The following is a 114,081-nucleotide window of genomic DNA, read 5'->3' as shown; positions in this document are numbered from 1 at the left end:
TTGCCCAAGATTACATCTCTAGTAGGCCTAAGAAGCAGGATTTGAACCCAGGCAGCCTGATTCCAGGGCTCACAGTTTTGATGAGCACACCATACTTCCTGACCTACAAAGGGTAAAATACAATAAACATTCATTACAATTGGTCCATTATAAATTATTCTTGAGCTCCGGTAAATGGCAGTTTCTAAGACTGAGTGGGCCTGGTGCAGTGGCTCACACCTCTAATCCCAGCACTTTGGGATGCCCATCCAGAAGGATCACTTTAGCTGAGGATTTCAAAACCAGCCCGGGTGACATAGTGAGACTCTATCTCCACCAAAAAATACAAAAATGAGCCAGATGTGGTGGCATGTGATTCTGCCACTGCTTCCATTATTTACAAAATAAACCCTTATCACAGTTGAGATTCTACAGAATACAAGCCTGAAAAATTCTTTCAATCACATTGAAGCCTGTGGTCTCAGCTACTTGGGAAGCTGAGGTGAGAAGATGGCTTGAGCCCGGGAGGTCGAGGCTGAAGTGAACCATGATTGTGCCACTGCACTCTAGCCTAGGTGACAGGCAAGACCACATCTCAAAAAAAAAAAATTAAATGAATCAAGTTGTCAGTTTTGTTTTATTTTTTAATTAAGGATACTTTGAGACCTATAGAGGTATTAGTTGCTATCATAAGCCTTCTAATAGTAGAGTGTTTTAAACTATTTAAGGATGTTGGGGAAACTAATTACACACGTAACTGTCTCTCCTTTGCAATTAAGTCTTTTTATGAAAATATTTTAATATAAATTTTTTATACTTTGCTGTTTTAATTAGTATATGATTTTTTCCAACAGAAAGAAACTTCATGTGGAAAGAAATCTTCAAAAGTACTAACTAAAGACTAAAGGTCTGTTTTTTTAAACTTTACTTTTCTCCTTTTAGACGCCAGAAATAGTTTCCTCATAAAGCTGACTTCCTTTCTGGAAATGATTTTTGTTTCTAAATATGTTGAGAATCCATTCTTTTCATTTTCTCTTTCTCTCTCTCTCTCTCTTTCTCCCTCTCTCTCTCTCTCCCTCCACCCCCCTACTGCCTCTCTCTCTCTCTCTCTCTCTCTCTCTCTCTCTCCTTTTGCTTTCTTGGTAGTAGTTGAGAGGAAGGAGGGCAGGCGCAGGACAGAGAGAAGAGGGAAAACAGAAAAAGAATCGTGTGCCACTATGTCTGAATATATCTTCTACTTGTAGATAATTACATCCAAGTTGCCCTTTTGCCTTTTTATTTCCGTTTTCGGACACCTTTTTTTTTTATCATCCAGCCAACTGGGATAGACAAAGCACTGCTGGTGCCCTGAACGACAGAACTCTGGTAGGGGGCTGGCTGTAAATTGACGTGGCATGGAAATTCTCTAAGTTGTAGCAGCTTGCATGTTTCTCTTAAGATCAAGCCCAGCCTCCTGGAGCTGTAGCTTAATCATGGGTTCAATGACTTTACAGAAAAATGGATAGAAAAATTCTTCAACTCCTTTCTTTGGACCCAGATGGTTTTTTTTGTTTGTTTGTTTTTGTTTTTTGTTTTTTTGGTTATCTATGGTTTAGCTGAAAACAAAATCAAAGCAGTTAAGTCTGTAACTTTCTTTTTGCAGCTTAAACAACAGAATTTGCTGCTCTCCCTCCCCTTTCCTGCAATTTAATTCCTTACAGATTTTGCCATGGGGTGCGGACTTAGAAAGCTAGAAGACCCTGATGATAGCAGCCCTGGAAAAATATTTTCTACCCTGAAGAGACCGCAAGTGGAAACAAAGACAGAATTTGCTTACGAATATGTATTGCTGGATTTTACTCTACAAGGTACTTTTTGCTTCTATTTTGTTTGTTAAATGTTTCAGAGATGAGACTAGTAGTAATTTTTTAAGTGTTGACTTATAAATTTTTAAACTGTTCTTCATAATGAGATTGCATATTCAAACAATAATGCTTCACTTCTTAATTATACTTTGTAAGATTTTTGTTTTGTTGATTGCTTCGTGTTTTGGTAACATGGCTCATATATACCTTCTAAAATTAGGGAAATTGCTTGGAAATACTTCTTTCATTTTTAAATCAAATACTTATTTATAGAAGGATTTATGAAAAATGCTTGATTTCCAGGACAAATAGCTATATAGCCTTAGTGACAGTTTGTATTTTGAAAAAGATTTGAAAATCACAAGAAGGTATTACATAGGAAATATTACTTGCATCATATCGTGGAAGAGTTTTTGCTAAGACAATTCTGAGGCTTCCAATTGTGTTAGACTCTGTGATTATGGTAGTCATTTGATATTTTTGACCAAACTAAACTATAAGTTTTGAAAATGTAGTTAAAAAAAAAAAAAGATAGCCTTCTGTAAGACACTTCCTTTGCTCAGTGCCCTGTCCCTAACAGAGAAACTCTCTGTTCCAGAAAGTTGGAAACACAAATAAACAAGCCCAGATGGCAGCTCTGTGGAAGGAATCGAGGTGGCTCGATTTCACAAATACTTTGCCTCATTTCTTTTGGAAACTTTAGAGTACTGTACAACTGCATAGACAAAGCAGCTTTTAAAAAAAGCTATATCTTTAATTATGAGGTAGTAAAAATGAAATTTAGAGTGCTTTGCTTGCTGTTAAAGTTATCAGATATTAGTAAAGTTCTTATTATAGTTATATTTTTAATTCTAATGAGCCACACATTTTATCAATTCACAAAGTTTATACTGAATTATCATGTTAAATATTATCTCAATTTTTTTCCAAATTTTTTGTTTACAGACTTTTTTTTTTTTTTTTTTTTTTTTTGCTTTGCTCTAGAAACAGTGCATCTTTGTGCAAGAAGCAAGAGCAGCCCATTTTTCTTTGTCAAAAATTAAGCCGGCCAGCAAACAAACTCCCTTCCAGGGACATACACAAAATCTGTACATAGACTTTTAACATGTTCATATCCTATTTTTGTTTAAAGCTAAGGCTACCAAAAGAAAAAAATTAATATTCTTAATTTCTTAATTTTCTTTTAAATTATGAATGTTAAAAATGGGTTAAGATAATAGCGATTATCAGAGAAGTAACCAAACAACCGTTTGAATTTTTTCTATACTTTTTCAAAAACCTTCATTTGAGAAAATATTTGTAATGTGGTGCTATGTTCACACCATTGATTTTCCTTGTCAATTTTTTTTTAGGACTCATTTCTGTAAATCCATAGGAGACAGACACATACTCTCCCTAACCTTGAAACACTGTCTATTCATGAATTTAGGTCAGAACCATTTTGATCTGTACTTTGGGATTCTCTGCACAATCCATCGTAGGATCACAGGGTTTAAAGTAACTTGAAAAGTTTTTCTGATTCATTTCCTTCCAACAATGTTAACATCTCAAACAAATTTGTATAAATGCAGTCATCCTTGAATCAGAAAGATCTGCAGCTTTATTCAAAAGTCATTTGGGTTTTGTTATTCTCAGAAGCCCTTCTCTCTGTGAAAGGAGTATAATTTCTACCTTCCACTCTAGGTGCTTAGAAGAGATAACAGAGTATTACACTGTAAAAGTTTAAGTATGGGCAGAGTGTGCAAACGTTAACACATAAAGCAGGCACATACTTTAAAGCTGCACCTGGATCCTATTTGGTACAGGCGCCTAGTCTCCTGGTGCCCCATTGCTCTCCAATTTTTCCACATGTTTTTGTTTTAGTTTTTTCTTTGTTTCTGCCTTCCCCATTGCCTTTGCTTCAGAAGCCAGGACTCAGCATCAGCCCAGCTCCACAAACTACCTACCAGGTCATAGATTCCCTGCTGCTCTTCTGTTGTCTCTGACCTCCGGCTGCCACTCCAGTGTATATAGGAGTGGGTCATGGGTGGGTTAAAACATGCCAGCCTCCTGTTTGGCACTGGTAATTCTGTCCTGGGTTGCTGGGAGGAGTCTTGAATAGTGGCACCTCCTGCCTGTCAGAGGCCACCATGGAATGAGCAACCTTTCAGGAAATAAAATGGCCTGGTGACAGCTGTGTGTGCTCATGATGAGCCTGTCTCTTATATTATTTTCCTCTGTTTTTTCCAAATAGAGGCCATGGCACAGAAAGTAGATCCAGTGGGGGCAGGAGGAGGAGACCCTCTGAAAATCTACAGTGCCCTGTCCTGCATTATGGTGGTTATAACTTTCTTGAACAACTTATTTATTTTCCATTCAATTATATATCACTTTCAAAGCTCCACCCAGAAAACAAAACAACTTACACCTCCCATTCTCTCCTTATCTCTCTGCCTCTGTCTCTCTCCCTCTCCCTTCCCCACACTTTTTCTTTCTGGCCTTTGAATCATTATTTACATCTCTATAGGAGAAATCATAGCATAGACTTGAAGCATACAAAACTCTGGAGTCATAGTTTTGGGGTCCTGAATCTAGGCTGAAAACTGTGGCAAATTTGTAAATGTTGCTCTATCTCAGTTTCCTCATCTATAAAATGGGTATTCTCATGGTGCTGACATCACAGAGTTGTTTTAAGGATCAAAGGAGCTAATATAAGATGATCTACTTGGAAAGGTATCTGGCACTTAGTAAGCACTTGATAAAAGTTAACTGTTATGATCCTTCCTCTGAGAATACCCTCTGTCTCCACATTCCTCCTTTAAACCCAGCTCCTGCAGGATGCTTTTTGACCAACCTATTGAGGTCATTAAAATAATTCCTGCATTTCTCCTCTGATACATAATCATCAAGTATTGGTTACTTATATGTTCTCTTCAAAGGTTCATACACATTTTTCTTATTCTGGCCATAAAATTATGAGTTTGTGCAACTACAACTCTACAAACGTGTTTGGAGTAGTTCCTGATTGCACTGCTATGCTGGGTATCTTAGGTACTATAAAAGAAATAAAACACATAGCCCCTTCTTTCAAGAAATTTAAAGTTTCATCTAGGTAGGCTGAATTTTTCTGGAACTTTATGCCAAGTCTACCAACTGTACTAATGAGGTTTCAGTAAAATGTTTATGATATGTTTTCTGGATTATTGTATAGTAATGATTTCTTTCACTGTATTATGATAAAGTAACAATTCATTATTCCTGCTTATTAGTGAGAATTCGAAATAGTCTAGAGATTTCTTATAGTATTTTCATTTATATGTGTTTATGAGAGCATATGATGTATGTATATGAGTATGTTATAGGGTTTCTTAACAAAAAGTTAAAATAACTCTACAAGTGATCCAAAAGGATTAATTTACCTCCTTGTATAATTCCAGGAAACAATCTGAATAATAGTAGCCTTAAGAATTTTTACAGCATTTATAGCTTTATGAGTAAAAAGAGGTTCTACAATACTAAAACCCAACAGAAAACTGGATGGTAGCTTCCTTATCTGAATTTCTGGTAGAATTACACAAAATATGAGTGAAATTTTGCTAGCCTCTAGCTTGCTTCATTATTATTAGAACAAGAAATTCGATTTGTCTTTCATCATCACCATTAACAGGAATAGATATATATTACATATGTACTCCGTAAAAAATGATGATTAGCATTGGAAATATAAAAAAGAATAAGACAGTTTCTGCCCTCAGATATTTTGTATTCAACTTGGTCAAACTGGACAAGGTCATGAACTCATCAAGGTTAGGAATTATGTCATGTCCATCTTTGTACACCCTGTGTCCAGCATGATGTTTGGAATATGAGTGATGGTCAATATTCTTTGTTGAATGAGTGAATGAACAAAAAATTACAATACAAGGTACATGTGGAGGAAATAGTGTGCTACAACAAGTATCGGAAAAAGGAGAAATCAATTTTGAGTAGGATCAGTTGGAACTAGAGTTAGGACTTTAACTGACCCTTGAAGAAAGTGGCTTAAACAGAAAAAGATTAAGAGATTGGAGTAAGTTCAAGGGCTAGTGAACAGAGCAGTGAGCTAAAGGAGGTTTTCTAGGGAGGAAGCAGAAAGTAAGATTCTAAACTGATGGGATATGGTAAGGTTCTGGCTTAGCTAGGGAGTTAAGACCTAATTCTATGGAAGATAAATGGCGGTAAAGGCTTTTTGAACAAGTAGTTGATAGGTGCAGAAGAGTGTTTTAAGAAGATTCATGTGGAATTGCAGTGAGAAGGGATGGAGGCAAGAAGTCAAGGCTAATGATGATGAGGGCCTGTGGGTGAAGGGCAGTAACAGGCATAGGATACAAGGGGTAGATATGACAGATGTTATGAAGGAGGAACTTAGCCTGTGACTGGCTGGATTTGAAGGGACAGAAAGAATGAGGAATCCAGGATGACTTCCCAGTTTTGAGCCTGAGTGGCTATGGAAATAATGAGTCCTCTTACAGAAGGAGGGGCACCCCAAAGGGAGTCTGTCTGTGGTCAAAGGGCAATTTCATTGCAGTCATGTTGCATTTGAGGTGGCAGTGGAAGATCTTAGTAGAGGCAGTTATAGATGCACAGCTGACTGTGAAAATTTCAAGAAGGAATTGAAATAGATTTTTTTTTTGAGACAGGGTCTCACTCTGTCACTCAGGCTGAAGTGCAGTGACTCAGTCACAGCTCACTGTAGACATGACTTCCCAAGCTCAAGCAATCCTCCTGCCTCAGCTGCTGGAGTAGCTGAGTACTGGCGTGCTGCTCACCTCTGGCTGTGTGGCCCTGTTTGTGACAGGCCACAGACCAGTACCAGTCTACACATGTGCCACCATGCCTGGCTTACTTTTTAATTTTTTGTAGAGATGGAGGTCTTGCTATGTTGCCCAGACTGGTCTCAAACGCCAGTGTGGGTAAATTGTTAGAATCATTGAGGAAAAAAATTGTTTGGCATTATCTACTTAGCTAAAGATATACCCAACAGAAATGAGTGTGCATGTGCACCATGAGGCACTACAAGAATGTTCATAGAAGTGTTGTTTGTAATAGCCCAAAGGTGTAAACAACCCAGAACTCCAAGAAAACAAAAGAATGGAAAAATAAATTGTGGTATACTCACACAATACTGCAGAAATCAGCAAATATCCTTAAAGGGTTGGATGATATTATGAGGTCTCTGTCACAACTATTCAACTCTCTTGCTGTAGCACTAAAGCAGCCATAGACAATATATAACAAAACAGACCACAGGCCACAGTTCGCCAACTCTTACCACACTGCAGTGAAAACAGAGGAACTGCAATTACACAAGATGAATTCCACAAGCATAATATTGAGTGAAGACAGACACACAAGTCCATGCTATATGCTTCCCTTTATATGCTCAAACGGAAGTATAGTGTTTAGGGCTGCATTCTGGGAAGTAAACTAAGAAGAAAGGCAAAAAAAGTCATTATCATAAAAATCAAGGTATTACAGAGGGGACAGGAGCATTGTGATTGGAAAGGGTAAAGGCTTCTGAAGTGCTGGCTATTTTCTAATTTTTGAATGGACAGTGGTTACCCTAGTGCAGGGGTCCCCAACCCCCAGGCTGCAGACTGGTACTGGTCTGTGGCCTGTCACATACAGGGCCACACAGCCAGAGGTGAGCAGCACGCCAGTGAGCATTACCGCCTAATTAGCAACGGCATTAGATTCTCATAGGTTCTCATAGGAGCATGTATTATGAACTGCGCGTGCAAGGCATCTAGGTTGCAAACTTCTTATGAGAATCTAACTAATGCCTGATGATCTGAAGTGGAACAGTTTCATCTGAAACCATCCACTCCCCATCCACATCTGTAGAAAAACTGCCTTCAATGAAACCAGTCCCTGGTGCCAAAAAGGTTGGGGCCGCTGCCCTAGTGTTGGTAGTTTTAAGCATGTTTTGTGTCTTTTTCTTTTGTATGTTACATTTCCACTCACCCCAACCCCAAAAGAAGTTGAAAAAAAAAAAAGGCTGAATAGGAAGTGAGTAGGGATAAGGCAAACATGGCTGAAAGACAAGATATACAAATACTCAGAAGGGAGAGAAAACTATGTGGTCTGTCTGGAAACTGAAAATTAAACAGAATGGTAGGAATGTAGCATATTCAGGAGATAGCAGTGAAACATAAGACTTCAGGAGTTTGGTCATAATTTGGTCCTTCATATATCTGCCTATAATCATGAAATACATAGTTCAGTAGAGTTTTATTGTATTTTAAAACTGCAGTTAGGAAGAAGCAAAACAGTGAGTAGATAATCACACATTGAGTAGATCATCCAAGAGAGAACACTGGAATTCCACAGAAAAGTGACAAGAAATACCTAAAACAAGGAAGGAGAAGGAAGTGAGGCAGCCTGTTCGGTTGGAATCAGCTGAGGCCTGAGAGAGACTCCCCAGTATGGGGAAAGGTTAAGTGAGAGACCCTCAGTACTTCACCTTCCCACTGTGGACCCCTGCAATTCTAACCATGGGAGAGTTCCTCAATCCTTGAGGGCCCTGAAACTAACATAGGGAGCTGCCAAGAGATTGTGCCACAGGACTGTCCCAGGGAGGAAGGGCATACTGGGCCCCAAACACTCCCCGAGACTTAGGCAGCTACAGCGAGGCACCATTTTAGAGCCCCATCCCTAATAGACTGAGTACTGTCCTAGATCTAGTGATGCTAGGACTGAGCCACAAGAGAAATGTGGACTGTTGCCCTATGACTGAGGCACAAGCGACTGCATGCAGGCTACTGCAGCCAGGCCTGAGGTACAACCAAGGTGCAGGCTACTGCCAGGTGCAGGTACATGCCTCTGGGCTGAGGCATCAATGACCACAGGCTACCACGCCCAGGGCTGAAGTGCTACCAGGGCATAGGCTATCACAGCAGAGGCCGAGGCACAAGCATCACATATGTCCCCCACCTATCTAGGCTGCCACCACTGAAGGCAGCACCTCCCTCCCCAGTGGCAGGACAGTAGCATGGTCACTGCTGCCCCCAACCTGAGCATTCCACTGGTGGCCTGGGGAACATCCCACTCCTGCCTACCATGACTGTTGCCTGCACAGGCTACCAGAGGACTGAGGACAGCCCCTCTAGCCTAGCTTCACTCCCCTCAACATGCCAGAGCACACAGCCCAGAGGTCAGGGGTTTGCTCAGCTAAGTTCACCACCATTGCTACCTGAACCCTCCTTCCAGAGACCTACCCACCTGGCTGCTACCACCATAGCTGGCACCTATCTACATGTACCCACCTGCAGGCCTAGAGACTGGCCTACTCAGCCCACCACAGACACTGCCAACACCAGGGTGCACTGCTTGCAACCCAAAAGTTGTCCCATCACTGTCACTGCAATCACCCATGCCACACTGGCTCTCCAGGGGGCCAAGGACCCTCCTACCCACCCAGCCCACTGCTACCACTACTGGCAAAACTAAGTTACCTAGAAGTCCAAGAATTGGCCCACCTGGACCTGCTAACACCAGTGCCAACATGTACCTCACTGGGTCCCAAAGACAGCCATGCTCAACCCACTGCTGCCACCACTGGGGCCCAAAGACTGGCCTACCTGGCATCCCAGTTCCCAAGAAAACCTCACCACAGCATCCACTAATAACCATACCCTAAGCCTCCATGGAAATCACAGCTACAACTGATGTTGTTTACAGCCAAATAAGTCATGCAGAGACTACACTACTCCATGCATCCAGAATCAAAGCCAAAGCATCCTACCCAACCTAAACCATAGATACATCCTCAGGAAAAACATTTTCCACAAAAGCAAATTCAAAAAATTGGAAGAAGTGGCTGTTACACCAGATGTATAGATATCAACAGATGAATGCAGGACACATGAAAGTACAAGAAAATGTGACACCTCCAACTGCAATAATCCTCAGGCAACAGATCACAAACCAAAAGAAATTCATGAAATTCCAGAAAGAGAATTCAAATTATTAACTCTAAAGAAGCCCAGTGAAATACAAGAGAATTCTGAAAAATAATACAAATAAATCAGAAAAACAATTCAGGATATGAATGACAAATTTACCAGAGAGATAGATATAAAAATAAACCCAGCCAGGCGCCATGGCTCATGTCTGTAATCCCAACACTTTGGGAGGCTGAGGCAGGCAGATCACTTGAGGTCAGGAGTTTGAGACCAGCCTGGCCAACATGGTGAAACCTCGTCTCTACTGGAAAAAATAAAATAAAATTAGCTGGACATGGTGGCACATGCCTGTAATCCCAGCTACTCAGGAGGCTGAGAAAGGAGAGTCACTTGAACCCAGGAAGCAGTGAGCTGAGTGCCACTGCACTCCAGCCTGGTAGCCTGGACAAGTGAGACCTTGCCTCAAAAAATAAAAATAAAAATGAACCAAACAGAAATTTTGGAACTGAAGAATTCATTGAATTAAATACAAAATATAGTCAAGAGCTTCAACAATAGACTAGAACAAGTGGTAGAAAGAATCTCAGAACTTGAAGACAAGTCTTCTGAAATAAACCAGTCAGACAAAAGTAAAGAAAAAAAAGAATTTCAAAGGATGAACAAAGTCTTCATGACATATGGAACACCATGAAGTTACCAAATACTCAAATTATTGGAATCCCAGAAGGCAAAACAAGAATGAAAGGGTTAGAAGACCTATTTAATGAAAAAATAGGTGAAAACTTCCCAAGATTTAGACATTCAGATATGGGAGACTCTGAGATCCCCAAACACATACGGTGCAAAAAGATCTTCTCCACAGCACATTATAGTCAAACTGTCTAATGTTAAAGACAAAGAGAGAATTCTAAAAACAGCAAGAGAAAAGTATCTAGTCCCCTATAAAAGAACCCCCATCAGACTAACAGCAGATTTCTCAGCAGAAACTTTACAGGCCAGGAGAGAATGGAATGACATGTTCAAAGTGCTCAAAGAAAAATACTGCCAGCCAAGGATACTACATCCAGCAAAATTAGCCTCATAAATGGAGAAATAGGGCTGGGCACAGTGGCTCATGCCTGTAATCCCAACACTTTGGGAGGCTGAGGCACTTAAGGTCAGGAGTTCAAGACCAGCCTGGCCAACATGGTGAAGCCCTGTTTCTACTAAAAATACAAAAATTAGCTGAGGATGGTGGCAAACACCTGTAGTCCCCACTACTCAGGAGGCTGAGGCAAGAGAAACGCTTGAAGCTGGGAGGCAGAGGTTGCAGTGAGCCAAGATCACACCACTGCACTCCAGCCTGGGTGACAAAGTGAGACTCCGTTCAAAAAAAAAAAAAAAAAAAGAAGAAGAAGAAGAAACAAAGTCTTTCCCAGACAAGCAACAGCTGAGGAAATTCGCAACCACTAGCCCAGCCCTACAAGAAATGTTCAAGGGAGTTCTAAACCTGGACAATGAAAGGACAACATTTACCATCATGAAAATACACAAAAGTATAAAACACATTGGTAAAGTAAACACATAAATGAGGAAGAGAAAGGACTCAAATGGCACCACTACAGAAAACCACCAAGCTACAATGATAAACAGGAAGAGCAAAACAAAGGAACAAAGAATATACAGAAAACAATTAACAATATGCTAGGAACAAAAACTCACTTATCAGTAATAACCTTGAATGTAAGTAGATTAAATTCTCCACTTAAAACATATATACTGGCTGAATGGAATTAAAAATATGATCCAATTACATGCTGCCTATAAGAAATGCACTTTACCTATACAGACACATACAGACTGAAAGTAAAGGGATAGAAAATGATATTCCATGTAAATGGAAACCAGAAGTAAACAGGTATAGCTATACCTATATCAGCTAAAACAGTCAAAACAGTAAGTCAAAAACAGTAAAAAAAAAAAAAAAAAGACAAGGTACATAATGATAAAGGACTCAATCCAGCAAGAGGATATAACAATTCTAAACATATATGCACCCAACACTGGAGCACCCAGATTCATAAAGCAAATATTGTTAGATCTAAAGAGAGAGATAGACTTCAATGTGAGATTAGTAGAATACTTCAACCCACTTTCAGCATCAGACAGATCATCCAGACAGTAAATAACAAAGAAACATTGGATTTATTTATTATAAACCAATAGATTTTAATTTTGAGCAGTTTTAGTTTTACATAAAAATTGAACAGAAAGTATAGAAGGTTCCCTCATATCTCTTCACTGCTCCCCTCACCACCATTTCCCTGATTAGTAACTTTTAAAATAATGTCAATTTTTATTTTAGATTCAGGAGGTACATGTGCAGTTGTGTTACATGGGATATTGCATGATGCTGAGGTTTGGGGTTCAACTGATCCTGTCACCCAGGTAGTGAGCATAGTGCCCAATAGTTAATTTCTCAATCTTTGCCCCACTCCCTCTCTCTAGTAGTCCCAGTGTCTATTGTTGCCATCTTTGTGTCCACGAGTACCCAATGAAACACTGGATTTAAACTGGACGTTAGACCACATGGACCTAACAGACATTTACAGAACATTTATCCAACAACTTCAGATTACACATTCTTATTAGCACATGGAACATTCTCTAGAATAAATCACATATTAGGCCAGAAAATGAGTCTCAACAAAAATTTTTTTCTGAGATAAGTTCTCACTCTGTCGCCCAGGCTGGAGTACAGTGGCACAATCATGGATCACTGCAACTTTGACCTCCCAGGCTCAAGTGATCCTCCCACCTCAGCTTCCCAAGTAGCCGGGACCACAACCATGTACCACCACACCCAGTTAATTTTTTTTTTTTGTAACTTTTGTAGAGCTAGGGGTCTCACTCTGTTGCCCAGGCTGGTCTCAAACTCCTGGGACAAGCAATCCTCCTGCCTCAGCCTCTAAATTGCTGAGAGTACAGGCATAAGCCACTGAACCTAGCCAACTAATTTTTTTTTTTTTTTTGAGATAGGGTCTCCCTTTGTCTTCCAGGCTGGAGTACAGTGGTACAATCATGAATCACTGCAACATCAACTTCCCAGGCTCAAACAATCCTCCCACCTGAGCCTCCTGAGTAACTGGGACTACAGGCACACACCACCACATCTGGCTGATTTTTGTATTTTTTGTAGAGACTGGGTTTTGCCATGTTGCCCAGGCTGGTCTTGAACTCCTGACCTCAAGCAATCTGCCCACCTCAGCCTCCCAAAGTGGTGATATTACAGTCATGAGCCACCATACCCAGCCACAACTTTTTTTAAAAATGGAATCATATCAAATATCTTCTCAGACCACAATGGAATAAAACTAGAAATCAATATCAAGAAGAACTTTGTAAACTATACAAATAAATAAAAATTAAACAGCATACTCCTGAATGACTATTGGGTCAATGAAGAAATTAAGAAGGAAACTTAAAAATGTCTTTATATTAATGAAGATGAAAATATAAAATATAAAAAACTGTGGGATACAACAAAAGTGATACTAAGAGAGTAGTATATGGCAATAAATGCCTACATCAAAAAGTAGAAAGATTTCAAATAAACAGTCTAAGAATGTACCCGAAAGAACTAGAAAAGCAAAACAAACCAAACCCAAAATTAGTAAAAGGAAAAAAATAATAAAGAGTAGAACTAAACAAAATACAGACAAAAACAATACAAAGGATCAATAAAACAAAAAGCAGCTTCTTCAAAAAGATAAACAAAATTAATAAACTGCTAGCTAGACTAACCAAGAAAAGACCCAAATCAGAAATGAAAAAGGAGACATTACAACTGATACCACAGAAATACAAAAGATCATTACAGACTATTATGAACAACTATACACTAACAAACTGTAAAACCTAGAGGAAATAGATAAATTCCTGCACACATACAACCTACCAAAATTGCATCAGGAAGAAACAGAAAATCTTAACAGATCAGTAATGAATAGCAAGATTAAATCAGTAATGAAAAGTCTCCCAACAAAGAAACTGGACAGATTCACTACCACAGAACTGGACAGATTCATTACCACATTCTACCAAACATACAAAGATGATCTAATACCAATCCTCCTCAAGCCATTTCAAAAAATTGAAGAGGAGAGAATTCTCCCTAATTCATTCTGTAAGGCCAACACAATAAAAAAAGAAAACTACAGGACAATATCCCTGATGAATATAGATGCAAAAATGCTCAACAAAATACTAGCAAACCAAACTCAATAGCACATCAAAAAGATAATACACCATGATCAAATGGAATTTATGCCAGTGATGCAAACATGGTTTAATTTATGCAAATCAATAAACATGACACGTCACATCAACAGAATGAAGGACAAAAAACATATGATTATCTCAATAGATGCAGAAAAAACATTTAATAAAATTCAACATCCCTTCTTGACAAAAACTCTCAACAAACTAGGCATAGAAGGAACATACCACAAAATAATCAAGGCCATATATGACAAACACACAACTACAAGAAAACTACAAAACACTGAGGAAATAAATTGAAGGGGGCCAGGTGCAGTGGCTCATATCTATAATCCCAGCACTTTGGGATGCCATGGGATGATCGCTTGACTCAAGGAGTTTGAGACCAGCCTGGGCAACATAGTGAGAACCCATCTCTAGAAAAATTTTATATTTTTATAAAAACATTTTAAAGAAAGAAATGGAAGAGGACACCAAACAAATGAAAAGACATCTCATGCTCATGGATTGGAAGAATTAATACTGTTAAAATACTGCCCAAGGCAATCTACAGATTCAATTCAATCCCTATCAAAATACCAATGTCATTTTCACAGAAATAGAAAAAAAAATACCAGAATTTTTATGGAACCACAAAAAAGTCAGAATAGCCAAAAAAATTTTTAGGAAAAAAAGAACAAAGCTGGAAGCATCACACTACCTGACTTCAAAATATATTACAAGGCTATAGTAGCCAAACAGCATGGTATTGGTATAGGCCAATGGAACAGAATACAGAACCCAGAAATAAATTTGCACATTTACTGCCAACTGATTTTCAACAAAAGCATCAAGAGCATACACTGGGGAAAGGACATCCTCTTCAATAAATGGATATCCATATGCAGAATAATGAAACCGGACCACTATCCATCTGTCACCATTACAAAAATCAACTCAAAATGGACTAAAGACTTAAACATAAGACCCAAAACTATAAAACTACTAGATAAAAATGTATGAAAAACACTTCAGGACATTGGCCTATGAAAGATTTTATGGCTAAGAACTCAAAAGCACAGACACCTAAAATAAAAATAGACAAATAGGATTATACTAAACTGAAAAGCTTCACAGCAAAGGAAGCAATCAACAGAATGAAGAGAAAACTTACAGAATAAGAGAAAATATTTGCAAATTATTCATCCAACAAGGGACTAATATCCAGAATATACACAAGGAACTCAAACACCTCAACAATTTTTAAAAATCATGTTAAAAAGTGGGCAAATGACAAGAATAGACAATTCTCAAGAGAAGACATACAAATGGCCAACAGGTATATGAAAGAATGCTGAATATCACTAACCACCAGGGAAATGCAAATGAAAAACCACAATGAGATGTTATCTTACCCCAGTTAGAATGGCTGTTACTACAAAGACAAAAAGAGATCCTGTGAAGATGAGGATGTAGAGAAAAGGGAACTCTTATACACCGTTGGTGGGAATGTAAATTAGTACAACCACTACGGAAAACAGTGTAGAGATTTCTCAAAAAACTAAAAATAGAACTACTATATGATCCAGCAATTCCGCTACTAGATATCTATCCAAAGGAAAAGAAATCAGTATATCAAAGGGATACTTGCACTCACCTGTTTATCACAGCACTATTCACAAAAGCAAAGGTATGGAGTCAACCTAAGTGTACACCAACAGAAGAATGGATAAAGAAGATGATACATATGTACATGGTGTAATACTATTCAGCCATAAAAAAGAATGAAATCCCAGCCTGGGCACCATTGTGAGACCTCATCTCTACAAACAAAAATATATATATATTATATATATATTTAAAAACTACCAAAACATGGTAGCATGCACCTGTAGTTCCGACTACTCTGGAAGCTGAGGTGGAAGGATAACTTGAGCCTTGAAGGCGGAGGTTGCTGTGAGCCTTGATTGCGCCACTGCACTCCAGCCTGGGCAACAGAGCTGGAGTCTTGTCTCAAAAAAAAAAAAAAAAAGAAATGAAATGAAATCACATCATTTGCAGAAACATGGATGGAGCTGGAGGACATTATGTTAAGTGAAATAATCCTGGCACAGAAATACAAATATGGCATGTTCTCACTCATATACGGGTGCTTAAAAAGTTGATCTCATACAGGTAGAGAGTTAAATGATGGTGATCAAAGGCTGGGAAGGATGAGTGTGTGTGAGCAGGGGATAAAGAAATGTAGATTATCCAGTACAAACATACAATTAGATAAAAAATATAAGTTATCTTGTTCAACAGTGGAGTAAAGTGACTCTAATTAACAACAATATATTGTATATTTTAAAATAGCAATAAGAGAGGACTTGAAATTGTTCCTAACACATAGAAATAATAAATACTCGGCCAGGCGCAGTGGCTTACACCTGTAATCCCAGCATTTTGGGAGGCCAAGGCTGGCAGATCACTTCAGGCCAGGAGTTCGAGACCAGCCTGGTCAACATGGGGAAACCCCATCTCTACTAAAAATACAAAAATTAGCCAGGCGTGGTGGTGGCGCATGCCTGTAATCCCAGCTACTCGGGTGACTAAGACACGAGAATCACTTGAACCTGGAAGGCACCACTGCATCTTGCTGTCTGGGCAACACAGTAAGACTGCCTCAAAAAAAAAAAAAAAAGAAAAAGAAAAAAGAAATGATAAATACTCAAAGTAATGAATACCTCAAATACCCTGACTTCATTATTACACATTCTATGATTGTAACAAAATATCACATGTACTTCATAAATATGTAAGATACTATGAATCAATTTTTAAAACTGCAGTTATATTACTTCAGTTAATACATAATTGAGTGACTACAAGGATGGAAGCTTTCATGGAAAACATAAACAATAATAATTCAGATGTTATTTATATAGTAGTTTATATTTCTAAGTTACTGAAAACATTTTGATAAGTAACATAAATTAGATACTCCTAATATCCATACATTAAATTGCTTAACAATTTATTATGGTTTAAAAGCTTTAACCCAGCTCATGTCGGAATTTTATTTTCACAAATTCTGAATTAATATGATCCAGATCAATGAAGTTTTGCTTCTCTGTAGGCACTAGAGCACACTGGCTCTGGACTCACTCTGTCTGGGTTCAATCACAGCCTCACCACTTACTAGCAATTTGGGCCAGTTACCCAGTCCCTTTCTTTCTTCCTGAGTTTCCTCATCTGAAAATAGTGATAATACTTACCTTATAGGATTTTTGTAAAGATTAATTAAGAATTGGCATGTAAAACACTTCACATATTGGCTGGCACAAAATATGCACTTGTTATGTTACTTACTATTTTTTACTATAATTGCTAGATAAAATATGGAGATTGACAGTCTATTCCCTTTTGAAAATGTAGACTTGCTAGTGTTTATACGTAGCATTTTTTTTTTTTTTTTTTGAGGCAGAGTTTTTCTCTTTTTGCCCAGGCTGGAGTGCAATGGCGTGATCTCAGCTCACTGCAGCATCCGCCTCCCTGGTTCAAGCAATTCTCCTGCCTCAGCCTCCAAAGTAGCTGGGATTACAGGCACATGCCACCAGGCCAGGTTTATTTTGTATTTTTAGCAGAGACAGGGTTTTACCATGTTGGCCAAAATAGTCTTGATCTCCTGACCTGCAGTAATCCACGTGCCTCAGCCTCTCAAAGTGCTGGGATTACAGGCATGAGCCACCACACCCAGCCTGTACATTGTATTTTTATCTGAGGAAATAATTTTTTTTTTTTTTTTTTTTTTTTGAGATGGAGTGTTGCTCTGTTGCCAGGCTGGAGTGCAGCAGCACAGTTTCGGCTTACTGCAACCTTTGCCTCCTGGTGCCTCCCAAGTAGCTGGGCCTACAGGAGTGCACCACCATGCCGGGCTAATTTTTGTATTTTTAGTAGAGACGGGGTTTCACCATGTTGGCCAGGATGGTCTTGATCTCCTGACCACCTGATCCACCTGCCTCAGCCTCCCAAAGTGCTGGGATTACAGGTGTGAGCCATCACGCCCAGCCCTAATATTTCATAAGTATTTCAAAAATACACACCAATCATCAGAGGTAAATTGGTGGAAAGAACATATGTATGTCTTGGACTATTTTCATAGTTACATCACCAGAGCAAAACTTTTAGCATTGAACAAAGTCTTAGCTTTAATATATGACTTTATATTAAAGTCATAGTATATGACTTTTTCTATTTTTAAATTTGATCTTTGTCTATGAAGCTTTTAAGCAAAAGAGCATAAAAAGTCTTTGATGTTTTATTTTAGAAACTATAAGAATAAATGAAAAATGTTACTTAACCTTCACCATGTTTTAATTTTAATAATAACATTCACTTTGCACAGTTTTCAAAGTAATTGCAAAATGCTTTCTTTCATGAGTTCCTCATGATAGCCTTGCAAGATATATAAAGCTCTTACAAAAAATGTAGCATCAGTTTAGCAGTAACCAACCACACTCATTAAAGCTGTAAACAACCCCATTTGTTTCTTCCCCCAAAGAACTGAGAAAGAACTGCTGGTGGTTGGGGAGCTAAGAAGAGAAGAAGGCTTGCAGCTACTGCTAACCACCTGTGCTGTTCAAATTCTAGCCAAACTACCATTACCTCTCCCTTAATTTCCTCTGTTTAAAAAGTAATAGGGGCCAGGCACAGTGGTTCATGCCTATAATCCCAGAACTTTGGAAAGTCTAGGAAGGAGGATAGCCTGAGTCCAGGAGTTCAAGACCAGCCTGGGCAACATGGAGAGACTCCACCTCTGCCAAAAAAAATAATAATAATACAAAATATTAGCATGGTGTCGTGGCATGCAACTGTGGTCCCAGCTACTCAGGAGCCTGAGTTGGGAGGATCACCTGAGTCCAGGAGGTGGAGACTGCAGTGAGTCAAGATGGCGCCATTGCAGTCCAGCCTGGGCAGCAGAGAAAGACACTGTCTCGAAAAAAAAAAAAAAAAAACCAACTACGTGCATGCTTTGGGGTCACACATCCTTCATAAGTAAGGTTTATGAAGACCAGGCATTGGAAGGAAGTCAAATCCAAGTCCTTAAAGGATACTCTTTTTTTTTTCTAAAAAATATATATTTTTTAAAAATAGTCTTAGACAAGGTAGCATGAGGGGGAAAAAAAAAAACATAATAGAGGCACTGATATTACTGCCCCAGCATAAGGACACAAATCAAAGACTTGGCCTCAAACACTGAACCTATCGTGGAAACATAATTATTCACTCTGGTGAGCACTAATGAAAATTCCTCACTCTATAGGCACAGCTCTCCCCTTCTTCACATCTCTAAACTGAAGCAGGTTCCTAACAGCCCTCCAATCCCCTTTCTGCATGGTTTTAAACATAATTAAGAACCAGGGGAATTACATGAAAGAAAGTTCTCAACAAAATTCCCACATTTATTGCTCCTCTTCTTGCTCCTGGGTTTACCTTCCTTGAATGATGATGGCATGTTTACAGCAACTCCCAGTGTTTACATTACAATTCCCAATGTTTACACTCCTTTTGTTTACATCAGGTCCCAATAATGAGGACAACTTTCTTATAGAGTGAACCTCAGTCCCCTATTACCATCAGTCTCCCATCCCTACAAATGAGGAAAATTAGAAAAATGTTTAAATAACATAATGTTTAAAACCATGCGTAAATGAGATTGGAGGGCTGTTAGGAACCTGCTTCAGTTTAGAGATGTGAAGAAGGGGAGAGCTGTGCCTATAGAGTGAGGAATTTTCATCAGCGCTCACCAGAGTGAATAATTATGTTTCCACGATAGGTTCAGTGTTTGAGGCCAAGTCTAGGAAAACTAGATCACTTTTTCTGTATCCTAGAAGGTTGAACACTGTCTCAAATGGTCTAGGTGGCCTGACCTGGATCAGGGCAAGCTCTGGTCTACACAATCCCTGGGGTGACCCAGGGCAGAAGTTACAAACTAATGAGACTCAGGCTGTATTTAGCCTTCAGACAGGTCTCCTTTGGGGTAGACAGTATTAAATATTTTAATTGTCACTTTTTTTTAACTGGGAAATATTATATAAGAATTGGATTTAGGGGTTTTCTTAAAAATTAGAAGATCCTTGGCCAGGAATAGTAGCTCATGCCTGTAACCCCAGCCTTTTGGGAGGCCGAGGCAGGAAGATCACTTTAGGCCAGGAGTTCAGTACCAGCCTGGCCAAATAGCAAGACCCCATCTCTACCAAAAAATATATATATTTTTTATTTTTTTAACTGAGAAGATCCAGTGACCTGGGCCCACAATTCCACATGGCAGCACTGGGCCCAGGGATGGTGCACTCTTTGGATGAGGCTTTGAGTGTTCTCCAAGTCCTACAGCCTCCTCCTGTGTAGCTCCTTTCTTTGTTTTATCAGCCTAGTACCTGTGAGGCATTTGAGTCAAGGACTCTATGTAGTAGATCAGTTTGAGCTAGAGACCACTGATCTTAGATCTAGGGACTCCTGATCTAAGTCTCAGTTAGAGACCCAAGATCTAGAGCATGAGTTCAAGATTTCTGCTCTAGAGAGTGAGTTAGAGACCTCTAATCCAGACTTCTGTAGTTTGGGAACCAGGCCATGTTTTTGGAATATATTCAAATCCCTACCATGATCTTCCCAGAGATTTTTTAAACCAACAATGACTTATCTCTAAGGGCAACTTCATTTGAAACTATCTTCTCAGAGCTGGACCATCAACAAATGGGCAAATCACCGATGTCTATTTGAGTGTTTACTTTGCACCAGGCCCTGGGCTCATGTTTTACAGTTATTTTCACAATAACTCTATGAAGTTAATACTATTCTTTATTCTTGTTTCAGAAAGGAAAGGTAACTTGTTCTAGATCATATGCTTAGTAAATGACATAATCAGGATTCAAACCCAGGTGAATTGCTTCCAGAGCCTAATGCTCTTAAAGAGAATAGTGTACTGCCTCTCTTTCTACAGAAGAAGACCTCATTACAAAGCAACCAATGGTTGTAGAGCACTTACTATGTGCCAGACACTCCTAGGAACAAAGATTAATTTATTAGTCCTCCTAACAACTTTATAAGGAGGATTCTGATTATTCTCATTTTGCAGATGAGGAAACTAAGGCACACGGAAGGGAAATACCTTACTAGGTGTGGCAGAGCTAGGATTTGGATCCCAGAAGTCTGGTGCTAGAGTCTATGGCCTAAACCACTGCTCCATGAGTACCCTGGAGCTCTGCTTGTGAAATATATTAATAGTACGCCCAAGTTTTCATTCAGTGGGTCTTTTAATAAGTATTTTTAGGTACTTAAACCGTAATGTCATCTCTGTGCTGGGTGCTACAGTTTTATCAAAAGACATTGACCTCCAGATAGGAGAACATGCACACTTGGAACAGTTGAATATTAGTGTAAAGCAGTGGGCCCAAAACAAATATGATTTTTTTTTTTTTTTGAGACGGAGTCTCACTCTGTTGCCAGGCTGGAGTGCAGTGGTGTAGTATCGGCTCACTGCAACCTCCACCTCCCAGGTTTGAGTGATTCTCCTGCCTCAGCCTTCCGAGTAGCTGGGACTACAGGCACACACCACCATGCCTGGCTAATTTTTGTATTTTTAGTAGAGACAGGGTTTCACCTTGTTGGCCAGGATGGTCTCGATCTCTTGACCTCGTGATCTGCCCGCTTCGGCCTCCCAAAGTGCTGGGATTACAGGCGTGAGCCACCGAGCCCAGCCCCACTATCTTTACATAAGCTTATGTTCAAATATGTTTATTAGCACTGATGTACAATATTTGTTCTCCCTTTCTAACTTTTCTGGATTTCTCAGTTTGTAATTCCTCCTGAAACTTTTATGTGTGTGTGTGTGTGTGTTTCTTGCATTAACATTTCTACTATGGTGAGACTCAAGACAATATCCTTACTTTATTGAGAGTGCAAGAAGATGTGGATTAGACCAGAAAAGCAGAACTTATTCCAATGATGCAAAGTTTTTCTGACATCACCAGAGACGAGGTATTTCTTGGGAACACATTCTGCACCTAAACAGGAACCTCTTTAAGCATCAATTTTATTCTATTATAGCTATCTTCTTGGTGATTATTTTAACGTTATATAATTCTGCTTTTAAAAACTGTGTTCTGAAACAACAGAATGAAAGGGGGATAACTTCATTATTGTTATTGGTTTAAACTAATGACGTGTGTAAAGCCCTTTAAGTGGCCCTAGACTAATGTTTGTATAGTTTTTTGTTTTTGTTTTTTGTTTTTTGTTTTTTGTTTTGAGACAGAGTCTTGCTCTGTGGCCCAGGCTGGAGTGCAGTTGCCCCATCTTGGCTCACTGCAACCTCCGTCTCCTGAGTTCAAGCAATTCTCATATCTCAGCCTCCAGAGTAAGTGGGATTACAGGCATGCACCACCACTCCAGGCTAATTTTGTATTTTTAGTAGAGATGGCGTTTCACCATGCTGGCCAGGCTGGTCTCGAACTCCTGACCTCAAGTGATCCTCCCACCGTGGCATCCCAAAGTGCTGGGATTACAGGTGTGAGCCACCATGCCCAGCCTATATTTGTATAGTTATTTTATCCAGTTTTGTAATTCACTTTATTCCCTCTGGTGTCATCTGTCTCTTTTGCTATTATCATTGTGTCCTTGCTACTTCTAACCCAGTGGGTCTCCAAGCCTCCACCAAAAGACTCGGCACTGGACAAGAGATACTCTTAGGCTGTATACAAAGACACAGAATTAAACATTGGATCACTTAAACAGAAAAGTATGCCCTTTTCCATCTCATTTGAGCCTTCCCATCAGTTTGGAATTAATATGTCTTTAACACTCCTCTAATGGCTAATTTTTCTCCTTTTTTGTTTTTGGTTTTTTTGTTTGTTTTAAGACAGAGGCTCACTTTATTGCCCAGGCTGGAGTGCAGTGGTGTGATCATGGCTTACTCAAGAAATTGCAGCCTCAAACTCCTGGGCTTAAGCGATCCTCCCACCTCAGCCCCCAAGTAGCTGGGACTTACAGGCATGTGCCACCATGCTCAGCTAATTTTTACATTTTCTGTAGAGACAGAGTCTCATTATAGCCCAGGTTCATCTCAAACTCCTGGCCTCAAGTGATCTGCCCACCTCGGCCTCCCAAAGTGATGGAATTGCAGACATGAGCCACCATGCCCAGCCTAATTTTCCTTTGCCAGGCCTGTGGCTCAGTCTTTGGCAAATAACATTATCTAGCTAGAATGTAGTAAGTTTTCTTTTCATTGTATTTATTTGTATGACAGCTTTCTACTTAAGATAAATGATTCAGGTTTTATGGCTATATGAGTGATATAAATTCTTTTTGAAATAAATTTATTTTGCTTAAAAATTAAAATTAGAAGAAAATGTTAAGGATATGACCAAAATTGTGAAAGTGTACTCAGACAACTAAAGTTTGGGAAACACCACCCCAGTTCAATGAGCAGTTGGTTGAGAGAGTTGTTAAGGGAAGGCGGCTCCATGCCTTTCTTATGGAAAAAGTGGGTGGACTTTTTGAGAACTTTTTTTGGTAAATTGAGGTTATTTCTACTGTTCTGTTATTGCAAAAGTAATTGCTTTGCCATTGAAAGCAATGGCAAATACCATAATTATTTTTGCACCAACCTAATAGATTTTTGAAGTTGCTAGCAGTCTGCTTTCTAGTAAAGTTGAACAAAAATCTCTTTCACCTCTATTGTTTTAGCCTTTTTTTTTTTTTTTTTACTAACCAGATAGATATTTTTTAATGAGCACGTCAGAGTCTCACTCTGCCCTGCCACATGCAGTTTGGGAGAGTATTCCCATGTGTAACTGAGTCTTCCATTGCTTAGTCAGTGTTCTACCTGCCAGCCTCTTCTGTGTGACAGCCCTTCAGATATATCCATATGGTGCCCTGTTCCTCACATATGATTTTGCACAGAGTTGAAAGACACCCGTCAGGGTCTCCAGACCCCTCATTATCCTGAGCACTTTCTTTTGAATGTACTCCAGCTTGTTACTGAATGTCTCTAATTTCACCCCTAAATTGAAAACAGTTTACTTATCCAATTCAACAGATATTAATTGAACATCTGTCTGCTAGGCAATACTCTAAGTATAGAGTGGCACTGAACAAAGCATGAACATCTCTGCCCTCGCAGAGCTTTCATCCTGCCCTTGTGGGGGAAGCAGATATTAATAATATAATTAGGTAAATAGTATATTCTGGTTATTATTATTTGGATAGTTATTAATGCTAAAGCAAGGAATATACTAATGAGATAGTCTGCTCAATAAAGAATTTAGTGAGCCTCCTGCCTTTGGAGGTAGTTTTTTTCCAGATAGCCAAAGATCACATTAGATTAACTCCTGGCTTATAATTAGTTTGCAGTCAGCTACAGACCACAGGACTTCCCCTTCCCCCTTCAGTGAAAATATATTAAATCAGAATTCTGTCACTCTGTGTTTTGAACTTAGACTTTATCCCTGTTAGATTTTTTTGTTTGGGGGACCTTTGTACCACCCCAACCAAGAGCTCTTCAAATCTTCATTCTCTTAGCTAATATATACACCATCACTTCTTTGCTATTTAATTAACTCTAAGACACCATTGATTATAAAACAAACTATTATTTTATGTACCATTAAGAAAGAAAAATACACCAATTAAACTATAACTATTTTCTTAAAAGTAATTTTAGTTTTTACCCATGGCAAAAGCTCTTTTAGACGTTTTAAACATAAGTATTTCATTATATATCTCTCTTACATACATAAGAAAAGGAAATTAAGTGAAATGAAGATATTTCTAAAAGTTCCTCACACTTAAAACCTGACTCTCTTCTGAATCACTTTTAGAACTTTGAGCCCTCATTTCCCCATTTTTCCACATAATCTTCCTATGAGCAGTCAACAGTATTGGTAATGCTGAGCAAGTGCTAGGGTTTTCTTCCAAGTAGCTGACACCCATTCTGCTAAGTTTGAGACTGGGACTTTCCTCATATTGCCAGAGGTTACCAATGGAAAGTTTTCAAGCAGCCACCTGAACTCACATTCTTTTCTTAAGTGATCCTTGAACAGTTTGTTGACTGAAACCTCAAGCACTCTGGGTTGTCCAGCCATGCCACATGGAAAAACAATCAACTTTGCACAGGTATTGATAAGTACATCATAATTACCACCTGGCCTACAGTATTGAAAGATACCAGGAGGATTTCCAAGACCTATTATTGGGTTTAATTTTATAATTTATAAAGACACACCTTCACAAAAATGAAATGCTCACCTCTACTCATATTTGTAATCAACCACAAGCTATGGACTTTTGTGTTTCACTTTAGTCATGTAAATGTTATTTTTTAAATAAGCCTTAAAATTCCTTACACCATCATTAATTTTTAGGTTTTCATTTTGCAATCTACGTTGCTGGATAATCAAGTAAAACTGCTGGGAAAGTATCAAAGTTCTTTATTTTTCTTGCATCATTTTTGAGTAAGAAAGCATATGCCTTTTTAACCAATAAAATAGATGCCATTGTACTTTTTAAAAATTGTTGACTTAAACATAAGAAATAAACCTATAAAACTCCTAGAAGAAAACAAAAGAAAAGCTTCATGACACTGTACTTGGCAATGATTTCTTTCTTTTTTTTGTTTTGTTTTGTTTTTGTTTTTGTTTTTGTTTTTGTTTGAGATGGAGTTTCATTCTTACCACCCAGGCTGGAATGCAGTGACATGATAGCTCACTGCAACCTCCGCCTCCCAGGTTCAAGCGATTCTCCTGCCTCAGCCTCCCAAGTAGCTGGGATTACAGGCATCCACCACCATGCCTGGCTAATTTTTGTATTTTTAGTAGAGAAAGAGTTTCACCATGTTGGCCAGGCTGGTCTCAAACTCCTGACCTCAGGTGATCCACCCACTTCGGCCATTGAAAGTGCTGGGATTACAGGCGTGAGCCACTGCGCCTGGCCTGACAATCATTTCTTGGATATGACACCAAAACACAGGCAACAAAAGTAAAAATAGATAAATGGGACTATATCAAACTTAAAAGCTTTGGAGCATCAAAGGACACAGTCAACAGAGTGAAAAGTCAATATGTGGAATGGGAGAAAATAATTTCAAATCATATATCTGATAAAGGGTTAATATCCAGAATATATAAATAACTCCTACAACTCAACAACAAAGAAACAACCCAATTTTTAAATGAGCAAAGGGTTTGAACAGACAATTCTCCAAATGGCCAATAAGATGTGAAAAGATTCTCAATATCACTAATAATTAGGGGAATACAAATGAAAACCACAGTAAGTTATCACCTTATACCTGTTAGAATAGCTACTATCCAAAAAACAAATGTTAGTGAGGATGCGGACAATTAGAACCCTTGTGCACTGTTGGTGGGAATGTAAAATAGTTCAGCCACCATAGAAAACAATATGGAGTTTCCTCAAAAACTTATAAATAGAATTACCATATGATCCAGCAATCCCACTTCTGGGCATATATTTAAAATAATCAAAAGCAGGATCTCAAAGATATATTTACACACCCATATTAATAGCAACATTATTCACAATAGTCAAGAGGTGGAAACAACCCACATGTTCATAGACAGCTGGATAAACAAAATGTGGTATACATATTCAATGGAATATTATTCAATCTTAAAAAGGAAGGAAATCTTGTAACGTGCTACAGCGTGGATGAACCTTGAGGACATTACACTAAGTGAAATAAGCCAGTCACAAAAAGGCCTACAGTGTTGTAAAGACATGAGGAGGGTTCCCAAGCCAAGGCACATCTCTTATTCTTAGATTGAATTTTACAATTTACAAAGACACACTTTCACAAAAATGAAGTGCTCACCTCTACTCATATTTTTAAAGTTATCAACCACAATCTATGGACTTTTGTGTCCAAGTGATTTTGTGTCAATATGATTCCTCTTATATGAGGTATCTAATGTAGTCAAATTCATAGCAAAAGAAAGTGGAATGATGGCTACCAGGGTCTGAGGACAGGAAGTAATGGGGAGTTGTTTAATGGGTATAGGGTTTTATTTTTTCAAGCTGAAAAAGTTCTGGAGATTTGTTTCACAATAATGCGTGTATACTAAACACTACTGAACTGTACACTAAAAAATGGTTAAAATGGCAAATTTTTGTTTTTACAGTTTTTATACATTTTAATATATATCTTTTTATTGTAGTAAGACATACATGACATGAAATTTACCATTTTAACTATCAGTAAGTGTACAGTTCAGTGACATTAAGTACATTCATATTGTTGTGCAGCCATTACTACAATCCGACTCCAAATGACATTTAATTGCGTGGTGAAGGGGGTATTATGGAACTAAAATAATGAAACAAAATTAATTACTAACTGCTGAGTATATGGTAAAAATACAGAACCATTGAAATACTTTCAAATAATCTATATGTAGTAGCAACTTAAGTGCCTCTTTGAACTTGGTAAGTGCCTTTTTTGTGTGGGCTTCTGCAGTTCTTCACTATCTGGGATGATGGCAAGATTGCAAAGAACAGAGTGTTGAGCTGCCTAAATTTCCCCGAAGTCTAACTAACCCAAAGCTCTGGGAGGGTGGACTTTTCCCAACCCCGAGTTCTTGATTTCTGGGGTTTCCAATCGTGATGCTAAGGTAGACGAGGTAGGCAACATGAGGCAACGTATGCCCTGACAGTGACTCCAACCAAGTCAGCAAGAGCAGCAAGGCCAGCAGTATCCAGAAGTTCTCCCAAGCCCACAAGCTCATGTGAACTTTTCTGAATAAAAGCCACATTCTTTCCCTTCATTAAATCATTATTTGTGGTACAATCTTCTCCCAAATTTCTTTCTGGATTTCATTCAAAGATGGAGCTAATTAAATCCCATTAGCTCCACCTCTCAGTATTTTTTCTTCATTTGCAACATGGCTTTTTCTCATTGTAATACCATTAAAATGAGGAACATGTGATGGAGCCTTATGCTAGAGACTCCTGAAGTGAGTATGACCTTTAACTCTATTTATTTGGATTCTCAGTGTGTTCTTAACCATCTCCACTTCCATGATCAAAAGAATTTTTACAAATTCCATGTCACTGCCTATGTTTTTCTCTGTTTTGTCTCTCTTCTCCAAGGCCTAGATAATGTGAACAATTGTTCCTGAAATTGCTAACCTAACTTTTTTTATTTCCACTAGCTAATCTTGATTGCTTGCCTTTTTTATGTAATAACTTCATTTCTTAATTCCCCTCATGAGCAGTATTTCCAATTTAACATAGTGACCTAAGGAACATGCTAGACATAGAAAGACGTGAATACAGTAGGTTCCTTTCCCTTAAGGAATTCTCAGTCTAACAGCCAAGACATATAAACAAATAACTATAATACAATCTGATAAGCGCACTAGTAGAAGGACATGCAGCCCAGAGGAAGGAATAATTAACTCAGGCTGGGAGAACAAGGAAGGAAATGAAGGCCTGGTGGCATGAAACAGAGTGGCAGGTTCAGAAACACCAAGTCCTTCCAGTATCCCAAAGCAAGACATGTAAGAGAAAGACTAACATGGAGGCTTAATCAAGAGGCAGAGGCCAGACTATGAAGATTCTTTTGTATTACACTAAGACATTTCCACTTCCTGCAGTAAACGATTTTCTTTAAAATTTTTTAGGATTAGTACATAGTTCTAAAAATAAGTTTAGGTTATGTTTCATTCCTTAGTGTTAAGAGTTGCTTCCATTTTGTTATAGTTTTTCAGTTCCTTTGTTTAGAAATCAGAGTTGGTAGTCAAAATACTAAAGAGTAAAACCAAATGAATCACAGAATTGCCACACCAACAAGCAGAGCTGGGCTGTTTACAAGGAAGCCCAGCTGTTTCTTCAAAGTCCAAGATCATTCTCTTTGTTTTCATTCCTATTCATAATGATGAAGAAAATATATTATAAGTAAAATGTTAATTTAAATCCAAAAGAGGGTGAAAATTGGAGGAAGTGGACCCTTCCTGGTTTATATAACTTTTCTGTTGAGCGCTTAGTTTTTGAAGTTGGCATGAAAACCCACTGATGGTGGATTTGTTTCATCACATGGATACTGATGTAAGGGGAGGAGGGGATTTCCTCTGACCCTTCCCCCTCATCTGCTTCTTAACCTTCTTCCTGTGCTCAGGCAATCAGCAGCAGTTCTTTGCCAGACACCACTCACCACACTGACAAAGGTCAACAGCCAACTAGGCTCATATCTGGAATTAATTTCATATGTCTTGTTACTTAAGAGATAATCAAAATGCAGGTCTATTTCTAGGTATTACTTCTTGATTGCTTTTCATACAATGAGAAATATCGTTGTAGTAAATAAAGTTGTTATTTAAATTAATACTGCTGGATCATTAAGAACATTTTCTCAAATAACACACTCTTTTCCTTTTACTATTCTAAAGTCTGTACTGATAGTGCTATTCTATAGTTTCTACAGATTTGCTATCCTTCAAGGAATGGTTTAATTGCAAATCAATTTTGCATGTAAATTTCCACTACATTTAGAATTTTTATTTATTAAAGAGACTAGTGAATATCTGTACTTTTTCATTCACCTTTACTCAAGCATTTACATAAGCGCCATGAGAAATTATATGTTTAGCTTCCCAGATAAACTTAAAACACAGTGCTTTGAAAGAGTAATTAGAAATAAGAAAGCACTTGACAAGTGCTGCCTAATAAATGCCATTTCTCCCATTTTTAATTATTAGATTGGTATGAATTTTAAGAAATCGTGCATGTCGGCTTTGAGCAGTAGCTCACACCTATAATCCCAACACTTTGGGAAGCCAAGGCAGGAGGCTTGCTTGAGCTCAGGAGTTTGAGATCAGCCTGGGCAACATGGCAAAACCTCACCTCTACAAAAAATACAAAACTTAGCCGGGTGTGGTGGCACGCACCTATAGTCCCAGCTACATGGAAGGATTGTGCGAGCCCGGGAGGTGGAGGCTACAGTGAGCCACGATTGTGCCACTACACTCCAGCCTGGGGGACAGAGTGAGACCCTCTCTCAAAAAAGAAAAGAAAAGAAATTATGCATCTCATCTTGTTCAGTCATAAAAATGACTGGTTCTTCAAATTATTGTATCTCCTATGTATGTCTTCAATATCTATTAATGGAAATACAGTCACTCAAATGAAATCCTAAAAAATGAAACTGACTTAATTGAAAAAACTCATAAGATATTGTACTTCTGCTTTAGACATATGGGTGATATTATGTATCTACTAATTTGTAAGGTCACTTTTCCTATTTTCTGAAATGACTTTAAAAATGTGTAAATACATATTAATGTAACTTTATCTGAGATTAAGCCATTGGAGTTTTTTTTTTTTTTTGTAGAGACAGGGTCCTACTATGTTCCTGTTATGTTGCCCAGGCTGGTCTCCAACTCCTGAGCTCAAACAATCCTCCTGCCTCAGCCTTCCAAAGTGCTGGGATTACAGGCATGTGCCACTGCACCTGGCCAAGATCTTTTCCTATTCATTAGTATTATCACACATAGGTAGAAATAATGTATAATTCAATCTTAAGAATACGCAAATTTCTCTTTGCTTTTGATATTTCAGCTTCATCAAACCCAGAAGTCATCAAGATAAATTCAATTCTGGATATAGTAACAAAAGTGGAAGACTATTATCTTAAAGGATATATTGTTGGGGCTATTCATCCTGTTATACAACCTGTGGGGCAACGAAAACACCTACCTGCAAGTTACCTATACAGAGTGGTGCTATCGCGCTTGAAATTAAGGTAAGCACACTGTTCAAGAAACAGGCAGGTGAGGGTGACAGTTCTCTTTGTCTAAAAGAAAAAAAAATTTGAATCAAGTGACAGAGAATAAAGGACACATGGGGGTTTTAGTTTAAAGCACATTTTCCAGCAGTGGAACCTGGATTGAAGCAAGGAAATGTTACACCTCCTTCTTTAAAACTCCTGATTGATTTTTGCTTCTTGCAGACAAATGTATCCTAAGTGAGGATGTCCGTGAACAAAGGGAAAGCAAAATAGATTCCAGAGTCACCTGGAAGCTCCTGTAGCCACTTCAGCAGATGCAGGAGAAGCAGTGAGCTACGGATACTATCACTAGGCTAAAGAGCTGACCAGACCTACCAAGTCCACTTTCACTAAGCTTTCTGACTGTCCTACATTGTTTTATTAATAGCGGCAACAGAAACTATCTCTACATTCTAAAACTTTTTTTTTTTCAAGACAGAGTTTCGCTCTTGTTGCCCAAGCTGGAGTGCAATGGCACCATCTCAGCTCACTGTAACCTCTGCCTCCCAGGTTCAAGCGATTCTCCAGCCTCAGCCTCCCAAGTAGCTGAGATTACAGGCTCCTGCCACCACAGCCAGCTAATTTTTTGTATTTTTAGTAGAGATGGGGTTTCACCATGTTGGCCAGGCTGGTCTTGAACTCCTGACCTCTGGTGATCCACCCACCTTGGCCTCCCAAAGTACTGGGATTATAGGCATGAGCCACTGCACCCAGCCCATTCGAAAACTTTTAACAACAGAAAGACCTACTATGACAAGTTCTCACAAATTAGATAGACCTCTTGTTAACGTTTTTCCAAAATCGAATTTAAAAGCTAACCATTGTAGTGTTTTTTTATTTTAATAGTTACTTTTCCAAACAATACTGCAACCATTTTTGCCAGCCTAGATTGTAAATTTGATAGTTTTCATGGTAAAATACTGTTGTTCTTTCCAATGAAGAATAAAAATAACCAGACAAATATCTTAGATGAACACATTAAATTTTTTTACACAACCCTTTAATATGTTACTTAACGACAGGGATGCATTCTAAGAAGTGTGTCCTTAGGCTGTTTCGTCGTTGTGTGAAAATCACAGAGTGTACTTACACAAACCTAGATGCTATAGGCTACTATGCACCTAGGCTATATGGTATAGCTTATTGCTCTGAGACTCCAAACCTGTACAGTCTGTTACCGACTGAATACTGTAGGCAATGGTAACACAATAATAAGTATTTGTGTGGCTAAACATACCTAAAGATGGAAAAGGTACAGTAAAAATACCTTACTCTATAATCTTATGGGACCACCGCTGTATATGCAGTCCATTGTTGACAGAAACTTCATTATGCAGTGCGTGACTGTATATCAAAACCATCCTAAAGACCAGGGAAAAAAATTATGTTTTCTCTTTATAGTGATGGATCAACAGCAATCACTTTACGAGAGGGCTAAGCAGAGAAGGAAAAATGAAATTAGAGGAAAACTAAGAAAATAGGAAAATTTCAAAAAACAAGAAAGGGCGTTAAAAAATTCCAGGTGTGATTTTAAGGAACAGTCTCCCATGGAGTAATTGCCTACTTTAATATGTCTGGCAGGGTGTGTACAGGCTTCAGCTTTCACTAGAATATGAAGCCTCATCAGATATTTACTAGTTCAAGCATTACTAAGCAAACATGACATTTTTGCACAGTAGTAATGCTTATGTCCTAATTACAAATCTTATCAACCATATGTGAATTATCTTTTCTGCTTTTAGGATTACTTCAGACAGACTTAGCAGTACCCTGGCAAGGCTAAGAATAAGCAAAGAAAAAAGATCAGAAAAGAAGAAAAAGGGAAAAGGGCAATATTTATTTGCATTTAAATGGAATTTTTACTTCTGCTTTCGTTCGATAGGATATAACAACAATCTAAAATTATTTCTTATAACTTTATTAAAACTACAGACATGAAGCTTTTCTTTCTTTCTAAATTACAAATTAAATTAATAGCAGTTTAAATTAAGAAAATTTGAGTCAATAGAAGTTATTGTGCTTTTCTGGTATTTTTATATAAGAAGATAGCGATTACCTTGACCCTGTTTGTGAGTTGCTCACTCATTTTCACATGAGCATATTAGCTGAAAAGCAGCAATTGGCCTCCAACCATGAACATATTCCCTCTGTTATAGCCCAAAGAATTCGGCAGCACCCAGTGGACAAAGACGCCCAAGGCTTGTGATTGAGGAATGTCTCCTAACTTCTGAGGAACAAACAAATGACGCAGCAAAAGAACTGATAGAAAAGGTACTAAATTTATGCACTTTTTCATGGGATATTGAGAAACATTTGGTATTTCATCTTCATCAATTTCCTTTTTTACCCTAAAAAGAATAAGGAAATGACAGGTAACCTTTTCTACCAGAATTTAAAACGTATCAAAGTACTTGTGCCAAATTGTAAAGAGTTTGAAACAGAAATACAGGCCAGTGAAACAAAATGGACAACCAGAAATAAATATAAACAAATATAAGAAGTTCAATGACAAACCTGATGAAATAAAATGGAGGAACAACTATTATTTAATGAATGCTGTTGGGAAAGTAGGCAATTGTTCTGCAGAGAATAAATTCCATATTTCAGATGAGATAAAGAGGTAATTTTTTAATATAAAAAAACAAAAGAAAATGGAAGAGTAAATGTACTCAATGAATACATTAAGGAGTTTGAGTATATAAATATAACTTAACTGTGCTAGGAAAACTAAGCTTAAAAAAGAAGAGTCAAAGAGAAATCTGCAACAGACATGTCCTATGGGAGCTTCATTTTCAAAATATACATTACAGGAAAGGAATACAAATCCATGAAGGTAATATGCAGTCTTAAATGGACAGACAGAGACCATGGACAGCAAATATAAAAGAAAGAAACGTCAATAATTAGGAGACGGTTGGTAACAGGTTCAACCTAATAATGTTTAATGTAAATAAAAACTGAGAAGTAATACCTCACCAGTATTAAACCAGGAAATTTAATTAAAATCCAGTATTAGCAAAGCTTTAAGACAAGTTAAGGCCAGGTGTGGTGGCTCACACCTGTAATCCCAACACTTTGGGAGGCTGAGGCAGGAGGATCACGTGAGGCCAGGAGTTCCAAGACCAGCCTAAGCAACATGGCGAGACCCCCAACTCTACAAAAACTGAAAGAAAAAAAAAATCAGCTGGATGTGGTGACACATGCCTGTAGTACCATGTACTCAGGAGGGTAAGACAGGAGGATCACCTGAGCCCAGAAGTGAGCCTGCAGTGAGCTGTGATCAAGCCACTACACTCCAGCCTGGGTGACAGAGCAAGACTCTATCTCTAATAATAACAATAATAATAATAAAAACAAAGAAACGCTAACATTCATAATACAACTGGCATTGTAACACATTAATGCAGTATTCCTGAATATCTATTTATTAAGAAGAATTATAAATCCCGTTTTGTCTTTTTTTTGGTGGTGTTGTTAAAGAAAATAGGCTGGAGTATGGTGGCACAATCATAGCTCACTGCAGCCTCAAACTCTTGAACTCAAGCAATTCTCCTGCCTTAGCCACCCTGGTAGCTGGGATTGTAGGCATGTGACACCGTGCCCAGCCAATTTTTTTATTTTGTAAAGACAAGAGTCTGTATTGCCCAGGCTAGTCTTAAACTCCTGGGCTCAATCGATCCTACTGCCGTGGCCTCCCAAAGTGCTGGGATTACAGGTGTGAGCCACCATTCCTGGCCATAAATCCCATTTTATTTTTTAATCCCCTCCTTAGGAACTGATTTTAAGAACATAATTGAAAAGGGGAAAAAATAATTTTTATACAAAGATATTTAACCAACAGTGAAAAAGGGTCCAAATTCTCAATAACTGGAAGACTGTGAAAAAGACAATGATGGATTAATAGAATAGAATATTTTATAGGCATTAAACATGACAACTATATTGACTGTCAAGAGAGAAAAGTCTATACAATATAACTTAATTGAAACTTAAATGAAAAGTTAAATGCTGTATGTATATTGATTAAAACAAAAAAGTTGTACATTCATAAATATTCTAAATTGATGGGATTTTATGGTGAAAGGTGTTTCTTTTCCATTGCATTGACCTATTTATAAGGTTTTACTTTTTATTTAGAGACATAGAGCTAAAATCTAAGGCATTTCCTTTCAGGTAAGAAACTGAGGCCGGGCGCGGTGGCTCACGCTTGTAATCCCAGCACTTTGGGAGGCCGAGGTGGGCGAATCACGAGGTCAGGAGATCGAGACCACGGTGAAACCCCGTCTCTACTAAAAATATAAAAAATTAGCCGGGCGTGGTGGCGGGCGCCTGTAGTCCCAGCTACTCGGAGAGGCTGAGGCAGGAGAATGGCGTGAACCCGGGAGGCGGAGCTTGCAGTGAGCCGAGATTGCGCCACTGAACTCCAGCCTGGGCGACAGAGCGAGACTCCGTCTCAAAAAAAAAAAAAAAAAAAAGAAACTGAAATGCGTTCACTTGTTTCTCTAGTTGTTTCCAAGTGTTAAATACTATGTATGTAAGATTATCTGTGGTTTGGGGATAAGCCAGTTATAGTTGCTAACGATTATTTCCCATTTAGGTACAAAGTCACTATTCAATAAGGGTTTTTAGTCTTTGAGACTAAATTTTATAAACAAACTACGAATATTGTTTATTAGTACTATTCTGGGAAATTTTTTTTCTGGTAATAAATCTACTCCAGCAAATTTCTTTTGAAAACAAAAATGTAGCTACTAATTTAGTCTTAATAGATCACCATCAGAGCCCTTGTTTTGCATTTGACTTCCTGGACACAGTTAAAGATCTATTTAAACAGGAAAGTACTGTTATTTCAGCAATTAGAACAACGGGGTTATTTCATTAAGAGAAAAGCTTCAGGAAACATAGCACATGAAATATTTGAGCATGGCTCCAGGTATGAACAAGAGCCATAGATGAATTGCCAAATATTATTTTTGAGCGGCTGCCTTGTGTAAAGAGTTGGTTGTTGAACAGCTAACTTTTAAGTCATGTTCTAACATTATACCAGTGTTCACTCTAATTTTAAAATTCGGTTTATAAGTATTTTTCTCAGAATTTTAAACTAAAAATAACATTTTAAAAATATCAATCCTCCAACTTAAAAATGGAAAAAAAATTAATACTATATTTGTTACCAGTCCTTTCCAGATAAAATTTCCTAGTAACGGAAAAAAGCTTTTCTGCATCTTTTCACTCAAATCAACTAACAAGACCTAGGGGAAGCGCTGACGATAAATTCACCCATTTCTACCTGCAGAATATGCCATATCTCTATCCCTCCCTCTTCTTCTCTCCCAGGACAACTGATATAAAGGAAAATTTGTGGTTGTTTTAAATGGTTACAATCTCAATATGTTAATTCATAGGAACAAATGCTGTTTCACCAGCTCTAGCCCCTTGTCCTAACTTCACACACCTACACTCTCTCCCCCCTCTCAGAATTCTCCTGCCTCACAAGCTGGAGCTGAGTGAATTAAGTTGCCCCCGTTGACTGGGCATTGCTCTCTGTTCTGCCCCAGGTCTTCCTGGCTTTTCTCACTCCATTTCATTCTGACTCTAAATGTTTGCATTTGCAACCTCCATCATAATTATTTTTCTTTCTTCTCCTCCCAGGTAACATTTACAACATTTAATTTAAATGTTTAAAACAGTAGCCAATAAAAGACATTGCTGTTTCTTCATTTAACTAATTTAACAAGTACTTATAGAGCACCTATGAGTAGAAAACACTGCAATACAAAGAAGGATAAGACATAGTCCCCTATGTCAGCCTTCAAAGGAGCTGCCAGTTGAACACATGAAGAAAATAGAACAAAGAAAGGAAGTAAAAGCAGAGAGGAACAGGCCTTAGGTTTTTGGCTGTTACATTTCAACAAAAGCTAAATCTTACCGATATGTCAATGGGAAAAGTGCTGAGTGTAAAAATAAGCATTCTTAAGTTCCCAAAAATTATTTCACTGATATTATATCATAAGCTTCAGAATCCTATTCTTTAACTGATAGGATTGAATCTAATCCTATGTATCTGGCCCACATAGGAGACAATAGCATAAAGACATAAGCCGATCAGAAAGCTTTGTAAGAGTAGTGGTATGAATTGGGCTTGTGCTTTATACCTACACATTTGTCAAGAATCAGTCTTTTAACATTTTTCTTTGATACCATCAAACAAGCAAAACTATGTGTATTTTGCTTTTAATTTAATAAAGCTCTTCTTTATTAATGAAGATGTATTTGGTAATGTTATTTTTAGGAATTTCTTGGAATAGGTTTTAATTTTGCTCCAACTGGAGACACCATTATTAAATGGTCTGCAAAAATCATGCTACAGAATTATTAGTTCTTCCCAAACAGTGGCCCTTCAGGGAAAAATAATTCCTGTTTTCATAATTTCTAAAGTATATTTGGTTCTGTTTGAAGGTCATGATGATCGTGTGGCATGGTCTTGCGGGCAGTGCTATTTTACAGGTGATTCATTAGTTTATGAATGAGTCTTGTTACTGGTCAAGTTACTCCATCTGCTAGTGGATTTCCTCAATAAGCCTAAAGGTTAATTGATAAAGTAATCAATGAAAATACAGTTTACATTTTGTTCTGCCATCTCTTTTTAAATATCAGATTAATGTCGCTGCTAAAAGAGGAATGAAATTTGTTGGATTCATATCACAGCATTATTCTCCATCTAAATTCTGCAATGGAACCAACCATGATGGAGATATAGAATCGATGCTACATGTGAGACACGGTTCAGATGAAAACTGTAGAAGTTGGAATGAAGGGACATTAAGTGGGCAATCATCTGAAAGTGGAATTGAGGAAGAACTTCATCATGAAAGTGGACAGTATCAAATGGAACAAAACGGCAGCCCTAGTTCCTCTAAATCAAGAAAGGGAGAAGGTAATAGACAAGATTAGTAGAAAGAGAATATACTATAGTTTAGATTAAGCAAAATAAGTTTTTGAGGTTTTTTTTCAGAAATATGAGTCAAAGTAAATTGCTAAAGATTATAATGACTAAATGAACTAATACAAACATCATGACTTTTAAAAGTTATTACAGCTAGCAATAAGGCAGGGCAGTTTTTTAGACAGTTGTCTCTGGCAGGACATACAGTGCCATCCACATAATGAAACTTTGTGTTGAAGATTGGTTTCTATTTAGTCATCCAAAACTCCCTCGTAAATTGGAGGCTGTACATGTGTACCAAATAAGTGAGTCTATTAAGTCTAAAAAGCTGTTCTGATTTATGTTTGTACTAATAAACAGCGTGTGAGAATTTTCGTTTTGGCCTTTCCCATTTCATGGATGGTTTTCACCTTTGAAATTAATTGGCTTTCTTTGATCATCAACTAGAATGTGAAACTGGCACATCATGATGAAACAATTAATATAACAATAGTGCCTGCATCCTAAAATAACTTTGAACAACAGTTGTATTCTTCTGTGCCAGCTAGCAAGTCTTCCCAAGAAATTGAGAGTATTTTATTCATGCATTTGGGACCATTCAAAGTTTTCTGATATCTTTGTGGGCATGCTTTAAAAAAGCACTATCAGAGAAAAGCAAAGGCTACATATACCTTAGCATTAACAACATGGGCTCTGGAATCAGATACCTCAATTTCTTTATAAAAAGGGGTAATAGTAAGAACTCCCTCACTGGGTTGTTGTGAGAAGTAAATAAGAAATGTCTACAAAGTGTTTGACCCAGTGCCTGGTACAGAATAAACTCTATATTAACTGCTATTAACTGATCCTTCCATCAGTGTTGGCACTGGAGGAGCACGCCTTGGTGTCAGACTTTCTGGGTTATGTTTTGATGTACTTAGCATCCTATACATGGCAGAGATTCATTTAGCCACATAAGCTCCACCTCCTGAAGAAATAACTGGGAGCATTTACCAACTTAGATCACACCGATCTCCACCACCATCACCACCACCCTCCTCTTTTCTCACCCGTTCCCTGGCTAACAATGTCCCTGATTTTTCTGCAATGCAAAAATTATAGGAATGTGTATTAGTCTCTTCTCATGCTGCAAATAAAGAAATACCTGAGACTGGGTAATTTATAAAGGAAAGAGGTTTAATTGACTCACAGTCCAGCATGGCTGGAGAGGCCTTGGGAAACTGACAATCATGGCAGAAGGGAAAGCAAACATGTCCTTCTTCACGTGGTGGCAGGAGAGAGAAGAATGAAAGCCCAGCAAAGGGGGAGGCCCCTTTAAAACCATCAGATCCCGTGATAACTAACTCACTGTTATTAGAACAAGATGGGGGAAACCGCTCCCATGATTCAACTATCACTATCTGATCCCTCCCACAACATGTGGGGATTATGGGAACTACAATTCAAGATGAGATTTGGGTGGGGACACAGCCAAACCATATCAGAATGTAAAAGTGAACAAGAGGTATCGGAATTATGGTCAGAGAGCTATTCACTATCTTCCACCCATTCCTACTTTTAAACTCCATGTGAGTTCTCACCCTTACTTTGAGCAAATCAGACGTCTATTTCTATTCCTTTAAGTTCTAAATCCAATATAGTACTTAATGTAACTATCGATCTTTAGATTCCTCTCTCTCAGTATTTTTAAAGTATATACTTCTCAATAACTTTTCTGCAGCAGTGGTTTTTAATTAGAAGAAGGAGAATGGGGGTAGCAAGAATTCACAAAAGACCTCTTTGAGTATCTGGTGAAATCCATGGAATCCAGATACTTTTGTCTGTCATACAGGTGATGTTAAACTTCCTAAAACACAAACATAGGTGTGGATCCACTGACCTCACGTTAAGAATTTGCCAATTCCTAGTAAAGCAGAAGATATGATGCAGCATTTCCATGTCTGTTCTAGGGTCACTCTCACACGTGTCCAAGGAGATACAAAGTTTATAATAACAGAAAAATTGGAAATATTGCACATGTCCACCAAAATGAGACTAGAACATTGGCATACTATGTAGCAGTTAAAATAAATGAATAAGATCTATATGGTTGTTTACATTTTAAAGGCATGTTGAACAAAAAGTCAATTCATATCTACAGTAGGATACCATTTTTTAAAAATTTTTCAAACTGTAAAATGTTACATATCATTTATGGTTATATAAGTGTGTATTAAAAGATTAAAAGCTTGCGTAAGAATGATAAACACCAACTTCATTATAGTACTTATTTCTGGAGAATAGAATTAGAGGATACCACATAGTAGCCTCAACTGTATCCATTTCTCATTTCTTTGAAAAAATAGTCTGAAACAAATATAGCATGTTATTGACATTTGATTAAGCTGAGTGCTTGTTTGTATGCTTGGAATATCTCATGATTAGTGAAAAAAATTAAGAATCTTTGATCAACAAAATTTTCCCCTTTTTTCTCCTTCTGAATGCCTAGCCTCAGACAACAAATTGTATACAGTCTTCAATGCTTTTGATGATGATTCAACCTCCTGGACCTATCAGGAAGGCATCCTATCAATGAAAGTAACAAGAAAAGGATCAGTCATTAGTACACTTGATGCTGATTGGCTGGAGTTAACTACCTTTTATTATAAACAAGGCTTGTCTTTAATTGATTCTTTTGTATTCTGGGAAACATCTAAAGGTAAGTTTTATGTTAATGATATTTTATATCTGAAGAATTTGAACTTGTATCAAAATCAGTGAAAATGTTTTTACCTCTCAACTTCTATGGCTGAAAGGACAGATACCATTCCTAAGGAAATAAATTCCAGCTGTTACACAGATATGTAGCTTTAATTTAAAACCTTAAAGCTCCTTCAGCACAACGGACACTTAAGGAGTGTGGGCAGAATTATAACGTAAAATGTTCACTGCTGGGTTGTAATTGGGAAACCACTGTGTGATTGACTAGGAGAATTTTCCAAATAAGATGTACTATAATAGTCCAAACGGGAGGTTTATGATGGCATTTCGTGCTTACTATTCACATTTATTACATTATCCCAATTTTGAACACTATCTACCATGTATATAGTCAGTCTATACCTGATTCTTTCTATAATTTGTATAAAAAGTCATCTTTGGTTTAGAAAGTGACGTTGGCTCTGTTCTTACTTCTGTCTTCACCTTGTCTTTCATCCCTCTCTAGCCTTCCTCATTTAGTTACAATGGAGTATGTAATTATTTGTGTCTATCACGAAAATAAAGACAAACTATAAAATATTATCAAAAATGACTTTCTAAGAGTTTTTTTAAGAGTGTTAAAAAAAGAAAAAGAAAAGGTAGTAACGAGACTAGAAAAATGCATTAGGAAAGGTGAAGGTTATGAAATCCAGGATAATTAGGAACTCTTAACTCTATGAGGTTAGAGGAAAGAATGAAAAGCAAATAAGGTCTCCCTGTACCTTACTATTGTTAAATCAGCCTAGTATTACCTTAACTGATCCAACTAAAGACTTTGGATGATATTTTAAATTATCAGGAGTCTTGTTCCAATAGGCCCTTTTAACTAGCAGTATTAAGGACCAAACGCATTGAAGCACCCAGAAATACAATACCTTGCGTAGTGCTTGGCACATAGCAGGTGCTTAATAAACATTTCTTAGTATTTTTCAGTAGGCCAGGCACCGTGGCTCACACCTGTAATCCCAGCACTTTGGGAGGCCAAGGCAGGCAGATCACTTGAGTCCAGGAGTTCGAGACTAGCCTGGGCAACATGGTGAAACCTCATCTCTACAAAAAATGCCAAAAGTTAGTCAGGCATGGTGGCAGCCACCTGTATTCCCAGCTACCCAGGAGGCTGATGTGGGAGGATCACCTGAGCCCAGGGAGGTCAAGGCTGCAGTGAGCCATGATTGCACCACAACATTCTAGCCTGGGTGACAGAGTAAGACCCCATCTCAAAAAATAAAATAAAATAAAAATATGTGTGTGTGTGTGTGTGTGTGTGTGTGTGTGTGTGTGTATAAATAAAAAATATTTCTTCATATTTTTTGGTTATTGGAAGCTCTTCCACTTGGTCTTTTATTTTTTATTTTTTTTTTATTATTGTACTTTAAGTTCTAGGGTACATGTGCACAACATGCAGGTTTGTTACATATGTATACATGCGCCATGTTGGTGTGCTGCACCCATCAAATCGTCATTTACATTAGGTATTTCTCCTAATGCTATCCCTCCCCTGTTCCCCAGCCCCATGGCAGGCCCCAGTGTGTGATGTTTCCCACCCTGTGTCCAAGTGTTCTCATTGTTCAATTCCCACCTATGAGTGAGAACATGCGGTGTTTGGTTTTCTGTCCTTGTGATAGTTTGCTCAGAATGACGGTTTCCAGCTTCATCCATGTCCCTTCAAAGGACATGAACTCATCCTTTTTTATGCCTGCATAGTATTCCATGGTGTATATGTGCCACATTTTCTTAATCCAGTCTATCATTGATGGACATTTGGGTTGGTTCCAAGTCTTTGCTATTATGAATAGTGCCACAATAAACACGTGTGCATGTGTCTTTATAGCAGCATGATTTATAATCCTTTGGGTATATACCCAGTAATGGGATGGCTGGGTCAAATGGTATTTCTAGTTCTAGATCCTTGAGGAATTGCCACACTGTCTTCCACAATGGTTGAACTAGTTTACAGTCCCATCCACTTGGTCTTTTATAGCAATAGCAGAGTTTCATAGGAAGAACATGGGCTTTAGAATCAGACAGACCAAGGTTTAAATCCTATGTCTTCTACTTATTAGCTGTGTCATCTTGGGAAGTTAGTTGAGCTCACTGAGTCTCAGTTTCTTAAAGAGGAATAAAAATACTCCTACTTTTTATTGTTGTGATGATGTAACAAGATATAATAAATGTAAAGTGACTCCCAGAATGCCTAGCCTACAGTCAGAGTTCATTTTCTGATGTTAGTTTTCTTTCCTGCCACTTGTTATGTGCAATTACAGTACTTTTAGTGTGGATCATCTATTTAGAGGTTGATTTATGCTTCATAATGTCTCTCTCTCTCTCTCTCTCTCTCTCTCTTTCTCTTTCTCTCCTGTTTCTCTTCTCTCCAAAAACTTTAGTTGAAGCCATTTCAAATTTTGGCATGTGACTAACTGCTGAACAGAAAAACAAAACATACGCTTTTTGCAATCTCTCTCAGGCATCCCTGCCTTGGGTCTTGCCTGATGAAAATAAAATTAGCCACAGCAGTTGCCAGCCAGGCTCTGTGTGGCTTTTGTTCTTAAAGCCTCAGAAGCTCTTTAGAGAGCCCCAGGGAGACTCCCTCTCTCAGCAGCTCATGGGGTGGAGGGGGTCACGGAGAGGGGGGTTCAGAATCTTCCCCTCTCAGCAGCTCTGGAATGTCTCATTAGACATTTGACATTGCAGGCTATGGCAAGCCCCTCATGAGCCACGTAGGTCTGTGGGGTCTGGCAACTGAGCATGTCATTTGGGACTTTCCTGGGAGTACACAGGGAAGTTGCCAAGGGGAAATTGTGACCAATATCTGTGTCACTGTGAGAAGCAATCAGAGGAAGCAGGGCTGAATTGGTCGCTTTGTTGTGGTATGTTTGATGCCTGACATCTAAAGCACATGGGGAGGGTGGTGGGGGCAGACAATGCATATTTTGTTTGGTCTTGCTTCTATCCTCTTCCAAAATATTGTCAGAAGTTAGCCCACCATGAGGAATGGAAGAACAAAACCAGACAGCGCTCAGAAATTTAAATATATTACCCCACAAATCACATTCAATAAAATACCTCCCTCCAGAAACACGGGGGGGCGGGGGACAGATGTTTAAAAAGTTTTCTACTTCAGCAGTCAGAGTGTAAAAGTTGTAAGATCTGTGAAATTCCTTCTCAGTGTCCCTCCACGCTCACTCTAACAGCCTTTTCTGCTGTGAATCACACCCTGGGACACACACACACACACACACAATTACCCTCAAGGTTCCTACACTTCACCAGCCTCCAAATGCCCCACCAGCCTCCAAATGCCCCACCACTGCCAGAGCACAGTCTTTCCCCACCTTAGGATACCACATCTTAAGGCTACATTTTGATTTTTTAAGAATCCTTTTCAGACTTCACTTGTTACTCATTTCAATCTTTCCACTCCTTTAAAAATGTTTGTATGGCACTAGTGGAGGAGAGGTAGCACAATGAAGAGTGAGGATGGAGTTATAACACTGAAACTCATTTCATATATGCCAGGACCCATGCCAAGCACTGGGTTTATAATACTCTTCCTTACTCACAAGGCGCTAGCCATGTGGCATCGGGCAGTCAGGCAGTGAAAGTGTCAAAACATATATATCTAATTTCAAAACTAAGAAAATTGTGTAACATAACCGTAGAAGATATTACGGTGAGAGTACCAGGGAAGAACCCGCTTAAAGAGGTGGTCAGGAGGTCCCCTCTGAGAAGGCAGCAATCACACTGAGACTGGGCAGCTGGAGAGCAGCAGACCTGTGAGAACCAGAGGTAGGCCGTTCTAGGCCGGAGAAACACATCTAAAGGTACAAAGACCTTAGGGCAGGAAAGAGGAACTGGGAAAAGGTCTGTGTTTCTGGAGCAAGGCAACCAACAGTATGGCTCTGGACACAGTGGAAGAGGTAGGCAGCAGCCAGTCCCTACAGGGTCCTAAACAGGAAGAATGCAACAACAGCAGCTAACATCTATTTTGTACTTGCTATACACCAGCGTTGTGCTAAGCATTTTGCATTCATTAACTAATTTAGTCCCCACAGCAACCTGTGAAGTAAAGATGATCATGGCTGGGCATGGTGGCTCACGCCTGTAATCCCAGCACTTTGGGAGGCTGGGGTGGGCGGACCACGAGGTCAGGAGTTTGAGACCAGCCTGGCCAACGTAGTGAAACCCCGTCTCTACTAAAAATACAAAAAATTTGCTGGATGTGGTGGGGGGCGCCTATAGTCCCAGCTACTCAGGAGGCTGAGGCAAGAGAATCGCTTGAAGCAGGAGGCAGAGGTTGCAGTGAGCCGAGATCACGCCACTGCACTCCAACCCGGGCGACAGGTCTCAAAAAAAACAAAAGAAGAAGATTATTCCTTTTTTTTTTTTTTTTTTTTACTTTATTTATTTATTTGTAGATGGGGCCTCACTGTCACCCAGGCTAGAGTCCAAGGGCACAATCATAGTTCACTGTAGCCTTGAACTCCTGAGCTGAGGCAATCCTCCCACCTCAGCCTCCTGAGTAACCAGGACTCTATGCACGCTACCACACCCGGCTAATTTTTTAAAACTTTTGTAGAGATGGTCTCACTTTGCTGCCCAGGTTGGTCTCAAACTCCTGGCTTCAAGTGATCCTCCAGCTTTGGCCTCACAAAGTGCTGGGATTCCAGGCGTGAGCCATCGTGCCTGGCCATGCTTATTCTCCTTTTACATATGAAGGAACTGAAGCACAGAGATTTTACATAAGGTGTCTGCATTCACACAACTAGAAAGTGGTGGAGCCACCTAGATGGAGTGTGTGCTTTTACCAAGATATTTATTCCAATCCATTCATTAAAGATTTAAAGAGGGAGTCATGATCTCATTTGCAATTTTTAAAGAATTTCTAGCCAGGTGCGGTGGCTCATGCCTGTAATCCGAGCACTTTGGGAGGCCAAGGCAGGCGGATGACTTGAGGTCAGGAGTTCAAGACCAGCCTGGCCAACATAGCAAAAAGCTGTCTCTATTAGAAATGCAAAAATTAGCCGGGCATGGTGGGCGCCTGTAGTTCCAGCTACTCAGGAAGCTGAGGCAGGAGAATCTCTTGAACCTGGGAGGTGGAGGTTGCAGTGAGCCGAGATCACACCACTGCACTGCACTCCAGCCTGAGCAACAGAGTGAGACTCCATCTCAAAAAAAGAAGAAAGGAAAAGAGAGGAGAGAAAAGAGAAGGGAAGGAAGAGGAGGGGAGGGGAGGGGAGGGGAGGGGAGGAGAGGAGAGGAGAGGAGAGGAGAGGAGAGGAGAGGAGAGGAGAGGAGAGGAGAGGAGAGGAGAGGAGAGGAATTTCTTTGCCCTCATTATGAGAAATGGATCACAGAGGGCAAGAGTGGAAGTATGGTGGGGAGGCTGTTAAGAGGCTGTTGCAGTGGTCCCTAGAGAGATGATGATGGAGATGGAAAGAAGTGGATAGGCTAAGATTATTTTTAGAGTTACTATATGTGCCTGCCCTCTACTTCAAAGATGCTCCTGGGCCCACCTCTGGGCAGTTGAATACCAAAAATGACAGGGGAACCAAAAATACTAAAATGGAGTGTTACCTCTCTGCACCTTTACAGGAATGTCAATATCATATCCAGCTAAAAGACAAGACATGTCCAGAAAACTAAACCATTCCCTGGGAGCCCTTCAAACGTGTGCTTTTCAAACCAGGGTTCGAGTACCCTCAGGATATGCAGCCTTGTGCCAAGGAGTACACAAGTTCACACGTCTGCAGAATATAACTCTTCCTGGAGTGTCGATATTACTTTAAGATTAAGTGGCTTTTATGTAAGATATATTTCAAATATATTTGAAAAGAATGGGCCAGCACAGTGGCTCATGCCTGTAGTCCCAGTACTTTGGGAGGCCAAGGTGGGAGAATCCCTGGGGGCCTGGAGTTTGAGACCAGCCTGATGGTAGAGGGTCTTGCCTCCGTGTTGATGGTGGCTGACTGATCGGGGTGGTGGTTGCTGAAGGTTGGGGGTGGCTCTAGCAATTTCTAATTTAATTTTTTTCTCTTTGGGGATAGAGTCTCACCCTGTCGCCCAGGCCGGAGCACAGTGATGTGATCTCAGCTCACTGCAACCTCCGCCTCCCAGGTTCAAGCAATCTTCCCACCTTGGCCTCTTGGGTAGCTGGGACCAAGGTGTGCACCACCACACTTGACTATTTTTTTAGAGACAGGGTCTCACTATGTTGCCCAGGCTGGTCTTGAACTCCTGAGCTCAAGTGATCCACCTGCCTCAGCCTCCCAAAGTGCTGGGATTACAGCATGAGCTACTGCGCCTGGCCAGCTGTGGCAATTTCTTAAAATAATATAATGAAATTTGCTGCATCAATTGGCTCTTTTTTTTTGAGACAGAGTCTTGCTCTGTCGCCCAGGCTGGAGTACGGTGGCAAGATCTTGGCTCACTGCAAGCTCCGCCTCCCGGGTTCAAGCCATTCTCCTGCCTCAGTCTCCCGAGTAGCTGGGACTACAGGTGCACACCACCACACCCAGCTAATTTTTTGTATTTTTAGTAGAGACTGGTTTCACTGTGTTAGCCAGGCTGGTCTCGAACTCCTGACCTTGTGATCCGCCCACCTCGGCCTCCCAAAGTGCTGGGATTAGAGGCATGAGTCACCGTGCCCAGCCAGCTCTTTCTTTCACGGAAGATTTCTCTCTAGCATATGATGCTGTTTGATGGCATTTTAACCACGGTAGAACTTCTTTCAAAATGGGAGTCAATCCTCTCAAACCCTCCAACTGCTTTATCACCTAAGTTTATGTAATATTCTAAATCCTTCATTGTCATTTCAACAATGTTCACAGCATCTTCACCAGGAGTAGATTCCATTTTAAGAAACCACTTTCTAGACTGGGCACTGTAGCTCACACCTGTAATCCCAGCACTTTGGGAGGCCAAGGTGAGAGGATCACTTGAGGTCAGGAGTTCGAGACCACCCTGGCCAACATGGTGAAACCCTGTCTCTACTAAAAACACAAAAATTTGCCTGCCATGGTTGCTCAGACCTGTAATCCCAGCACTTTGGGAGACCGAGTTGGGTGGATCACTTGAGGTCAGTAGTTCGAGACCAGCCTGACCAACATGGTGAAACCCTGTCTCTACTAAAAATATAAAATTAGCCAGACGTAGTGACACGCCTGTAATTCCAGCTACTCAGGAGGCTGAGGCAGGAGAATTGCTTGAACCAGGGAGGCAGAGGTTGCAGTGAGCCAAGATCATGCCATTGCACTCCAGCCTGGGCAACAAAAGCAAAACTCTGTCTCAAAAATAAATAAATAAATAATACATAAAAATGCAAAAATTAGCCTGGCATGGTGGTGCATGCCTGCGGTCCCAGCTACTCAAGAGGCTAAAGCACAAGAATCACTTGAACCTGGGAAGTGGAGGTTATAGTGAGCTGAGATTGTGCCACTGCACTCCAGCCTGGGAAACAGAGTGAGACTCCATCTCAAAAAAACAACAACAAAAAAAAGAAAGAAACCACTTTCTTTGCTCATCCATAAGAAGCAACTCATCCATTCAGGTTTTACTACGAGATTGCAGCAATTTAGTCTCATCTTTAGGCTCCACTTCTAATTCTGGCTCTCTCACTATTTTCACCACATCTGCAATTACTTTCTCCACTGAAGTCTTGAACCCCTCAAAGTCATCCATGAAAATTGGAGTCAACCTCTTTCAAACTCCTGTTCATGTTGATATTTTGGCCTCCTCCCATGAATCATAAATGTTCTTAATGACATCTAGAATAGTGACTCCTTTCCAGAAGGTTTTAATTTATTTTGCCCAGATCCATCAGAGGAATCACTATCTATGGCAGCTATAGCCTTACAAAATGTATTTCTTAAATGTATGACTTGAAAGTCAAAATGGCTCCTTGATCCATGGGCTACAGAATGGATGTTGTGTTAGCAGGCATGAAAACATTAATCTTCTTGTATATCTTCATCAGAGCTCTTAGGTGACCAAGTACATTGTCAATAAGCATAATATTTTGAAAGGCATCTTTTTTCCTGAGCAGTAGGTCTGAATAGTGGGCTTAAAATATTCAGTAAACCATGCTATAAACAGATCTGCTGTCATCCAGCCTTTGTTTTCCATGTCTAGATCACAAGCAGAGTAGATTTAGCATAATTCTTAAGGGCCCTAGGATTTTTAGAATAGTAAATGAGCATTGGCTTCAACTTAAAGTCACCAGCTGCATTCGTCCCTAACAAGAGAGTCAGCGTGTCCTACGAAGTTTTGAAGCCAGGCATTGACTTCCCCTCTCTAGCAATGGAAGTCCTGGATGACATCTTCCACTGTAAGGTTGTTTTACTGACATTGAAAATCTATAGTTTTAGGCCGGGAGCGGTGCCTCACGCCTGTAATCCCAACACTTTGGGAGGCTGAGGCGGGTGGATCATTTGAGGTCAGAAGTTCGAGACCAGCCTGGCTAACATGGTGAAACCCCATCTGTACTAAAAATACAAAAATTAGCTGGGTGTGGTGGTGTGTGCCTGTAATCTCAGCTACTTGGAAGGCTGAGGCAGGAGAATTGCTTGAGCCTGGGGAGGTAGAGGTTGCAGTGAGTCGAGAACACACCACTGCACCCAAGCCTGAGTGAAAGAGTGAGACCCTGTCTCAAAATAAATAAATATAAATTAAAAATATATAAATAAATATAATATAATATATAATTTATAATAATATAATAAATATAAATAAAAATAAATTAAAAATATATAAATAATAAAAATCTGTAGTTTTCTGTAGCCACCTTTATCTATTCTCTTAGCTGGATCTTCTAGATAACTTGCTGCAGCTTCTACATCAGCACTTGCTCCTTCACCTGGCAATTTTATGTTATGGAGACAGCTTCTTTCCTTAAACTTCATGAACTAACCTCTGTTGGCTTCCGACTATTCTTCCACAGCTTCCTCACCTCTCTCAGCCTTCATAGAATGGAAGAGAGTTAGGATCTTGCTCTGGATTAGACTTTGGCTTAAGGGACTGCTTGTGGCTGGTTTGATCTTCTATCCAGACCACTAAAACCGTCTCCATCATCGAGAAGTCTGTTTTGCTTTCTTATCATTCATTCACTTTTATTTTCCTTCAAGAACTTTTCCCTTACATTCACAACTTGGCTAACTGACACAAGAGGCCTTGTTTACCGCCTGTCTCAGCTTTGACATGTCTTCCTCACTAAGCTTAATAATCATTCCCAGCTTTCGATTTAAAATGAGAAACTTGTGACTCTTCTTTTCACTTGAACACCTAGAGGCTATTTCGGCGTTATTAATTGGCCTAATTTCAGGGAATGGGGCTTTCGAGGAGAGAGAGAGAGATGGGGGAAGAGCCAGTCAGTGAAGCAGTCAGAACCCCCACAACATTTATCAGTTAAATTCACCATTTTATATGGGCATGGTTCCCAGTGGCCCAAAACAATTACAATAGTAACATCAAAGATCATTGATCACAGACCACAACAGATAGAATAACAATGAAAAAGTTTGAAATATTGCAAGAATTACTAAAATGTGACACCAACACATGAAGTGAGTACACACCTTTGGAAAAATGGCACTAATAGACTTGCTCAATGCAGGATTGCCACAAACCTTCAATTTGGAAAAAACAAAAACAAAAAAAAAACGGTATCTGCAAAACACAGTAAAGCAAAGCACAATAAAGCAAGGTGGGACTGTGCTAGTGCCTCCCAATATTGAGAGCAAGAAAACACACCTCGAGCCACAAAGCCCAGAGTTTTCACATTATATAATCCCAAAGTAAGAAAGGAGATTATAATTAACTATGTAATTATCAAAGGATACAACTAATTTTAAAACACATACCTCTAAAAGGGAACTTGGGGCATGCACAATTGTAAAGATGATCTAGTGATGCCCTAAACTTTCAATCAGAAACAAATTTGATTCCACTGGTCACTTCGGTGTGACAGTAAATAAGTACATTTAAAGGAAATGAAATAGATATTGTAATTAGAAAACCAATTTGAACTAGGAAACTAAACTTTACTGGGTTTTTTGTTTGCTTTTCATTTTTCTGTTTTGTTTTGTTTCGTTTTGTTTTGTTTTTGAGATGGAGTCTTGCTCTGTCACCCAGGCTGAAGTGCAATGGCACGATCTCAGCTCACCGCAGTCTCCCCCTCCAGGGTTCAAGAGATTCTCCTTCCTCTGCCTCCCGAGTAGCCAGGATTACAGGCATGTGCCACCATGCCCAGCTAATTTTGTATTTTTAGTAGATATGGGTTTTTTCCATGTTGGTCAGGCTGGTCTCGAACTCCCGACCTCAGGTGATCTGCCTGCCTCGGCCTCCCAAAGTGTTGGGATTACAGGCGTGAACCACTGTGCCCGGCCTACTGGGTTCTTGGGAACCACTCTGAACAATGCAAATTCTTCATGGTGTTCTGCCCTAACCATGAATGATGTCAAAAAAATAATAATAATGATTTATCTCTTAAAATGTATAGCCTGATAATGAAAATTAAAACAGAAAATTACATTAAAATTACTTTTGTCTTTTTTATCTTTAAGCTTAAAAGATCGTTTGAAACCTCTGCAGGCTTTTAGAATTTAGAGAGCTGTCAACCATGGAAACTTTAATGTGACATTGTGCTGCACAAAAATCGAAATGTTTAACCAGCACATGACCATGGGAAAAATGTCTCCTATAGCAAAATAGGAGACAAAAGAACTTCCATAAAATCAGTTTATGTAGGCCAGCTGGTTATTGTCAACTATTCAAGAAAAAGTCAGAGAGGCCCTCCCTTAAAACTTCCTTCCCAGCAGGAATTCTTTTGACAATGACTTCTGTTTAGGGTCTTCCTGTCCCTGCTTTTCTTTTTTTTTTTTTTAACCCATCATTGAGGTAAAGAATTGTTCTGTGTTTAGGTCTTTTGAAGTAATCTTACCTAGCATTAATTTTAGTATCGTGCCTTTAATTTCAAATATGAACATTTTTATGCTATTTCTCTTAATGGTTATAATTAACATGCATACAACGTATAGATCCGAAACCAAATTTTGATTTCAAAATGAAGATCACTTCCAGATGCTTTTAGATTGATTTTCCACTCGCTTCTCACTGTGCCACACTATTTTATCTTGTTTTTGCTATTGTAGTTTTTATGTGTATAGTTGGATTTTAATTCAGTGAAGTAAAAAAAAAAAAAAAAGTGTTGATCTTTGGGGAGAAAGAAAAACTTTCCAAGAGGAGGAGATTATTGATTCAGCCAAAACAAATGTTTTTTAATTGAAATGTTTTTCCTTCAGTTTCCTATATGAGTTATTTAAGGATTTAGATGGTTTTACGAGCCACTTAGTATTTACAACTCTTCTTAATTGTATCCTCTTCCTCACAGGGGAACATTTGCCTAAATCTTTGGAAGGATTTTTTATCTATGAAGAAGAAGGTTCTGGAGTTCCAGGTTCTAGTAGGAAAGGAAATGATGCCATCGTAGTAGAACAATGGACTGTTATTGAGGTGAGCTGCAGTTTTCTGACAATTTAGCTTTATATATATAAATATAATATATATAATATATATATATGTTTGGTTTGGGTTTTTTTTTTTTTTTTTTTTTTTTGAGTCAGGGCCTTACTCTGTTACCCAGGCTGGAGTGCAGTGGCACCATCACAGCTCACTGCAACCTTGACTTCCCCTAGCTCAGGTGATTCTCCAACCTCAGCCTCCCAGGTAGCTGGGACTACAGGCATGCACCACCATACTCAGCTAATTTTTTTGTATTTTTTGTAGAGACGGGGTCTCGCCATGTTGCCCAGGCTATATATATTTTATTTTACATGTTATAGATCTTCAGTGCCTAGCACATGCAGTATCCTTAAACACATATTTGTTTAGTGTTTAGAATCTCATCACAAATGCATGAACAAACTTCTTTCGGATTTGTGAAAAGGTAATTTGCTTTATCCAATGTTAAATGTTTTTGCAAGATAAAGAAATAATTAACTATGCATAAGTAGCAGTAAGTTCCCAAAAATTTTAAACCAAAAAACCATCTCCTGGCCCTGAGCTTCTCTTTACAGCATTCTGTGACAACTGATTGAAAGAAAAAAATTCGGTCACTCAACTAGTGTTTTATCTCCAATCAACCAATGTGACTGAGGTTTTTTTTAACCTTATGAATGCTTTCAAAGGCAAAAATATCCAAAAGATGTTCTCTCTCTCGCCAGGCCAAATATGTACACACAGCATTGTCCTTCACAAACAGAGATGACATTGCTGCTGATGTTGTGCACCCTGAATTCAGATGTCACTGAATGGACTGTCTTTGAGGTGTACACACTGAATTCAGGTATATTCTGTTTTGTGTATGAGGCCCTCCCTGACAGGCTGTTTCAGGGATACTTTTACCTTTCTGACCTTACACAGATTAAAGAGACATAGCCCATTTTCAAAGAAACTAGAAAACCCATTGAGTGGGGAAAAAGGATTTGGGGGAAGAGGTAAAGCTCCTAGCAAAACTCAATTCCAAATTAAGAAAAAAGCAGTGAAAAGACTCCCCACACCCAAGCGCCTCTCATCTTCAATACCACTATCGCCACTCTCCACTCTTACCCTCACTTCCTGGTCCCAAGACCAGTATTTCTGAAAATGTGTTCTAGATCCAAATCCGCTAAGGAACTCGTGTTAAAATGCAGACTCTGCCTGGCACAGTGGCTCACATCTGTAACCCCTGCACTTTAGGAAGGTGAAATGGGAGGATAACTTGAGCCCGGGAGTTCAAGACCAGCCTGGGCAACATCGTGAGACCCCATCTCTACAAAAAATTTTAAAATTAACCAGGCATAGTGTCATGCACCTGTAGTCCCAGTTACTCAGGCGGCAGAGGCAGGAGGATAGTTTGAGCCCAGGAGACTGAGGTTAAAGTGAGTTATGATTGTGCCACTGCACCCTAGCCTGGATGTAGGAATGAGATCCTCTCTTAAAATAAAATAAAATAAAATAAAATGCAGATTCCCAGCTCCCCAACCCCATATATTAAATTTCGAGAACCACTGCCCTAACAAGACCAAAGGAAGGCCCAAACTTCGGACAAAGGGATGAAAACCTCTCTCCATTACCAGTGTTTCTAACTTGGTTCAATTATTAGAAGGAAGCAGAGCAGAACATGAAGTCCAGGAAGGCTGCAGCGGATGAAAGTGAACTCCCCTCATCCTAACATGCATCATCCTTTGTTGTAATTGTGTAGTTGGTTGTCTTTGCCATTAGACTATGAGTTCTTATACTTATTCATGCAGGGATGTGAAATCAAAACAGATTATGGCCCTCTGCTGCACACTCTAGCTGAATTCGGATGGCTTCTGACAAGCGTGTTGCCCACACCTGTATTGAGACATGACAGGTAAGGCAAAAGCATCCTTACATGCTATCATTTAATTCTAATATATAACTTCATTTGTTAGATAGTTCAATTCAACAAATATTTGTTTAATGCCTACAGAAAACATTACACTGAGCTTCTAACTTGATTTTATGGACCTTAGAGGTTAGTAAATCTAGTCCTTGGCATTAAGATGTATAAGCTGTTAGGCTCTACAGCACATATCCAAAACTGTTCTCACCCCAGCCCACAGCCAGGTTTAGGACACAATAGGGTTCCGGAGTGAGCAGGATGGAGGAGCGCTTCTGCCACCGCCCCTCCAGTGTGGTGAGTTAGTTCCCCTTGGCACATGGACTTGGTAGCTGTTGCCATTAAAATAAATACCTACATTAGAACCAAATGCCAATATTTTAAGTACTAACTTTCCTTTTCCTTTTCTCCTTTACTAACTTTCTTGGAAAGGAAAAATTGAATCTTACTTTTTTGAGAGAGGGAAACAGAGACCAAGTAAGTCTTTATGTAAGATGCTTTACTATTCCTGGGACCCAGAGATGTGTCCTCTGCCCGCTTTGGCATCCAGGAAATGACTGACTGCCAAGGCTGTCCTGCCCGGGCAGGTGACTACCTGCAGAGGACAGCACAGTACCAACTAGGCCTTCCCTTTTAGCAGAGTCAATTATGGTTCAACATTCTGAGTGATTGGCAGGTGTGACTAAGGAAGGCAACTTCCCCTTCCTTAGTCTAACCCACTTCACCCACCTTTTCTGGCCTTCTCGGTTTAGCAACTTAGCCCTGTCCAGTATCCCAGTACCCCACAACATTTAAAAACCTTTGATTGGCATGGCTTTATCTGAAAAGCCACACCTTCTTCAGGTAGGGAAAGGAATTAAGGTGGATATAAAGTAAAGATACTCAATTTAAAGAACAAAAAAGGAATGTTTGAAGTAAGCAATTAATCTACTTTTCTTCCCAGAGCTCTGTAGTAACTGTTCTCAAATTGAGTGATGACTCCTTGAAGCATGATTTCCCAACCTTTTTTACTCTGTGACATACCCGTCAATAACAGAACAGTAGTAATTCTCAAGATTCAGTCTTCATGAAATGGGAGAATTCTATGACACTCCCACCCTCAACCTTGCAGGATGTGTGACAGGGGTGTGGCTTGTCTGTTCACCCTCTGCATGCTCAAACCACTTATGGGAGGGGAAGCACACAGATGAGCAGGTGCAGGAGCCAGGGCAAGCGCTCTGGGGCTCCAGCCCCATGGCAGCATCTAGGGGTGGGTGCCTGCCACTCCCAAAGCCCAAGTAGGCATGTGTTACAGTGCGCTTTTAGTTTTGCCATCTGCAGACGGCTTAAGTGTTAACCAGCTCAGTGTCCTTTCAGTACCTAGGTCCTTGTCCAGCGTCCAGGAAGAACCAAGTTGCACAGGGAATTGAGGATGGTGATTGTGCAGGTTTTATTGAGGGTGGAGGTGGGATGCAGTGGGAAGATGATCATCTTCTGGAGTTTGACCGTCCAGCAGCCGATCTCCTATCCAACCATCTCCAGCCAAACTCTTCTCAGCATTCAGATGCTCCTTCTCTTACCTCTGCCACGTCATTCTGAATTTTTAATTTTAAAAATCAAATTTAAAAGGCAAAAAGTCAATCAATCAATAAAAATATGTGGAAGCTGTACATGGTTTCTGGCCCTGAAGGATCTTGTGAGCTGGTTAAGCTTACGTTTCATACGTACAAAACGCGGGACTTATATTCTGGTCAGAGCAGATCAAGCTTATGTATTGTGTAATATAATACAGTAACTAATCAAGGGCTAGATGAGGTGTCTTAGTCTATAGGTTCTATAGGAATATTAAAAAGAAGAGACATTTTAAACTGTCAAAGTTGGATGGGATCATCAAATACTAAAGAGATTAGAGGGCAGCATCATCACTACTTAACAGATTTCCATTTAGGAAGATGCTACTAACTCTGTATAGAAGATAGCAGAAAAATGTAATTTTAACAGTAATTGCCATTATGCAACAAGGCTCACTACAACACACAATGTCTACTCTTCTTTTGTATGCCAAGGAGCATTGTGCAATATTGGTGTTTATTTTGTTCCTTTGCATTTTGTAATTTGAGTCCTGCCAAGTGCCTGCAACACAGGAAATATAGGATGAAGGTCATTTGGTAACAAGGATTGTTGGTAAAGCTTATTTATCCTCTGCCTTTTTATTCTTGTGCAAATATACTGTTCCTGTGACAAGTCATATGCTGTTCTTAGCTGCTTCAGTACACACAATGATAGTAATCATGGTCAATGATGTCATCTTTACAAATAAAGAAAAGTGTTACATACAGTTGACCTTGGTCAAAGTAGAGGATAGAGCCCAAAGTTTTTAGTCTCTGAAACTAGAGGAATGGTTACGAGCCACCCAGGCTTTGGAGCTAAGCAGGTCTTGTTTTAATTATAGCTTCATCATGGTTTAGCTGTATGATTTGGGCAAGTCATCTAAACTTTTTAAGATAAATTTCCCTATTTGAAAAATGGGACAATAATATCAACTTCAGTGGATTATCACTGTGACTAAGATAATACATGCAAAGTACCTATAAGGGCCTGGGCATATTAAGCTAATGAATTAGGGCTAATGTTTTGGGACGTAATCCTTAGCAGAACCAAAATTTCTGATAAGTTGAAACCAATGTTCAGGGATGATAGCTTGGCCTGTCCTAAATCAGGATGTTTCAGAAAATGTAAATACTGTAGTTCACTATATACAAAATCAGCACTGAAGATGACAAGATAATAAAAGCAACAGAAATACATAATGACATTATTAAGATATCTGCTTACACATATTCTCACACCCAGAAAAACGAATGTCTATCATCATCTTCTTTTTGCGGCCCACATGTTGAAACATAACTTAAAACGACTGTCAGTGAAAACATTCTTCCTTACATGTGTTTGTCTTATATGCAACAACAGAGTCTTAAGTAATTTCAACATTTTCCCTACTCTTCTATCACCTAAGCCATACTTGAATGGCCTATATATAAGCTGTTTGTCCCTCACTCAAATATATCCTGTTATTGGATTACATAGATACAGTATGTCCCTAGGTTAAAGTTGTTGCTTCAATTACCCTAGGCAATATCACACCACTAGGGTTTAAAGCTGCATTACCATGGAAATGTCATGATGCTGTAATCTTATATCACCACATTATTCCAGAGTTATTGTTGTTGGTCCTGAAAACATGCCAGAATCCCTTCTTAATTGTTATCACTATTAATAATACCAATGGGCTCAATCCTTTTTCCTTCAAGAGTTCAAGGTGAAAGTTGACATTAAACTCTTCAGAGCAAATTTGATGGAGAACCAAACTAGCTGAGCTAGCAGTTAATATTTTTAAACCACCAAAATAAAGGAGAAGGAAGAGCCAAAGTTCCCTCTGTTTGGCTACCTCAAAACAGCAGCATGGCTCCCCTCTCCAATTCTAGAGTGTGGGCAGGAAAGTGCATTGTAACAGGAATCCCAAAGCAATTTTTATGCACTTTCAGAAACACTGAATTCTAACCTTACATTGAGAGAGAGAAAGCGAGAAGGGTAAGGGAGGAGGCAAGAGAGAGACAGAGAGAACTTTAGAACACAGGATAGAAGAAAGACATGCATTCATTTATATCTAGAAGGCAGAATTTAAAGGCAGGGGACTTTTGGTCCAGCTGAATCAAGTTGTACTATACCAAAAACATTAAAAAACCTGATCCTCAAGTGAACCTAAGAGACATCTACAGAACTCTCCACCCCAAATCTACAGAATATACATTCTTCTCAGCACCACATCACACTTATTCTAAAATTGACCACATAATTGGAAGTAAAACACTCCTCAGCAAATGTAAAAGAACAGAAATCACAACAAACTGTCTCTCAGACAGCGCAATCAAATTAGAACTCAGGATTAAGAAACTCATTCAAAACCGCACAACTACATGGAAACTGAACACCCTGCACCTTATTGACTGTTGGGTAAATAACAAAACGAAGGCAGAAATAAAGATGTTCTTTGAAACCAATGAGAACAAAGACACAACATACCAGAATATATGGGACACATTTAAAGCAATGTGTAGAGGGAAATTTATAGCACTAAATGCCCACAAGAGAAAGCAGGAAAGATCTAAAATCGGCACTCTAACATCACAATTAAAAGAACTAAAGAAGCAAGAGCAAACAAATTCAAAAGCTAGCAGAAGACAGGAAATAACTAAGATCAGAGCAGAAATGAAGGAGATAGAGACATAAAAAACCCTTCAAAAAAATCGATGAATCCAGGAGCTGGTTTTTTGAAAAGACCAACAAAGTACATAGACCGCTAGCCAGATTAATAAAGAAGAAAAGAGAGAAGAATCAAATAGACATGATAAAAATGATAAAGGGGATATCACTACCAATCCCACAGAAATACAAACTACCATCAGAGACTACTATAAATGCCTCTATGCAAATAAACTAGAAAATCTAGAAGAAATGGATAAATTCCTGGACACATACACCCTCCCAAGACTAAACCAAGAAGAAGTTGAATCTCTGACTAGACCGATAACAGGTTCTGAAATTGAGGCAATAATTAATAGCGTACCAACCAAAGAAAGTCCAGGACCAGATGGATTCACAGCCAAATTCTACCAGAGGTACAAAGAGGAGCTAGTACCATTCCTTCTGAAATTATCTCAATCAATAGAAAAAGAGGGACTCCCCTCAACTCATTTTTGAGGCCAGCATCATCCTGATACCAAAACCTGGCAGAGACACAACAAAAAAAGAATATTTTAAGCCAATATCCCTGATGAACAATGATATGAAGATCATCAATAAAATACTGGCAAACCAAATCCAGCAGCACATCAAAAAGCTTATCCACCACAATCAAGTCAGCTTCATCCCTGGGAAGCAAGGCTGGTTCAACATACACAAATCAATAAATGTAATCTATCACATAAACAGAACCAATGACAAAAACCACATGATTATCTCAATAGATGTAGAAAAGGCCTTTGACAACATTCAACAGCACTTCATGCTAAACACTCTCAATAAACTAGGTATTGATGGAACATAATCTCAAAATAATAAGAGCTATTCGTGACAAACCCACAGCCAATATCACTCTGAATGGGCAAAAACTGGAAGCATTCCCTCTGAAAACTAGCACAAGACAAGGATGCCCTCTCTCACCACTCCTATTCAACATAGTATTGGAAGTTCTGGCCAGGGCAATCAGGCAAGAGAAAGAAATAAAAGGTATTCAATTAGGAAATGAGGAAGTCAAATTGTCTCTGTTTGCAGAAGACATGATTGTATATTTAGAAAACCCCATCGTCTCAGCCCAAAATCTCCTTAAGCTGATAAGCAACTTCAGAAAAGTCTCAGGATACAAAATCAATGTTCAAAAATCACAAGCATTCCTATACACAATAACAGACAAACAGAGAGCCAAATCATGAGTGAACTCCCATTCACAATTGCTACAAAGAGAATAAAATACCTAGGAATCCAACTTACAAGGGATGTGAAAGACCTCTTCAAGGAGATCTACAAATCACTGCTCAACGAAATAAAAGAGGACACAAACAAATGGAAGAACATTCCATGCTCATGGATAGGAAGAATCAATATCATGAAAATGGCCATACTGCCCAAGGTAATTTATAGATTCAATGCCATCCCCATCAAGCTACCAATGACTTTCTTCACAGCATTGGAAAAAACTACTTTAAAGTTCATGTGGAACCAAAAAGAGCCCACATTTCCAAGACAATCATCAGCCAAAAGAACAAAGCTGAGGCATCACGCTACCTGACTTCAAACTATGCTACAAGGCTGCAGTAAACAAAACAGCATGGTACTGGTACCAAAACAGAGATATAGACCAAGAGAACAGAACAGAGACCTCAGAAATAATGCCGCATATCTACAACTATCTGATCTTTGACAAACCTGACAAAAACAAGCAATGGGGAAAGGATTCCCTATTTAATAAATGGTTCTGGGAAAACTGGCTAGCCATATGTAGAAAGCTGAAACTGGATCCCTTCCTTACACCTTATACAAAAATTAACTCAAGATGGATTAAAGACTCAAATGTAAGACCTAAAACCATAAAAACCCTAGAAGAAAACCTAGGCAATACCATTCAGGACATAGGCATGGGCAAAGACTTCATGACTAAAACACCAAAAGCCAAAATAGACAAATGGGATCTAATTAAACTAAAGAGCTTCTGCACAGCAAAAGAAACTATCAGCAGAGTGAACAGGCAACCTACAGATTGGGAGAAAATTTTTGCAATCTATCCATCTGACAAAGGGCTAATATCCAGAATCTACAAAGAACTTAAACAAATTTACAAGGAGAAAACAAACAACCCCATCAAAAAATGGGTGAAGGATATGAACAGACACTTCTCAAAAGAAGACATTTATGCAGCCAACAAACTTATGAAAAAATGCTCATCATCACTGGTCATTATAGAAATGCAAATCAAAAGCACAATGAGATACCATCTCACACCAGTTAGAATGGTGATCATTAAAAAGTCAGGAAACAACAGATGCGGGAGAAGATGTGGAGAAATAGGGACGCTTTTACACTGTTGGTGGGAGTGTAAATTAGTTCAACCATGTGGAAGACAGTGTGGCGATTCCTCAAGGATCTAGAATTAGAAATACCATTTGACCCAGTGATCCCATTACTGGGTATATGCCCAAAGGATTCTAAATCATACTACTATAAAGACACATGCACACATATGTTTATTGTAGCACTGTTCACAATAGCAAAGTCTTGGTACCAACCCGAATGCCCATCAATGATAGACTGGATAAAGAAAATGTGACACATATACACCATGGAATACTATGCAGCCATAAAAAAAGGATGAGTTCATGTCCTTTGAAGGGACATAGATGAAACTAGAAGCCATCATTCTCAGTAAAGTAACACAAGAAGAGAAAACCAAACACCGCATGTTCTCACTCATAGGTGGGAATTGAACAATGAGAACACATGGACACAGGGAGGGGAACATCACACACTGGGGCCTGTTGTGGGGTGGGGAGCTGGGGGAGGGATAGCATTAGGAGAAATACCTAATGTAAATGATGATTTGATGGGTGCAGCAAACCAACATGGCACACATATACCTATGTAACAAACCTGCACGTTGTGCACATGTACCCCAGAACTTAAACTATTAAAAAAAAAAAAAAGTCTGGTCCCGGCCAGGCACAGTGGCTCATGCCTGTAATCCCATCACTTTGGGAGGCCAAAGAAGGCAGATCACTTGAGGTCAGGAGTTTGAGACCAGCCTAGCCAACATGGTGAAACCCCGTCTCTACTAAAAATACAAAAAAAATTAGCTGGGCATGGTGGTGTGCACCTGTAGTTCCAGCTACCCAGGAGGCCGAGGCACGAGAATCACTTGAACCTGGGAGGCAGGGGTTGCAGTGAGCCAACATCATGCCACTGCACACCAGCTTGGGTAACAGAGTGAGACTCTGTCTCAAAAAAAAAAAAAAAAAAAAGTCTGGTCCCTAAAGACAAGATGTGAATAACAAGAGAAATTGGTCTTCTCACTGTGATGCTGAGCTCTGCTCCCCTCTTCCATTTCCTGCAGCCCCTGTAGAACAGGCCCAACAGCCTCTTGGGCATCACAGCTCAGAAGCACTGGAAGTCTGTGGAGTCCCAATCTCAATCTCAATCTTCATGTGGCAGCCAAAGCAGATGTTGCACATTTATATACATGCAGTTGAGGGAGAGGTTAGGATTTGGCCCATTCTAATGCAGTTCTCTGCTCTTACTAATTTAAATTCTGCAGAAACAGTGTCATGTAATTCCATCATGAGTTAAACTCATAGTAATCTTGCTGTGAGCAGTATTTTGATAAGGCCACATTCTTAAAATAATCAATTTTGTCTAGTATATATACTTCCAGTTACCACTCTTTCTCATCTGAACATAAATGTTTAACATTTTGTGGGGTGGGGAGGAGTTGGGACAACTAAACTGTAGCGGTGCCCTTTTCTTTATTTTTAACACATACTGATACCTGAGAAACAAATTCAGGGTCATAGGCAAAGGAACTTTGTGACTAAGCACATAGCTGCAAAGTTGGAAGCCAAAATTTAATTTTATAATTTTCCTTTTAAAAAGCAAAATTGTATTTCAGTTTTCAAAAGCAAGAATTAACTCATTTACTTTTGAGTTGCAAATGTTAAGCCACGACAATTAATTAATGTGTAAGATGAAGCAAAGTTAACATAAAATACAGATTAACAATTCTATTTCTTCTAGTCTAATGAATTTTGGAACTATAAATGAAAGCTTTTTATAAGAGTATATTTCACAAGTGACTAAGCAGTTACGGATAAACCCACTCTTTTGAAACTGGCTTAGTTGTATTGAAACTGATACAGATTCATGCATTTATTTTAACAAGAATGTTCTTTCTGTTCAACTCAAATATTTCTTGAGTGCCTAATATGTGCAAGACAATATTTTACCCACTCTAGGGGCAGACATACAGGAACTCATACTCTGCTTTGAGAAACAACTCAGTTCATGACAGGTCCTGCCATGAAGGTCTAGAGCATGTATTCTCAACGGGAGGGAGATATCCCCAAGATGATGAAAATTGGTTATTGAGAGTGGGAGGGGGTGAAAAAAATCTCAGCTATTACAATGGTTTGTGGCCCTCCAAAAGGCCACACAGCATATACACAGATATACAGCATATCTTTGGTATTAAAATTTAATGGGGAGATATTAGGGGGAAAATATCTGAATATTGCTCCTCAGGGAAGCAATAATGAAAAAAGAGTTGACTATAAGGCAGGTGAATATAGTAGAGGAATCAATCAAGAAGGATAGCAGGTCTGTGAAGCTCATGATGTCTGAGGGGGCACCGTGATGACAGAGTAGTGCTTCCAGAAGCAGTTTTAGAGAGGAAAAGTATTCCTTGTGGCAGATAGGCCTAACTTGGAATAGTAAATGGTTTTCCTCTTACATACCAGCACTAATCTGTTGGTAGTGGCTGCCTGGAACGCTGCAATAAGGATTCTGAGACCAGAACCAGCTCAGCAAAAAAGAATGTGGCATTCGATTAGTGATGTCTACTATGTGCATGGGAGCGGATGTTTGCAGTATGAATACCACAGATTATTTGCTTTCTCTGGCAACCTTAAGCAAAGCAATGTCAGAAAAGTGCAGGATATATTTAAAGAAGAGTGAATTCAGGTGAATGAATTCCTAAAAACTTCTCATTTAAAACCCAACAAATTCGGCCGGGCGCGGTGGCTCCCGCCTGTAATCCCAGCACTTTGGGAGGCCGAGGCAGGCGGATCACGTGGTCAGGAGATCGAGACCATCCTGGCTAACACGGTGAAACCCCGTCTCTACTAAAAATACAAAAAATTAGCCGGGCGTGGTGGCGGGTGCCTGTAGTCCCAGCTACTCAGGAGGCTGAGGCAGGAGAATGGCGTGAACCCGGGAGGCAGAGGTGGCAAAGATTGCGTGCACTCTAGCCTGGGCGACAGAGTGAGACTCCGTCTCAGAAGAAAAGACCCAACAAATTCAAGACTGATTTTTCCAAAAGAACAAATGTAAAGGGGGAGGGAGCTTTTTTATCATGTATAAATCTACAACTATTCTTCTACATGTCACCCTTAAATATACTATTTTAAAACAATTTTTGTGACGTAAAACACTCATATAGAAAGTGCATAAAACACACGCTGGGTGTGGTGGCTCACATCTATAATCCCAGCACTTTGGGAGGCCCAGGTGGGTGAATTACCTGGAATTCAAGACCAGCCTGGCCAACATAGCGAAACCCTGTCTGTACTAAAAATACAAAAATTAGCTGGGCATGGTGTCACATGCCTGTGGTCACACCTACTTGGGAAGCTGAGGAATGAGAATCGCTTGAGCCCAGGAGGCAGAGGTTGCAGTAAGCCAAGATTGCACCACTGCACTCCAGCCTGGGCAACAGAGTGAGGCTCTGTCTCAAAATAAATAAATAAATAAATAAATCGTGCATAAAACACAAATGTGCATAATTATGTACAAAGACCTGTGTCATCACAGCTGGCCAAAAAAATAGAATATCACCCACACCCTAGAAGCACCCCATGTGTCTCCCCATCACACTCACTTCCTCCACACAGAGATAACATTATCCCCACTTTTAGGATAGTCATATCCTTGCTTTGCCTAATAGTTTTACCACTTATGTATGAATCCCTAAACAATACAGTTTAGTTTTGCCTATTTTTTAACTTTATATGAATGGAATCATATCATATATATTCTTTTATGTGTTGTTCCTTTCACTTAACATTGTAAGTTTTACCCATGCTGTGTGTAGCAGTTTATTTATTCATTCTACTATGTATGTGGCCATTCTGCTGCTGGTGGTTTGCTGTCTCCAGTTGTTGGCTATGACAAACAATGCTGTTCTGAGTATGAGCAGAGATCTTGGTGCACACATGTGTGAGTTTCTAGAAGCAGAATTGCTGGGTCATAGGGCACTTCTTTAGCTTTGTTAGATAAATACCAGATTATTTTCAAATAGATTGTTTCCATGTACACTCCTACTAGCAGAGTGTCAGAGTCACCATTGTCTCAACACAAAGTATTATCATACTTTTAAATTTTGCCATTCTGATTGAGAGTATATAGTGCGATCTCAGTGTGACTTCCATATGTAGTTTCCTAATTACTTGCTGAGATTGAGCACATTTGCACATGTTTATTGGCCACTTGGATTTTCCTTTCATAAAGTACCTGTTTAAGTCTTTGTGCCCACATTTAAAATTCTATGTGTTTTTGTTTTTTGTTTTTGCTTTTTTGAGACAGAGTCTCACTCTGTAGCCCAGGCTGGAGTGCAGGGGCGTGATCTTGGCTCACTGCAACCTCCACCTCCCGGGTTCAAGCGATTCTTCTGCCTCAGTCTCCCAAGTAGCTGGGATTACAGGCACCCACCACCATGCCTGGCTAATTTTGTTTTTCTTTGTAGTGTTTTTAGTAGAGATGGAGTTTCACCATGTTAGCCAGGCTGGTCTCGAACTCCTGACCTCAGGTGATCCGCCTGCCTCACCTCCCAAAGTGCTGGGATTACAGGTTTGAGCCACCACGCCCGGCCTAAAGTTCTATTCATAAAGCCAGGCACAGTGGCTCACACCTGTAATCTCAGCACTTTGGGAGACTAAGCTGGGAGGATAGCTTGGGCCCAGGAATTCAAGACCAGCCTCGGCAACATAGCAAGACCCCATCTCTATAAAAAATTTAAATTTAAATTTAAAAAATCTCTACCTATAACTTACTTAAATATAACAGATAAAGAGTCGTTTATTTATTATGCATGCTGCAATTATCTTCACTAATTCTGTGGCTTGTCTTTTCACTCTATGATGTCTTTAATTAACAAAAGTTTTTAATTTTAAAATCGACAAATGTATCTATCTTTACCCTTTTTAGTATATTTGTTTAAGAAATCTCTCCCTTCATTGAAGTTAGTGGAGAAAGGAAAGAGTGAATTATTTTAAAATATGAGACATTTTAATAGTTCAAATTCATATAAAATTCAGTAGGCTATGGTTGTTGTAAGGTCATGTAGCTGAAAAGTTTTGTGAGGAGTAGAAGGAAGAGTTAAGATTCATACCAAATGTCAATAAACCTCATAGTTGTAAAAAGACCTAATAAAATAAAAAATAAAGACCTAGCAAAGCCTTTTTTTTTTTTTTTTTTTTGAGACAGAATCTCACTCTGTTGCCCAGGCTGGAGTGCAGTGAAGGAATTATGACTCATCTAGCAAAGCTTTTGTCCCTTCTGCAAGCCTTTGCTCACTTGTCATGACTGGTTTTTTCTTTTTTGAAGCATGTTCCCTGGCATCAATATATTGTCACAGAGACCAAATGACCATTTATTTACAAATTCTCTGATTCTTTAAATATCTACTGAGCACCACTTTCTGCTCATTAATGTGGAAGATGCAGAGATGAGAAGACAAGCTCCTCAAGGAGCTTAGATCTGGTGGAAGGAAAATGTGTGCTAGTAGCTGTATCATCTGGCTAAAGGGATTAAGCTTCCTAAGAGGAACCTGTGGGAGCCCTGAAAAGGGGGTGCTGTTCTTCAGTTGGAGGGTTATTGAAGACTTTATAAAAGATGTCACACCTGAAACTAATCTCAAAAGATGGGCAGAATGGGAAAAGGCAGAGGTGGTGAAGTGGACACTCCAGATGGGAAGGAGAATGCCACAAGCGGAGATTCAGAGAAAATCAAACATGACCTTGGTTTTTATATTTTAAAGAATGTAGAACAACTCTCTCCTATAAATTCTAAGTACTCTGTCAAAGATGCTTGAAATTATAGGCACATATTGAACCAAGAAGAAGTTCAAGTTGTCCTTGTAACTTCCTACAAAAATAATTTTTAAATTTAATTATCAGTCAGGGGCAGTGGCTCGCACCAGTAATCCCAGTACTTTGAGAGGCCGAGGCAGGCAGAGCATGAGGTCAAGAGATCGAGACCATCCTGGCCAATATAGTGAAACCCCCATCTCTACTAAAAATATAAAAAATTAGCTGGGCATGGTGGCGCACGACTGTAGTCCCAGCTACTCAGGAGGCTAAGGCAGGAGGATCACTTCAACCTGGGAGACGGAGGTTGCAGTGAGCCAAGATCGTGTCACTGCACTCTAGCCTGGCAACAGAGCAAGACTCCATCTCAAAAAAAAAAAAAAAATCTTGGTTTTTATATCTTAAAGAATGTAGAACAACTTTCTCCCACCTATCCATAAATTCTAAGTACTATAGCTCTCAAAGATGCTTGAAATTATAGGCACATATCGAACCAAGAAGAAGTTCAAGTTGTCCTTGTAACTTCCTACAAAAAAATTTTTTTAATTTAATTATCGGCTGGGGGCAGTGGCTCACACCAGTAATCCCAGCACTTTGGGAGGCCAAGGCAGACAAATCACCTGAGGTCAGGAGTTTGAGACCAGCCTGGCCAACATGGTGAAACCCCATCTCTACTACAAATACAAAAAAAAAAAAAAAAAATAGCCAGGCATAATGGCGCATGCCTGTAGTCCCAGCTACTCTGGAGGCTGAGGCAGGAGAATCCTTGAACTCGCAAGGTGGGGGTTGCGGTGAGCCAAGATCACACCACTGCACTCCAACCTGGGCGACAGAGCAAGACTCCATCTCAAAAAAATAATAATAATAATAATAAAAAAAGATAGTGTCAAACTATAAATAGAACTTTAGTTTCATTTTTGTTGCTTGTTTGTTTTTACAGCTAGTGCTAGTCACTGTTGCACAAAACTGAATTTATTTGGAGGAATTTTAAGGCAAAGCTTTCAGTGATTAATCTTTTATGTCACACTTTAATACCATGGATCATGAACTTGCTCCTGTCTCTTCTTCCATTTGCCACACTAACATCAGGACCTGTGTGGTTTGCTTAAGTAGTCTAATTGGCCCAAGGAAAATGAACATTTGTGTTTATTTTCTTCATTATTCTCCACTATAACTTCTGAACATTATAAGCTGGAATGCTTAATTTGGGATGCTAAATAAAAATCTGGACTTTGGCAAAATAACCTTAGACTTATCCACTAATTATAAAGTTTTCTAGTCAGAATAGAATTAAACTAAGCCACATCTTCCTGTAGTCAGGGCTTCAGTGAGCTCTACAAGCAAATGTAGTCACTCTACATTTGCTTGTAGAGCTAATGCAGTGTTGTAGAAAGAGTGGGAACTAGAGGGGACCCAAGACAAAGATCTTAAAAGCTGAGTCTCAATTTCCCTATCCATAAAATAGAGAAAATGTCTGCTCTGCACACCTTAAAGGATGATCATAAGAAACAAGCATGTTAATGTACACAGAAAGGACTTGGAACGCTGAAAGCACTACAGGAGTCAAAGTTGTTTTTATTAGTTTAGTCCAGGAGATCTTCTGTTAGTGGGAAGACCCAGTCTTCTTGATAGTCATGCTGTTGTCACAGCAAATCCCTCTCCCTCAAATGACATTCACATAGAATCTTCTTTGTGCTTTCTTATGAAATGCATAGAAGAAAGCAGGGAAGAGAAAAGGAAACATTTCTGAGCATCTCCTATGCTCCAGGGTCCATAACCAGGGTGTAGGAATTATACATCCACTATCTCATTGACAATGTCCAGCCACCTCTGCCTGCAGAGAACTCAGCCTGCCCCGGCTGAACTGTCCTTCATGCAGCCTGTGCCCTCGTGCTGACCACAGCACCAGGGATCATCTGCTGCCCTCAGAGATGAAGGGACTAGTCAATGTTCCCATCACTTCTCTGTAGATTGTTCTCTATACTTGTCACCAAAACAGTTTGTACTAGAACTTTTTCAGAATTTAAATTACTATCTCTAAATCAAGCATATTTTCCAAAGTTGCCTTTGTTTTCTAATACGTCAAAGCATGACTGTCCACTAAAGTCTAAAACAGAACCGGAAGATTCTTAAATCCCTCTCAGGAAGATACTGAGTCACTCAGTTAACTAACAGCACCTTTTGGGTGAACATTTTTGCAGGGAATAAGAGATGTGGGCTCTGTCCTCTGAAACCATCCAGGGCATTTGAAACATCCTCTCAGGTCCCATAATGACCACCAGTTTGCTAAGGGAAAAATATTCTATCCCAATTCTATAAATAGAATTATCTCAGGAACCACTGAGAACCATAAGAGACTTACTTGCTTTACCAAATAGGTGTCCCTCTATAAGGCTTCAGACCTCTTTCCCTTAGGTCTACCGTGATTAGAGTCTCGAAACCAAAACAAGTTCCACATGGTCTCACAGCTGGTCTGAAAATAGCAGGACCTATTTTAAATCAAAATGGCCCTCAGAAAACCAGGGACATAGAAGTTTCCGACATATCTCAAACTAAGGATCTGACTCTGAGGACCTCCCCAAGAGGTAGGCAGAGGCTGACCTTCCAAAGTCTTATTTGAGCATCCGGATGCTGTCTAAAGTTGTCAGCCTTTGACAAACCATCTCCATGTTTGCTGTTTTATCTCATTAGACTCCCCAAACAGCACTCCTCATAGGGCCACTGGAAGGCATTACTCATCTGTTTCAGCCAAACAGTTTTAAAGCTTGTGCTTAGGCCAGGCGAGGTGGCTCACACCTGTAATCCTGGCACTTTGGGAGGCCGAGGTAGGTGGATCACCTGAGATCAGGAGTTCAAGACCAGCCTGGCCAACATGGTGACACCCCGTCTCTACTAAAAATACAAAATAATTAGCCAGATGTGGTGGTGCGTGCCTGTAATCCCAGCTACTTGGGACGCTGAGGCAGGAGAATCCCTTGAACCCAAAAGGCAGAGGTTGCAGTGAGCCCAGATCACACCACTGCACTTCAGCCTGGGCAACAGAGTGAGACTCTGCCTCAAATAAATAAAATATAAAATAAAATAAAGCTCGTGCTTAAAAAGCTTCTGCCCTTTCAGAGGCAATTCCCCTTCACACCACAGGAGGGATAGGTTTGACAGTGCTCTTGCCTCACTGAAGTAGCTGTGGAGGTTTCGCCCTCCCCTGTGCCACATGTTTCACCTATCTGCATACTGTGTTAAATATCAAGCAGAACACTGGCAGAGAGAATCCTATTTCAAACATACAGGCAATGATTCTCAACCCAGGATCGAGCAGTGTACTTCACACCATCTGAGGACTTTTTTCCTTGACATACACCCCTAACCCACCTACCTCCACCTCCAACCCACCGAGCCTTTGATAAGCCACCTCCTTCCTCTTTCTCCTTCTCACACTGCCTCGGGATCCACTGGTAGAGATACTCTTTCATAATTTGGGGTTGCTGCCAGAAATTGTGTCAGACTGCAGAGGGAGTAACTCCTCGCCCACATTCTAAATCAGTTTATATTTTAGACAAGTCAGGTCAGGAATAAATTGGTAAACTAAAGATGGTGAAAAATATGTGTCCTCAGCATGGCTCTAGGCAGCCTATCCGGCTAAAATTGTCCAAAACATTTAAGGACACAAGTCACATTAGAAGAATATGGTAAGGCCGGGCGCGGTGGCTCACGCTTGTAATCCCAGCACTTTGGGAGGCCAAGGCGGGCAGATCACAAGGTCAGGAGATCGAGTCCATGGTGAAACCCTGTCTCTACTAAAAATACAAAAAATTAGCCGGGCATGGTGGCGGGCGCCTGTAGTCCCAGCTACTCTGGAGGCTGAGGCAGGAGAATGGCGTGAACCCGGGAGGCGGAGCTTGCAGTGAGCTGAGATCGTGCCACTGCACTCCAGCCTGGGTGACAGAGCGAGACTCCGTCAAAAAAAAAAGAAGAATATGGTAAAATAGACATCAAGGATGCTTCCAGAAAATAAGCCCTTTTTTTTTTTCCACACTCCATACCAAGAGGAACTGTTGGTGAGTTTTATTATTCAAGAAAAACAGTGAATGCCTTTGATAGTAGCAAGTATCACCAAGTAATCCCCAGGCCCTGAGAAGTCCACACTTCCAAGTCTGTCTCTTCTGGTGATGTTTCCCAAATTTACTGTGCATCAGGGCCACCTGGGCAGCCTGGTGAAATGGAGATTCCAAAAGACCGGAGTGGACCCTGGAATCAACAGGCACCTCAGTGTCTGGAATGCACGGTAAAGTTTGTAAAGCCTGCCGTAGGCCAAACATTAGATCTTAGTGCATTCAGAATTGCCCCATCCACAGTTAGTGTGAAAGAACTCCCTGTAAGGTCTCCAACAATCCCTACCCCGATGCATTCCTGCTTTCTCTTCAAGAAGAATAATTCTACCCTGATCCCTGCTTCCCATCTTTGGATTGTTCCAGACCTGGTTCTTTCATGTAATTCTCCACCTGGATCACACACCTGGAACATTACCCAGAAGGTCCCTTCTGCATTCCCACGTACCCTGTCCCTTGAATTTGTTTTTCTTTTTTCTTTACTTTTCTTTCTTTTAAGATAGGTTCTCTTTCTGTCACCCATGCTAGAGTTCAGCGGCGTGATCAATAGCTCACTGCACCCTCAACCTCTGGGCTCAAGTGATCCTCCTACCTCAGCCTCCCGAGTAGCTGGGACCACAGGCATGTGCCACCATACTTGGATATTTGTTTTTTAATGATTTTGTAGATACAAGAGTCTCAGTATGTTTCCCAGACTAGTCTCAAACTCCTGGGCTCTAGGGATCCTCCTCCGTCAGCTTCACAAAGTGCTAGGATTACAGGCATGAACCACCATGCCTGCTGTCCCTTGAATTTGCTCTCTGGAAGATATTCTTGATTCTGAAACTTTTCTCCCCTTCCCTTAACTGCACCCTATATTTCACTAAATGAATGGAAAAGTGGAAGGAAATCACAGTTGTGCTCCTTCTCGTGGCAAGCACAATGGGAGGCTCTTCATGCACTCTTATTCTTCACTTATCACTTATTGAGGTCCCTGATAGAAAAAAATCAGAGGCTGGGTGCAGTGGCTCACACCTGTAATCCCAGCACTTTGGGAGGCCAAGGCAGGCAGATCACCTGAGGTCGGGAGTTGGAGACCAGCCTGACCAACATGGAGAAACCCCGTCTTTACTAAAAATACAAAATTAGACCAGTGTGGTGGTACATGCCTGTGATCCCACCTACTCGGGAGGCTGAGGCAGAAGAATCACTTGAACCCGGGAGGTGACGTTGCGGCGAGCCGAGATCACGCCATTGCCCTCCAGCCTGGGCAACAAAAGCAAAACTCCATCTCAAAAAAAAGAAAAAAGAAAAAAAGAAAAAGAAAACAGAGAATTTACGGATTAAATGATTAAAGGCATCAGCTATTAGGTACTATGACAGAGTTTGGATTTGAACCCAGGAACTGTCTGGTTCCAAAGCCATGGCTTTTTCCAGTATACTTCATGCTCCCAAAACATGTGACCAGCCTTTTCTGTACACATGCTAATCCCGCCCGTGTACCAAAGCCTCATGATGATTTGTTCCCAAAATTACTACATATTTTATAAAAGTTTTTTGTTCCAATCAAAGATAAGGTCAAAATGGAATGAGATTAGACTAGAAACAGCCTTTCAAAAATAAAAAAGAAGCAGTCTCCTGTTATCACTTTGAGGAAGATTTGATATTTCTCAAAATTCAGTGGTATCAGTAAGGCTGGAATTTTCAAATGGTATGCAGTTGACATATAACTCTAAAGCCAGAGTTTCAGTGTTGCATTCATTTTCCAGGAAAAGGGCTCAGCATAAAATGCAGCTAATAGTAAGGTTTTGTTGGGGTTTTTTGCATAATAAAAGTCGTAACTGAGCAACATTAGCTACAGACACTCCTCCCCATAAATCCATGGAGACTCTGTGAAAAGCATTTCAGAGGAATACAAACCCCAAGTAGTCTTTGGCAAGGGGTAATTTGCCATGATGATAGTTAAATAAGGAGAATACTGAGTAGCTGACTACAAAGAAGCATCTGAAAATAAATCTAGCTATAGTTGGAGTCCCTCAATTGAAAATGGATGTAAATTTTCTCACATGTGGCAGCCTAAATTGGTCTCTTCTGTTTATAAGGCAAGTTTGACAATGCATACCAAGAAGCTTAAATCATAAGGTTTGACCTAATAATCCCACTCCTAAGTATTCATTTCAAGAAAATAATTCATAAGAGGAATATGATACATATTTTTTATAACAGCATCATTTATTTATAACTGGCAAGAAACTGGAAGCAACCTTATTTTCCAATAATAAAAGAAAGGCTTAGTACATTTTGGTATCTTAATTCTTTGAGTTATTATGCAACCATTAAAAATATGATTACAGTGTACAAACAAGGAAAAGAGTGTTCAGTGAAGGGCATAGAAACAAAATATAAATGTGCAGTGATCACAGACATGCAAATTACACAAGCTGATAAAGACTAAGAGGGGAAACAAGAAATAAAAATATTGATGTTAGCTTGGTGAGATTACAAGGGTCTTTAAACATTAAAATTATTTCCTTTTATAGTGACCATATTGAGTTTTTAGGGGTGTTTCTTGTTTTTCCAGATGTGGTTTTTATAGAATTATATTTTACATTTTTTGCATCACTGGAAGAAAAAAAGATTTATATTTTATAATTATTTTTGGTCAGAAGATTATTTTACAAAACTACATATGGAATGTTCTAGCCAATTATTAAATATAGATAATTACTAATTCACAAATACTAATATTATTGCTTTAATTTGCAGTGAAGGGAATTTGGCTACAAAGCAGATCATATTCCTTCAGAGGCCAGTTATGTGGAATTCAGCTGCTCAAACACCAGATGTGAGTAAAATTGATGCTTTATTAACTGAATGTTATATTGAAGCATTTAATCCTTAAACTCTTATTGTAATTCCAAATAAGAAAGCATGGACATGATATGGTAACAGTCCTCTGAACCAACCTATAAGGGAAATGTGCTAGCAATCAGGCAACATTAAATAGTTCCAAAGGGGATTATAATATGCCATCACAAAATATGCCACTTTGGCATGAGGATCACTTTGAGCTGAAGGCAATTAAGAAACAGCAGACACAGGAGGAACTCTCTGTCCTCCACCTTTCTGCTGAAAAACAAGGGCATACATTTCACTTTATAAGGTGACATAAATTTCCATTTGTAAAGGTGTCTAATCACCAGAGACAATTCACACTGAAGAGTCTGCAAAAACAAACCTTACTAAAATAAGCTTGATCTTCCATTCGTTTACCCCATGTATTTGCCTTCTCACAATTTACTTCCCCAGAAGCCCAAACTCCTTTTCCCTCATCTAGTCACCTGTCCACAACTTATCACCCTTTGTTAAAATGGTATATAAACTCCCAGGTCTTCTACACCAAACTGCCTCTTTGGGTTTTTGCTACTTTTCTGTGAAGAGACTGTGTGCATTGAAAATAAACCTTTTCTCCTATTAATATGTCTTTTGTCAGTTTAATTTGTAGTTCTCAGCTACCGAACCTAAGAGGATAGAGGAACAGTTTTTTCTGCCCTTACAGTTCTAAATCTTGTGAATGAATGTGCCTGATCTTGCAACGCATCCATGCAACCTTGGCTACATTGACCTTTGGCAACACTTTTCTTTTATATTATCTACTCAAGTTTATATTTTTTCAGCACTTTGCTGAAGGGCTATTCTGGTCCTCAAGTCACCTTGATCTTACTGGATGCACAGCTAGAATACAATGATTGAATGAGGCAATCTGTGCATTAATAAAGCATAACTTGCAAAACAAAAAATTTGAAAATGGACCAGAAAACTATTTAAAGTGATGCTTATTCTGTATCTAAATCAACAAAATGTTGTTTTATGTTTTCGGGCAAAGCTGCAGAGATTTGAAAAAAGAAAACATTGTTTAGTAAATTTTAAAGTTATCTAAACTATCAAAGAGCTAGATCGACTGTGTGTTTAATACAGCCATGCTAAATCATCTCATATTAATTTTGGAAAGAGTCTGGCTGGGTCAGTAGGTAAATCGGTAGAGAGGTTGTTTGGAAGACGGAGAGGCAGGAGAATAGAATGACCAAGTACACAAAATTAGAAACCACATTAAAGCCCACAAGTGAGCACTGCAACCCTCCACAACAATGAGGATATGACTCAAGTTCATGAGTTTATTAAAACATATTCTGTCTAGGCCATGCACAGGGGCTCACACCTGTAATCCCAACACTTTGGGAGGCTGAAGTGGGAGAACTGCTTGAACCCAGGAGTTTGAGACCAGCCTGGGAAACATTGGCAGACCTTGTCTCTACAAAAAATTAAAAAATAAATTAGGCAGCCATGGTGGCACATGCCTGTAGTCCCAGCTACTTGGGATGTTGAAGTGGGAGGATCACTTGAGCCCAGGAGTTCAATGCTGCAGTGAGCTGTGATCGTGCCACTGCATTCCAGCCTGGGTGACAGAGTGAGACTCTGTCTCAAAAAAAATTAATTAAATAAAAGAAATATTCTGGCCCAGCGTGGTGGCTCAGGCCTGTAATCCCAGTACTTTGGGAGGCAGAGGTGGGCAGATCATGAGGTCAAGAGATCAAGACCATCCTGGTCAACATGGTGAATCCCTGTCTCTACTAAAAATACAAAAATTAGCCAGGCGTGATGGCATGTGCCTGTAGTACCAGCTACTTGGGAGCCTGAGGCAGGAGAATCGCTTGAACCCAGGAGGTGAGGTTGCAGTGAGCCGAGATCGCACCACTGCACTGCAGCCTGGCGACAGGGTGAGACTCTGTCTCAAAAAACAAAAGAAAAAAAAAAGAAAAGGAAAAAAAGAAATATTCTGCCTAGAAGAAGCAAAGGTGGGTATATGTAGAGAATGGCCAGAAAAAGTTGTGCTTTCTTCTTCCCCCAAAGCAAACTTCTCATCATGTCACAACCTTCTTATTCTTTTTTTTTTTTTTTTTTTTTTTTTTGAGATGGAGTCTCACTCTGTCTCCAGGCTGGAGTGCAGTGGCACAATCTCGGCTCACTGCAACCTCCTACTCCCTGGTTAAGTGATTCTCCTGCCTCAGCCTCCCGAGTAGCTGGGACTACAGGCACACGCCACCATGCCCAGCTAATTGTTGTATTTTTGGTAGAGACAGGGTTTCACCTTGTTGGCCAGGATGGTCTTGATCTCCTGACCTCGAGATCTGCCCACCTCGGCCTCCCACAGTGCTGGGATTGCAGGTGTAAGCCACCACACCCAGCCTCTTTCTTTCTTTTTAACATTCTACAAATGGCCATTATTTTTAGGAAAAAATCATCAGAATTCACAGCCTTATGGAGTTTTGATTTACTGAGGGCCATGGAGTTGTGTTTGTGAAGATGTAAGACCCAAATCCAGATACCTCACAGTCTCTTTTACTTAATATTAGATATAAGGTTTTTAATTCCCCAAAAATATTTAGGCCCTTTTTGTTTATCATGTTTTACTTTTTTATGAGACAGCGTCTCCCTGTGTTGCCCAGTCTGGTCTCAAACTCCTCCCACCTTAGCCTCCCAAGTAGTTAGGGTTACAGGTGCTCACCACTGTACCCAGCCCTTTTTTGTTTAGCTTTAGATACTATCCAGTAGTCTCTAGTCATAGCTTTTCTTTGGGTAATCTTTATATCTTACTGTAATGTAAAATTACTGGTTCATTTATATAATAGGAAGTATATATAGTTAGCTTGTATCAATGACAAATCTAATAATAATATATTTTATAACTTACAATTCTTCTTCTAAATGGATTTACCATTTCTTCATTTGACAAATGTTTAATTTTTCTAGCAAGAAACTGCAGGATCTTGAGATTATTTCAGGGCAGAACTTGTAGGCAGGAGTCAAAGTGTCTAACAGCTATAACAGAAAGCTGATTTGCAAATTCTTTCAGTTTTTACTTAAGGAAACAATTTCTTACTTTATCTCAAAATGGTAGTAATACTTTCGGGAAAGTAAACTATTAATATCAATATAGAGTTAATTTATTACCAAAATGTTAATTTAGCTACCTAATATATATTTTGTGAAAGTTGTATTTATAATATGCCTTGAAAAAACTTATGCAGTCACAGATGCATAATAGCACTGTTCTTTGTTAATACCTTGAAATCAGTTATTGTTTGGAAGGGGTTGATGAGGAGATTGCTTTGTTTATAAAGTCTTTCAAAGAATTTTTTCAAAGATGTTTAGTTTTAAAAACAGTTGGTAGATATTTCAGACATTACAAATGTTGTCCTAGGATTGTCAATGCATTTTCATTAAACAATAAATTTCATGGGCTGATAGAAATTAACCTAGAGTCTGACCTTTGAAAAAAATTTCTCAGCTGGGCGCAGTGGCTCACGCCTGTAATCCCAGCACTTTGGAAGGCCAAGGCAGGCGGATCATCTGAGGTCAGGAGTTCAAGACCGGCCTGACCAACATGGAAAAACCCCTTCTCTACTAAAACTACAAAATTAGCTGGGCATGGTGGCACATGCCTGTAATCCCAGCTACTCAGGAGGCTGAGGCAGGAGAATTGCTTGAACCCGGGAAGCAGAGGTTGTGCTTAGCTGAGATCGTGCCATTGCACTCCCGCCTGGGCAACAAGAGCGAAACTCCATCTCAAAAAAAAAAAAAAAATTTCTCGTCTCTTTTACTAAGACTAATGTCAAGACTTTTCCTACCCAATTTCACTGAGCACAGAATGGTACTGTTATCGAGAGGTGACAGAGTGCTGGCAGCCCTCGCAGCCCTCGCTCACTCTCCGCACCTCCTCGGCCTCAGCACCCACTCTGGCCGCACTTGAGGAGCCCTTCAGTCCGACACTGCACCGTGGGAGCCCTTCTCTGGGATGGCTGAGGCCGGAGCCGGCTCCCTCGGTTTGCGGGGAGGTGTGGAGAGAGAGGCGTGGAGGGAGAGGCGTGGGCAGGAACTGGGGCTGCGCGCCGTGCTTGCAAGCCAGCACCAGTTCCAGGTGGGCGTGGGCTCGGGGGCCCCGCACTTGGAGCAGCCAGCCAGCCCCAGACATTGAGGGGCTTCGCACCTCGGCCGGCAGCTGTGGAGGGTGCACCGGCTCCCCCAGCAGTGCCAGCCCTCCAGTTCTGCACTCGATTTCTCACAGAGCCTTAGCTGCCTCCCCATAGGGCAGGGCTCGGGAACTGCAGCCTGCCATGCCTGAGCCTACCCGCCTCCACCGCCGGGGGCTCCTGTGCAGCCACAGCCTCCCCGACGAGCGCCGCCCCCTGCTCCATGGTGCCCGATCCCATCCACTGTCTAAGGGCTGCGGAGTGTGGGCGCACTGTGCAGGACTGGCAGGCAACTCCACCTGTGGCCTGGTGTGAGATCCACTGGGTGAAGCCGGCTGGGTTCCTGAGTCTAGTGGGGACTTAGAGAACCTTTATGTCTAGCTAAGGGATTGTAAATACACCAATCAGCACTCTGTATCTAGCTCGAGGTTTGTAAACACACCAATCAGCACCCTGTGTCTAGCTCAGGGTTTGTGGATGCACCAATTGGCAGTCTGTATCTAGCTAATCTGGTGGGGACTTGGAGAATCTTTATGTCTACCTAAGGGATAGTGAATACACCAATCAGCACTCTGTATCTAACTCAGGGTGTGTAAATGCACCAATCAGCACTCTGTGTCTAGCTCAAAGTTTGTAAATGCACTAATATGCGCTCTGTGTCTAGCTGATCTGGTGGGGACTTGGACAACATTTATGTCTAGCTAAGGGATTGTGAATACACCAATCGGCACTCTGTATCTAGCTCAAGGTTAGTAAATGCACCAATCAGCACTCTGTGTCTAGCTCAGGGTTTGTAAATGCACCAATCAGCACTCTGTATCTAGCTAATCTAGTGGGGAAGGTGGAGAACTTTTGTGTCTAGCTCAGGGATTGTAAACTCACCAATCAGCACCCTGTCAAAACAGACCAATCAGCTCTCTGTAACAAACAGACCATTTGGCTCTCTGTAAAATGGACCAATCAGCAGGATGTGGGTGGGGCCAGATAAGAGAATAAAAGCAGGCGAGGCCGGGCGTGGTGGCTCACGCTTGTAATCCCAGCACTTTGGGAGGCCGAGGCGGGTGGATCACGAGGTCGGGAGATCGAGGCCATCCTGGCTAACATGGTGAAACCCTGTCTCTACTAAAAAATACAAAAAATTAGCCGGGCATGGTGGTGGGCACCTGTAGTCCCAGCTACTCGGGCGGCTGAGGCAGGAGAATGGCGTGGACCCGGGAGGCGGAGCTTGCAGTGAGCCGAGACTGCGCGGCTGCACTCCAGCCTGGGTGACAGAGCGAGACTCCGTCTCAAAAAATAAAAATAAAAATAAAAAAATAAAAAATAAAAGCAGGCTGCCCGAGCCAGCAGTGGCAAGTCGCTGGGGTCGTCTTCCACACTATGGAAGCTTTGTTCTTTCAGTCTTTGCAATAAATCTTGCTGCTGCTCACTCTTTGGGTTCACACTGCCTTTATGAGCTGTAACACTTAACCGCGAAAGTCCGCAGCTTCACTCCTGAAGCCAGCGAGACCACGAGCCCACCGGGAGGAACGAACAACTCCAGACGCGCCACATTAAGAGCTGTAACACTCACCGCGAAGGTCTGCAGCTTCACTCCTGAGCCAGCGAGACCACGAACCCACCAGAAGGAAGAAACTCCAAACACATCCGAACATCAGAAGGAACAAACTCCGGACACGCCGCCTTTAAGAATTGTAACACTCAGGCCGGGCGCGGTGGCTCACGCTTGTAATCCCAGCACTTTGGGAGGCCGAGGCGGGCGGATCACGAGGTCAGGAGATGGAGACCACGGTGAAACCCCGTCTCTACTAAAAAAAAATACAAAAAAATTAGCCCGGCGTGGTGGCGGGCGCCTGTAGTCCCAGCTACTTGGAAAGGCTGAAGCAGGAGAATGGCGTGAACCCAGGAGGCGGAGCTTGCGTGAGCCGAGATTGCGCCACTGCACTCCAGCCTGGGCGACAGAGCGAGACTCCGTCTCAAAAAAAAAAAAAGAATTGAATTGTAACACTCACCGCAAGGGTCCGCGGCTTCATTCTTGAAGTCAGTGAGATCAAGAACCCACCAATTCTGGACACATTATGTTCAACAAATCCATTTCATGCCCCTGTTGTGGGGGAGGAAATTGAGGATTGCACAATGAAGAAAGTATATCGTTGGATTTTTTTTCTTTGGAAGTTATGGAGACCTTTACTTTTGGAATTTGTTTTATATTTCACAGATATATCTTCTGCAATATTCTAGATACTTGTGCCTGTTTTTAAACATGAAAAATGCATTTCAAAATATTTAGACTCATTTATTGCCTCAGTTTTCTCTAAGCTATTAAGAGAGAATTCATTTTAGTAAAACTAGAAAACTATTAGGAAAAAACATAGGAGAAAATCTTCATAAAGTGGAGTTAGGCAAAGAGGTTTTTAGAGGCCAGGTGCAGTGGCTTGCACCTGTAATCTCAGCATTCTGGGAGCGTGAGGCAGGAGGATCACTTGAGTCCAGGAGTTTGAGACCAGCTGGTCAGCACAGCAAAACCCTGTTTACAAAAAAATACAAAAATTATCTGGGCATGGTGGCGCACACGGGTAATCCCAGCTACTTGGGGGAGTGAGGAGGGGGGATCGCTGGACCCTAGGAGATTGAGGCTGCAGTGAGCCATGATCGCACCACTGTACTCCAGCCTGAGCAACAGAGTGAGACCTTGTCTCAAAAAGAAAGTTTTTAGACGTAAGACCAAAAGCATAATCTATTTAAAAATTGAAAAAATATACTTCATCAAAATATAAACTTCTGTGAATGACACTGTTAACAGAAGGAAAAGACAAGTCACAAACTGGGAGAGAAAAACTCAGAAATCATATACATGACAAACAATTTTACCCAAAGGGTATCAAGGACTCTCACAATTCAAGAGTAAGAAAAGAACCCAGTTAAAAAATAGTTAAGAGACTGGAACACCTCACCAATGAGGATATGTAAATGAGAAGTAAATACATGAAAAGATGCTTAAATCACTAGCCATTAGGGAAGTGCAAATGAAAACTCATGATAAGATATCATACACCTGTTAAAATGGTTAACATAAAAAATACTGACAAAACCAAGAACTGGGAAGAATGAGGAGCAATCAGAACCCTCATACACAGCTGCTGGGGATGCAAAACGGTATAGCTACTGTATTAGTCCGTTTTCACGCAGCTGATGAAGACATACCTAAGACTGGGTAATTTACAAAAGAAAGAGATTTAATTGGACTCACAGTTCCTTGTGGTTGAGGAGGTCTCAATCATGGCAGAAGGCAAGGAGGAGCAAGTCACATGTTATGTGGATGGTGGATGGCGGCAGGCAAAGAAAGAGCTTGTGCAAGGGAACTCCCTTTTTTTTTTTTTTTTTTTTTGAGACAGAGTCTCACTCTGTCACCCAGGCTGGGGTGCAATGGCATGGTCTCAGCTCACTGCAACCTCTGCCTCTCCGGTTCAAGCAATTCTCCTGCCTGCCTCAGCCTCCTGAGTAGCTGGGATTACAGGCGTTTACCACCACAACCGGCTAATTTTTGTATTTTTAGTAGAGATGGGGCTTCACTATGTTGGCTAGGCTGGTTCGAACTCCTGACCTCGAGATCCGCCTGCCTTGGCCTTCCGAAATGCTGGGATTACAGGCATGAGCCACTGTGCCTAGCCCCATTTTTAAAACCATCAGATCTCATGAGATGTATTCACTATGATGAGAACAGCACGGAAGAGACCCATCTCTGTGATTCAATTATCTCCCATCGGGTCCCTCCCACAACACATGGAAGTTATGGGAGCTACAAGATGAGATTTGGTTGAGGACACAGAACCAAACCATATCATCCATCCTGGAAAACAGTTTGGCAGCTTCTTATGAAGTTAAACAGACATTTACCATATGACCCAGCAGTCCCTGTCTTGGGTGTTTAACCTAGAGAAATAAAAACTTATGTTCACACAGAAACTACACACAAATTTTGTAGCAGCTCTATTCGTGATCGTCTCAAACTGGAAACAACCCAAATGTCTTCAACAAGCGAATGAATAAACAGCAGTGGTACATCCATACAATTAAATACTCAGAAATAAAAAGGACTGGGCATGGTGGCTCACATCTGTAATCCCAGCACTCTGGGAGGCCAAGGCAGGTGGCTGGCCTTGAGGCCAGGAGTTTGAGACCAACTGGGGCAACTTGGGACCCCATCTCATAAAAAAGTAAAGTAAGATAAGATCTGTCTCTACAAATAAAAAATAAAAATAAATAGGAAAGAACTTACTGATACACATAACTTGGATTAATCTCAAAGGCATTTTAATGAATAAAAAAGCCAGCCTCAAAATATTACAGACTGTATAATTCTATTTAAATGACATTCTCAAGAAGACAAAACTATAGTGTGGAGAACAGATCAGTGGTTTCCAGGGATTAGGGGTGGTGGAAGGGTGTGATAGAGGGATATGTAGAGGAGTGTTTTGGGGTAGTGGAACTGTCCCAAATGTGGTTAAATCTATACAAGTATTAAAATTCATAGAATTGTACACTCCAAAGTCACTTTTACTGTATGTTCATTTAAAAAATAAAATGTCAAAAATCATTTGCTCTACAAATTACATAGACTATATTTTCTATGCCTTTGTCCTTCAGTAAAGACTGTCCTTGGGTCATGGAATGCTTATGAAGCTTAGTGAAGTTGCTAACTTCTCTTTTCTCTGTGTGATGCCAAAAGGCCAGGGTCTTTTTATCTTGCTGTTCCTTTTATCTATTTTTATTTTTCTTTATTTTGGGGAGAGGCCTCTAAATGGATTCGAGGAAATGATAGCAATGCTGAGTAGGAAGAGTGATCCTTGCTGCCATAAGGGCAGATTTAGAGTGGGAGAGCAGCACCCTTCTGGCCAACCAAGCTTGTTTCTATATTCCTTATTGGTGTTCTTTGGGTTGTAAGGGACATAAATTCAGTTCAGACTAGCCTGTGTATATAAGGGAATTTATTGGCTTCTAGGTGGGAAGACTATACTGGCATGGCTCACAACATTTAAAAAAAAAAAAAAAAGAACAGCTGGACATGGTGGCTCACGCCTGTAATCCCAGTACTTTGGGAGGCCAAGGCAGGTGGATCACAAGGTCAGGAGTTCGAGACCAGCCTGGCCAATATGACGAAACCCTGTCTCTACTAAAAATACAAAATTAGCCAGGCATGGTGGCAAGTGCCTGTAGTCCCAGCTACTCAGGAGGCTGAGGCAGGAGAATCACGTGAACCCAGGAGGTGGAGGTTGCAGGGAGCCGAGATTGTGCCACTCCACTCCAGCCTGGGCGACAGAGTGAGACTCCATCTCAAAAAAAAAAAAAAAGAACAAGGAAGGAAGGAAGGAGCCTGGACGACATGGTGAAACCTCACCTCTACAAAAAACACAAAAATTAGCTGAACATGGTGGCGTGCACAGGTGTCCAGAGTAGTCCCAGTTACTCTGGAGGCTGAAGTGGGAGGATCACTTGTGCCAGGGAGGTTCAGGCTGCAGTGAGCCATAATTGCACTACTGCACTCCATCCTGGGCTACAGAGTGAAAGTCTGTCTCAGACAGAAAAACAAAAAAAATTAAAGAAAGAAAGAAAAAGAAAAAGAACCGAAGACCTCACTTACTGACATCAGAGATTCCACATTGTCAAGACGTTTCCTCTCATCTGTTTGTTTGACTTCTGTGTGTGTTGTGTGTATGTGCAGAGGGCTACTTAGGAGGTAAGCTTGGCCTCCTTATCAAAAAGAAAGAACTTGTTTATCCTAGAGTCAATATAGTAGTCCCAGGGAATGACTCTGGTCAGATCTGACTGGGTCACCGGCCCACACTGCAGTAGAGAAGAAGATGGATAGGAAAGCTGGCTGGAGAGGTAGTAATAAGTCCACCATACCCATCTCCCTTCCTAGGCTTCTGTGATTTTGACAGCCCCAAGCTGGGAAGATCCAGGAATGTGTTCTGTGAGCAGGCAAGGGTGGCACCTCTCTACGTGTTTCAAAACCTCTTACTCTTCCAAGTGGTCCAAGAGCTACACTTAGGATTGCAAGGTTGAAGAAGGAAAGAAATCCTCAATGTCCATTCCATGTTTTTGTCATTTTATAAACTAAATTTCTTAGCCACGCTTCCACTGTATCCATCATAACGCTATCCAAGATTGTGTCCAACACAATGTTTTATGATTGCTGGTAAAATTCTGACTTCAATCTTTTGCTTTTAAGATACCAACAGTGAAAACTGAAAGGTAGAATGGTAGAACACCCTAAATTCAACTAATGTGTCACTAGGTCTCATGTATTTTTAATGGGTCACCCTTTTTTGTAAATAGGAATGACTGAAAAGTTAGTAGATTTTTATCAAAGGTTTTTATTAGTTCTGCATCCAAATCTTAGTATAATTTCCTCCAACTTTACAGTGAAAATATCAGAAGAAAGTGAGGAAGTATATGAGAAAGGCTAAAAATGTAGCATGGGAAATCTTTATTTCTTTATTGACATAGAGAAATATTCACAATATAGTGCTAAATGGGAAAGTGAGGCATAAAACGTTTTATGAGCCGGGCATCATGCCTCACAACTGTAATTAATCCCAGCACTTTGGGAGGCCAAGGTGGGCAGATCATTTAAGATTAGAAGTTCGAGACCAGCCTGGCCAATATGGTGAAACCCTGTCCCTACTAAAAATACAAAAATTAGCTGGGCGTGGTGGTGCATGCCTGTAATCCCAACTACTTGGGAGGCTGAGGCAGGAGAATCGCTTGAACCTGGGAGGCAGAGGATGCAGTGAGCCAAGATCGTGCCACTGCACTCCAGCCTGGGTGACAGAGTGAAACTCTAACTCAAAAAAAAGTTTTATGTACTGTTTCTATACATCGTCTGTGTGCATGCAAACATACATATATTTAGAGAAAAAATTAGGAAAATATGCTGAGGTTTTAACAGTTGTATTTCTAGGAGATGGAATTATAGGTGGGTTTTCCTTTTTTGTTTGTTTTTGTCACGTTTCCCATATTAAATGTGTTATTTTTATGATTGAAGGAAATTTTTATTTAAGAAACACACAAATCTTTTACAGCAAATCTACTCATATTTTTGCAGATGTAGGTAAGACAGTGTGAAAAGAATAGAGTAAGAGACTCGGGCTACAATTCCAGGCAAGCTATTCCATGACCTTGGATAAATCCTGTTTTGTCTCTGGGTCTGGGCCCCACCTCTGTAGAATAAGGGGACTGAAGTAGATAATCTCCAAGAACTAGTTGGGCTTCAGACTTCTACAGTCTAAATTATGAGAACATCACAGTTTGGTTTGTTGGAAATGTTATTATTTAATGTGAAATGAGGGTGGGGTAGGAGAGGTGATATGATTGCTGAAGATGTATTTATTAAACTTAACATGTCACGTGTGTCTGTGTGAAGAGACCACCAAACAGGCTTTGTGTGAGCAATAAAGCTTTTTAATCACCTGGGTGCAGGTGGGCTGAGTCCAAAAAGAGAGTCAGCGAAGGGAGACAGGGGTAGGGCCATTTTATAGGATTTGGGTAGGTAGTGGAAAATTACAGTCAAAGGGGGTTGTTCTCTGGCAGGCAGGGGCGGGGGTCACAAGGTGCTCAGTGGGGGAACTTCTGAGCCAGGAGAAGGAATTTCGCAAGGTAATGTCATCAGTTAAGGCAGGAACCAGCCATTTTCACTTCTTTTGTGATTCTTCAGTTACTTCAGGCCATCTGGATGTATACGTGCAGGCTTGGGCTCAGAGGCCTGACATTCCTGTCTTCTTATATTAATAAGAAAAATAAAATGAAATAGTGGTAAAATGTTGGGGTGGCGAAAATTTTGGGGGGTGGTATGGAGAGATAATAGGCAGTGTTTCTCAGGGCTGCTTCAAGCAGGTTTAGGGGCAGCATGGAAACCTAGAGTGGGAGAGATCAAGTTGAAGGAGGATTTTGTGGTAAGGGGTGATATTGTGGGGTTGTTAGAGGGAGTATTTGTCATATAGAATGATTGGTGATGGCCTGGATGCAGTTTTGTATGAATTGAGAAACTAAATGGAAGACATAAGGTCCGAATAAGAGGAGAAAACAAAAGAAGACATTTATGCAGCCAAAAAACACATGAAAAAATGCTCATCATCACTGGCCATCAGAGAAATGCAAATCAAAACCACAATGAGATACCATCTCACACCAGTTACAATGGCCATCATTAAAAAGTCAGGAAACAACAGGTGCTGAAGAGGATGTGGAGAAATGGGGACACTTTTACACTGTTGGTGAGAGTGTAAACTAGTTCAACCATTGTGGAAGACAGTGTGGCGATCTAGAACTAGAAATACCATTTGACCCAGTGATCCCATTACTGGGTATATACCCAAAGGATTATAAATCATGCTACTATAAAGACCCATGCATGCGTATGTTTATTGCGGCACTATTCACAATAGCAAAGACTTAGAACCAACCCAAATGTCCGTCAATGATAGACTGGATTAAGAAAATGTGGCACATATACACCATGGAATACCATGCAGCCATAAAAAATGATGAGTTCATGTCCTTTGTAGGGACATGGATGAAACTGGAAATCATCATTCTCAGTAAACTGTCGCAAGGACAAAAAACCAAACACCGCATGTTCTCACTCATAGGTGGGAATTGAACAATGAGAACACATGGACACAGGAAGGGGAACATCACACTCCGGGGACTATTGGGGGGTGGGGGGAGGGGGGAGGGACAGCATTAGGAGATATACCTAATGTAAATGACGAGTTACTGGGTGCAACACACCAACAGGGCACATGGACACATATGTAACAAACCAGCACATTGTGCACATGTACCCTGAAACTTAAAGTACAATAAAAAAAAAAAAGAACTAAGAATTCGGAGGACCCAGGACATCCAATTAGCAAGTGCCCAAGGGAGTTCAGCATAATTACTTGCTTGGTTGGAGAGTTTTGGTGCTCTATTCCTTGAGTTTTTTATGTTGTCATACACCAGGCCAGATTGATTTAGGTAAAAACAACACTCTTCATTAAAAAATATGCAGAGTCCTCATTTTTCAGCAGTGAGTAAGTCAAGGCCTCGGCGGTTTTGGAGGACAACTGCAGCTAGAGAGTCAACTTGGGCCTGAAGGACTGATAAAGTTTGTGATACGTCTGTCATGCTAGCAGAGAAGTCACTAGAGAGGCTACGAAAGGTCATGACAGAGGTTGAAATGCCTGCTATTCCAGTACCGAGAGCATTAGTGGAGGCAGAACGTCCTAAACTGACAAGCAAGGGAATTAGTGGAATAACTCTTTTTTGTCGTGTTGGTGTCATGCGGGGAACAGGGAGCTCTTCAGTCCCATTTGCAAATTGAATTTTGGGAGTAAGGAAAACTAATATGCATGTGCCTGTCCAATTAGCAGGTAGACACATGTAGGTAGAGGAGCCACAGAGGAAGAAGAGACCTTGTACAAAGCAAAACTGGAAATGCAAAGTAAAAAGATGAGAAAGAGTGCTAAAAGACGTGTCTTGTACCCAGACTCCTCGGGAACCAGCTAGGGCAGCAGCTGTCAGAGGTTGTAATGGGGACTGATGGGGTAACTGCGTAGAGGGGGAGGTTCGATTTTCACGGTGTGTGAGAAAACGTTGAATATCTATGAGCAACTTTTCACTGTTATTTACGGGGCTGGGTATAAGTAAACAAGAAGAGGGCCTGGGAGGAGAGTCTGACGAGCAAGGGGAAGGTAGACAAGTATGGAGTGAAATGCAGGGTAAGTGCCTTCGTAAGCAGTAATTACTGCTAATGTTTTAAGTTTGCCAGTATTGATAGAGGGCTTATCTGTAATGCGGAGCTGGGAGGCTCCAATTGTTTCAGTGGTGTGTGTAGTTGGGCTTTGGCAATGAAGAGTGAAGGAACATCAAGAAGGTGAAAGGTTACCTGGGGGAATTCCAGTGGGTCTTTGCTGAGAGATAAAAAAAGGAGCAGCCACAGGAATAGTAGTTTGTGTTGTGAAGGGTCCGAATATGTGGGGAGTAGAGTTGATATAAGGAGAAAGGTTTTTTAAGTAAGTGCGGAGGAGGGCGGCAGCTTGCTGATGTGAAATGTCTGGGGAGATCTTGCTGGACCTGTCTAGAAAGTAAATGAGTTCTTCAGGAGAGTAAAAGTGAGGGCTGTTAAAGGAAGTTCAGAGGTGTAGGGAGACAGGAGATGTTGCCCAGTCTGTATGTAAGGCGGGGACAGCTGTGTAGGCAGAGGAAGAAAGGGAAATGCAAAGCCAGCAATTGTTCAGTAAGGAGGGATTAGAAACGGCTAGGAGAGAGTGAGATTGATAGTGTGGTGGAGATAGCTGGGGAGAGGTAGAAGGTGGCATAAGAATGGGAATAAGAGTGAGTATAAAAGTAAAAAATAGATCTTCATCAGGGTGAAAATATTGGAGTGTGCCCTGTCAGCAAATATCATCTATTCACTTTAAGAGAGACTTAAAAGTGGCAGTTTGAGGTAAAACCAGGAGATATCAGTTATGATGGTTTGAAGGAAAAGTGTAAACCAGCAGTGTAAACAAGGGCAGGGCATTTACAAGTAGTTGAGAATGGTGAATAAGAGTATGACTAGACAGAAGATAGTACGGATGACAAGTTTTTGGGGTGCAGTCCAAGTAGTGAGGGTGGCTGCAAAAAGCCCTGTTGTAAAAAGTAGGGTAAAGATGATTAGACTTAAGAGAATGAAGGGATGTATTAGGCTCATGAGGGTTCTTACCGTTCTTCAGAAATGCGAGTGAGTTTAAGCGAAGTAGGAGAGAGAGTACTTGTGACTTCCAGGAGGAAGAGGAGGGATTAGGCTGGCTGTCCGATGGACACAGCTTTATTCTGGAATGGTGAGACCAGTGGGGAGGATCCTGCAGGTGGACGGCAGTTGGGTTACTATAGATGACTAAGTAGGGTCCAGTCCATCAAAGTTGTAGAGTTTGAGGGGTCAGATTCTTAACAAGAACTGATTGTCCAGCTAGGGTGTCTTCATATGGCTGGTAATCTGGAGTAGGCAAGAGAAGATAAGCAGCCTGGCAAATTTCCTGTCTAGCCTGCTGGAGGACTGGAAGATTGTTGCCTAGAGGGCTGGTGTCTGGGATGAGGTTGGGGCTGAGCAAGAAAGTGCATCCATGTAAAAGTTCAATGGACTGTACCCTGTAGCATCTCGAGGACAGATTCTAATCCTGAGAAGGGCAAGAGGTAGAAGTACTGTCCAGTCCTCATGTCTAAAACACCAAAAGCAATGGCAACAAAAGCCAAAATTGACAAATGGGATCTAATCAAACCAAAGAGCTTCTGCACAGCAAAAGAAACTACCATCAGAGTGAACAGGCAACCTACAGAATGAGAGAAAATTTTTGCAATCTACTCATCTGACAAAGGGCTAATATCCAGAATCTACAAAGAACTCAAACAAATTTACAAGAAAAAAACAAAGAACCCCATCAAAAAGTGGGCAAAGGATATGAATAAACACTTCTCAAAAGAAGACATTTATGCAGCCAACAGACACATGAAAAAATGCTCATCATCACTGGCCATCAGAGAAATGCAAATCAAAACCACAATGAGATACCATCTCACACCAGTTAGAATGGCCATCATTAAAAAGTCAGGAAACAACAGGTGCTGGAGAGGATGTGGAGAAATAGGAACACTTTTACACTGTTGGTGGGAGTGTAAATTAGTTCAACCATTGTGGAAGACAGTGCAGCGATTCCTCAAGGATCTAGAACTAGAAATGCCATTTGACCCAGCAATCCCATTGCTGGGTGTATACCCAAAGGATTATAAACCATGCTACCATAAAGACACATGAACACATATGTTTATTGTGGCACTATTCAGAACAGCAAAGACTTGGAACCAACCCAAATGTCCATCAATGATAGACTGGATTAAGAAAATGTGGCACATATACACCATGGAATACTATGCAGCCATAAAAAAGGATGATTTCATGTCCTTTGTAGGGACATGGATGAAACTGGAAATCATCATTCTCAGTAAACTATCACAGGGACAAAAAAACCAAACACTGCATGTTCTTACTCATAGGTTGGAATTGAACAATGAGAACACTTGGACACAGGAAGGGGAACATCACGCACCTGGACCTGTCATGGGGTGGGGGGAGTGGGGAGGGATAGCATTAGGAGATATACGTAATGCAAACAACGAGTTAATGGGTGCAGCACACCAACATGGCACATGTATACATATGTAACAAACCTGCATATTGTGCACATGTACCCTAGAACTTAAAGTATAATTTAAAAAAAAAAAAGAAGTACTGTCCAGTCCTTTTTAAGTTGGAGGCTGAGCTTGGTGAGGTGTGTCTTTAGAAGACCTTTAGTCTGTTCTACCTTTCCTGAAGACTGAGGATGGTAAAGGGTATGAAGGTTCCACTGAATACCAAGAGCCTGAGAAACTGCTGGGGTGATTTGACTAGTAAAGGCCGGTCCATTATCAGAATGTATAAAGGTGGGAAGGCCAAACTGAGGAATTACATCTGACAGAAGGGAAGAAATGACCACGGTGGCCTTCTCAGACCCTGTGGGAAAGGCCTCTACCTATCCAGTTCAAGTGACTACCCAGACCAAGAGATATTTTAGTTTCCTGACTCAGGGCATGTGAGTAAAGTCAATTTTCCAGTCCTGGGCATGGGCAAATCCCCGAGCTTGATGTGTAGGGAAGGGAGGGGACCTGAACAATCCCTGAGGGGTAGTAGAATAGCAGACAGAACACTGAGAAGTGATTTCCTTAAGGATATATTTCCACGATGGAAAGGAAATGAGAGGTTCTAAGAGGCAGACTAACAGCTTGTAACCTACATGGAAAAGGTTATGAAATGACGACAGAATAGAATGGACTGTGAGGCTGGAAGGAGATATTTTCCTTGGTCTAAGAACCATTTGCCTTATGTGGGAAGAGATTGATAGCTGGAAGATTCAGTGGGGGAGTAGGTGGGAGTGACTGATGAGAAGGAGAAAAATTGGCCGTAAGGGACAGAAATTGGAACACTAGCTGCTTCTTTACCTACCTTATCAGCATAAGCGTAGCCCTGAGCGATGGGATTTGATGCCTTTTGATGGCTGTTGCAGTGAATGACTCCAGCTTCCTTTGGAAGTAAAGCGGCCTTGAGAAGAGTTTTTATTAAAGAGGCATTAACGATGGAGGACCCTTGTGTAGTGAGGAAACCTCTTTCTGCCCATATAACAGCATCGTGGTGCAAGATATGCAAGGCATATTTAGAGTCAGTGTAAATATTGATGCGTAGTCCTTTGCAAGAGTGAGGGCTTGAGTGAAGGCAATGAGTTCAGCTTGCTGAGAGGTAGTAGAGGGGGGCAGAGCGGTAGCCTCAGTGATAGATGTGTAAGATACTATAGCATAGCCTGCCTTTGCTGGTGAGTGGCAATTAGGCCTGGTAGAACTGCCATCGATAAACCAAGTGTGATCAGGGTGAGGAACAGGAAAGAAGGAAATATGGGGAAATGGAGTGAATGTCAGGTGGATCAGAGAGATACAGTTATGGGGGTCAGTTGTGGTATCCAGAATAATGTGGGAGGCCGGACTGAAGTCTGGGCCAGGAACAATGGTAACTGTGGGAGACTCAACAGAGAGTGAGTATAGCTGAAGGAGCTGGGGAGCAGAAAGTATATGTGTCAGATGTGAGGAAGAAAATAGGTTTTGGAAGTTATGAGAACTGTAGAGAGTGAGTTGAGCATAGTTTGTGATTTTGAGGGCCTCTAAAAGTATTAGGGCAGCAGCAGCCACCACACAGAAACATGATGGCCGGCCTAAAACAGTAAGGTCAAGTTGTTTGGGCAAAAAGGCTACAGGGCACGGCCCCAGTCCTTGTGTAAGAATCCCGACTGCACAGCCCTGCACTTTGGCTATGTGTCATGAAAAGGGTTGGGATGAGTCAGGGAAAGCTAATGTGGGAGCAGTCTCTAAAGCTGTCTTCAAGCAATGAAAAGAGGAGTGGGGAAAGGATTTAGGATCTATGGGGTCAGCTAGGTTTCCTTTTGTAAGTTTATATAATGGTTTTGTTAGGCTGGCAAAACCAGGTATCCAAAGGTGAAAGTATCCAACCATGGCCAGGAAGGAAAGGAGTTGTTGTTTTGTAGAAGGGGTTGGGGTTTGAGAGATCAGTTGGACATGATTGGCAGGGAGAGTTTTTATGAAGAGTTATGTTTTTATGAAGAATTATGCCGAGGTAGGTAATGGATGGAGAATAAATTTGAGCTTTGGAGGGGGATACCAGATATCCCTTGGAGAATAAATGTTGAAGGAGCAGGAGGGTGTCTTGTTGAGAAGATTTAAAGGTGGGGCTACAAAGTAGAAGGTCATCAATATATTGAATAAAGTGAGAAGTGGAGGGGTGGAAAGAAAGTAAATCATGAGAAAGAGCTTGGCTGAAGTAATGAGGGCTGTCCCTGAAAGTTGCGACAGCACAGCCCAGGTAAGCTGCTGGGACTGATGGGTGTCAAGGTCAGCCCAGGTACAAGCAAAGAGAGGCTGGGCCAAGGGGTACAGGGGAATAGTGAAAAAAGCATCTTTAAGATCAAGAACGGAATAGTGAGTTGTGGAGGAAGGTACTGAGGACAAAAGAGTGTACAGATTGGGCACCACAGGATGGATAGGCAAAACAATTTGGTTGATAAGGCACAGATCCTGAACTAACCTATGAGACTTGTCTGGTTTTTGGACAGGTAAAATGGGGGAATTGTAAGGAGAGTTTATAGGTTTTAGAAGCCCATGCTGTAGCAGGTGAGAGATAACAGGCTTTAATCCCTTAAAGCCCGTTGTGGGATGGGATACTGGCATTGAGCAGGGTAAGGGTGATTAGGTTTTAATGGGATAGTAATGGGCATGTGATTGGTTGCCAGGGAGTGAGTAGAGATGTCCCATACTTGTGGGTTAAGGTGGGGGGATACGAGAGGAAGACATGAAGGAGGCTTTGGGTTGGGAAGAAGGACAGCAATGAGATGTGGCTGTAGTCCAGGAATAGTCAGGGAAGCAGATAATTTGGTTAAAATGTCTCAGCCTAATAAGGAGGAGCAGTCTGGGGAGGAGGGGAGAGGTCAGATGGGTCGGTAGAAGAGGAAGATTGGAAAGACTCAGTGACACTTGGGGTTGGGACTGAGGGGACAGGTAGGAGGGAAAGAAGGAGGATTTGGGAGGAGTCACATTGGGAACAGCGGCTAGGGAGGGACTGATGTGTAAAAGAATGCCTGGACATCAGGCACCTCAGACCGTTTGCCCATTTTATGACAAGAATTATCTAGCTCTTGTAGGATGGAAAAATCAAAAGTGCCATTTTCTGGCTATTTGGAACAATTGTCGAGTTTGCATTGCAGTCAAGTGGCATTGCAGAAGAAAATAAGACATTTAGGTTTTAGGTCGGGTGTGAGTTGAAGAGGTTTTAACTTCTTGAGAACACAGGCTAAGGGAGAAGAAAGAGGAATGGAGGATGGAAGGTTGCCCATAATGAAGGAGGCAAGCCCAGAGAAAAGACAGAGTAGAGACATGGAGAGAAGGGGTGGGGGGCAATTGCCCCCCAGGCAAGGTGGTGCTTACCACCCAGGGAAAGTGGTAGTTGCCACTAAGATGAAGGATCAAGGCAGGCATCCCTGCAGTGATCAGACACCTCTGAAACGTGGGTGAATAATCAGACAGGCGTCCCCGCAGTTATTAAACACCAAGGGAAGACGTCTTCCTGAGTCTGTGACCAGCGTCAGAGTTTTGGGTTCACAGATAAAATGCGTCTCCTCTATCTCTGCCAGAAAAGGAAAGGGACTAACATTAAGATAAGGGAGACATTGAAGGGTGGCACCAAGATTGAAAGGAGAAAGAGGTTGAGGGATAGTGAGAGAGATTGGAGACGAGAGTAAAAGGGGCCGCTTACCTGATTTAAAATTGGTGAGATGTTCCTTGGGCTGGTTGGTCTGAGGACCCAAGGTTGTAGGTGGATCTTTCTCATGCCGCAAAGAGCAGGAGGACAGGGGATTGATCTGCCAAGGGAGGTCCCCCAATCCGAGTCACGGCACCAAATGTCATGCGCATCCATGTGAAGAGACCACCAAACAGGCTTTGTGTGAGCAGTAAAGCTTTTTAATCACCTGGGTGCAGGCGGGCTGAGTCCAAAAAGAGTCAACGAAGGGAGATATGGGTGGTGCAGTTTTATAGGATTTGGGTAGGTAGTGGAAAATTACAGTCAAAGGGGGTTGTTCTCTGGCGGGCAGGGGTGGGGGTCACAAGGTGCTCAGTAGGGGAATTTCTGAGACAGGAGAAGGAATTTCACAAGGTAATGTCATCAGTTAAGGCAGGAAATGGCCATTTTCACTTCTTTTGTGATTCTTCAGTTACTTTAGGCCATCTGGATGTATCCGTGCGGCTTGGGCTCAGAGGCCTGACATAACAGTCATGTGGTAAAAAAAAAAAAAAAAAGAAAAAAGTGTGTGTTGGTATAGAAGTCTTTTTAGAGGCGCAGTGCTAAGTATTTTGCCGTCTTTTAACATTCAAAATTTACATTTGGTGGCTGTTTACTTATTAATGCTTATTTTAAAGTGAATTACTATGAATATCTTATTATTCTGAATAGCATCCCATTTTTCTTAAGAAAATTCTTGTTAAGTATGTGAGAATTGGCCTCTATTAGCTGCTATATAATGAGGAATTTATTGCAAAATTTACCTTTGGCCCTAGCGCTGGTGAGGAAGGCAAGATCCAGGAAGCCCCCAGGGACCCTCACCTTCCCCTTTTGATTCTGTCGGTGTTGAGAGCATTGAGAGCATCATTCAAGAGTGAATGCATTCAGGCTGGGCGCGGTGGCTCACACCTGTAATCCCAGCACTTTGGGAGGCTGAGGCAGGCAGATCACTTAAGTCCAGGAGTTCAACACCAGCCTGGCCAACATGGCAAAATCCCGTCTCTATAAAAAATAGAAAAATTACCCGGGCATGGTGGTGCACGCTTGTAATCCCAGCTACTCTGGAGGCTGAGGCAGGAGAATTGCTTGAGCCCGGGAGGTAGTCAAGCAATTGTAAATAGTAATGACTGAAAAGTCGGGAGGTGGTCAGTACAGTGAGTGGAGATTGTGCTACTGCACTCCAGCCTGGGTGACAGAGAGAAATTCTGTCTCAAAAAAAGAGTGAATGCATTCGTTATGCATGTGGGAAAGATAGCCACTGGCCAGGCTTGAGAAAGGAGCGCAGTCTGGCAGTGTTCATCAGCTGTATCTGAAGCCAAAAGACTGCATCCTTGCTGACCAATGCCCCAGTGCAGGGAAGACAGTGCCATTCTCAAATTTTGTACCTTTTCTGAGAGTAAATCTGTCAGGTTCCACCACATATATTAATTTCAATAAATTTGGTGAATAGCAATAAACAGGAAAAGAACTGAAGAGCTGATATTTGCATTTGATGAATGCAAGGGTGCCAATGGAAAACGCGACAACAACCAAACTGTGTCTAACTTGGGGCCACAAAGGTGGGCCTTTGTTGAGGAATGACCTATGGTAGACTTTGTGGACCCCGAATATATGAGATAGGTCTCAGTTAATTTAGAAAGTTTATTTTGCCAAGCTTAAGGACACACTCCCATGACCAGCCTCAGGAGGTCCTGATGACATGTGCCCAAGGTTGTCAGAGCACAGTTTTGTTTTATACATTTTAGGGAGACATGAGATATCAATCAACATATGTAAGATGAACTTTGGTTCCATCCAGAAAGATGGGACTAAAGGCAGGACAACTCCAGATGGGGAGGGGTAGATAAGAGAAAAGTGGCTGCATTATTTTGAGTTTCCATTAGCTTCTCCAAAAGAGGCAATCAGATATCCTTTTATCTCAGTGAGCAGAGGGGTGAATGAATAGAATGGGAGGCAGGTTTGCCTGAAGCCATTCTCAGCTTGACTTTTCCTTTTAGCTTGGTAATTTTGGCGCCCCAAGTTTATTTTCCTTTCACAACTTTTTCCCTTAAACTTGCCCAACTCTGGTAACTTGGCCAAGAAAAAGATGAGCTGCCTCTGAGCTGCCAATAAACTCCTTTCTATGCAACCCCCTGGGGCTGCATCTTCCTGTACAAACAGTGTCATAAACGGTATTACATTCCACAGTAGCTCACAAAATCCACTTTAATAAAGCTGTTTGTTTGCTTTGTATATTTGCTGTAAAAACCAGTAGAAAATACCCGGTTATTTTATGCACTGCATTTCAACGGACGAATCGTTAACAAACTTCGGTAAGATCAGCCTGGGTATCTGATTTCTACAATTTTTCTAAGAATTTTATAATTTCACCTCTTACATTTAGGAAAAATGCAACCCTAGTTCCCAAATAACATATAAATGAATTTTCAGTAAATGAGCTCTTTGTAAACTGGGAAATTACTGTGATTTTTAAATGTACCTTTAAATCTATATTCAGTTTTATGTGCCTAGGAGGATATGATCATATTCTCCAATATCTGCCATGTTATCAGTATTAAATAAGCTCTTAAGGGCCAGACACAGTGGCTCACACCAGTAATCCCAGCACTTTGGGGGGCAGAGGTGGGCAAAACGCTGAGGTCAGGAGTTCAAGACCAGCCTGGCCAACATGTTGAAACCCCATCTCTACTAATAATACAAAAATTAGCTGGCAAGGTGGCACATGCCTGGAGTCCCAGCTACTCAGGAGGCTGAGGTGGAGAATTGCTGGAACCCAGGAGGGAGAAGCTACAGTGTGCTGAGATTGCACTCCAGCCTGGGCAACAGAGCAAGACTCTTGTCTCAACAACAACAACAAAAAAGGCTCTTATAATGAAATCTCATCAGGATCCTGAACATCAAAGTTAAGCAGCTAATTCTCCTTGTTGTGCTTTCGCTTTTTTGACTTAGCTATCTTATTTTTTTCATATATATATTATATATATGAAATTATATAATATATATCTATTACCTGAGGTCTCGCCATGTTGCCTAAGCTAGCCTCGAACTCCCAGGCCCAAGTAATCCTCCCATTTCAGCCTCATGAGTAGCTGGGACTACAGGCTCATGCCACTTTGCCCAGCTAGATACCTTATTTTGACTTAAGTTGCCTGGGCAGAGACCATGTCCCCTTTATTCTGGACTGAACCAAGAACATTCTCTGCCCTCAGTAAATATTTATTAGCAAAAACATCCACCATTGATCAGAGAGTTTGAATAAGCTGGATTGAATTGTTGAGCACTTATACTGTGTCAGGCAGAAGCAGTTTGCAGCAGGACAAGGAAAGGGTCCACTTCACCCTTGAAGACATTCTAACACTCGCTCAAAATAAACTCAGTCTGAATTATCTGTGTATATTAGTCTGTTCTCACGCTGCTAATAAAGACATACCCAAGACTGGGTAATTTTTAAAGGAAAGATGTTTAATACACTCACAGTTCCACGTGGTTAGGGAGGCCTCACAACCATGGTGGAAGGTGAATGAGGAGCAAAGTCATGTCTTACATGGCGGCAGGCAAGACAGCACGTGCAAGGGAACATCCCTTTATAAAACCATCAGATCTATGAGACTTATTCACTATTACAAGAACAGCACAGGAAAGACCCACCCCCATGATTCAATTACCTCCCACTGGGTCCCTCCCACAACACTTGGGAATTATGGGAGCTACAATTCAAGATGGGATTTGGGTGAGGACACAGCCAAACCATATCATTCTGCCCCAGCTCCTCCCGAATCTCACGTCCTCACATTTCAAAACCAATCATGCCTACCCAACAGTTCCCCAAAGTTGTTTTTTGTTTGTTTGTTTGTTTGTTTTTGAGATGGAGTCTTTCTCTTGTTGCCCAAGCTAGAATGCAATGGTTTGATCTTGGCTCACTGCAACCTCCACCTCCCAGATTCAAGTGATTCTCCTGCTTCAGCCTCCCAAGTAGCTGGGATTACAGGCATGTGCCACCACACTCAACTAATTTTTGCATTTTTAGTAGAGATGAGGTTTCACCATGTTGGTCAGGCTGGTCTGAAACTCCTGACCTCAAGTGTTCCTCCCATCTCAACCTCCCAAAGTGCTGCGATTACAGGTGTAAGCCACTGTGCCCAGCCAAAAGTCTTAACTAATTTCAGCATTAGCTCAAAAGTCCACAGTCCAACGTCTCATCTGAGACAAGGCAAGTCCCTTCTGCCTATGACCCTGTAAAATCAAAAGCAGGTTAGTTACTTCCTAGACACAGTGGGGGTACAGGCATTGGGTAAATACATCCATTCCAAATGGGAGAAATTGGCCAAAATGATGGGGTTACAGGCCCCATGCAAGTCCAAAATCAAGTGGGGCGATCAAATCTTAAAGCTCTAAAATTACCTCCTTTGACTCCCTGTCTAACATCCAGGTCACATTGATGGAAGAGATGGGTTCCCATGGCCTTGGGCAGCTCTGCCCCTGTGGCTTTGCAGGGTACAGACCCCTCCTGGCTGCTTTCATAGGCTGGCATTGAGTGTCTGAGGCTTTTCCAGGTGCACGGTTCAAGCTGTCAGTGGATCTACCATTCTGGGGTCTGGAAGATGGTGGCCCTCTTCTCACAGCTGCACTAGGCATTGTCCCAGTGGGGACTCCATGTGGGAGTTTCCACCCCCAATTCCCTTCCACACTGCCCTAGCAAGGTTCTCCATTAGGGCTCCATCCCTGCAGCACACCTCTACCTGGACATCCAGGTGTTTCCATACATCCCCTGAAATCCAGGCAGAGGTTCCCGAACCCCATTTCCTGACTTCTGTGTACCCACAGGCCCAAAACAACATGTGAGCCACCAAGGCTTGGGGCTTGCACCCTCTGAAGAAACAGCTTGAGCTCTACGTTGGCCACATATAGCCACAGCTGGGACGCAGGGCACCCAGTCCCAAGACTGCACAAAGCAGCAAGGCCCTAGGTCTGGCCCACAGAAACATTTTTTCCTCCTAGGCCTCCAGGCTTGTGATGGGAGGGGCTGCCATGAAATGCCCTGGAGACATTTTCTCCATTGTCTTGGCAATTAACATTTGGCTCCTTGTTACTTATGCAAATTTCTGCAGCCAGCTTAAATTTCTTCTCAGAAAATTGGTTTTTCTTTTCTATGGTATCATCAGTCTGCAAATGTAAACATAAGTTCCAGTTCCAGGGCGTAGTGGCGGGCGCCTGTAGTCCCAGCTACTCGGAGAGGCTGAGGCAGGAGAATGGCGTGAACCCGGGAGGTGGAGCTTGCAGTGAGCCGAGATCGCGCCACTGCACTCCAGCCTGGGTGAAAGAGCAAGACTCCGTCTCAAAAAAAAAAAAAAAAAAAAAAAAAAAGTTCCAGTTCCAGACCATATCTTTGTGAATACATAAAACTGAATGTTTTTAACAGTACCCAAATTACCTATTTAATGCTTTGCTGCTTAGAAATTTTTTTCTGCCAGATGCCCTAAATCATCTTTCTCAAGTTCAAAGTTCCACAAATCTTGAAGGCAAGGGCAAAATGCCACCAGTCTCTTTGCTAAAACATAGCAGGAGACACCTTTGCTCCAGTTCCCAACAATTTCCTCATCTCCACCTGAAATCATCTCAACCTGGACTTCATTGTCCATATCACTATAAGCGTTTTGGTCAAAGCCATTCAATAAGTCTCTAGGAAGTTCCAAACTTTCCCACATTTTCCTGTCCTCTTCTGAGCCCTTCAAACTGTTCCCACCTCTGCATGTTACCCAGTTCCAGTCGCTTCTACATTTTTTGGTATTTTTATAGCACCCCCCCACCACTCTACTAGTACCAATTTACTGTATTAATCTGTTCTCATCCTGCTAATAAAGACATACCCGAGACTGTGTAGTTTACAAAGGAAAGAGGTTTAATTGACCCACAGTTCCATGTGGGGAGGCCTCACAATCATGGCAGAAGGCAAATGAGGAGCAAAATCATGTCTCACATGGTGGCAGGCAAGAGAGAGCATGTGCAAGGGAACTCCCCTTTATAAAACCGTCAGATCTTATGATACTTATTCATGGGATAAGACCCACCCCCATGACTCGACTACCTCCCACCGGGCCCCTCCCACAACACATGGGAAATATGGGAGTTACAATTCAAGATGAGATTTGGGTGAGGACACAGCCAAACCATATCATTGTGACTCTTCTGTGCAGCCTGTGCCTACATGACATGGGTGTAAGGTGGCCATCAAAGCACCTTTTCTGCTCTATAGATCCCAGCTAACACTAAGAAGAAAAATATATTCGTATTTATACCTTGCTTTGTTCTCCCAAAGTATGATTTCAACAAATTTCCTTCCTTAGAGATGTCACTGAGGGCCGAGATGTGTACATAACATACCCACCAATAAGAATGATGTGCGAGGAACCTACAAAAAGTTACAAAACGGGAGAAGGGAGTTCATTTGTATTTGGGTGGAGAGGGGAATGTGGAGGTGGCTCTGAGCTGATCATTGAAGATTAGCAGGATTTTGAAGTGCTGGGGAAAAGGAGATTCCTGGAGGCAGAAAGGTAGCATGTGCTAGACCAGAGGGACAGGAAACACCCATCTTTTTAACTCTCCTGGTCGCCAATGTCTTGTGTTTCAGAAGAAAGCCAGCCGCCACATAAAAGGTGAAGACAAGAACAAAGCCACTAGTAGGAGCATCGGATTAGACACAACCGCGTCACAACCTGCAGAGAGCAGACACCCGCCTGAGGAGTGCCACCTTTCTCCCTCCCAGGAATGCTGGACAAAGGAGGGAAGGCTGGCACAGCACAACAGCTTCTCTGGGTTCAGCAGCAGTGACAGCGTCCTCCGGGAATTAGACGACGGACAGTTTGATCAGGAAGATGGAGTGACTCAGGTCACTTGTATGTGAGCCATGAGGTGAAGCAAAGGAAGGCCCTGTAAATAATTGTTAAAATCATTGCCAACTGACCTTATTGTATTACTTTCTCTGCATTTATGTAATATTTTTGAATTTTTCCAGACTCAGCCTTTCCTCTAATCTATGTAAACTTTGGCACAACCTCCCAGACAAGGAAGAATAACCAACATATTTATACATTTAGAATCATGTTTACACTTCTCTCAACTAAAACATCTGGTTAAACAGATGTTCCATTCGGTTATTACACAATAATCTATTTCAGCTTCTCATGAATGTACAAAGTAGACTTTCTTACAATTCCTGGTAAGGAGACTGAATATCTCAATCAGTATTTTACCTAATTAGAGAGAGTTATCAGGAAGTTACAGTCTTATTTAAGCTGAAAAATAATCTCTCTCTCTCTCTTTCTTTTTTTCCTCTCTCTCTCATACACACACACAGCTAATTAGTGAAAATAAACATCTATTTCCAAAATATAATAATTAATCCACATTTTGTCTTTAACTATAGCATGTATATACAAAGCAAGCCCCTATGTGTTAAAATATTTTTTGAAAAAAATCTTTTTTATATATCTTTGCTTTTACAGGGTCACCATGTCACCAACCCTGTACTGACCCATTGCACATAAATATTGTTGCTCCTAAAAGCCTAAAAATGCAGACAGCAAAGCAGCATCTCTTAAAATTCAATATGAAAAGAACCCATAATCTCAATACATAAATACCTTAGTAGAGCATAAGATTTAATTTTTTTTATTTTAAAGTCCAAATACTATGAAGAGAAAAAACATCAACTTCAAGTTGAAACTGAAGTCTTTTACATCTGTCTAGATTTGAATTCTGCTTTTATTTTGACTTGCTAAATCCTGAAGAATGTTGAAACCTAGAATTTTCAGTCCGGCAGGAGTAGAAAGTTGCTCATAGCACATGCGATGTGTATGATAACCTATTTTGTTTCATCTTGCTTTTCTTTCTCCATCTAACAGAGGTGGCTTTGCCCTGACCCAGTCTTTAACAATCTTTAAAATTCTACAAAATAGAGGATTTTCATTTATCTATGAAAGGCTTACTTTGAAAGATGGAACCTTCAAGTGAATTACAGCTTACTCTATCACTGATGAATTCAGCCTATTATATATTTTTATTAACATTGATGTTGACATTGTAAGATCATTTTAATAATAAAAACATCATTTTTATTGGATTATTGTTTTATTGAACACAAATATTCATATAATATGTTTGGTTTGGGGGTTTTTTGTGGCTTTTTTTGAAATGGAGTCTCACTCTGTCACCCAGGCTGGAATGCAGTGGCACAGTCTCAGCTCACTGCAACCTCCACCTCCTGGGTTCAAGCGATTCTCCTGCCTCAGCCTCCAGATTAGCTAGAACTACAGGCAGTGTGAGCCACCACACCCAGCTAATTTTTGTATTTTTAGTAGAGATGGGGTTTCACCATGTTGGCCAGGATGGTCTTGATCTCTTGACCTCGTGATCTGCCTGCCTCGTCCTCCCAAAGTGCTGGGATTACAGGCGTGAGCCACCATGCCTGGCCCTCATATAATGTTTTATACATATAACAGATATGTATTACATGTTATCAATTATATAGTGTATCTAAACTAAGTCAATCTCCACTAATTGCTGATAAAATTAACAGGAATTATTCCACTTTTATCATCCAGAAGTACAGTATAAAGGAATTTAAGAATATTCTGCTCAGTCTTATTCTATAGCAATAGCTGTCAACAATATTTGCAGAAATGGTTTTTGTTTTGACTTTTAGATGGACTTGAGTTCCATAATCAAGAGTTAATGGATTTTTGGTAGAAACAATCACTGCTTCCGGAGTCCGCAAAATGTAATGAAGTTAGGAAGCACAAAGAACAAATCAGAAAGATCCATTTTTCCCAATTCCAGGGTCTACAAGAGGTAGAGACTTATTTATCATTCAGTCCATATATACAGGGGATTGGAAGTAGCAAATTAAAAACAGAGATAGAAATTTATATTTGACTAAGAAAAAACTCAGAAATACAGCAATAACTTTTTTTTTTTTTTTTTTTTTGAGACAGAGTCTCACTCTGTTGCCCAGGCTGCAATCTCGGCTCACTGCAACCTCTGCCTCCAGCTTCAAGTGACTCTCCTGCCTCAGCCTCCTGAGTAGCAGGGATTACAGGCCTGCACCACCATGCCTAGCTAATTTTTGTAGTTTTAGTAGAGATGGGGTTTCACCATGTTGGCCAGGCTGGTCTCAAACTCCTGGCTTCAAGCAATACACCCGCCTTGGCCTCCCAATGTGCTGGGATTACAGGCGTGAGCCACTGCACCCAGCCAAGCAATCGCTTTTTTAAAAAATTTGTGTAAGCATATTTTCTCAGTTTATTTTTTTCTCCCCTCCCCTCTCAGCTTATTTTTAATCTGAGTTATTTCTTCTTATTAAAATAACTTTTATTAAAATAAACTTACTAGTCTGTCATATCCTCAAAACTTGTTTTAGAAGCATTTGCTCTAACAATTACCCTTAAGTTATGTGATGAATTTGTATGATAGTGAATAATTTATGACCAAGTTGTTCTAGAGCATTTTAAATATGAGCCTATTCTTTAAAAAAAAAAAAAAAGGGACAAAACTTCGGTTCTCTATGCCTAAAGAGTTAAATATCTCTAATCTTATTATCTGCCAGTTGTATATTCAGTTCTTTTTATAACACTATGGATTTCCTTAGGGGCTCTGGCATGTGAATTTTTAAAACCTGTAAGTTATAATGAAAGGTATCAAGATCTGAGATGTCGGGTGAAGATCTGCCATTCCCCTTGGTGAAGTATCTATGGCATTTTCATCTTTGTTTTCAATAACCAAGTGTTAATTCCATCCCATTTGGATTGAATATCACCTTGTTATCCTTCATGGACACATTTAACACTTACCTAATCACCAGGGAAATCAGCTCTGTGTCACTACAATTCATTTCAGTAAAAGAGAAAAGGAAAGGTCACCCTCTTTGAGAGATTCTAGGGCTTTCAGGATGAGGAGAAGCAGGAGACAGAGCTACAGTCTATTAAAATCACAACTATCTCCAAATCACTTGTGTTATCAGGAGCAGGTGTTTATATATTTGAATATAAATGTAACAGATGCATTTTCTTTTCTTTCATTCTGGAGTGCCGGAGGAGCTGTCCCGTTTTCCCACCCTTGCCTGTTATTGATTCCTCACCACCATTCCTTCTTGGCTAGAAGGACTGTGGCTCTTTCCCTCCCCATATGGCTAAAGAGGATTTCTTTCTCTTGAGTCTTCAGAGCCCCAGAGTAGTACTGTATGGAAAGTGTAAATTCAGATAGAGAATCAAATGAAGTGAAATTGCTAACAATGGGGATAGTATATAACTAAGCACACTTTATATAAAAATGTACTAGTGGATACATAGAAAAACTAGCTAAATGTTACTCATCAGAACTTGTAACATACTAATTTAAATAACATTTGCTGGTAATCTATCAACCCTTGAGAATGAATTTTATTTGTGCAATAGTGCAAAGTTTGCAGAACCAGGTCTGTCAGATGTTTAAGTTCTGAGATGGTGTTTGAGGCAGAAAATTAGGCAAAACTGTAAAATGATGAGCCTCAGTTTTGGTGAGGTTCATAAAGTTTTGGTGAAGACGACTGCAAAAGAAATGGGTTCTAAACATGTTTTGAGCACTCAAATTATTGTATTAAAAATACCAAGTAATTAAATCAATAGAGGGAATAAATGAATCATTTATGTGTAAGATAAATGTGTAAGTATCAAGGTGAGTTTTTTGTTTGTTTGTTTTTGTTTGTTTGAGACAGAGTCACACTCTGTTGCCCAGGCTGGAGTGCAGTGGCGTGATCTCAGCTCACTGCAGCCTCTGCCTCCTGGGTTCAAGCGAAATTCTCCCACCTCAGCCTCCCATGTAGCTGGGACTACAGGTGCACACCACCACACCCAGCTAATTTTTCTATTTTTAGTCAAGTAGGGTTTCACCATGTTGGCCAGGCTGGTCTTGAACTCCTGGCCTCAAGTGATCCACCTACCTCGACCTCCCAAAGTGCTGGGATTACAGGCATGGGCCACCACGCCCAGCCAAGGTGAGTTTTTGAAGCCTTATGTAAGCCACATTATTACCTGTAAGCAACAGAACTTAACTTGGCTTATTTAGCAATAAAGGAGTTTTTTGTTGTTTTGGTCTTTTGTGGGTTTTTGGTTTTTGTTATTTTTTGTTTTTTTGAGACAGTCTCACTCTGTCACCCAGGCTGGAGTGCAGTGGTGTTATCATAGCTCATTGCAGCCTCAATCATCCTGGGCTCAAGCAATCCTCCTACCTCAGCCTCCCAAGTAGCCGGGACTACAGGCATATGCCACCACACCCGGCTAATTTTTGTGTTTTTTGTAGAGACAGGGTTTCACCATGTTGCCCAGGCTGGTCTTGAACTCCTGGGCTCAAGCAATCCCTCCCGCCTTGGCCTCCCAAAGTGCTGGGATTACAGGCATGAACCACCGAACCCAGCCCAATAAAGGAGTTTATTTCAAAAGATATCTGGAGGCCAGGCACAGTCACTCACACATGTAATCTCAGCACTTGGGAAGGCTGAGGAGGACGGATCACTTGAGGCCAGGAGTTCCAGACTTTTGTTCTACAAAAAATACAAAATTTAGCTGGGCATGGTGGCTGGTGCCTATGGGCCCAGCTACTCAGGAGGCTGAAGTGGGAGAATCACTTGAGCCCAGGAGGTGGAAGTTGCAGGGAGCCAAGATTGCACCACTGCACTCCAGCATGGGCAACACAGCGAGACCCTGTCCCACCACCCACCCATCTCCAAAAAAATATCCAGAATTGGACTTCATCAAAATTTTAAATTTCTGGCTGAGCACAATGGCTCACGCCTGTAATCCCAGCACTTGGGGAGGCCAAGGCGGGTGGATCACAAGGTCAGGAGATCGAGACCATCCTGACCAACAAGGTGGAACCCCATCTCTACTAAAAATACAAAAAATTAGCCATGTGTGGTGGCATGCGCCTGTAGTCCCAGCTGCTCCGGAAGCTGAGGCAGGAGAATCACTTGAGCCGAGGAGGCAGAGGTTGCAGTGAGCTGAAATCACGCCACTGCACTCCAGCCTGGGCAACAGAGCAAGACCACATCTCAAAACAAAAAAACAAACAAACAAAAAAACAATGCAACTGTTTGCCTCTTATCCACCTATGACCTGGAAGCCCTCTCCCCTGAACCACCTTTCCAGACCAAAACAATGTACATCTTACATATATTGATTGGTATGTCTCCCTAAAATGTTTAAAACCAAGCTGTGCCCCCACCACCTTGGGCACATGTCGTTAGGACCTCCTGAGGCTGGGTCACAGTCAAGTCTTTAACCTTGGCAAAATACACTTTATAAATTGACTGAGACCTGGCCAGGTGCAGTGGCTCACACCTGTAATCTTAGCACTTTTGGAGGCCAAGGCAGGTGGATCCCTTGAGGTCAGGAGTTCAAGACCAGCCTGGCCAACATGGTGAAACCGTGTCTCTATTAAAAATACAAAAATTAGCCAGGCATGGTTGTGCATGCCTTTAATCCCAGCTACTCGGGAGGCTGAGGTAGTAGAATCACTTGAACTCAGGAGGCAGATGTTGCAATAGGCCGAGATCGCACCACTGCACTCCAGCCTGCGCTACAGAGTGAGACTCCATCTCAAAAATAAAAAAATAAATAAATAAATAAATAAATAAATTGACTGAGACCTGTTTCAGATATTTGGGGTACACAATTTTTTATTTCCGTGCTAGGATTACAGGTGTGAGCCACTGTGCCCGGCCAGGTCTCAGTCAATTTATAGCCAGCTAACATCATAATGACAAGATCAAATTCAACTGGGCGCGGTGGCTCACGCCTGTAATCCCAACACTTTGGGAGGCCAAGGAGGGTGGATCACAAGGTCAAGAGATAAAGACCATCTTAGCCAACATGGTGAAACCCCATCCCTACTAAAAAATACAAAAATTAGCTGGGCATGGTGGCATGTGCCTGTAGTCCCAGCTACTCAGGAGGCTGAGGCAGAATTGCTTGAACCTGGGAGGTGGAGGTTGCAGTGAGCCGAGATTGTGCCACTGCACTCCAGCCTGGTGACAGAGCGAGACTCCATCTCAAAAAAAAAAAAGGTCAAATTCACTCATAACAATATTAACCTTAAATGTAAATAGGCTAAATGCCCCAATTAAAAGACACAGACTGGCAAATTGGATAAACAGTTAAGACCCATCAGTGTGCTGTATTTAGGAGACCCAACTCACGTGCAGAGACACACATAGACTCAAAACAAAGGGACGGAGGAAGATCTACCAAGCAAATGGAAAACAAAAAAAGCAGGGGTTGCAATCCTAGTCTCTGATAAAACAGACTTTAAACCAACAAAGATCAAAAAAGACGAAGAAGGAAATTACATAACGGTAAAGGGATCAATGCAACAAGAAGAGCTAACTGTCCTAAATATACACGCACCCAATACAGGAGCACCCAGATTCATAAAGCAAGTCCTTAGAGACCTACAAAGAGACTTAGACTCCCACACAATAATAATGGGAGACTTTAACACCCCACTGTCAATATTAGACAGATCAATGAGACAGAATGTTAACAAGGATATCCAGGACTTAAACTCAGCTCTGCACCAAGCAGACCTAATAGACATCTACAGAACTCTCCACCCAAAGTCAACAGAATATAAATTCTTCTCAGCACCACATCGCACTTATTCCAAAATTGACCACATAGTTGGAAGTAAAGCACTCCTCAGCAAATGTAAAAGAACAGAAATTACAACAAACTCTCTCAGACCACAGTGCAATCAAATTAGAACTCAGGATTAAGAAACTCACTCAGAACCGCACAACTATATGGAAACCGAACAACCTGCCCCTGAATGACTACTGGGTAAATAACAAAATGAAGGCAGAAATAAAGATGTTCTTTGAAACCAATGAGAACAAAGACACAATATACCAGAATCTCTGGGACACATTTAAAGCAGTGTGTAGAGGGAAATTTATAGCACTAAATGCCCACAAGAGAAAGCAGGAAAGATCTAAAATTGACACCCTAACATCATAATTAAAAGAACTAGAGAAGCAAGATCAAACAAATTCAAAAGCTAGCAGAAGGCAAGAAATAACTAAGATAAGAGCAGAACTGAAGGAGACAGTGACACAAAAAATCCTTCAAAAAATCAACGAATCCAGGAGCAGGTTTTTTGATAAGATCAACAAAATAGATAGACTCCTAGCAAGACTAATAAAGAAGAAAAGAGAGAAGAATCAAATAGACACAATAAAAAATGATAAAGGGGATATCTCCAACAATCCCACAGAAATACAAACTACCATCGGAGAATACTATAAACACCTCCATGCAAATAAACTAGAAAATCTAGAAGAAATGGATAAATTCCTGGACACATACACCATCCCAAGACTAAACCAGGAAGAAGTTGAATCCATGAATAGACCAATAACAGGCTCAGAAATTGAGGCAATAATTAATAGCCTACCAACCAAAAAAAGTCCAGGACCAGATGGATTCACAGCCAAATTCTACCAGAGGTACAAAGAGGAGCTGGTACTATTCCTTCTGAAACTATTCCAATCAATAGAAAAAGAGGGAATCCTCCCTAACTCATTTTATGAGGCCAGCATCATCCTGATACCAAAGCCTGGCAGAGACACAACAAAAAAAGAGAATTTTAGACCAATATCCCTGATGAACATCGATGCGAAAATCCTCAATAAAATACTGGCAAACCAAATCCAGCAGCACATCAAAAAGTTTATCCGCCAAGATCAAGTTGGCTAAATCCTGGGATGCAAGGCTGGTTCAACATAAGCAAATCAATAAACGTAACCATCATGTAAACAGAACAAAAACCACATGATTATCTCAATAGATGCAGAAAAGGCCTTCGACAAAATTCAACAGCCGTTCATTCTAAAAACTCTCAATAAACTAGGTATTGATGGAACATAATCTCAAAATAATAAGAGCTATTCGTGACAAACCCACAGCCAATATCATACTGAATGGGTAAAAACTGGAAGCATTCCCTTTGAAAACTGGCACAAGACAGGGATGCCCTCTCTCACTACTCCTATTCAACATAGTGTTGGAAGTTCTGGCCAGGGCAATCAGGTAGGAGAAAGAAATAAAGGGTATTCGATTAAGAAAAGAGGAAGTCAAATTGTCCCTGTTTGCAGATGACATGATTGTATATTTAGAAAACCCCATCGTCTCAGCCCAAAATCTCCTTAAGCTGATAAGCAACTTTAGAAAAGTCTCAGGATACAAAATCAATGTGCAAAAATCACAAGCATTCCTATACGCCAATAACAGACAAATGAAGAGCCAAATCATGAGTGAACTCCCATTCACAATTGCTACAAAGAGAATAAAATACCTAAGAATCCAACTTACAGGGGATGGGAAGGACCTCTTCAAGGAGAACTACAAACCACTGCTCAACGAAATAAAAGAGTACACAAACAAATGGAAGAATATTCCATGCTCATGGATAGGAAGAATCAATACAGTGAAAATGGCCACACTGCCCAAGGTAATTTATAGATTTAATGCCATCCCCATCAACCTACCAATGACTTGCTCCACAGACTCAGAAAAAACTACTTTAAATTTCATATGGAACCAAAAAAGAGTCTGCATGGCCAAGACAATCCTAAGCAAAAAGAACAAAGCTGGAGTGAACTATAGTGAACTATAGTGAACTATAGTGAACTCCAAAGGTGGAGTCACGCTACCTGACTTCAACTATACTACAAGGCTACAGTAACCAAAACAGCATGGTACTGGTATCAAAACAGATATATAAGCCAACAGAACAGAACAGAGACCTCAGAAATAACACCACACATCTACAACTATCTGATCTTTGACAAACCTGATGAAAACAAGAAATTGGAAAAGGATTTCCTATTTAATAAATGGTGCTGGGAAAACTTGCTAGCCATATGTAGAATGCTGAAACTGGATCCCTTCCTTACACCTTATACAAAAATTAATTTAAGGTGGATTAAAGACTTAAATGTTAGGCCTAAAACCATAAAAACCCTAGAAGAAAACCTAGGCAATACCATTTAGGACATAGGCGTGGGCAAGGACTTCATGACTTTAACACCAAAAGCCATGGCAACAAAAGCCAAAATTGACAAATGGGATCTAATTAAACTAAAGAGCTTCTGCACAGCAAAAGAAACTATCATCAGAGTGAATAGGCAGCCTACAGAATGGGAGAAAATTTTTGTAATCTACCCATCTGACAAAGGGCTAATATCCAGAATCAACAAAGAACTTACAAATTTATAAGAAAAAATCAAACAATCCCATCAAAAAGTGGGCAAAGGATATGAGCAGACACTTCTCAAAAGAAGACATTTATGCAGCCAACAGACACATGAAAAAATGCTCATCATCACTGGCCATCAGAGAAATGCAAATCAAAACCACAATGAGATACCATCTCACACCAGTTACAATGGCAATCATTAAAAAGTCAGGAAACAACAGGTGCTGAAGAGGATGTGGAGAAATAGGGACACTTTTACACTGTTGGTGAGAGTGTAAACTAGTTCAACCATTGTGGAAGACAGTGTGGCGATCTAGAACTAGAAATACCATTTGACCCAGTGATCCCATTACTGGGTATATACCCAAAGGATTATAAATCATGCTACTATAAAGACCCATGCATGCGTATGTTTATTGCGGCACTATTCACAATAGCAAAGACTTGGAACCAACCCAAATGTCCATCAGTGATAGACTGGATTAAGAAAATGTGGCACATATACACCATGGAATACTATGCAGGCATAAAATAGGATGAGTTCGTGTCCTTTGTAGGGACATGGATGAAGCTGGAAACCATCATTCTGAGCAAACTATCACAAGGACAGAAAACCAAACACCACATGTTCTCACTCATAGGTGGGAATTGAATAATGAGAACACTTGGACACAGGGTGGGGAACATCACACCCCAGGGCCTGTTGTGGGGTGGGGGATGGGGGAGGGATGGCATTAGGAAATATACCTAATGTAAATGACGAATTAATGGGTGCAGCAAACCAACATGGCTCATGTACACATATGTAACAAACCTGCATGTTGTGCACATGTACCCTAGAACTTAAAGTATAATTTTAAAAAAAGATTAAAACATAAATGAGTTAAATATGATTTCAAATCCAATGTTACATTAATACTTCAAAGGAGGCTCAGAACAAGGGAATATATTGTCTCTTAACTCAATTATCTCAGATGCCTAAAAGGATAAAGCTATATGTTTACTGAGACCACTATTACTTTTAAAACCTAACAAAAATAAAAGCCTACAAACCTAACTAGCCTCACCCTAGGAGACATTCATACAGTATAATAGATTAGACTAATTATTAATAATTAAGACCAGGTGCAGTGGCTCATACCTGTAATCCCAGCACTCAAGAGGCCGAGGCGAGAGGATCACTTGAGCTCAGGAGTTCCAGATCAGCCCGGCCAATATGGTGAAACCCTATCTTTACTAAAAATACAAAAAATTAGCCTGGCGTGGTGGTCTGTGCCTGTAGTCCCAGCTACTGAGGAGGCTGAGGTGGAGGTTGCAGTGCACTGAGACCACACCACTCCTTCCAACCTGGGCAACAGAGCAAGACGCTGTCTCAAAATAAATAAGCAATTAAACAAACAAACAAAAAACTGTAAATTTTAAGACATTCCAAATTTCCTTAGAGAGAAATTAAAAACTTATAAAGATGCACTTATGCATAACGTACTCCTTTCCTTTCAAAGTCACAAACATCAAATTTCTTCTCCAGTAGTCTCCATTCTAGCTTCTAGAAGGCTATGCCGTTTACATAGCTGTTATCTAAAATTTGTTTTCTAATTTGCTTCCAAGATGATGAATACAATCTTTAAAGTGCTTCATTTACAGGCTGGGTGTGATGGTTCATGCCTGGAATCCCAGCACTTTGGGAAGCCAAAGCAGGTGGATCACCTGAGGTTGGGAGTTCGAGACCAGCCTGACCAACATGGATAAACCCCGTCTCTACTAAAAATACAAAAAATTAGCCAGGCGTGTTGGCGCATGCCTGTAATCCCAGCTACTTGGGAGGCTGAGGCAGGAGAATCACCTGAACTCAGCAGGCAGAAGTTGCAGTGAGCCGAGATCATACCATTGCACTCCAGTCTGGGCAACAAGAGTGAAATTCCGTCTCAAAAGCAACAACAAAAAAAAGTGCTTCATTTACTTACCTGTCAAGACAGATGCAAATATATTACATTCATGAAATAGAATGGCACTGCACTAAGTTTACAATTTCTTGATTTAGTCACTCAACTGGATCTAGATTAATAGACTGAATTTTTGCTGGGTAATGATTTGAAATTTCGTATTTTATATTAAATCACTTGATGCATAAGAGAAGGACCAAGTGATAATAATTGCAATGTGCAATTCTGACTAAAGAAGCACATTTGGATCCAATTTAAGAAATCATCAGGTTGGCCAGGCGCAGTGGCTCACACCTATAATCCCAGCACTTCAGGAGGTTGAGGTGGACAGGTCACAAGGTCAGGAGTTCAAGACCAACCTGACCAATATGGTGAAACCCTGTCTCTACTAAAAATACAAAAATTAGCCAGGCATGGTGGCGGGTGACTGTAGTCCCAGCTACTCGGGAGGCCGAGGCAGGAGAATCACTTGAACCCAGGAGGCAGAGTTTGAAGTGGGCCAAGATCGCACCACAGCACTCCAGCCTAGGCGAGAGAGAGAGACTCCATCTCAAAAAAAAAAGAAGAAGAAGAAATTATCAGGTTAAGGCCGGGTGTGGTGGCTCATTCTTGTAATCCCAGCACTTTGGGAGGCCAAGGCAGGTGGATCACCTGAGGTCGCGAGTTTGAGACCAGCCTGACCAACATGGAGAAACCCAATCTCTACTAAAAATAAGCCAGGCATGGTGGCGCATGCCTGTAATCCCAGCTACTCAGGAGTCTGAAGCAGGAGAATCACCTGAACCCGGGAGATGGAGGTTGCAGTGAGCCAAGATGGCACCATTGCACTCCAGCCTGGGCAACAAGTGTGAAACTCCATCCCAAAAAAAAAAAGAGAAATCATCAGGTTAGTGTAGGAATCCCTGGGGAAGAATGGGTACATTGTGAAGTTTCTGGCATACTTATAAAATAGCTAGTGAAAGCTAAAGGCAGATGGGATTTTAGCCAGTTGACGACTGGCCTATTTTCAATTTAGAATTGTAAACAGGAGAAGGGGCTGTTTTATAATCAACCAGAATCACAGTAGTGATTAAGATATGCCCTGGGAGTAAATCAGGGGTTTTAGAAGTCCCCAAACATCCTACTATTTAGTGTACCGTATGCTGCTATACCGAATATTCTCGTCCATGAAAAGATTTCACGCAGCTCCCAAACTCTAACCTACTCTCACAACTCAGACAATGACTACAATGTTAAACTCTGGCCCCAAGAAGCACTTTTGGGTCTAACTAGAGAATCTCATCATTTACTGTTGGGATGGATCATAGGATCTGGCTAAAATGAAATTTAACTTCATATCCTAAATTTCCCAGTGATTTCCAGAACTAGTGGCATATCAGAGTCACCTGGGAAACTTTAAAAACCCGGAATCAAGTCCTCCCATTCTCAAAGCAGTTTCCAAGGTGGAGTCCAAGAATCTACAGTTTTAAACTCTCTCTTTTGTTTTTCAATGTACAAAAAGACTTGGAAAACATTCTTCCACCTCATTTTCTTCCATCTCTCCTGAACTCTGTCTTTCATAAACTGGCAAGCAACATCGCTGAACCACATCAGCAATGTGGTTTTATGCATCAACTAAAAGATCATATTGTCCAGAAATAAATCCATGCATATGCAGTTAACTTACCTTCAACAAGGTTGCCAAGAATACACAAAAGGGAAAAGGTAGTCTCTTCAATACATGGTGCTGGAAAAGCTGGATATCCACGTGCAAAAGATTGAAATCAGACTCTTATCTTACACCATACACAAAAGTCAACTAAAAATGGATTAAAGATTTAAAAGTAAGACTGAAAAGCATAAAGTTCCTACAAGAAAACATAGGGGAAAACCTTCATGACATTGGTCGTGGCAATTTCATGCATATGATACCAAAACACAGGCAATAAAAACAAAAAGCAAGTGGGATTATCTCAAACTAAAATGTTCCTGCACAGGAAAGGAAAAAATCAACAGTGAAAAAGGTAGCCTAGGGAATGGGAGAAGATATTTACAAACGTATCTCTAATAAGAGGTTAATCTCGAAAATATATAAGGAACTCCTACAACTAAATAGTAAAATAACTAACAGCCCAATTTAAAAATGGGCTAAAGACTTGAATAGACATTTCTCAAAGAAGACATACAAATAGCCAACAGGCATATGAAAAAATGTTCAATGTCTAGTCATCAGTGAAACACAAATCAAAACCACAGTAAGGGCTGGGTGCGGTGGCTCATGCCTGTAATCCAAGCACTTTGTGGGGCCGAGGTGGGAGGATCACTTGAGCTCAGGAGTTTGACACCAGCCTGGGCAACATAGTGAGACCTTGTCTCTAACAATAAATTTAAAATTTAAAAAATTTAGGAAAGGAAAAAAACACAATAAGATATCACCTCACACCTGTCAGGATGGTTGTTATCAAAAACCAAAAGTTTTGTGTAGGATATGGAGAAATTGGAACCCTTGGGTGCTGTTGGTGGGAATGCAAGGCCTCTATGGAAAA

The 114,081-nt window shown here is 40.6% G+C and overlaps 1 protein-coding gene across 1 annotated transcript; it reads left to right on the top strand.

The window, feature by feature from the left end:
* Positions 1-1,113: 1,113 nt before the first annotated feature.
* Positions 1,114-104,024, top strand: RFTN2 (raftlin family member 2). Its single transcript, XM_003253895.4, has 9 exons — positions 1,114-1,826; positions 30,593-30,776; positions 32,957-33,071; positions 37,458-37,737; positions 40,235-40,444; positions 51,869-51,990; positions 53,769-53,872; positions 73,116-73,194; positions 99,961-104,024. Exons 1-9 carry the CDS (start codon positions 1,688-1,690, stop codon positions 100,231-100,233), a joined length of 1,506 nt encoding a protein of 501 aa, XP_003253943.1. The 5' UTR covers positions 1,114-1,687; the 3' UTR covers positions 100,234-104,024.
* Positions 104,025-114,081: the final 10,057 nt, after the last annotated feature.

Source organism: Nomascus leucogenys, chromosome 22a (assembly GCF_006542625.1).
Source record: "Nomascus leucogenys isolate Asia chromosome 22a, Asia_NLE_v1, whole genome shotgun sequence".
Classification (NCBI taxonomy): Eukaryota; Metazoa; Chordata; class Mammalia; order Primates; family Hylobatidae; genus Nomascus; species Nomascus leucogenys.
Note: the sequence above shows the minus strand (reverse complement) of the source record. Positions and strands in the feature narration are given on the sequence as shown.

Excerpts from the sequence above, each read along its gene's own strand:
- RFTN2 (XM_003253895.4), top strand. The coding sequence starts at position 1,688 with ATGGGGTGCGGACTTAGAAAGCTAGAAGACCCTGATGATAGCAGCCCT. Across the intron at positions 51,991-53,768 it reads AACAATGGACTGTTATTGAG|GGATGTGAAATCAAAACAGA; the intron begins GTGAGCTGCAGT and ends TTATTCATGCAG. Across the intron at positions 73,195-99,960 it reads CAGCTGCTCAAACACCAGAT|AAGAAAGCCAGCCGCCACAT; the intron begins GTGAGTAAAATT and ends CTTGTGTTTCAG.